Raw genomic sequence first — 144,179 nt, 5'->3', positions numbered from 1 at the left:
CATGGCTTATGCCGTGTTATCAGTCTTGTCTTTTTCGGCACACCCATCCCCCTGTATGCTGCAATTTACAAATAACAATTTTTGATGACAGTGGTGGATATCTTTTGAAGGTAGCCATGTGCTTGGCTTCAACATCTTCATCACTTAACCTTTTGAGATCGATGTAGAGAAGACCAGGGGTGACGACACCTTTGGTATCATCATTAGCTGTCCTAGTGCAGAATTTCCTAATACATACAGAAATACACCAAAGAACAAGTTTTAGTATCACATATACAACAAGTATACAGGCAGCAATGTGTAACAAGCTTTGTCAGATCCCAGCTATCCAGCCCCCAATTCCCTTAAACCTATTGACTGGATTGAGAAAGGAGAAGGTGTCTGACTACCAACTGTCCTTATTACGATCATTGACTTTATCATATTGATATCTAAGTCTTTGAATATCTTCTAACTTTAACTTTAACTTCATAGTACTGTTAGGATCTATATAATGACAGCAAGCGGGTCCAATGACCTGACACATACCACCTTGTGCTGCTGTTAAGTAGTCCAGCACTATAGTATGTTGATTAGTGACTATGATAAGTTGATTTTGGACAGCAACAGTAGTATTAAGTATGTCCAGTATATCCCAGATCTGATCGTCTGTGGCCCTAACCAATTTATCCCACATTTATGTAATCATAGGGTAAATGAAAACAGAACTGACAACTTTATTGGCCACACTCATCTGTACTATATGTGGTATGCCCCTTTATTTGCTATTGACTTGTTTAACCAGCTTGCAGGGCAATGCGTGGATCCAAGTTGGTCTTCCTTCTAGTTTCACTGATGGAGGGGTGATGAGGAGGACTTGATTGGGACCGTCATACAAGGGTTCTAGTCCGTGCTTTCTGACATGCCTTTTCACGACTACCAAATCACCAGGCTTCAGGTTATGACAGGTGTCAGTTTCTGCTGAATCTGGAAAAGAAGAAGAAACTACAGCATGGGTGTTAGCAAGATTTTTACTAAGCTGAATAACATATTGAACAGCATGGTCAGTTTCTTCTGATAATTTCTGAGGCTGGAAATTTGCAACTGGGGGCCTGGCACCAAACAATATCGCATATGGGGACAGGCCATGTTTTTCAAAAGGGATAGTATGAATGTGGTATAGTACAATGGGTAGGAGCTCTGGCCATGGAGCCGTAGTCTCCTGCATCATTTTGGTCAATTGTCCCCTCAGTGTGCTGTTCAGCCTCTCAACTTTCCCACTGGATTGTGGATAGTACGGAGTATGGAGGGCTACAGTGGATCCAAGCATTGTCAGAACTTCTTGGTACACATGAGAAGAAAAGCCCGGACCTTGATCACTTTCAACAACTTCTGGAACCCCATATCTGCATATGACTTCCATCACCAGTTTCTTCGCTGTTGTTTTTGCAGTCATGTTGGCAACAGGGAATGCTTCAGGCCAACTGGAGAACATGTCAACAACAACCAAACAGTATTCCTACCTTCCAGACTTAGGTAACGTAATATGGTCCACCTGGAGCCTTTGGAAAGGATTGTCGGGCTTAGCAAGGTGCTTCGGGGGTACACATTGAAGTTGGCCTGGATTGCAGGTCTGACAGATATTACAGGCACGGTTGAGCACTGTCAAAACTGTGGAAATTCCCGGGGCCCAGTAGAATTTTTGCACCAGTGCGAGGGCCTGATTCTTTCCTCGATGTGTAGGCCCATGTGCCCATGTGGCAATAGCAGGGTACATCCGTTTAGGGTGACACACGAGTTGGTCCTTTTTCCTGAGACCATTATCTATTCGTGCCCCATCTGTCTTCCATTGCTTCACCTCTTCCTTTGGAAACATTCTCTGCATCATCATTAAGCGGTATTGCGGGGTCCGACAGAAAACTTCAGTCTGTCGTAGATCATCAGGTTATTGTAGAGTCAATATTTCTTGTAACTATTTACGCTGAGAGCGTGTGGTCACCATAGTTGGTTGGCTCAACGGGTAAAAGAGCAGCAGCTTTTGCTTGCATATTCACAATGCATTACCAACAGTCTGTGGACTGTTCCTAGGACCGTGCGCCTTAACTTTGATAATAGCCACCTGAGTGGATAATTTGATCGAATCCATGAAGGTTTTAACAGCTTCAGCATTTTTCACTGGGGTTCCGGCAGTAGTAATAAACCCTCGATTCACCCATAGAGCCCCAAAATCGTGAGCGATGCCAAATGCATACTGTGAGTCCGTGTATATATTAGCCCACCTGTTCTTGGCCAAAATGCATGCAGTAGACAGAGCCTGAAGTTCTGCTTCTTGTGCTGACTATGAGGGCGGGAGCACAGCTGCATGCACTACAGTGTCCTCTGTGGTAACAGCATATCCCGTGTGGAATCTACCAAACTCATCAGCATATCTTGAACCATCCGTGTATAACACCAGATCGGGATTTGGAAGTGGATTCTCACTGACGTTTGGCAGAGCAGCTGTTTCTTCAGTCAGAAGTTGGGAACAATCATGTTGGAGATAATCGTCATTACTGCCATCTTTCTTGGGGACCGGCTGTAAAGTAGCGGGGTTGATTGTAGTACAGCGATGCAACTTGACATAGTCAGGCGGCAAAAGGAGTGAACACTGCAGCCATAAGTGTCATTGCACAGTCAAATGTCTTGGTTGTTGGAGTGTTAGTATTGCTGCAATGTCATGCGGGGCAACAATGTGCGTTTCATGTCCAAGAATTATGTCTGCAGTCTTGTCAAGCAACGAGTGAGTGGCGTAAACTGCCCTCACGCAACTTGGTGATGCTCAGGCCACGGGGTCGAGGTGTGCCAAATAACAGCCCACTGGTCGTTGCTTATTACCATGTGATTTTGTAAGTACTCCTGCTGCATGTCCTTCATTCTCAGACACATACAAATGGAACAATCGAGTATAGTCCAGAATGCCCAAGGCAGGGTCGGAAGCAATGAGCCGCTTTAATTCAGAGAAGGCACGATAAAGGCCTTCCATACAAACCGGTGATCTTTCCTTATAGTTCATTATACCATCTTTTAAGGCATTGTAAAGGGGTTGCATTATGCGGGATGCATCCGGTATCCACTGACGACAATAAGTACATAGTCTAAGAAAATGATGAAGTTCAGTTTCATCTTTTGGGAAAGGAAGGGAGCTGACAGCTATTTTTCTTTCTTTCTTCTGTGAAGTGTCAGACACCCTGAAGGAGACAGTGACCCAAGAATATCACTTGACCAAGGCAGAACTGAAGTTTTGAGGCCGAAACCCGACAGTTCAGATCTGCCATATACTTGAGGAGACTAACAGTGGCAGCAATGGCTTCCTGCTCCATTCGTGCACACAACAAAAGATCATCCACATACTGAAGCAGCATGACCTGGGGGTGATCTAACTGCCAGGGCAAAAGACACTCGCACATGTTTTTTGCAAACTGGTTGGGACTGTTTTGGCCCCTTGTGGCATAACTGTCCATGTTAACTGTCGTTCCTGATAAGTGAATGCAAACAGAAACTGGCAATCTGAGTGTAACGGAATGTGTTGAGAACTCTGTTAATCTGACTTTTGAGGCAAGGCTCTCTCTAGTGGATAATGCTGGTAGTGGAGCTCGACAACATGATGTTAACCCAACAGTTGCAGAAGATAATTGGAGAAGTGGGAGTAGTGACTGGGACTACATAAGCGAGCAGACTTCTCTCAGTGGCTGCCAGTGATACTCCTTTCTTTGCTTATTGAGGATTTCTGTCTCCTGCCTGATCCTGCATTTTCACTAAGTGTCATTTGCTAAACCCTTTGCATCTGATTTTGCCTTGCTGTCAGAGGTCAGCTTGCTCCCCTAGAGGCTGCTGGCTCATGCCCTGTATTTTTGTATCTTGTGTTTGTTTGCTCAGTCCCCTGCTGTATTAGCCTGTTGCTAGCCGCCAGTTCACACCTGAGTGCTGATATAGTGGGGGAGAGGTTTGTGCAAACCTCAGTATTTTTGTACATCAGTTGTGTTGGAATTGTTAGGGTTTTTGCGTGATTGCAGACAGTGCCTTTTCTGTCCTGTCCTATCTAGTCAGTGTGGGCCCCATCATTTGCTCAGTCTATTTTCTGTCTGTGTTTGTGCTTCATCTTGTCTCACCGACAATATATGTTTGGGGACTGTTTATTCCTTTGGGGATCTGCTCCGGGGCAGTTTAGATTTCACCTTTCTGTCTTTAGGCTTAGTTAGTCCTCCGGGTGTGACGAAGCATCTAGGGCAACCTAGGAATGCTCCACGGCTACTGCTAGTTGTGTTGTTTAGATCAGGGGTCTGCAATCCGCTGAGCGACCAACCTCTCTGGTGTTCTGGTTGCATAGCCTATGGCACTCTCCTCCTCGGTGACCCATTCATAACAGGAATGCTAAAGAAGGCATTGGCAAGGTCGATGACTGTGGGGGCTGTGGTGGGGGCTGGAACTGCTGCAGCTGCTGGTTTGTTTGTTTTTTCTGCTGATGCAGAGCGGGCTAAATTCTTCTGAAAACTTTTTATTACTTTTAATGCATCGTCCGGAGTGGAATTCTCAATGTCAGGTCTAACTGACATTATCACCTCTTTCAATTCGGGTTTAAGGCCGGACATCAAAACTGCCACAAAAAGGTGTGTATGGGCTTTATTATACAATGAGAATCCCAGATCTTTAAATACCACCATAAGATGCCCAAATAACTTTTCGGCAGTCTCCCCCTTGTCCTGTGTGACATCTGTGAGAGAGGTAGCTTGATCCGCTAGTCTGTCTTGTGCCCAAACTATTAAAGCATTGCCGAAATCGACACCACTCTCATGGATTCCCACATACAGGTTCACATAATACATTATGCTACCCTTAATAATTGGAAAATACCCCTCCCCAGCTTTTACTCGAAGTAAAACCACCGCGACCAATCAGCAGCGGGCGCAGTCATAGAATCATAGAATCGTAGAGTTGGAAGGGACCTCCTGGGCCATCTGGTCCAACCCCCTGCTCAAAGCAGGACTCGCTAAATCACCCCAGTCAGATGTCTGTCCAGCCTCTGTTTGAAGACTTCCATTGAAGGAGAACTCACCACTTCTCGTGGCAGCTTGTTCCACTCATTGGTCACTCTAACTGTCAGTCGGGCGCAGCGCTCAATGGGGCAGCAGGCCTTGATCTGTAAAAAAGAGAATTAAAATAAAAAAAAATGTTATTCTCATCTTCCGACAGCCTCTGATCTTCTTTCCACGCGCCAGGCCTCGCAGTCCCAGTAATGCCTTGCGCCTTAGACTGGAGATAACGTCACTCTTGTGAGAGCGCGACATCATCAGCGGTGTTTCGCGCAACGCATTACTGGGACCATGAGGCCGGGCGCGTGGAAAGAAGATCGGAGGCTGTCGGAAGGTGAGTATATAACTATTTTTTTTTAACAGAGACCACGCATACCAGGAAAGGGAGTGAGGAGGACCATGCATACCAGCAATGGGGGGAGGGAGTCCATGCATACCAGGAAAGGGGGGTGATGGTGACCACACATACCAGCAAAGGGGGGTGAGGGGGACTATGCATACCATTAATGGGGGGGAGGGAGGGGGACCATGCATACCAGCAATGGGGGGATGGGGCCCATGCATACCAGCAATGGGAGGAGGGGGACCATGCATACCTGCAATGGGGGGAGGGGGACCATGCATATCAGCAATGGGGGGAGGGGGACCATGCATACCAGCAATGTGGGGGAGGGGGACCATGCATACCAGCAATGTGGGGAGGGGGACCATGCATACCAGCAATGGGGGGGAGGGGGACCATGCATACCAGTAAAGGGGGTGAGGGTGACCATACATACCAGCAAAGGGGGGTGAGGGGGACCGTGCATACCAGCAATGGGGGGAGGGGACCATGCATACCAACAATGGGGGAGGGGGACCATGCATACCAGGAAAGGGGGTGAGGGTGACCATACATACCAACAAAGGGGGGTGAGGGGGACCATGCATACCAGCAATGGGGGGAGGGGGACCATGCATACCAGCAATGGGGGGAAGGGGGACCATGCATACCAGGAAAGGGGGGTGAGGGTGGCCATGCATACCAGGAAAGGAGGGGTGAGGGTGACCATGCATACCAGGATAGGGGGTGAGTGTGACCATGCATACCAGGATAAGGGGGTGAGGGTGACCATGCTTACCAGGAAAGGGAGGTGAGGGGACCATGCATACCAGGAAAGGGGGGTGACGGGACCATGCATACCAGGATTGAGGGGTGAGGGGACCATGATTACCAGGATTGGGGGGTGAGGGGTACCATGCATATCAGGATTGGGGGGTGAGAGGACCATGCATATCAGGATTGGGGGTGAGGGTACCATGCATATCATGATTGGGGCATGAGGTGACCATGCATACCACGAACGGGGGTGATGAGACCATGCATACCAGGAAAGGGGAGTAAGGGGGACCATGCATACCAGGAAAGGGGGGTGAGGGGACCATAATTACCAGGATTGGGGGGTGAGGGGTACCATGCATATCAGGATTGGGGGGTGAGAGGACCATGCATATCAGGATTGGGGGTGAGGGGACCATGCATATCAGGATTGGGGCATGAGGGGACCATGCATACCACGAACGGGGGTGATGGGACCATGCATACCAGGAAAGGGGAGTGAGGGGGACCATGCATACCAGGAAAGGGGGGTGAGGGGACCATGCTTACCAGGAAAGAGGGGTGAGAGGACGATGCATACCAGGATTGGAGGGTGAGAGGACCATGCACTCCAGGATAGGGGGGTGAGGGGACCATGCATACCAGGATTGGGGGGTGCATTATTGCATTATTATTAAAACTTCATAAATAAACTACATACATATTCTAGAATACCCGATGCATTAGAATCGGGCCACCATCTAGTTCGCTATAATGAGGCAGCAGAGTTGCTCTGGACTCCATCTGGCCTCTGTTCAGCGTTATCCCTCTTTTCAGAAGTGCCCAAAACTGTGGCCGACGGCACTTTTATGCAGTCCTAAAAAGACACCGCCGGATCACAGGTCTTATGGCGTCCACTGTGCCTCCTCTGCCTCATTATAAGGAGTCTTCTGCTTGGGTTCTGTCTGAATGATGTATTTCAGAGATTTACACGGAAATCCATGTGTAAAAGCTCAGCACAGAGCACCAGATAAATGTGCGCCAAACCTTACTGCGATCTTTGTGAGGCAGAAATAAAAAAAATCAACATTTATCCAATTCCTCGTGCGGTATAAGTGATTACTTGACTTTATTCTTCGGGTCGGTGGTATTACACCGATACCAGATTTATATCAGGTTTTATCAGGTTTTTATGTTTGTCTGCTGTCACACACTTTCCCCTTCTGGTAAAATTGATAAAGCAGCTTTATTCTTCGGGTCAGTAGTATTACAGTGATACTTCATTTATATTTTTATTATACGTTTTGGAGCTTTTACACAATAAAAACTATTTTATAGAAAAAATAATTATTTTTGCCACGCTTTATACTGAGAGCTAGAAATTTTATTTTTCTGGTTATAGAAATGTTTGACAGCTTGTATTTTTGGGACAAGATGTCATTTTCACTGGTACCATTTTTATTTACAATCATCTTTTTGATCGCGCTTTATTGCACTTTTTGTTCCGTTGTATTATGTTTTTTGCCTTGTTTTTTTTTTTTAGAGTGTTCACTGAACTAATTAGTTTAACTAGTGGGACAGTTTTATAGAGTGGGTCGCTACAGACGCCGCGATATCAAATATGTGTACTTTTATTGTTTTTTTACATAAATAAATGTATTTATTGGAAAAATATTTGTTTCTTTTTTGATATTTATTTGGAGATTTTTCTTTAAATATTTTTAACACTTTTTAATAATTTGCAATGCATCTGCACTGCAGGGCATCAGAGCAGTGTGTGACAGGCAGGGAAGAAGGCATCTCAGGTCCAGCTCTCTGCAGGCACTGAGAAACCACCTTCTATGAAGGACCCCGTGGCCATCTTGAGGCCGGGGTCTCCATGGAGACCATCAGGACAATGCGATCACATCGCGTTGTCCTGATAGAAGCACGCCGGTAACCCATTCCCTGCGCGTTGTTCCTCTATGTTGCTGTCACTACTGACAGCGGCATCAAAAGTGTTAAATACATGTGATCGGTGCTAGCACCAATCGTGGGCATTGCTGCGGGGTGTCAGTCCTCACACAGAGAGCTGACACCCGCACCCGATTGGCGCAGCGCTCAGCGTGAGGCCACACAATCGGTGTGCCATACCTATACTGCAACTTGTTGGAACGCAGCTCCTGCATAGCAGTGTATGTATGGTGCATGTCAGGCTAAACCACAAAAAAATATTTTATTTAAGTACATAAGCACACTATTTAAATAAATATGTCGAAGCATATTGTGGCGGCAGGTTCAGGATCCATTTTCTATTTTCTAGTAAGCATCAGCCCACCACTTGCACCTTATTATGTTTTGAGATATGCACTCCATGCACTTTACCAGACTCAGCAATATGCACTTGGTCATACTCTCACACCAATTCCCTTACTTGTGGATACCACCCTATACTGAATTTCTTGGGTGGTTGATCAGGTCTGTGTGTGACTCATTATGGGCCATTCACCCTATACACACAATCAAAAACCCAGGATAGATTGCAACTTTATCTAGCCATATTAGTTTAACTTATTTATATTGTACAGGGTTTCATACTCAACACATACGGACAAGTCATGCTTGGATACACATCTTTTGGCTGTATACTTGATTGTGGATTCTCCAATTTCATTGATGTCATAAACCCTGATGAAACTCTGATGACACTCTGCTAAAAAAAATTTTGAACATGAAAAAATGCTGATACTGTATTTGGAATGAGGCCTAAAGAAGAACAATGAGTCCTGATATTGATGATATGGCACCCACAGCACCACAATATCAACATCATCATGTCTCTCTTGGATTACAGAGAAAGAAAGAAGTATTTGCACAAGTCTATATCCACAGAAGATGAGTGGTTAGTTCTCCAAGATGTTTGAAAAAACTTCCCTGCCGAGTTCCTTTAGAAACTGTGTGCAAATGTACCTAGAAGAATTGATGCTATGACGCTGTTTCAGAGGCAAGGGGTGGTCACACCAACAATTGATATGATTTAGTTTTGTTTCATATTCATTGACTTTTGTTTTTATCAATTACAAAATGCTATTGATACGTCTGTTTTTTAAAGCATTCTTACTTTGCAGAATTTTTTTCACACCTGTCCTAAATCTTTAACACAGTGCTGTATGTGTACAAAATACTGCACCTGAAATACTGAAATTGTAAGAACCTAAAGGTACTGTCACACTAAGCAATATCGCTAGCAATATCGCTATAACTTGTGACGCTATAGCGATATTGCTAGCGATATCGCTGTGTGTGATACCTACAACCCGCTCCCCCACTGGTTATCGCTGATCGCGCGAGAACGTCCTGGACCGTTTTCTCATCGTCAGCTTCCTGCTGGGCTTCCTGTGGAGAGACGAGCGACGAGCGTGGACGCGGGCTGGAGGACGTCAGGATCGCCTCGTCTGACAGGTAAGTAACAACCCCCGACCGCTGCTATATCGCTGGTGAGATCTGCCTGTGTGGCAGCTCACTAGCGACAACTTAGCGATGCACCAGCGATCCATATCGTTGTCGGGATCGCTGGTGCATCGCTAAGTGTGACAGTACCTTAAGGCTCTAGGAATGCCATCAAAGTGCATCTGTCCCCAGATTTCAAATACAAACTGCATACCATATTAAATGGATCTCTTACATCGGATAATAATGCTGATGTGATTACTTTAAAATCTATGTCAGAATTGTTGTATAATCCGACTTTAAAGTTTGTCTGTCTAACATGCAAATGAGCATACTTTTAGTGCTATACAGCTAGAGTTGGACTCATGAAATGCTCAAATTAATATCTGACTAATATGGCAAATTCTTACAAAAGACATTCTTATAAAAATAGCCATTTCTTTCAAAGTAAGTACACCAGACTCATTTGGTTTGCAAATCTATTTAATAATATATCAGATTTTTATTGTTAAAACTGGTAACAAATCAGTTATAAAGAGAAAAAAATTTAAACTCACTGTACCCTGATGGCCAAATTAGCTGTGTTATTAAAGGGTGACTGGGTAATATATGTTGTAGGGAATCACTCACATTTAATGCTCCTTCAGACTTCCATGATCATGTGCTTGATCTCATATCTCAATGAATAGACTGCCTGCGCATCTCCTGACCTCGAGTGTGGTAGCTTGATATATTGTATTTCTATGAGGCTGTCATGCTCGGTTTGGGAGGCGCGTGGTCAGCATGTGCATTGCAATCTGAGATCAGACCAATGATCATGCTGATATAAGAGGCCAAGGCTGAAATCAAAATAGGGAATAAAAATATTTTGGCAAATGGGGGACCTTGATCTAGTAATTATTGCATTTTATGTGAATAGTTAAAGTGTTATAACCAATTTACTCCTTTAATGTAGACATTTTGTCTTATAAGCATAGACTTGGACAGGAACGTAGCTGAAGTTCAGTTAAAAAAATGACTTACTTTGTATTCAGAAGTAATGTGAAAATTTGATTTTTGGCTAGATATACAGTATAATAGTAAATTCCCTCTCTTTTGTAAGACATTGACTTTTTTCCATTTTCTTTTTTGACATTTTGATCGTTTTGTTATTTGTCAGTATGAAATAAAATTGAAGCTATAAAAGATCAATATTTTCAACAATACTCAATACAAACGGTCACAATACTCCATTAGCTTTTATTGTTAAATATTAGTGACAAAGTCAAAACAAACACATTTTAAAGCTTTCAATTTTGAAAACAAGGGAAACTTTCCACTAGGGCAAAAAGTATTTCATCTACAGGTATAGTACTGTCAAAATATGCAGCGCGAAAATAAACATTGTCAATTTAATTGTCAGGTGAGACTAACAGATCTAAGGAAATATTCAGTGACTTACCATTTCCCATCCCTAAAGAAGAAGTGTGTGTTTTACTTGCAGATGAGCACTGGAGCACTTTGTAAACCATGCAAAGTTTCATCAATATATTCATTCATATCAGAGAAAAAAGTTTCAATATTTGTAAATTACACTACTTTATAACCTTTTATTCCTGAAGGAAAACTCACTGTGCACATTTTCACGTAAATCATACTTCTTTCATTAATATTGCAGCTTAGATAAATTAAAATTACGTCAATCCTAAATTTCCTAAAAAAAATTGAATAGAAGGCTACCAAAGGTAAAATGGAAATTCACAGACTTTATAAATTAATAAAAGCATAAAAGACCTTCGTTGTTTCAACAAATTGTTACACACCTGTCCTGGGACTTCCAGTCTTCGCTCCCTTCTCCTTAATTAACTGCCCTCTGTTGTGCTACTCGTCAGGTATTGAAGCTTGCCCAGCATCGATCAATGACATCATCTTTTTAGACCTATTTAAGGCCCATTAATACCCATTGGGATTGAGTTTCTGGAACTCTGTTTGATGTGCTCCACCATATATGCACGCCATGCTTTTAATTACTTCCACCCTAGCTGGGTATGATTTCCTCCGTCCTGCTGCTCCTGAGATTCCTGAGTACGCCAACCCTCACTCATGTGCCTTCTAGTTTGCAGCATCAATGACTGGGGTCCATATACCCATCCATACCTGGGACTTAGAGGATTCACTTCACCCGATGAGCACCTGAATAATTCCAAGACCATGGATTCCAAAGGTGCAACAGCCACAACATCGTTGCAGTGGGATCCCGATAATCTGCCTAGATTGGCAATGCAACTTGCTGTAAGTCAACAGGAGCTTGTCCAAGTTATGGGGGATTTTCACAGCTCATGTGAATGCAGTGTCCCAGGTTCCTGCAGCTTCTCCACCAGCTCCTGAACATCTATTACAACAAAATATTCACCTGCAATAAATCAATAGAAAGAGGGTAGGTTGACCCGCCTTATAAAGTGGTGCTCATGGAGGATAGTACAGTATAATGAATAAGAAAGGTCCTGGCACTCACGTGTAGAATGAACTGTTTTAATCCAGCACACACATGGAAATCCAATTAATTTGACATTTCAGCCTATCAATTGATGAAAGCCTGGGACAGGCTGAAACATCTATTTGTATTTCAATGTGTGTCCTGAATTAAAACAGAGTTTATTCTACATGTGAGTTCTGGGACCTTTCTTATTTATTATATTGACCTGCAACACTTGCTGGGATACAATTTCACATTTGCCTACTCTAACACGTTTCAATGGGGATCCTATGACATGCCGTGGTTTTGTGAACCAATGCATCAAAGACTTTGAGTTGTGTCCTCAGCAGTTTTTTTCTGACCCATCTAAAGTGGCATATATTTTTCTTCATTGTCTTGAGGTACTTTAGCATGGGCTGCTTCATTGTGAGAGTGGGATGACCCTAGGATGCATTCCCTACCATACTGTATGCCTTTGGTAAAATGTTTGATGAACTGGGCCTTGTACACTGCACCGCTGATTCCATACTGCGCCTCAGACAAGTGAATAACTCTGTGGGACATTATGTAATGAAGTTTGTTGATTAGACATGGAATAATAATGCTCCCCTGGCTGTTTTATAGTCTGCCTTATCTAGTTGAAAGATTAAATAGATGGTAGAGATTTGACATCTTACCTTGATGTCTTGATTTCCCTCACAATCATAGTAACATAGTAACATAGTTATTAAGGTTGAAGGGAGACTTTAAGTCCATCTAGCTCAACCCATATCCTGTCCTAGCCTGCCCTAACATGTTGATCCAGAGGAAGGCAAAAAAAACCAATGTGGCAAACAGTAAGCTTCACATTGGGGAAATAAATTCCTTCCCGACTCCACATACGGCAATCAGACTAGCTCCCTGGATCAATGCAATATTAAGGAAACTAGTGTATATACCCTGTAATATTATACTTTTCAAGAAAGGCATCCAGTCCCTTCTTAAATATTAGTAGGTAATCACTCATTACAACATCATATGGCAGAGAGTTCCAAAGTCTCACTGCTCTTACAGTAAAGAATCCGCATCTGTGAGTATGCTTAAACCTTCTTTCCTCCAGACGTAGAGGATGCCCCCTTGTCCCTGTCACAGGTCTAAGAGTAAAAAGATCATTAGAAAGGTCTTTGTATTGTCCCCGCATATATTTATACATTGTAATAAGATCACCCCTAAGCCTTCGATTTTCCAAACTAAATAACCCCAAGTGTAATAACCTGTCTTGGTATTGCAGAATAATTCCCTAATAACCTTAGTCGCTCTTCTCTGCACCCGCTCCAGTTCAGCTATGTCTTTCTTATACACCGGAGACAAGAACTGTACACAGTATTCTAAGTGTGGGCGCGCTAGTGAATTATATAGAGGTAAAATTATGTTCTCCTCATGGGCATCTATGCCTCTTTTAATGCATCCCATTATTTTATTTGCCTTTGCAGCAGCTGCCTGACACTGGCCACTAAATGTGAGTTTCTCGTCCACCCATACACCCAGGTCTTTTTCAGTGACAGTTTTGCCCAGTGTTTTACAATTAAGCACATAATTATACATCTTATTCATTCTACCCAAGTGCATGACCTTACATTTATCCCATTAAAGCTCATTTGCCATTTATCAGCCCAAGCTTCTAGTTTACATAAATCCTCCTGTAATATAAAACTGTCCCCCTCTGTATTGATTACCCTGCAGAGTTTTGTGTCATCTGCAAATATTGAAATTCTACTCTCTATGCCCCCTACCAGGTCATTAATAAATATGTTAAAAAGAAGCAGGCCATTTAATGGAGAATTTTTTATCCCTGATCATGTTATCCGTCATGGGATTTTCTTGTGCAAATACTGTTGAAAAAAAGTCATTTAGCATATTGGCTTTTTCCACATCCTCATCCACCATTTCACCCAGAATATTTTTAAGTTTCTTACTATTTATGTAGTTAAAGAATATTTTGGGATTATTTTTACTTTCTCTGGCAATGAGTCTCTCTGTCTCAATCTTTGCTGTCTTGATTTGTTTTTTACAGAATTTATTTAATCTTCTGTATTTAGTTAATGCCTCATCACCACCTACTTGCTTTAATTCTCTAAATGCTTTATTTTTATCTCTTATTGCACCCCTTACAGCTCTATTTAGCTATAGTGGTTTCCTCCTATTTCTCGCATGTTTATTCCCATACGGTATACACTCACTGGCCACTTTATTAGGTACACCATGCTAGTAACGGGTTGGACCCCCTTTTGCCTTCAGAACTGCCTCAATTCTTCGTGGCAGAGATTCAACAAGGTGCTGGAAGCATTCCTCAGAGATTTTGGACCATATTGACATGATGGCATCACACAGTTGGCGCAGATTTGTCGGCTGCACATCCCTGATGCGAATCTCCCGTTCCACCACATCCCAAAGATGCTCTATTGGATTGAGATCTGGTGACTGAGGAGGCCATTTGAGTACAGTGAACTCATTGTCATGTTCAAGAAACCAATCTGAGATGAATCGAGCTTTATGACATGGCGCATTATCCTGCTGAAAGTAGCCATCAGATGCCTGTTCTTAGCTGAGAGGAGTGGTACCCAGTGTGGTCTTCTGCTGCTGTAGCCCATCTGCCTCAAAGTTCGACGCACTGTGCGTTCAGAGATGCTCTTCTGCCTACCTTGGTTGTAACGGGTGGCAATTTGAGTCACTGTTGCCTTTCTATCAGCTCGAACCAGTATGCCCATTCTCCTCTGACCTCTGGCATCAACAAGGCATTTCCGGCCACAGAACTGCCGCTCACTGGATTTTTTTTCTTTTTCGGACCATTCTCTGTAAACCCTAGAGATGGTTGTGCGTGAAAATCCCAGTAGATCAGCAGTTTCTGAAATACTCAGACCAGCCCTTCTGGCACCAACAATCATGCCACGTTCAAAGGCACTCAAATCACCTTTCTTCACCATACTGATGCTCGGTTTGAACTGCAGGAGATTGTCTTGACCATGTCTACATGCCTAAATGCACTGAGTTGCCGCCATGTGATTGGCTGATTAGAAATTAAGTCTTAACACACAGTTGGACAGGTGTACCTAATAAAGTGGCCAGTGAGTGTATATTGTGCACAGGTCATATTCAGGATGCTAATAAATGTCTCCCATTTTCTTTGTGTATTTTTATGTCTCAGGATATCGTCCCAGTTAATTGCACCAAGATCATCTCTCATCCGTTGGAAATTTGCTTTCCTGAAGTTTAGTGTCCTTGTAACCCCTCTACTACACATCTTATTAAAGGATACATGAAAACTTATTAATTTGTGATCACTATTACCCAATTGACCCCCAACCCTTACATTTGATATGCGGTCTGGCCTGTTGGTTAATATTAGGTCTAGCAGTGCCCCCCCTCTTGTTGGGTCCTGAACCAGTTGTGAAAGGTAATTGTCTCTCAAAGTTGTCAAAAACCTATTACCTTTGTTGGAACTGCAGGTTTCGGTTCCCCAATGTATTTCAGGGTAGTTGAAGTCCCCCATAATAATGACTTCTCCTTGAGTCGCTGCTTCATCTATTTGCTTTATGAGGATATTCTCTATTGCTTCCATTATTTTTGGAGACTTATAACAAACTCCTATCAGTAATTTATTATTTTTCCCCCCTCCCCTTATCTCTACCCACAGGGACTCTACATGTTCATTAGATTCATATATATTATCACGAAGGATGGGTTTTAAGAATGATTTTACATATAAACACACGCCTCCCCCTCGTTTATTTGTACTGTCATTTCTCAACAGACTATAGCCCTGTAAATTAACCGCCCAGTCATGGCTCTCGTCCAGCCATGTCTCAGATATCCCCACCATGTCATAATTATGTTCCAACAACATTAACTCCAATTCCTCCATTTTGTTGACGAGGCTTCTGGCATTAGTATACATGCACTTTATGTATCTCTCTGTACCTCTATTCTTTCTTAAATTATTAACTGTTCTAACCTTACCCCCCATGCCATCCCCACCCCCAATGTCATTATTTGCACCCAGGTCTCTATCTGCACTGTCTTCCCCTCCTATAAAAGGAATACCCTCCCCCTGTCCCTAGTTTAAACACTCCTCCAACCTTCTAGCCATTTTCTCCCCCAGCACAGCGGCACCCTCCCCATTGAGGTGCAGCCCATCCCTAGCGTAAAACCTGTAGCCAACTGAGAAGTCGGCCCAGTTCTGCAGGAACCCAAACCCCTCCTTTCTACACCAATTCCTGAGCCACTTATTAGCCTCCGTAATCTCCCGTTGCCTCTCTTGTGTGGCACGTGGTACAGGATGTATTTCCGAAAATACCACCTTGGAGGTCCTTGCTTTAAGCTTACAGCCTAATTCCCTGAAATCATCTTTAAGGACCTTCCACCTACTTCTAACTTTGTCATTTGTGCCAATGTGCACCATGACCACTAGATCCTCACCAGCCCCTCCCAGTATTCTGTCAACCCGATCAGCGATGTGTCAGACTCGAGCACAAGGTAGGCAGCACACTGTTCGACGATCCCTGTCTTTGTGAAAGATTGCCCTATCTGTTCCCCTAATAATTGAGTCCCCCACTACCAGAACCTGTCTGGCCTGCCCAGCTCTCCTATTTCCCCCCTTACTGGAGCAGACACTCCTCTGGCTTTCAGAGGACATGCCTTGCTGCAGCTGTGCTACTCCTGCACTAACACTCCCCTCATCTGCCAACTTAGCAAACTTATTGGGGTGTGCCAGATTAGGACTAGCCTCCCTGGTGCTCTTCCCTCTACCCCACCTTCTAACTGTCACCCAGCTAGCTGCTTCATTGTCCTGCAGTTCCAACCTAGCATCCCCCCTCATCTATCCCATTGAGCGACTGCTCAGTGAGCAGAAGACTCCTTTCCATATTGTTTATGGATCTCAGTGTTGCCAGCTGCACACTTAAATCCAGTAACTGAGCTTCCAAATGCACAACGTGCTCACATCTTGCACAGCAGTATGCACCCTCGACCGGCTGTTCAAGGATTTCATACATGCGGCAAGACGTGCACTGGATGGCATTGGCAATAGTGGAGCACATCCTAATGGGGATTGCACCAGACAATAAGATAAGCAAAAATAAATAAAAAGTATTAATAAAATATAACAGCAATTCAGTAATACCTCCCTTGGAAACTCCCTGAATTCAAAGTCACTGAATCTCAAGTCACACACTTACCACAGTTCGCACTAACGCTCAGGTCACACTCAGCTCGTTCACACTCGCTCAGGCAGAAGATTTAAAAGATTTTTTTTTCCTTTTACCAGTACACCACCCTGCTGCTCAATACACTTCCAAAAGGAGTTGAGCCCCAACCAGCTGCCCCTTATAAACCCTTAATTATGAACCCCCACCCTTAATTAAGCCCTTGTGAATATAGTTACACCTCAAGATTTAAATGTAATATAGTTAACCCTTAAAAACACAGATAGTAAAATAAGAGATTAACCCTGTAGAGAGAAAAAATAGGTTAAACAAGCCCCCCAAAAATTGAACAGGTAGAAAGCACTCAGCAACCTACAATTCGGCAACTCACACAGGTATTTGTTATAGGTTTTCCAAACACCTCTTCACTGAATCTCAACCACAGTCTTACCACAGTTCGCACTTACGCTCAGGTCAAACAGCTCGTTCACACTCGCTCAGGCAGAAGATTTAAAAGATTTTTTTTTCCCTTTTACCAGTACACCACCCTGCTGCTCAATGCACTTCCAATCAGAATGGACTTTGCATTTTAAAGAACGGTGTAAGTAAAAGATGCTTGATTCACATGTCACATTCCAAAATGTCTTCAAAATCTCCTCCCAGAATGACTGAACTGTAACTTACGGACATCAACAGGACCAGATTGGCTCAAGCTCAAAAATCCTGTCGCTTTACTGGTGGACTTTGTATTTTGGTGAATTGGATCATTATCGCACAAACTGATCCAAACTAAAGACCAAATGCTGAGAACTTCAGATGCTAGATGAAGAAAGAGTTATTGCCCTGGAATGAATGCTTTACTCCACTAAAACTTTCTTATTAATTAATGGGCTTGTTTTAATAGCCTTGTAAAGGGTCATGAATATTGGCCCCTTCCCAGACTAAAAATATCAGCTCTCAGCTGCCCCAGAGATGACACATCCATGACCAATTACGGTGCTTAGCCTTGCTCTTATCACTTGTCCTGGGACAGTAGCAAATGGTTGTGGGGTTGATGTCAGCTTTGTAATGTCAGCTGATATCAAGATGCTCAGTGTGTTCTATCTGGTGTAGAAAGCAGTGGCATCACTGATGTGACTGCTCTCAAAACTATCCAGATCGTTGTGGCACAGACGGGTTGAACTGCGGTGACCTTGGTGACATCCCCGCTTGCACAGTGAGAAAACTTTCACGATGCTAATGGGGATGTCACTGAGGTCACTGCACTTCAGCTTGGCTGAGAACAGAGCCTCAGTGACTGGACGTAACCTCGATGACATCACCACCGGTCTCTGAAGCTGCGCTTCTAGCTGTTCAGTCACCAGTGGTTTTCAGCCTGGACGGATGCATCTTGGCACCATCCAATTTGAAAACTGTTTATCCCCTCGACATGGATTAAGGGGTAAGTCAGAACAATGGACAGATATGATATATTATTTTTTTATTCTACTTTTATTACAGGAGAATGAGGGCTTCACTAGAATTAGGCATTTAAATAAAAATGGAAAATCGTGTTTAGTCTTATTTCAAATAAAGGACTTTATGCTGACTGTGTCTTTATTTACAATACAACTATAAGATTAGTAATGGATGGGTGTCTTATAGATGCCTCTCCATTATGAAGCCATGGGCTTAATGTCACCTGAAAATACAAAGGTGACATCAACCTTACAAATATGAACCCCGCTTGCCCCCACTACAGGGCAAGTGGGAAGAGCCAGGCAAAGTGCCAGAATTGGTGCATCTAATACAGCTCTGGTGAAAATTAAGAGACCACTTCAAATGATCGGTTTGTCTGATTTTTCTCCTTAGGGCTCATACTCGCTAGCGAGAGCCTCGCACAATTCTCTCATGAGTCTCTCGCATGAAAACCTGGCACGGCCGCCGGCACTTGGACCGTAGCGTGCAGCTGCATAGAAACACATGTAGTCGCACACTCTGGTCTGAGTGCTGGCGGCAGTGCCGGGTTTTCATGCGAGAGACTCATGCGAGAATCGTGCAAATCTCTCGCAAGTGAGTATGAGCCCTTATAGGTATATTTTTGAGTAACATGTAAATTGTTCTATTAGTCTACTATGCAAATTGCCTCTTCAGAAAAGAAAGAGGACTTGAACTCTATAGCACCACCTGTTGGAATTAGTCTACAAACTGCTGACAACATGTCTCTGAATTTCCAAGCAATACATTTAGTTTTTTCTTCTGAAAAGAAGAAGTGGTCAAAATTAAAAAAAACAGTGCTTGCAGATCTCAAATAGAGGTAAAGAAAACAAGTTCATAATCATTTAGAAATAACAACACTAATGTTTTAACTCAGGAAGAGTTCAGAAATAAATATTGTGTTGAATAACCATGATTTTTAAAAAGAGCTTTCATGCGTTTTGGCATGCTTGCCATCAGTCTTTCACATTGCTTCTGACGCTAAAATTTAAGCAGTTCTTCTTTGTTTGATGGCTTGTGACTATCCATCATTCTCATGATTACATTCCAGAGGTTTTCAATGGGGTTCATGTCTGGACAATGGGCTGCCCATGACAGGGTTTTGATTTGATGGCTCTTAATTTTTGCCAGAGCTGTAGATGTGCCTTTTCTGGGCAGCTGAGGGCTGCTATTTTTAGGCTGAGGGGGCCATATCATGGCCCCTTGCCAGCCTGAGAATATCAGCCCCCAGATGTCTGCTTTAGCAAGGCTGGTTATCAAAAGTGGGGGGACCCCACGCCGTTTTTTAAATTATTTATTTAAATAATTAATCAACAGCATGGGGACTCCTCTATTCTTGACAACTAGCCTTGCTGAAGCTGACAGCTGAGGGTTGCAGCCCCCAGCTGTGAGTTTTGTCTGGCTGGTTAGCAAAAATAAGGGGAACCCATGCTGTTTTACTCTATTATTTATTTACAGCTCAGGAGCGGCTAATGAATACTCTCATCCGCCCCTCCTGCTCTCACTGTAATTAGCGGCAGCAGGTGTCAGATGATGGGATCAGTAGTCCAATCAGCTGACACCAGTGACCGGAGGTAAACTTTATACCTCCGTTCGCAGCTGAGTACTCCCGCTGACAAAGTGGGAACCATGGCTCTCTCACCGGCCTGGATGATTTCAGAGCCAATCAGAAGCGATGTTTGCCACGCTGTCATGCACATTAAAGCTTGCAAAACATGAAATATGACAGTTTAGGCACTGAGCATTCTCAATTTTTCATATTTCTAATGCAGTTATAAAGTTCAACTTTCATATTTCATGTTTGAAAGCTTTGGCGCTACAGAGTACTACCTTATTTATTTGTTTATATATGAGTTGGTGACTCTAGGTAAGCACCTGTTCACATCTAGTCTATGTTTGGATGTGACGGTCAGTTTTTTAAAATTTGCATTCATTAGCCTTCTGACTGAGCACCTCGCCTTTTAGCCTCAGGCATTTTTAATCACATCAGGATTCTCCCCTCCACAAAGATAAAGGTTTCAGTCCAAGAGAGGATTCACAGGTTCCCATACACATGAAGACTTTAGTCTAAGAGAGGTTTGGCAGTGTTAGGTCCTGGAAAATGAGCATCACCTTAATGTGGCTTCCAGGTACACATGAATTGGCCAATTTATGCCCTAAAGCATTCTCAATTTTTCATATTTCTAATGCAGCTATGCAGTTCAACTTTCATATTTCATGCTTGCAAGCTATGGCGCTACAGAGTGCTGCCTTATTTATTTGATTATATATGAGTTGGTGACTCTAGGTAAGCACCTGTTCACACCTAGTCTATGTTTGGATGCGACGGTCAGTTTTTTAAAATTTATTTACAAACTTAGTGTCGTTCTTTTCATTCATTATGTTGCATACTCCATGTACAAAGCATTGCAGTAGCTTAAATATTCATGGTTATGACCACTAACAACTAACTAACAAACTGTAACTATATAAATAGTCATAACCATGGCTACCAAAGCTACTGCAATGCCCTGCAAATGGCTTATGCAAGAGAGTTTATTAGAAGAACTATACTACATTTCTATTTGAAGGTACAGTATTTGCTAATATTATTACCACACCAACTTCATATTGGGATAAGATCTTGGAGATGGGAATATCCTTTTAACCTTCCAAGGTCCAGCGCTGAGTCTAAGTGGCTGCTCCCAGTGTCTGTTGTCTGCAGCGTTGACATCATATCGACAAGCAGAGCAACTTAAGGCAGCACCAAGTAAATTGGATCATTCAAGCACTTAAATAGAAAAAATCATGGCATTTTATTATATAATTAAATTACATTTTATAGCATGAAATAAGTATTTGATCACCTACCAACCAGCAAGAATTCTGGCTCTCACAGACCTGTTAGTTTTTCTTTAATAAGCCATCCTACTCTGCAATCACTTGTATGAATTGCACCTGTTTGAACTCATTACCTGTATAAAAGACACCTGTCCACACACTCAATCAATCACACTCCAACCTCTCCACCATGGCCAAGACCAAAGAGCTGTCTAAGGACACCAAGGACAAAATTGTAGACTTGCACAAGGTCAGGGAGTGCTACAGGACAACAGGCAAGCAGCTTGGTGAGAAGGCAACAACTGTTAGCACAATAATTAGAAAATGGAAGAAACACAAGATGCCTGTCAATCTTCCTCTGTCCATCGTTCCATGCAAGTTCTTGCCTTGTGGGGTAAAGATGAATCTGAGAAAGGCTAGGAATTAGCCCAGAGCTGCATGGGAGAACCTGGTCAATTTTCTGAAAAGAGATGGGACCACAGTCTCAAACACTACCATTAGCAACACACTAGACCATGGCAGCGCATTGAATCTTCATTTCTCTATAGCAGTGGGCACAGTGTCAGCCGCAGCCTCCGGTTTCCAGCAGCTGCCAGGCTTATATGTAGAGAGAAGTGAATATTCATTTCTCTTAAATAGTGGGCAGACGTCATCGCCCAGCTGCTGTGGGAAGCCGGCGGCTGCGGCTGACACTCTGCATGCTATTACTGACAAATGAATATTCACTGCGAGTGCAGTGAATATTAATTTTTCTTTAGCAGCGGGCACATTCTTTAGCCGCAGGAGCCAGCTCCTGCCTTCTGTGACTCATTGCTTCACCACTGCCTCACCCCCTCCATCTTCTTGTTGTTATTAATACCATTATGTGAGTGTTGCAAGTACATTGCAACAAAGGTGTGGCAAATTAGTGTATGCTGCCACATAAGTATTGCTGTAGTGACTTCAGAACCAATATAAGAATAATATAGAAGATATACCCAAAATCAAGAAACACCTAGCTCAGGGCCATTACATAGCGATGGTGAAGTCTGAGGTGATTATCATTAGAACTAAAGATTTTGCACATTAAAGTTAGGGGCAGCACGGTGGCTCAGTGGTTAGCACTGCATCCTTGCAGTGCTGGGTCCGGGGTTCAAATTCCACCAAGGGCAACGTCTGCAAGGAGTATGTTCTTCCTGTGTGTGGATTTCCTCCAGGATCTCCAGTTTCCTCCCGTACTTCAAAGACATTCTAATAGGGAATCTAGATTGTGAGCCTTAATGGGGATAATTCTGATAATGTCAATGTAAAGCACTGTGGAATCAGTGGCGCTATAAAAGTGAGTAAAATAAATATAAATAAATGTGCACTAGGTGACATGGCTGGTTCAGAGGACAGTGTTGGTTCAGTATGAACCGCCAAGCTGAGTGTAAACAATTTGGCACTAATTCATCAAAACTGGAATATCAAATGTTCACGCTACACCAGTCTTGCTGGAGTAGAAGGTGTCAAATTCATAAAAAGGCACACACACCACTTAATGAATTCGGTACCTCTTCTAAGTGGCGTGTGTCTCCCTGTTCTGGGCCAGAAATTCTACTCAAGTCAGGAACTGGAATGCCATCATTTTTTATAAAATTGATGAGCAGGTATGGCCATGCTCCTGTCCCCATTTCCCCCAAAAATTCAACTTTTCTAAACTCTGGCATAAAAGCTTTAATGAAGCAGCCCACTTTGCTTTTTCATGTAGCTTGTCAGCAGAGAAAGACACACAAAGATGGTGCAGACAGACAAGGAAGAGAACTTGAGCAATAGCAAACAAATGCTTGCATCATAGCTAGCAAGCAAGTGTGTGATGAGAAACACTCACAATTAGAATGTACTGACTAGGAATTACTGAGGGCTACCACAGAGGAATGAGGGAAAAGTCGCAAATTAACTCACATGACATGTTTTGGGACGTTTTGGTAGCATAAAATACCTTTTCTTATGATTTTGTCTCACGTTCTCCAATGAGAAAGATTAACAAATAACTCTGCCAATTATCATAAATCAGGCATATTAATAAATTGGAAAGTTTCAGACTTTTGTTTGTGCTTGAAATAACAAAATCTTGAATAAAGACCCAATATATTTGAATTTCTGAACAAAGGTGAATACACTTTTCTGATTCACTAAAATTGCTGAGAGCACTTTATTCATATCTCATCTCTCTACATTTTCTTTATAATGTGTTATACATAAATGTAGGAAAGGTTTAGTGATTAACTTATGTGACTTTTTATTCCAAATGAATCAGCATGTCTCCTTAAAGTCAGATATTATCCTATTATAAAGAGCAAAAAAGTACAGATGTAGCAAGTACTACCTTTAACCCATTACTATATTGCTATGAAGTGAATAAGCTATGGTAACTGCTCTTGTGCTTGTGCCCTATTATGAAATCACAGACTATATGTGAAATGTAAATTATGTAAAATGTAAAATATATGTAAAAGAATGTTAAAATCTGCATTATCATCGAAAACTATATATAATTTATTTAATTTACAGGAACTGGAGACTTTTGGCAAGAAGAGTGGGCAGCTTTACCTTCTGAGAAAATAAAGAACCTCATCCACAACTACCACAAACGACTTCAAGCTGTCATTGATGTTAGAGGGGACAATACTTGGTATTAAGATATGGGGTATGTAAACTTTTGATCAGGGTCATTTGGATGTTTTGGGTCATCATTATGATTTAAAAAGAGAAAACATGGTATTTTGACAATAAATGGCTTCACCCAACCACTAACCATGAGTGCAGAAAAAGTTTTGGTGCTATCATTCATATTCTCTAAAAAAAGATCAAAAAAGCTAAAATTCTGCTGAGGTATGTAAACTTTTGAACACAACTGTATATCATGAAATGCCCTCACCTGATACCTTCCAGCATGTGTACCAGACATGATGCACCACTTGCTCATACAAGGCTGCTGGCAGGGTCAGACAGCGGTGTCTGGGGCCCACAGGGGGAATTGACCCTAGGGGCCCACCCTACAGCTATATGCAAATATCTGTTAGCTGTTATCTCTGTTATAGTGAAGCATCGACTATAAAACACAGGAGGCTCCTGTACATCTAATGTATGCCCCCATAACTGGGATGTACAATTACAGTAGTTTACATTAAAGAGGTTATTTTGATAAAATGAGTAATCACCGATCCATGGGCTCTACAGGATAAGTGATCACTTAGGTCCGACCATTGGAAACTGCACTGATCGGAAGAATGAGGTTTTATCCCTGAAAGGATATTTTAAAATGCAGCGGCAGGTGGGATGTCTGACCGCAGCTCCATTCATTCTCTTTGGGGTTTCTAAAAAAAACCAAAATGAATGGATCAGTGGTCAAGTTACAGTGGGTACCAGAATGTATTCAGACCCCTTTAAATTTTTGACTCTTTGTTTCATTGCAGTCATTTGGTAAATTCAAAAAAGTTCATTTTTTTCTCATTAACCGCTTCATGACCGCTGACGGTAAATAAACGTCAGCGCTTGCTGGGCTTTGTGCAGCGCCGAAGTTTGTCTACGGTCGGCGGTTTTGTGCCCACCGAGACCCACATGTACCTTATAATGAGGGGATCCCAGGGCACAATGCTTCCTGTGGCCCCCAACCTCATCGAGACTTGATTGGTTCAGGTCCTGATGATGTCAGCATCACACTAGCCAATCAGTGAGATCACTGGGAAAGTTTGTTGTAGCATCAAACTTTCCCAGTTATCTGCCTCATAGTAACGTTTTTTCTCCTCTGATCTCCTGTCAGTGAAAGATCAGAGGAGAAAGAGTGTGACAAGTGCTGCTGGCAACAGCTGTGCCAGTCAGCGATCTTGTCATAAAATAAAAAAAACAGAAGCGGCAGGTTAGGGTTAGTTCTATAACTAGGGTTAGTGCTATAGTTAGGGTTACTGTTAGGGTTAGTGTTATAGTTAGGGTTACTGCTAGGGTTAGGGTTAGTTCTATAGTTAGGGTTACTATTAGGGTTAGGGTTACTGTTAGGGTTAGGCTAAAGTTAGGGTTACTGTTAAGGTTAGGGTTAAGGTTAGGGTTAGGGTTACTGTTAGGGTTATTGCTAGGGTTAGGGATACTGTTAGGGTTAGGGTTACTGTTAGGCTAAATTTAGGGTTAGGGTTAGGCTAAAGTTAGAGATAGGGTTAGGCTAAAGTTAGGGTTAGGGTTAGGCTAAAGTTAGGATTAGGGTTAGGCTAAAGTTAGGATTAGGGTTAGGCTAAAGTTTCATCAGGGGCTCTGCAAATGCAACATTTTACAATTTACAATTGTGAAAATAAAAAATTGGGGGCTAAAAAATCATTTTTGTGGAAAAAAAATTATTTTTTATATTCACGGCTCTACATTATAAAGTTTAGTGAAACACTTGGGGGTTTAAAATGCTCACCACACATCTAGATAAGTTCCTTGGGTGGTCAAGTTTTCAAAATGGGGTCACTTGTGGGAGGTTTCTACTGTTTAGGCACATCAGGGGCTCTGGAAATGCAACATGACGCCGGTAGACCATTTCATCAAAGTCTGCATTCCAAAACACCACTATTTCCCTTCTGAGCCCCACCATGTGCCAAAACAGTAGTTTTCTCCCACATATGGGATACCAACGTACTCAGAACAAATTAACAACAACTTTTGTGGTCCAATTTTTCCTGTTAACCTTGTGAAAATAAAAAATTGGGGGCTAAAAGATCATTTTTGGAAAAAAAGATTTTTTATTTTCACGGCTCTACATTCTAAATGTTAGGGAAACACTTGGGTGTTCAAAGTGCTCACCACACATCTAGATAAATTCCTTGGTTGGTCTAGTTTCAAAAAAGGGGGCACTTGTGGGAGGTTTCTACTATTTAGGCACATCAGGGGCTCTGCAAACGCAACATGGCGTCCGATCTCAATTCCAGCCAATTCTGCATTGAAAAAGTCAAATGGCGCTCCTTCCTTTCCAAGCTCTGCCGTGCACCCAAACAGTGATTTACCCCCACAAATGGGGTATTAGCATACTCAGGACAAATTGCACAACAACTTTGGGTGTCTAATTTCTCCTTTTATCCTTGGAAAAATAAAAATTTTGGGGCGAAAATATCTTTTTTGTGGAAAAAATATGATTTTTTATTTTCACGGGTCTACCTTATAAACTTCTGTGAAGCACCTGGTTTAGTTTCCAAAATGGTGTTACTTTTGTGGGTGTTTTCACTGTTTAAGCACATCAGGGGCTCTCCAAACGTGACATGGCGTCCGATCTCAATTTCAGCCAATACTGCATTGAAAAAGTGAAACGGCGCTTCTTCCCTTCCGAGCTCTGCTGTTCACCCAAACAGTGGTTTACCCCTACATATGAGGTATCAGCATATTCAGGAGAAATTGCACAAGAAATTTTGTGGTTGATTTTGTCTTTCTTACACTTGTGAATCTAAAAAAAATGCTTCTGAAGTAAAATGTTAATGTTTATTTTTCCCTTCCACATTCCATTCATTCATGTGAAGCACCTGAAGGATTAATAAACTTCTTGAATGTGGTTTTGAGTACCTTGAGGGGTTCATTTTTTATAATGATGTCACTTTTGGGTATTTTCTTTCATATTGACCCACCAAACTCACTTAAAATGTGAGGTGGTCCCTAAAAAAATGGTTTTGAAAATTTTGTTCTAAAAATGAGAAATCGCTGGTCAAATTTTAACCCTTATAATTTCCTAACAAAAAAAAATTGTTTCCAAAATTTTGCAGATGTAAATTAGACATGTGGGAAATGTTATGTATTAACTATTCTGTGTGATATGACTCTGATTTAAGGGCATAAAAATTAAAAATGTCAAAATTACTAAATTTTCAATATTTTCGCCAAGTTTCCATTTTTTTAACAAATACACGCAAGTCATAGCAAAGAAATTTTATCACTATCATGAAGTACAATATGTCACAAGAAAACATTCTCAGAATCACCAGGATCCGTTGAAGTGTTCTAGAGTTATGCCCTCATAAGTGCATCTCTGCGGCTGTGTGCCAAGTATCTAATCTCTAATGGAACTAAAGAATCTTCTCCTAATTAATATCAGAGAGAACAACTGACTGCCATACACAACACAATCCACTCTACCAAGACCAATAGTACCACATACAGGGAAGAAATACCACCACACCATGACCAGACCTCAGTGACTGAATAATACCACATACAAGGAGAAATACCGCCACACCATAACTAGACTACATATTCCACCTCATAGTGACAGAATAATACCACATACAAGGGAGAAATACTGCCACACCATGACCAGATCTCAAATTACCACCACATAGTGACCGAATAATAGTACATACAGGGATAAATACCACCAATCTGTTATCAAACCACAAATTAACACCATATAGTGATCGAATACTACAATACTAATCATGAATACAAACCACAATACTACCAACACTGTTATTACCACAGTACCATTATACACAGAAGCTCTGTATATAGTGTGTAGTGTACAGGTAATACAGTGATCAACAGTGACATTATACACAGGAGTTCTGTAAGGGTATAGTGTACAGGTAATAGAGTGATCACCGGTGACATTATACACATAAGCTCTGTACATAGTGTAAATGTACAGGTAATACAGTTATCACCAGTGACTATATACACAGGAGCTCTGTATATAGTATATAGGTAATGCAGTGATCACCAGTGACATTATAAACAGGATCTCTGTATATAGTGTCAATGTACAGGTAATACAGGGATCAACAGCAACATTATACACAGGAGCTCTGTATATAGTGTTAGTGTACAGGTAACACAGTGATCACCAGTGACAATATACACAGAAGCTCTGTATATAGTGTCAGTGTACAGGTAATACAGTGATCACCGGTGACATTGTACACAGGAGCTCTGTATATAGTGTATAGTGTACATGTAATACACTGACTCACCAGTGACGTCTGTAGTTGAAGTACCCTTTATTTTATAATATGCTCCAGCCTGGCCCCTCATGTTCCTTGTCTAGCCTGGCCCCAATATCTGCAACCTGGGCCCCAGGTATCCATCCTGTCCCCCGAGCTATCCATACAGGCCCCAATATGGTCCCTTGTCCTGCTCCCCCATATATTTATCCTGGCCCCCATATATCCATCCTGGATCCCCCATATATCCAACATGGTCCTTTGTCCTGGAGTACATATATCAATCATGGCCCCATGTGTTGTTCCCCCATATATCCATCCTGGTCCCTTTTGCTGCTCCCTCCATATATCCATGCTGGCCCCTTGTGCTGCCCCCATATATCAATCATGGGCCCATATTTTGCACCCCTCATATATCCATCCTGGTACTTTGTGCTGCCACCCCCCCCATATATCGATCCTGGTCCCTTGTGCTGCTCCCCCATATATCAATCATGGGTCAATGTGCTGCTCCACCCATACATCCTTTCTGGCCTTTTGCATTGCTCCTCCCCATATCCATCCTGATCCCTTGTCCTGGCGGCATATATGTTGTATATAACATTATTCTTAATGAGGAATTTAATTATATTTTATTAATGACATGATTTTAATTTTTTTTTTTTTTTATTTTGTATTAATGAATTTTCCAGTGTCATTCCGAAGAAGGTCTTGATGACGGAAACGTTAATTACTTTACTTGATTACAATTAAAAACTTATTTTTTTATATCTATCTCAAGGAGTGCTATGATATTTGATTATTTTTAACTATTTGATTCATATCCTATCCATGCACCCAAATCTTTGCCTTTTTTGGTAGATGTGTAACCCTCTCTTCAATGACTATAGTCCAATATTGTTTCCATACAAGTGACCCAAGTGCAGTGGCTTATTGGAGTTGCTTGCTTTTGGGACACAAAACTAACAAGCTACGGGAAAGTATTGGGTATATATGTCTTTTTGAAAGTATTGAGTATATATTTTTTTCATCTTTTATAATACGCACATTTTAATGGGTTGTTAGTAACTATGGGTTTACCATCTGTTTATATGGGGCTGTCACATTGACATTACTAAGGATGTGTTTGTATTAAAGAGTTTGACAGGAGTTGAATGCATACATACAAGCCATAGGAGACTTCAGAGTGTTAAATTTACCTTTCAGGGCAAATGGAGGATTTTCAACACTTTCAATTTCCTGAAAATCAATTTGCCACAACATTCATTCCTTGGTAAAATTTGGCAGAACTGGAGAACGTAAAATTTTAAATATTTACGTTTTAATGCATTGCAAGATTTTCACCATTTTCTTGTAAATCTGGACAATCTCTTTAAAAAGAATTATGGTTTCAGCAAATAAGGGATATATGTTATTAAAGGAAAAGTATTTCCTCTGGAAACATGCAATAACCTGTTAAATGAATGCAAGCAGAGATAGTTAAGAAAAACTAGGAATTTATATAGCGAATTTAAGATAGAATTGCATAACTCTTTTTAGAAAAAAATACTTGCTAAGGTTATAAATACCTATTTTTAAAACAGTTATCTTCTTTTCAATGGGATGGCAATTAGCGTGAGTTGAAAGTAAGGGGGAAAAACATTAAACATTTCCAAATACGTAAAGCGGTATTCCCATCTTCAAGATCCTATCCCAATATGTACTAGGTGTAATAATAATAATAGCAAGCAGTGAGAAATGTTGTATAGTTTTTTTGATTCACTATGTCTCTTTTATCATGTGCAGGCATTGCAGAACCTTAGGTATCCATGGTTATGACCACTGATGTAGTGACAGATAGCTAGTTGCTAGTGATCGTAACCATGGATAACTAAGGTCCTGCAATGCCTGTTCATGAGAAAAGAGACATAGTGAATCAGAAAAACTATACTACATTTCTAATTGGAAGTATGTGCTACTATTATCATTAGTGTTTTTCATAGATAGAACAAGTGCTCATGACAGTCTATGGGGCTGTCCACTTTACCGTATTGTTTCACAGACTGTGTGTCCATGCAAATCTCATGGAGATTTGCCAGTTTTCCTTGGGTATTACTGATAAAAAGTGTCAAATCAAGTCTATGGGTCTGTGAAAAACTTTGAGGCATAATAAATGTAATATATAAAAAATAATAGAAAAACTATTCATACTCACTGCTCATCTTTCTCTTTCCTTCTCTCTTCATCATTACCTGTCTGGTCTTCCTCACATCTTTTTCTTACAGCACTTTCCTTGCTAAAAAAAAAAATGACCTGAGAGTGAAGGGGCACATACCATTAAAAAAAAGCAAATTAAGGTTGTCTTGATGCAAGTAAAGGCCCTGTCACACACAGCGAGATCACTAGCAAGATCACTGATTTTGTGATGCATCATCGATCTCGCCAGCGATCTCACTGTGTGTGACACGCATCAGCGACCGCCGCTCCCCGCCAGGCGCCAGGTATCGCTGATCGTGCACGAATGTTCTGGGCCGTTTTTTGATCGTTAGTCTCCCGCTGGCCAGCACGCATCGCGCGGCAGCGGGAGAGCAACGATCAGTGAGCTCCCAGCGCTGTAAGCAGACGCTGGGAGCTGGTATCCAAGGTAACTATCGGGTAACTAAGCGCGCACCGTCACTTAGTTATCCACTGTGTACCTTAGATACCAGCTCCCAGCACCAGCACGCAGGTATTTAAGGTACACAGCGGGTAACTAATCGACGCGCTCACTTAGTTACCCGATATTTACCTTGGATACCAGCGTCCTCGCTGGTCCTGATCACTGGTGTGTCTGCCTGTTTGACAGCTCACCAGCGATCATGTAGCGAGGCACCAGCGATCCTGACAAGGTCGTATCGTTGTCGGGATCGCTGGTGCATCGTTTAGTGTGACAGGGCCTTAAGACAATATTGCTAGTGATAATTTTAGCTATTATTATGACCTAGTCTTAATGCTAATAGACCAACTTAGCTTAATTCAAAAACTACCAATAAAAGACTTGAAATCTTGAATGCATTAAATTTTCTACGTGTCAATTTTTTTCAGCAACTTCAACTTGGGACAGATGACAATGCTTTTATTAATAAAGTCAAAAGAGCTTAGGAAGTGTCTGAATTGCTTTCGGGAAATATGCCTCGCTGTCTGAAGTGTTGTACTCGTGTGATAAGTTGGTGCTGCGTCTCATAAATGTATAAAAGACAAATTGTATTTCACAAAAGACAAAGTGACAAAACAAGATGATAGTTGGTATTGTATGTGAAATGAACAATGCATGGAATATTTATCCAGTTTCAGTATCATTATTTGTACGCTGTAAAATGTTACCTATAACTGGAGTGTAGACACAGTAAAAGTCATCAAATTCAATTGTTATAATGGTTTCTGATTACAGTTAGCATAGATTTTGACATACAAGACTGATAAATTGTGATAAAGTTGGTGGCAGTCACTTTGATTGATACATTGAAAAGATGTAACTGTAATCATTTGAAAATTATATACAAGTTTATTGATATATACTGTATCAGTTCATGAACTACTGTATAAAAATATTATTAAAGTGAACGTGTCAGCAGGATTGTGCACAGTAACCTACAGGCACTGTCAGGTTGGCTCCGTTATACTGATTAAAATGATACCTGGGTGATGAAATCCATCTTGTGGTTGTTGTTTAGTCTATATCTCCAGTTCTGAGTTAATGATATACTCGTGCTCTGGAGCAGGGCTGTGGAGGGTCTTCATGTGGTGCTCTGCTTAGGTTTCATAATGGAGCCTGCTGACTGGTCACTGATCCCTCAGTGACTTTCCCCCTAGTTCACATAATGAATATTATATATATATATATACACTCACTGGCCACTTTATTAGGTACACCTGTCCAACTGTGTGTTAAGACTTAATTTCTAATCAGCCAATCACATGGCGGCAACTCAGTGCATTTAGGCATGTAGACATGGTCAAGACAATCTCCTGCAGTTCAAACCGAGCATCAGTATGGGGAAGAAAGGTGATTTGAGTGCCTTTGAACGTGGCATGATTGTTGGTGCCAGAAGGGCTGGTCTGAGAATTTCAGAAACTGCTGATCTACTGGGATTTTCACGCACAACCATCTCTAGGGTTTACAGAGAATGGTCCGAAAAAGAAAAAAAATCCAGTGAGCGGCAGTTCTGTGGCCGGAAATGCCATGTTGATGCCAGAGGTCAGAGGAGAATGGGCAGACTGGTTCGAGCTGATAGAAAGGCAACAGTGACTCAAATTGCCACCCGTTACAACCAAGGTAGGCAGAAGAGCATCTCTGAACGCACAGTGCGTCGAACTTTGAGGCAGATGGGCTACAGCAGCAGAAGACCACACTGGGTACCACTCCTCTCAGCTAAGAACAGGAAACTGAGGCTAAAATTTGCACAAGCTCATCGAAATTGGACAGTAGAAGATTGGAAAAACGTTGCCTGGTCTGATGAGTCTCGATTTCTGCTGCGACATTCGGATGGTAGGGTCAGAATTTGGCGTAAACAACATGAAAGCATGGATCCATCCTGCCTTGTATCAACGGTTCAGGCTGGTGGTGGTGGTGTCATGGTGTGGGGAATTTTTTCTGGGCACTCTTTGGGCCCCTTGGTACCAATTGAGCATCGTTGCAACGCCACAGCCTACCTGAGTATTGTTGCTGACCATGTCCATCCCTTTATGACCACAATGTACCCAACATCTGATGGCTACTTTCAGCAGGATAATGCGCCATGTCATAAAGCTCGAATCATCTCAGATTGGTTTCTTGAACATGACAATGAGTTTACTGTACTCAAATGGCCTCCTCAGTCACCAGATCTCAATCCAATAGAGCATCTTTGGGATGTGGTGGAACGGGAGATTCGCATCAGGGATGTGCAGCCGACAAATCTGCGCCAACTGTGTGATGCCATCATGTCAATATGGTCCAAAATCTCTGAGGAATGCTTCCAGCACCTTGTTGAATCTCTGCCACGAAGAATTGAGGCAGTTCTGAAGGCAAAAGGGGGTCCAACCCCTTACTAGCATGGTGTACCTAATAAAGTGGCCAGTGAGTGTATATATATCTTTAAAAAAATCCCCTTCTGCAGGCAGATGCCAGAAGTGGCGCTTGTGCTGCAACATGATGGCATATACAGGTATACTGTGTATGTAATCCTTTTATTTCATGTCATCCATAAATTCTTGAAAAAAAATCAGTTTGAAAATGGTGCCGGCCGTGCCTGCGCAGTAGCAGCTATCGGAGATCCGATAGCTGCTACTGCGCAGCTGCCGGTGGCACCATCTTGCTAGAGAGAGAAAGATTGTCTTCACTAAGATGGTGCCACCAGCACCTGTGCAATAGCAGCTATCGGTGATCCAATAGGTGCCACTGTGCAGGCACTGATAGCGCCATCTTGAAGGAGGCAATTTTTTTTCTCTAGTAAAATGGCACCAGATTGTCAATAGCTGCTACTAAGCACATGCGACCGGCAGCATTTTCAAACTCATTTTTATTTTTTTTTCTAGGATTTTATGGATAACATCAAAGAAAAGGATAACATCACAGCATATATATGATAATGCTGGAGTGCAAGCACCACCGCTGACATCTGCCTGCAGGAGGGGATTTTTTTTCAAGATATATATATAATATTCATTATGTAAACTAAGGGGCAGGTCACTGAGGGATCAGTGACCCGTCAAAAGCTATACTAAGCAGAGCACTACACTGATGGTGTAGTGGTAGCTGTATACCCAATACTGAAGAGACAGGAGAATGAGTTTTATAAAACCAAAGTCGTTTATTAAAGAAAGTTTAACAAAAGGGAAAAAGTGCCTGAGAGGAGAACCCTCTGGATCATCACACTGTACCACGTACTGGAGCACTGGGGATTCCCCCATCACAACACCAGGAGGCCTAAATGCTACAAATCCTGGACAAGAGGAATGACCCATACAGACCGGAAAGACTGTCCAATACTGGCTCTGTCGGTGTAGGGAATCTCGAAATCTCTGTGTAATCCCTGAAAGCCTGATCCAGCTGGCAGTGGTATCTAGATGGTTCCGTGAGGTGAGGCTTGGTCAGCCTGGAGTGGGATCCAGAGTGTCCAGAGGGATCCAGGACAGGGAACTGCCAGTAAAGAATTCTGTAGAGACAGAGGTAATAGTAAAATGCAAGGCAGCAGTCTTCTAATCGCAGAGCACAGCAGAGTGTGGCCTGAGCTGAAGGCAACGGTCCAACAGTATGAACACATTGTCCAGTCACCTCCCTTAAGGGGAGCATGCCTTTTATGCACAGAGCATCACTGCACAGACAGCTCTAATAGAGAACAGGTGCCCTGCTACTTTAAGTATATATGTAGGAAGCGGGGCGCACCTCCTAACATTTTTTCCAGGAGACCTGCCAAGGGGATGCAGGTTCCTAGCAGAGAAAGGAGCCACCAATCATTTCGAACCACAGACAGGGTGAGCAGTACCAGTGGAGCTGCGTGATGCGCACCAGTCTCCCTGTCCATGAAAGACCAGACCCGCAACTGAGGACATGACAGTATCGTTAACTCAAAGCTAAAATCAACCACAAGATGGATTTCATCAACCCAGGTATCATTATAATCAGTATAACAGCGCCATCTATAGGTTACTTAGCACAATCCTCCTGACAGGTTCCTTTTAATATGTTTCAAAGAGAGTCATATGCATATACCATAAGCGTCATCTCAGCTTCATAGGAATTGAAAGTAAAAAATAAATATAAAAATGTAAAAAAATGCCATTTATTACAATTATACAAATTGAGTTCAAATGAATTCATAGTACAATAATGTAGCAGTGTCATAGAGAATGAATGGAATGGTGATAGTGCATGCACACAGATTTTCTATTCTAAAGGGGAAAGAAATGTACCCTTTCTGACAATGGGTGATGGTTCCAGCAGATGGGATCAAAGTGATCTATAAGTTATAACCTTTTATCGGACAACCACTTTAACCACTTTATGACATCAGACATAATATTCCATCCATGTGACCTGGGCCTATTTGACCAGGGATGGAATATTACGTTATCGTGATCGCCCGCACACACAGGAGGTGTGCAGGCAATCACCGCTGAGTGTCAGCTGATTCTGACAGCTGACACCCGGCACTAGGTGCCAGGAGTGGTCACAGACCGCTACCAGCACTTTAACCCCTGAAATGCTGTGATCAAACACAAACACAGCATTCCAGAAGCCGGCAGAGGACTGACAGCTCCTCTGTCTGTGGATCAGAGACCCCACGGCGTGACGCGGGGTCCTGGTTGTTGCCATGGTGACCCGATGTTGTCATGACGACATCCGGGCCACCAGAGATAGGAAACTTACTGATCATGTGCATTACATGATCAGCAAGTCTCTCTGTCAGTGCAGAGCTGACAGCTTCTATGGCATGGTGATGCTGCTAGATCTCCATGCCATAGAAGCAATCAGCCTGGAAAAAATGATTGTCCCATAGTGAGTCAAAGTTAAAAAGTTAGAAGAAAGTTAAAAAAATAATAATTTTAAAGATATTTTTAAAAAAATTCAAAAAGAATAAAAAATCAATATATATTCTATCTTTAAATAAATATTTGAATTAAAAAAATCTAAACAAATAAAGTACACATATTTTGTATCACCGCATCTACAACGACCTGACCTATAAAACTGTCCCATTATTTAACCCCTTTAGTGAACACCATAAAAAATAATAAAAAACAAGGCAAGAAACAATGCTTTATCATCATACCATCAAACAAAAAGTGGAATAACATGCGATCAAAAAGACAGGTATAAATAAACATGGTACCGCTGAAAGCATCATCTTGTCCTGCAAAAAACAAGACATGATACACGTCCATCAACGGAAAAATAAAAAAGTTATAGTGCTCAGAGCAAAGTGATGCAAAAATAATTGTTTTTTCTATAAAATAGTTTTTATTGTATAAAAGTGCCAAAACATAAATAAACTATATAAATGAAGTATCGCTGTAATCATAATGACCCGAAGAATAAAACTGCCTTATCAATTTTACCACACACGGAATGGCATACACTCCCCCCCCAAAAAAAATTAATGAATTGATGGTTTTTGTTCATTCTGTCTCCCAAAAAGCGAAATAGAAAGCGATAAAAAAATAATGTTCCCGAAAATGGTACCAATAAAAACATCAACTTGTCCCTCAAAAAACAAGCCCTCACATGAATCTGTGGCCCAAAATATGGAAAAATTATACCTCTCAAAATGTGGTGATGCAAAAACTATTTTTTGCAATAAAAAGCGTCTTTTATTGTGTGACAGCTGCCAAACATAAAAACCCACTATAGAAGACCTCTTTCATATGTCCTGATATTTCCGATACCGGGGATGTCAGTGTCCATGTGTGTAATAATTGTGGCACACGTGTGGTATGCGCGTGCCACATCAGTATCACACGGCTCATGGTGCTAGCGGGGATCTCACCGAAGTCACCACAGTTCAGCCCGGCTGGGAACGGAACTTCACTGACCAGAGGTAACCTCTATGATGTCACCGCCAGTCCTTGATGCAGCATTCCCTGCAGCTCTTTCACCAGTAGTTCTCAGCCTGGACGATCACATCTTGGCACCATCCAGATGGAAAACTATTTATCCCCCAGACATGGATTATGGTGTGGGACAGAATAACCCACAGGTAAGGGATATTGTTGTTTTTTTCATTTTAGTTTTATTACAGGAGAACAAGGGCTTTGGTGGAATAGGCATTAGGTGAGTATAACTGTTTGTTATTTTCAAATAAAAAAGTAAAACTCTGTTTTGTTTTATTTCTATTAAAATACTTTATTTTGGCTGTGTCTTTATTTACTATGTAACTATATGATTAGTAATTGATAGATGTCTTATAGACGCTTCTCCATTACTAAGCCATGGCCTTGATGTCACCAGACAATACAAAGGTGACATCAAACCCACAAATATGAACCCCACTTGCCACTGCTACAAGGCAAGTGGGAAAAGCTGGACAAAGCACCAGAAGTGGCACATCTATTAGATGTGCCTTTTCTGGGCAGCTGTAGGCTGCTATTTTTAGGCTGGGGGGGTCAATATCAATGGCCCCTTACCATCCCGAGAATACCAGCCCCCAGCTGTCTGCTTTAGCAAGGCTGGTTGTCAAAAATGCAGTTGTTTTTAAATTATTTATTTAAATATTTTTAAAAAAGTGTGGGGACCCCTCTATTCTTGATAACCAACCTTGCTGAAACTGATGGCTAAGAGTTGCAGCCCCCAGCTTTGAGTTTTGCCTGTCTGGTTATAGAAAATACAGGGAAACCCATGCCATTTTTTTTTCATTTATTTATTTATTTATAGTGCAGGTGGCTGATGAATATCCCCATCAACCACTCCTGCTGTCACTGGTATTAGCAGTTGCAGGGGTAGGCTGATGGAGCAATAGTCCCATCCGCTGCCACCTGCTGTCTATTTCATCACTTAAATGTAACTCTCATCATTCTCCCCTGCTAGCGCCGATTGCTGTCAGAGAAGGGGAGAATGATGAGAGCTGTGTTCAGCACCCGGCACCGAGTAGCAGCGCTTACTGTAACGCTTCTTCCAAGGCGCTGATGCATGTCACATGAATGACATCCATGTGTGTTATATGTGTGCACGTGTGCGGGACATTTTGTGTCCCGTGCTAGCATTAAAAAAAATGGCATGTCAGCGTGTTTTGCCCGCGGACACACGGTCCGTGGAAACACACTGATGTGCACAGACCCATTTACTTGAATAGGCAAATTGCGCTCTGTTCCTCCTGGTTCTCTATGTATGCCTAAGTAGTACTCTACAGTCACATATGGGGTATTGCCACATTCAGTAGAAATTGAGGGACAAATGTTGGTGCCATTTTTACCCACGTCTTGTGTGAAAATGTAAAATATTTGGCTAAAACAACATTTTGGTGGTAAAAATGTATTTATTTTGTCTTCACTGCACAATGATATAAAATTCTGTGACACACCCATGATGTCTATATGATCACTGCACCCCTAGATTAATTCATTGAGAGATGTAGTTCATAAAATTGGGTCACTTATAGGGGGTTCTACTGTTTTGGCACCTCATGGGCTCTCCCAGTGGGTCATGGCACCTGCAAATTATTACAGTAAAATCTGGCACTCCTTGACTTCTGAGCTCTGCTCTGTGCCTGAAAAATATTTCACGATTACATGTGGGCATAGACCTCAGGTTGTTGTAAAAAAAATTTCCTTTTATCCCTTAAAAAAATTAAAAACTTGGGGCTAAAGCAACATTTTATTGTTAAAAATGTAATTTATTCTTTCTTCACCGCTCAGTGGTATAAAATTCTGTGAGGCACTTCTGGTGTGAATATGATCACTGCACCCCTAGATGAATTAATGAGTTTAGTTTGTTAAATAAGTTCACATTTAGGGGGTTTCTGTTGTTCTTGGTCCTCAGGGGCTCTGCCAATGTGACATGGCACCCTCAAACCATTCCAGCAAAATCTGAACTCCAATTTCGTGCCTCAAAAGTAGTATTCCCCTACATAAGGGGTATCGGCATACTCAAGAGAAATAACACAACAACTTTTGGGGTCCAATTTCTCCTGTTACCCTTGGTAAAATAAAAAAATTGGGGGCAAAATGATCATTTTTGTGGAAAAAATATGATTTTTTATTTTCACTGCTCTACATTATAAACTTCTGTGAATAACTTGGGGGTTCAGAGTACTCAACACACATCTAGATAAGCTCCTTGGGGAGTCTAGTTTCCAAAACAGTGTCACTTGTGGGGGGTTTACACTGTTTAGGCACATCAGGAGCTCTCCAAATGCAACATGGCATCCGATCTCAATTCCAGACAATTTTGTGTTGAAAAGTCAAACAGGGCTCCTTCCCTTCCGAGCTCTGCCATGCGCTCAAACAGTGATTTACCCCCATATATTAGCTATCAGCGTACTAAGGCCAAATTGCACAACATTTTTTGGGGTCCAATTTCTCCTGTTACTCTATAAAAAATTGGGGGTGAAGAAATTATTTCTGTGGAAAAAATATGATTTTTTATTTTTACGACTCTACACTATGAAATTCTCTGAAACACTTGGGGGTTCAAAGTGCTCACCACACCTTTAGATAAGTTCCTTGTGGGGTCAAGTTTCCAAAATAGTGTCGTGTCTGGGGGGTTTCCACCGTTTAGGCACATCAGGGGCTCTCCAAACGTGACATGTGTCCGATCTTAATTCCAGACAATTTTGCGTTGAAAATGTAAAACGGAAGTCCTTCCTTTCTGAGCTCTGCCATGCACCCACACAGTGGTTTACCCCCACAAGTGGGGTATCAGTGTACTCAGGACAAATTGCACAACTTTTTGTGTCCAATTTCTCCTGTTACCCTGGTTAAAAATAAAAAAATTAGATCTGAAGTAATTTTTTTGTGAAAAAAGTTAAATGTTCATTTTTTTAAACATTCCAAATATTCCTGTGAAGCACCTGAAGGGTTAATAAATTTCTTGAATGTGGATTTGAGCACATTGAGGGGGTGAAGTTTTTGGAATGTGTCACTTTTGGGTATCTTCTATCATATGGACCCCTAAAAGTGACTTCAAATGTAATGTGGTCCCTAAAACAAAATGGTGTTGTGAAAATGAGAAATTGCGGTTCAAAGTTTAACCCTTATAACTTTCTTACAAAAAAAGATGGTTCCAAAATTGTGCTGATGTAAAGTAGACATGTTGGAAATGTTACTTATTATTTTGTCTGACATATCTCTGTGATTTAAGGGCATGAAAATTCAAATTTGGAAAACTACAAAATATGCCATATTTCCGTTTTCTTTACAAATAAATGCGTCACATCAAAGACATTTTACCACTATCATGAAGTACAATATGTCACAAGAAAACAATCTCAGAATCAGCAGGATCCACTGAAGCGTTACAGAGTTATTACCTCATAAAGGGACAGTGGTCAGAATTGTAAAAATTGGGCAGGTCATTAACATGCAAATCAAATCACCCTTGGGGTAAAGGGGTTAATATTAATTCTGTGACCAGGAAATGTTTTTTGGAGTGTGGTAATAACCTATTTTACTTGCATACTGAGGCAGTTACACCACTGCCAAGTGTCCCTCTAAAAGCTGTTAATGCTTCTAGTAGCATTTTATCAACAACTCATCATCACCTATTTATATGCTGCAATGTGCTGCAAATATTTTTTTTTATGCATGCATTTTTAGGGAAGAAAACACATCCCAGCATTTGTTTTGTTTATTGGGTGATTGGTGACCTTTTTATACATGCGATAGATAGTAAAAAGCAATCCTCTGAGTGCTCATTCAATGATCTTAGGCATTTAAGAGGTTGTCTAAAACTGTTCAAACCAGATAAAGAGGGGAATAAAGTCATCTTGCCCAGTAATATGTATGAGAAGGAAGTCTATCACTAACTAAAGGCACAAAATTGTTACAAGAAACTAACTTCTAACCCAATCCCTTTCTCTGTCTTATATAAATCTTACAGTCAGAATCAGAAAACTCTGTCATCTCTAAAGCTTTTTTTGATGACCTAACTATCCAAGAACCAGCAATTCCAACACTTTACCCAAGGTTCACAAGAAATCAACTTTACATCCAGGAGGTTATGCTATCAGAAAAAAACAACAAAAATGTTGATCATCATTCCAAGACTATCATATATCAAGGCATCTCTGAATTTCTAAAAAAAATTGATAGAATTTATCTTGAGAATGATACTTTGTCACAATTGATGTGGAATCACTTTACACCAATACTCATCACATTGATTGTCTGGCAGCAGCCAATTTTTTTTCTTGAGATCTAGTAGCAAAGACCCATGTATATGTAATTGACTCTCTCATTCAATGTTTACACTTTGTCCTTGCTCACAACTTTTTTTTATATTTAAAGGGAATCTGTCACCGCCCCTGGGTGAGTATAATATAACTCATTTTTCTTCTCTTTCAGGTTATATTGGGGGCTTATCTACAGCATTACAGAATGCTGTAGATAAGCCCCTGATGTCGGTGCCGGCAGCTGATAGTCGAAAAATGGGGTGACAGCTTCCCTTTAATAGGTTCTTATACCTACAGCTCCCCATGAGAGTGGCATGGTTGCCCTTCTATGCTAACTTTTTCCTGGGGATGTGAGAGAGAAAATTATATACAGTATTTCTGAATGGTGCATTGCAATAACTGCACCTTTTTTTGAGTGTGATATAGTGATAATGTCTTTTTGACCAGGTAAGGCATGGAGTGTCAAATGTCAACATTTATGAGATCACTCAATCAAAATCCACTTATATGAAGGAAATGTATAATTGTAAGGTAGACTATAAAGTCAATACAGTAGAACAACTGACTAAAGCTACATCCATGTACAGCTCTGGCAAAAATTAAGAGACCACCACATCAAATCCCTGTCATGGGCAGCCCATTCTCCAGACCTGAACCCCATTGAAAACCTCTGGAATGTAATCAAGAGGAAGATGGATAGTAAAAAACCATCAAACAAAGAAGAACTGCTTACATTTTTGCGCCAGAAGCAGTGTGAAAGACTGGTGGAAAGCATGCCAAGACGCATGAAAGCTGTGATTAAAAATCATGGATATTCCACAAAATATAGATTTCTGAACTCTTCCTGAGTTAAAACATTAGTATTGTTGCTTCTAAATCATAATGAACTTGTTTTCTTTGCATTATTTGAGGTCTGAAAGCACTGGGTGTTTTTTTTTTTTTAATGATGACCATTTTTCTTTTTCAGAAAATAAAATACAAAATGTATTGCTTGGAAATTAGGAGACATGTTGTCAGAAGTTTGTAGACTAAATGAACAATTTACATTTTACTCAAAAATATACCTATAAAGAGAAAAATCAGACAAACTGAACATTTGAAAGTGGTCTCTTAATTTTTGCCAGAGCTGTATTGTCTCTACACAAAGGACATAACATCTGCCTGTTCTTATTGCAGTAACTTAGAACCACAGGGGAAGGGATCTCCAGGGAGCATGCTAGAGGTGTCAAATATGGCAGCTTCAAAAAGCTGCTAAATGGTTTGTAGCAAAGATAGAGTGTTTTCTATTGTCTGTATGGAGACAAACGGAGGGAGACAATGATATTTGAAAAGCCACAGCTTTGCCCATTGTCCTCTGTAACAGCATCTTTTAAAGGGACCAATCCAGGTCATCCTGGAGATATGAGCCTATGGTCAGGACTATAAAAAGCTGGGTGACACATGTGTTCACATGTGAGGGCCACCTGGAGGCTGATGTGCCCAATAATCCATTTCTTCTTCCCTCAAGGAAACAGACGGTAATTATAGATGGAAATGTTTAGGTATTTCTGTTATTTGTCCCTTTTGATTTTATAACTGATTTGCATCTTTGTGTCCTTTTTATTTTTACCTTTTTATATATTTATTGTAAGCACTGAATAGTTTTATATTAAAGCCTAAAATCTTTAATAAGTTTGATCCTTGTATACTCTAAAAGAACCGCAGCAGAGTGTGTGTGACCTTTTGATTGATGGGAACATATTTTGGGGACTCATCACCTCATGTGTTTGATGAGTGGTGGTAGCGTGCTAAGAAATCATGAAGTGTTAAATGTGTCAGGGTGTGTTTCATTCTCACTTTATAGCCTAAAACAGAAATATAGAGCTGGATTGAGTGTGAGGAGATAAATTAACCCCTGCGGGCTTATGCTACGTCACATGCTGAGATGTGTACGCATGATAATTTAAAATTTACTTTACTAAGGGTAACGTTACACTTAGCGATGCACCAGCGATCCCGACAACGATATGGATCGCTGGTGTATCGCTAAGTGGTCGCTAGTGAGCTGCCACACAGGCAGATTTCACCAGCAACATAGCAGCAGTCGGGGGTCGCTACTTACCTGTCAGACGCGGTGATCCTGACGTCCTCCCGCCCGTGTCCACGCGTCGCTCGTCGGCGCCACAGGAAGCCCAGCAGGAAGTGCCCGACGAGAAACGGTCCAGGACGTTCTCGCGCGATCAGCGATAACCAGTGGGGGAGCCGGTCGAAGGTAAGTATCACATGTAGCGATATCGCTAGCAATATCGCTGCTACGTCACAAAATCGGTGACTTTACAGCGATATTGCTAGCGATATCGCAGTGTGTAACGGGGGCTTTAGAAACATCTAGGAAAGTGATCCTTGTGTTATCAAATTTATATATTCTACAACTGTATTAATTTTCATCAGCCCAATGTACATCGCATGAGCACTTCTGTGAATACATTCCTTCATAATTTATCATCTCACCCACAATAAACGATCAGGCAGTTGCAACAATTTCTTTGTATGAAACACATGTACTTTACAATCAATTTCAACATTAGGCTGTAAACCTGTAGCAATTACAGCCATAAGTGAATCAAGAAAGATAATTCTAGAGTGAAACATACCACTAATCATCTCTTGTACATCACACAGTCTCGCAATCCTAAAAATCAGGTATGATTCATCACTAACTACCATACCAGATGGAATCTCAAACCATGCCAAAAAAAAGGAGTGCATGGTCAAGTATTGGCCAATTCTTCAAGCTGACCCTATTTTACGATAATACTAGAAAAATTCAAATTTGCTAAATTGCTCTAATTTTTGTGGGAAATTTTATTTGCACCAAAATTTGTCTAGCCCATGACACAATCAAGATTGATATGTTTAAACCTTTCTCTAAACACTTTGAAATCTACCACAACTGTGATCAGATGAAATTACATGTCAGAGGTATAGAATATAGATAAACAAATCTTTCACAGTTCAGTTTGGTTTGGCAAACATCCCGATGTTCGACGAACATGTTCAACGAATGTACTCTAACTCCATTAAATTCAATAGGAGACAAAACCCAACATGTATACAGCGACTTAAAAGATTACAAAAAGCTTCCCAAACAGCTCAAATTAGAGGCAGATAAAATTAAAAATGGCATGGTCAATGCATGAGGAATCAGGGTCTGTTCCAGCATTTAGAGCTTTGAATTGAAGTTTCAATTCAAATGTGGTGGGTAATGGAGCATTGCAAGCCTTCTTTGCTGGGAGCCCTGATACCTCATGGAACAGCTTAATTTTTTTTCCCTAGCACTCAGATGGCACAAATATCAGTTTGATAGAGTACTATTGGTAGAAAAATGTAAGGATAGTAACACAGGTAGTTGACTGATCAATTCACCCACAGTAGATATTATTATGCTAATGATAATATTATGGTAATGATGAGGTCCAAGTCTATGGTGTGTTAGTGGCGGGTAACACATAAGGTTACTTCCTCCATCCCCTCCTGCCAACCACGGACAACAGGGAGGGGATCATTATCCTCTTCATCTACTGACTGTTGTGCATCCATCACCTCTATTTCCTTGTCCTCCTCCATTTGTTACTCAGCTCCTGCACCTTCCCTAACAGTTTGTGTGGTACCATGAGCACCCATGATCACTGTAATCAACCCTTCCATGATGACAGTCTGGAACTTTGAGATATTGTTATCCCTTTCACATCCTCCTCTGATTCCACCTCTTCCTCTGGGACCACCACCTCCTCACACAAACTATTCAAAATGTGGTCCAGCATGTCGATGACCGAAATAGTGATGCTGATGATAGCATCAACAGCGCTAACCATCTTAGTAGTCATTTTGAAACTGGACAGAAGGGTGCAGAGGTCCTTCTTCTTTGCCCATTCCCCAAGCGTGATTTGCACCACATCTGTACAGTTTTGGCAAAAGCTATGCAAAAGGACATGCTGCAGTAGGGCTCATGGTTGCTGCCACAGTCACTGCAAAATGTGCAGAGTGGAATTCCACTCTGTTGGAACATCGCAAATTAAACTGTTGACTGGTAGGCCGAAAGAACTCTGTAGCGATGCAAGTCGATGACCTGCTGGGTGCAATCATTGGAAGTGAGCACAAAGCAACCAGGTTTTCTGCAGCAGCGCATACAGGCCAGGATAGAGGCGGAGGAATTGCTTCACTACCAGATTGAGGATGTGAGCCATACCAGGCATGTGCATGGGGTTGCCCCGGCGTAGGGCCCCCACCAGGATTTTCCCGTTATCATACATGGCCTTCTCTGGCCTGGATAGCTGTCCCCAACTGCTGAGCTTTGTGTCTGCAATCTCCAAGGCATATTAATTTAAAAACATTGATTGACTGTGATGAACCCTGGATGTGTAGTACTGAGGTGGGGGGATTCCCTCTGCACTGTTGGAACATGTGTCTCATTAAAGGGAATCTGTCACCCATATTTAGTGATATCATGTAAAGATATCACTAAATTGTGCATCCCATAAGGATTCTAGTAGGGCTTTTGACTCCCCTGACCCTGCACCTTTGAGGCATAAATACCTTTTCAGCTTGTTGTGGATGCATGCAAATCGCCATGGTCCGGTCCAATGGGTGTGGCTTAGTGGTCTCCCCCACCCACCTCCTCGGCTTGCTTCATAACCTTCATCTGTGAATACCACAGACGCCATTGGTTTCCGAGCTTGCGCAATGTAAAGGCCCCCGGCGCCTGCGCAGTATGCTTTGCCCAACTGTGGGCGAAGCATAAAATCACTACTGTGCAAGCGCCGGTATTTTCCAGCACAATCTATGCCCCGGAAGTGTGTCCTGCATGTGAAGACTTCCGGGGCATAGGCCACGCTGAAAAATACCGGCGCTTGCGCAGTAGCGATTTTATGCTTCGCCCACAGTTGGGCAAAGCATACTGCGCAGGCGCCAGGGGCCTTTACATTGTGCAAGTGCGGAAACCAACGGCATCTGTGGTATTCACAGACGAAGATTACATGAAGCAAGCCGAGGAGGTGGGGGGGAGAAGACTACTAATCCACGCCCATCAGACCAGACCGCGGCGATTTGCATGCATCCCCAACAAGCTAAAAAGGTATTTATGCCTCAAAGGTGTGGGGTTGGGGGGAGTCAAAAGCCCTACTAGAATCCTTATGGGACGCACAATTTAGTGATATCTTTACATAATATCACTAAATATGGGTGACAGATTCCCTTTAAGGGAGAGGTTAAGAGCACAGGTCTTAGAGGCCTTAGAGGAGGTGGAAGAGCCACAAGCAGTGGCTGAAGTGTTAGATACGGATGTTTGTCCTGCAAGCCTTTGGGATTCCAAGACTTGTGGAGCAGCACCTTTACCGCCTGCCACACAACCACCAGAGTCACCCAGTGCACAGTCAGCGAGACGTTATGCCCCTGCCAATGTTTGTTAGTCCAGGTGTCAGTGGTGAAATGCACCCTGGCAGACATAGATTTCTGAGGGAATGGTCGATGTTTGCGACATGCTGGTGTAGCACAGGCACAGCTTGTTAAGAGAAGTAGTGGCAACTGGGCAACTGGTACTTGGGGACTGTGTCAGCCATCAACTTTCGGAAACTGTCTGTATCCATCAGGTAGAAAGACTGCATTCCCTTGGCCAACAGATTGGAGATGATGGAGTTCAAGCTCTTGGCTTTTGCATGTGCAGGAGGAAACATTCTTTTATGTGATCACAAATGTGGGACTGGGGGCTGGCTGCTGTGCTTATAGATGGTGGAGTAAGGTGAGCACAAAAGCACACCAAGAAAAAACAAAAACCGTTAAAATATACCTTTTAATTCCAATGATTAAAATATCCAATGCAAAAGGGTACTAGCATCTCTAGATATTTGAGGGTTCATCAAGGGATCAAAATGGGGGCACACTACATTGTTCTTTCGGCCTCCAGGGGAGATGAAACCCCTATTTTGATCCCCTGATGAACCCTCAAATATCTAGAGGGGGAAACATGTTGGGTTTACTTCATATGGCTGGTAAGTATCTGGGTCTTTTTTCTATTTATGGCTAACAAATATCTTTTGTTGCAACCTTTATGATACTGGTCATTAATTATTTAATATATCCTGGGTTCTCTTTATATGGTTGATAAATATATGGATCGCTTTTTCATTCATGGCTGACAAGTATTTTTTCATATTGTTGCAACTTTAATGTTTTTTGAACATGGATCATTATCTCCTGATGTACTTTTGAATATGGCATTGACATTCTTTTGTGACCAATTAACACTTCTAATGGGTATATTGGTATAACTTTATATGTTTTATGGGGAATTTGACATCTAAGTGAAGTATGTTTATCTTTGTGTATATATCAAGATAATTTTTTTATTTATGCATTTTTTTTCTTGGAGTGTCTTTAACCAGACATATCGGTCTGGATTTATCGATTTCTCACATTTTTTGCACTGTTTGAAGTTGGATATATGAGGACATATATGTGTCCTGGAGGAATCAACCTAAATTATCTCAGATTTGTTTTGGGATATATCAACCATCTGATAAAACCAATATTTTTTTTGTAAAATCATAGTTTTGTATCAATCATGCTGCATATTGTTGAGGTTTGTCCTAATTTTAGCTATTAAATTAACTTTTTGCTCAGGTTCTTCATAATACGTTTTTGTTGAGGTACATCATCTTTTGACACAATTTTTTCTTTGGGTCAGCCATTATTTTTTGATGCTGGCCCTACCTCCTGTGTACTCTCTGCAGTACTGCAGCATTTTTTACTCCGAGATAAGTCTATTTTCTGCAGTTTGTCAGCATTTTTTACTCCAAGATAAGTTTACAGCACGACAGCACTTTAATACTTCAAGATAAGACTATTCTTCTATGAGACAACTATTTTTTTCAGTCATATACTGTATATGTGTGTGTTTTTCTGTGTATCCCACTTTTTTGTTTTGTAAGTAGGGTGCTCTAGGGCTCTCAGGGCTACTAAAGTTGAGCGGGGGCGCCACATTGTCAACAACTAGGGTGCCAACCTTCACAGTCAGGTAGGGCTTGTGTTAGGGCCTAATAGGGAGAAACTAGTTTCCCCCTTTTTTTCTGATTATTGTATCTATTTAGATTGAATTTTGTGCTGATATTAGCTGTCAGACCCTAGTGCCCTTTTGTATTGGATATTTTAATCATTGGAATTAAAAGGTATATTTTAAGGGTTTTCGTTTTTCTTGGTTTGCTTGAGCAGGCTGAGATGTTATGGTGGATTGAGAAAGATGTGATGTGCCCGGTGTCTGAGATCGGTGAAAATCAGTAGGCATGTCAACTTCTGTACCAGTTGATGGACTCTCCCTCACCCTGACTGTAGTGGGTAAACAAGTGGAGGTTCTGCAGCAGGAGACATATGTGAGAACACTTGCCACACATGTGATAGAGGAGGAAGAAGCAACAGATGCTGTTGATGGGGTGGCTGGTGGTTGGCAAAGCCCGCTAGTCTGCAATTTAACACAATGATATTCCCAGACTAAGGCATCTTTGATCGCTCATGTGATGGTTCATGCATGTAGCAGTCAAATTATTGCAATTTTTGTCTCTACTGAGTAGTTTTTTGCAAATTTGGCAGAAAAAATGAGTTGGGTCATCCTTTGCAGTCACAAAAAAGACCCAGGTTAGGCAACCCTTGCTGCCCCTGCAAACTGCAGATTCAGAACCGATGCTGGCCACAGCCACAGCAACACTTGTGGCTGTGAATTCAGTGCTTGTCATGGTTGGATCACTCCATGTCTGTGAGGCATTTTGCATTGTAAACTCCTTGTCTTCCTCCTCCTCCACCCCCTCTGCTGAGCTGTTCATCTGCAAGCCTCCGTGTTCACAACAAGCAGCATCTATAACCTCATCATCATCCTCTCTGTTCTCCCACTCCTTGCCCTGATACTCACCCTCGTCTTCCTTCCCTGACATCACAGTCTCATCAGGATCACCTCCAACTCTGGGGGTTAACATCTGGTGACTAGAGTTTGGATTCTGCTCACACCCCACTTCTTCCAACTCCGGATCCAACATGAAAAAATATTGGGCATTGGTGCAAATGCTATCCTCCTCTAGATTCTGTGAATCTTTGGAGCAGATCACCGATGCCCATGAAATAGAATGTGTGAATATCTCTGCAGACTGGTTCATCTGTGGTTCCCCACAGTCAGTTGGGCAGTTGAAATTTTTTGGGATAGGAAACTAGGGCGATTGGGGTATCACTTCTGAGGATTGTACTGTGTATGACATTAAGGAGGAGGAAGAGGAGGAGAGACCACTTGTTGCAGTCCTGGCCATCCACTGGAGTACATGCTCATTCTCCTTCTGACTCTCATCTACAAGACGTAACACTGTGAAATTGCAAAGAAAGGAGGTCGAGTAGCCCATACAGTAACAAATGTTGCCAGTTGTCTTTGGATAGGATGAGATGGGGTTTGTTCAGATGAGCTTTCATTAACATTAACACCTAACCCACGTACACGTCAAACACCAAGCCTATTCCATCTTCCTCCACAACCTCACATTTTTCCACTCATGTTGTATGTATCATTCTCCTCTTTCAATATGCAGTTTCACAATCTTAGGCCCACACACCTGTCAGTCACCTGTCACCAAATGAACAATCACTATTTATTTTCTTAGATATTGTTCCTGAACAACACTCTTAAACAATTCAGATTAGTGAATGAGGCCTTCTGATTCCTGACTTGGCATAAACGATTTGTCTGCAACACAGTTTTAGTCCAAACAATTTGGAATAACAAATAAGGCCTACTGGCTGAACCCCAACATTAGACTTCATGATTTGAATGAGCAACTGGGGTCACCTGATTCCACACAGTAACACAATTTTAGCCCAAATTATTTGGATTAGCAAATAGGGCCTCCTGGCTGAACCTCAATATTAGGCCTAACAACTTTGATTAACAAATGGGGCCTCCTGATTCCTCAGTGCAACACAGATTTAGCCAAAACAATTTGGAGCCTTCTGACTGCAACACAGTTTTAGCACAATCTAGTTAGATGCTAGAAGATCGATTTCACACAGGACAGGATCCTATCTAAATGATAAGTTCACTTGCAGCAGCAGCAGAAGCGGCCTCTCTGCAATGCTACACTGAGAAAATGGCACCAGCAAAACAAGATGTCTGCTTTTTATATGGAGAGGGACATGTGACTTTGGCAGCAAATCATAGAATACCCTGTGTCATGATGTGGATGCTTTCTGCAAGCTGATTGGCTTAATAACACAATAAGTTATTATAGGCAAAAAAAAAATTAAATTATACTCCGCCGCTCCTCTGACCGAAACACACAATTTCCTCTCATAAAACATGTACCCCACGCTCATACAGCACCATTATGCTAAACAAAGTCAAAACAAAAAGCATTGGCCAAATTTTGCTGACCTTGAGGAAAATTGTTCCAGAAACCGAACATGAATACGAATGTGCTATGTGTGTCGAATTTGAGACTGGCGAACGTTTTCTGAACAAGCTCGCTCATCTCTAGAATAGACCACATCAGCACTGATAAATCTGGTGTTAACTGTTTCCCTTATCCCACTTCTTTGACCATTCACACTGAAATGATTGTTTGCATTTTCATTTCATATTTTTTATTCTATTTAAAAATATTTTGTGTATGTTTATCGTTTCAGATTTTATCTTCACTTCATCTCATTCCTTTTTATTGTTATTTCTGCATCTGAACACTGAACCTTGATGATTACTTCCTTACCATTATTGCATACTCATCAGTTTAGAGTGATCCTGAAACGAGAAATCATCAATCAAAGGTGATCAACATTTAAAAAAATAATAATTAATTTATAAAAACAAGCAATGAAAGGTTGTTTTGGACTAGCTGGCTAGTTGCATTTAACATTTGGAGTCTCCAAAATAATACCGATGGCTGTTTTAATTTTAAATGCCTATTTCAATGTTTTATTTTGGCAGCAGTACACTAAATAACCATATCGTATTCTATTGATCCAATTTTAGGCAGTGTTCCTACATCATGGTATTCACTTTTATATAGTCTTTTTTGGGGAGGCGAAATTCATGTAAACTATCCTAAAAATTAGTAAATTAATATTAATTATTGCAGTCAGTCTAGACATTTATCTGTGCAGGTCTTTTTTGTTTTTTCTGTTAGCACTGCCTATGTATAAGTAACATCAATGCCGGTATCTGCCCCCAAACAGTGATACTTTTTTGAGCATTTTATACAATATAAGTAGCCTAAAAATCCTGATATTGCTATGCATAGTTAAATAGACTGCTGGTTACCATCACATATCATTTGTTTTCCCCTAGCCAAATAGATTATGGTCATTTGGACATTAAAAAGGTTGTGTTTACATTAAAGATCTCAAAAAGTGTTCAATAGATTCCAATGGGAACTTTGAATGTTATACACAATATTTCCATGCAATTATAGCCTTTTCAGTTATTAAATTCATTGCAAATTTATTTGGTGGAAATTAAATTTCTATGTAAAAAGTCAGTGAATTCAAATTCCAAACTATGCACACACCGCTAATTATAATTATTTATAAATTTAACTATTATTATAATTATCATCACTGATTGGTACTTTGTATTACATTCCAATACATACTGTCCAGCATATGTACTTTATTTATCCATTTATATTTTTTACTTATTTTGGAATTATTCACATCTTTAATTTTCTATATTATCAAGCAGTTTGTATTGTACAGGCACTTTATGCATCTATTATTGAATCAAAACACTTGCTATTTATGCATATACTTACTCTTTGTGATTTGATATGTATTTCTGGCACAATAAATTATTTTCATATGAATTACTATATGTTTTACTTTTTTATATGCAGTTTGTTTTGTCATCACAGCAGTTTATAATTTATTGATGCAAGTCAAAAACATATCCTATTTTTATATCTATTACATTGTCATCTATCTTTGTATCACTTATCTTTCAGTGTTCCTCCTCTGATGTTGTCCTTATCTCCTTCTATGTCCCTTGTTTTTATAACAATTTTATTTACTATTTTATTCAATTACATTCAATAAAAATTGATGAATTTGTGTTTATAACTGTTGCAACACTTCATTCTCTGTCTGTTCAACAATGTTAGAAGGCTTATAGCAAACTCTACTTAGTAAATTAGTAGCTTACCATTGTTGCCAGCATCATATTGTCTCTTCGATGTACTGTAGAAGTTACCCCAAAGTTATTGTTGACATTGAGCAATGGTCTCAAGTTGTAATTTACAAAAATATGCAACCATCACCCCTTTTTTATTTTTCTGTTCTTTCTGAATGTGGTATAAACTTCCACGTTGGTCATACAGTCATGGCTCTCGTCCAGCCAAGGTGTAATGCCCAATACATTGTAACCTGTGGCTGTCATTAAAATCTCAAATTAGTGCAATTTGTTGGCAAGCTGTCTTGCATTCACCAATACACGTTTTTAAACTATAGGATATTTTTCATTCCCAATAATCACCCTATATTTTCAGCTGGCGTTAGTCCCCACTATATCTTCATTAATCACTACTGTATTCCACTCTCTATCTGATCAATATACACAGTTTTGTACAACCACCCTCCCTCATCCAGGTCCTAATTTAATAGCTCTTCCATCCATCTCAATATTTTTTACCCCAGCACAGTTGTACTCCGTAAATGTAGTTGCAACCCACACCTATTGTAGAACTTGTAGCCAACTTAGAAGGTGGCTCAGTTCTCCATGAACCCAAACTTATTGCACCAATTTCTAAGCAACTTTTTTGACATTTGTGGTAGTATTTATAAAAACACCCCTTTGAAAGTACTGGACATCTTCGCTTCAAGTGTGTTACCCACATTGTTGTGGAACCACTGTGCTACAGTCCAAGGAGAGCCTGGAGGTGCATTACTAAGTGACCACCTGACTTAAACTCAGGTGGACACCTGGTGCCTCTCCAGGACAGACCCCGGAGCCAAGGCAGCTGTCCCCCAAAAGGGCAGGGAAGCAGGAACTGGAACACATGGGGATGTGTGACTGATGGATACAACAGGTACTGGAGCAGGAATGGACAGAATAGGTTTAGGAACACAAAACGGAGTCAGGTGCAGGTACAGACTGGACAGGTGAACGTAGCGGTATTGGTGCAGACAAGATGGATCAGGCTATGGACATGGTAAAGGCAGGGCTCAGGAACAGGCTATTGCAGGACAGGCAGGATGGACAGGATCAGGTTCAGGGAGCACACGTATAGAGACCTTACAACTTGGTAGCTGGAAACCCACCGAATACTGAAGTTGCTAAGGCACCCCCCAATTGGACAGGGTGCCTTAAACATCAGACATTTCCCAGCTATTGGCTGGGGACTTTTTAACAGGCACACTCACTGTCCCTTTAAGAAGCAAGGGGCATGCGAGTTCGCCCTAAGTACATTACCAGGAGATCTGCGTGCCATGCGCAGGCCCTGGGAGGAAACAGATGCCAAGGGAGACCGGACGTGTAAGTGAACAACATGGCTTCCCTGCTGTGAGGAGGAAGGCTACACATACAAGGACGCAGGAGCTGTTCTTACAAAGTGACATCACGGACAACTAAACAATTATCACGGGATCCAGTTGGGTGCAGTTAGATTATTATTAGTTATATTTTAACGATAACATTCACTTGCCAACATTTACTTTTGCTCAAAATAAACAGACAGCATGCATGTATTTGTGTCCTAAGTTTTTATTCAAATCATTTATATTTGCAAAACTAATATTAAAAAATATAAACTTACCAAACGCACTCAAAGAACAGCATACTGTTATCATCCATGTTGCATTAATATACGATGATTTCAAAAGCACAATTGGCTAAAGTTGAACATAAAAAGTATGAAATAGTAAAAATATATTTTAATAACTAAATAGTGTTTGTCCAGGCTGATAATTTTGATGTTCTATCTTCAGAATAGTTTATCAATTTCAGATTAGTAGAGGTTGTGTCAAACGCGACCGCCACCAATCAGCTGTATTCTGCACTGCAATGAACAGAGCTGTGTTGTTTCCATTTTATTTACTGTAATCATCTTGCTGTCATTAAACATGAATCTGATCTATGGGGGTGGTGGGTTGGCGGATTTCACCAAGCTTAAATTGTTGATTAATCAAAAGGCTAGATAGATTACAAATATGATAGTCTAGAAAAAATAATTTACATAAGTTTGCCAGCCTTACAATACTGATTACCTTTACATTAGATTGATAACTCCCATTGATGAGCGATCAGGAAGGCATCTGGCTGGTTCCAAATTTATTCTGCAGCAGAACCACAACCCCACACATATAGCCTATGTTAATAAGAATGATCTTCAGCATTAAGACAAACAAGGAGTCCTAGAATAGATTTGGCTCCACCAACCCCTGATCTCAAGGGAAAGAGGCATTGGTCAGTTGAAGTTCAACTTGCCCAATCCTTTTGTTTCATATGGGTGTCAAGCTGCCACCAAAGGTATCTAGCATCAGCTTACTTCCTTCTCTCTATCTAGAACACAGCTGGACATCCTAAGATAAGCTTGCATATATATTTGGGTCCAGGATAAAATCCACCTGCCAGGAGAGCATGTAGTTGAAAACTACCTGAAGTGTATAGCCTTCTGTATATTTGCTTTAACTGTATAGCCGACTAGTCTCTGTGACACCACAGGGATTTTCATCCCTCTTCTCTATACCCTTCTCTTGTATGGCACTGGATTAAGCGATTGTGTGATAAAGGCTCCGGTGGAGCCGAAACGTTCTATATATCGCTTCCATTGCATTATTCTGTTACGCTCCCAGATTGTGTGTAAATAAAATTTAAACTATTTGGCATGATAATCCACAAGAGTGTGCGGTGAATTATATAATTACTCTATATTGGGACCACTAGGTCCGTTACACCAGCACCTCGTTCATAATAAGACCGAGTGCACGCTAAACATATTCCTTAACTGTATAGCCAACATAAAATATGAACCATCAGTGGTTAATGGAATGACAAAATGCACTACCTCAATAAGTAACGGTTACAATTACTTGCTCATTCTCAGAATACAGAATGTTATAAATATCAATTGTGAATGGTTGATAGTGCCAATGAAGCAGCAGTGAGAATTTGTGGGAAATCACCCAGACTTGTACATGTAGTTATCATAATAGAAGTATATTAATTGTCATCAAACTTTAAAGGTTTCTATTAACATAAAGACCTAATTTGCTTAATACAGTACTCTTCTTCTACTTCTCAACATAATATAATTAAAAGATTCAGAGATTTGAGAGACATCCATGTGCAAAAGGGACAAGATCAATAGATGATATAGGGTGCTAATGATCTCCGGATCCTCAGGTGATGCTAAATGAAAAACAGACATGATTTGGTAGTGCATGGGTTTACGTTTATCGTGCAATCCATACATGCAAATTAAAGCACCACTCCAGCGGGTTTTTTTCGTTTCAGCTCTGGAGTGGTGCAACTAATCTAAGTTTGCTGCCCACAGCCTTATGCTTACAAACTGCTGTCTTAACCTCTTCTATGCACTGATTCTGCACTGCGATCTTGTGACTGCAACTTCTGATTGACCGGATGTCAGAGGTAATTGTCACAAGATTTCAATGTAAGTCTAGGAGAGCCTCGTTTTGTCCTTGTTCTGCCTCTTATAGATTTCAATTGAATTGTAACTTCCGGATTGTTTCAGAAAACACTAGAGCAATCCAGCATGTCACAAACCGCTGGAGACCAACAGGAGGGGCGCCAGGAAAAGCTGAAGATGGTGAGAGGTAAGTATAAGACTAAGTGCAGAGAACTTATATTAGAAGCAGCACTTCAGCGCTTCAATAAAAAAAGACCTTGGAGTGGTGCTTATCATGCAAAGAAGAAACCATATATCAACACAATCCAGAAATGCTGCCTTCTTCTCTAGGCCAATGTTTTTTTTTAAATGGACTGGGTCAAAACGGAAAACTGTTTTGTGGTCAAATGAATTTTCATTTAAATTCTTTTATGGAAACCATGGGCTTTGTGTCCTGTGGACTCAAGTGGAGCGGGACCATTTCAGGTTGTTATCAGCTCCCAGTTCAAAGACCTGTACCACTGATGATATAGGATTGTGTTCGTACCTACTGCATAGGCATCTCACACATCATGAAAAGCACTATCAATACTGAGCATCATATAGATGGTATAGAACAGCATATGCGCCCATCCAAATGCCAATTTCAGGAAAAGCCTTGCAAATTTCAGCTAGATAATGCTATACCACATACTTCATCCATAACATCAGCATAGGGTCACAAAACAAGAGTTCAGGCGATGAACTGGCCCACTGCAGCCCAGACCTTTCACCAATAGAAAACATTTGGCGTATTATGAATTAAAGAAATTGGCAAAGAAAACCCAGAACTGTAGAGCAGTTAAAGTCTTACATCAGACAAGAATTGGACAACATTTCAAAACCTACAGCAATTGGTTTTCTCAGCACCCAGGCATTTGCAGACTTTTGTAAAATGAAGAGGGGGTGCTACACAACTGTAGACATGACCCTATTCCAACTTTTTTGAGATGTGTTGCTGTCATCAATTTCTAAATTAGTTATGGGACACCCTCACACCCAGGGCTGTGGGATACTCGGTACCGGGCCCGATGAGCTTCAATGGGAGATGTCACGCCAGCTGGGACCCGGCCCGTGGCCCTGGGCGCCCATTGGTGTGGTGCAGCAGTGATGTTATAGCCCTCCACAGGCAGGGCAGTAGTCCCAGGGCAGGGTAAGTGAAGTGACACTTAGATGGTGTAGTGTCAGGCGTGAGGGATGTAGCGGTGCTGGGCAGGTTGGCGCAGGAATAAGTGGAAGACACCAGGGCATGTAGTTCCAAAGCTTTACTCACAGTCTGTTGTGCAAACAGGTGCCCGCTTCTGTGCCGTGTCTTCCGGGTTAGGGATTCAGTCAACCTCCAGGCCAGATGGAATACTCCTTTCCAACACTCCACCAACATACGTGCCTTTTCTAAACGTCTCCTCTTATAGCACCTTTGATTGAAGTACTCCTAGTACTGAGTTACACTGGAGTTCCTCCTGTCAGATGTTCCTATGAACTCTACTTGTATGGCAGACAGCTGTAGCCTGCTTCGGGGACTCCTTGCTATTAAGTCCTGGCTCACTAATATGTTGCTGTTGTGCCCCCAAGTCTTGTGTTGGAATAAAGCGGTCACTACTTCTATTCCTCCGGTGTCTGCTGCAGGACCATTAGTATCCGTACAACCTCGGGGACCGGACCCCGGCCTTGCACTTAGAACTTGAAAAGGGTTCTACTCTAACCCTGGTCCTTGTTCTCTTATTCTCCTTACGTTCCGTACTAATCCTTCTTCCCAATGGAGAATCAAGATTCCTTTCTCTGTCTCTTTCCTGTGCCAGCAGACCCAGATCACTGTGGCCTGCTGCAGCACTTCCTTCCTCCTTCCCTCTCCCGGGGATCTTCTCTGTCTCACACTCTGTCCTTTTACATCTTCACTCACTCACTGAATGAAAGACTGACTGACTCAACTCTTCCTGCTCTTTTGGTGCGAACCAAACTCCACCCACCTCCCAACATGTTTCGTGTTCCAAGCAGGGAGCCACCAAGGGGTGCTTTGCTATACTCCAAGCAGGGAGCCACCGAAGGTGCTTTGCTACACTACTTTGTGGTGTGGGGTGTAGGTGTTGGAGCGTGGTCAGGTGTTTCCACCTTACCTGGATGGTGGGGCACCACACCTCAGGAGGAGGTGCAGTAACTCTGTGGTGACTGAGCCTCAGGGGCGCCACATACCCCCCGTTAAACACAGCAGGTCCGCAGGCTGCAAGGAAACAAAGTTGACAATACAGGAACATACAAATTTTTATATTGCTAATAAACAGTTCTTATCTAATCTTCTCAATATGAGAGGCACTCATTCTTGAACGTTACAAACAATTTAACTGTCTATCTATATTTAAAGTTATGCTACCTAATTTAAAGTGCTATAGAAGCAAATTCACTATCAGCTTGAGTAACACATTTTCTAGCAACACATTTCTTTTCTGTTATCTTTCACATTTTCTACTCTCTTCTTTCCCTTTTGTCTTAGGAGTGACAACCATTATTGCCTGATTCGTCATCTGCATATTTTTTTTCAATTCTCACATCTTTATTCAAACATTGTAAAACATTCACTGTATTTCTGTCTCAATTAAAACCTATGAAATCCATCATTAATACTTTCACTTTCTAGTTTCTTATTCAAAAATACTAAGCATTATCAATAAGTGCAAAGAGTAGACATTGGACCGGCCATCATGTCTGGAAATGTCCTTATAATGATGTAGTCCGTGTTCCAAGGGCAGGTTCCTATGTAAAACCAAGAGAAAGCACCTAAAGAGGTGCAAACTTTATACTGTACATTAACAGATCGGGATCACTCAGCGTCTATGATCTCCATAGTTCAAGTGTAAAGGCTGCCAACCAAACTTGGCAACAACTGGGAAGAAACAAAAACATGATAACCAAAAAGAAAAATAGAAAACAAGAGCAAATACCCTCCAAGGTAACAAAGTTAGTTATTAGGGCTAGTTATCCCCTCCTGGGGTTCCGGAAGCTGGTTGCTTGGGCTGCTTCCAGGGGAGATGCTCTGGGTGTCTTGATGGGTTAAGGAATCGAGGATCTTCAGTAGTGTTTTGTACCAAGGGACGCTGGATTGGTTTACGGGTGTGGGTACCAACACATTTTGGTGATCACAGTGGGAGGTACCAGGGAAGCGCAGGCCTTTTCCTTCTTAAAGGTGGCGAGGAAGTCCTCGGGTATCCGGCGTACGTTTAAAGCATACCAGCCACGAAGTCCTTTATGCCGTGTGAAAGTCACATATTCCCCAGGTTGTAAGTCTCGAGCAGGGTGTCCCTTCCGGAGATGAGACTCCACGTCTCTCCGGCTAACAAACAGGTCGGAGATCCGTGTAGGGTCGGCGATGAAACCGAACCCTAGCTCGTGGTTCACATTAAGGACCTGGCCCCATCCTGCCGAGTCCCAGGACCCATAGTGACCAGCATGGGCTTTCTCCTTGCAGTTCAGATTAGGGCCCAGCACAGCCAACCTCCGCTGTTCTCTCCCCCGTTGCTCGGCCGCCAACTGGCGGAGGGTCTCCTGGCAGCAGGCTTCTGTTTCCTCCTCCTCTTCCCGGGACCGGCCCTTACTCACTGTGGACTGCGGCACTACGGTCAGGGGTTCAGGTGTTTCCTCCCGGGGACTGATATCCCGGTCCCAAACCAAGTCCAGCACCACCTGTCCGGCCACTGTAGCCGGCGGGCACCCAGTGGCATCCCTAACTTCAGGGCCGACGGGCATACCTGGTGCTTCCTGGCGGTGTTGCGGTTCCGGTGCAGGCCTAAGACAGTGGGCAGCTGCAGGGGTATCCACCGGGGTAGCAGGTCCAGATGCCGGCGGTGGTGGAGCAGATAGCGGCTCCGGGTCTGCGGGGCTTCTTGGTGGGACCTGCGCGGCCGCGTCAGGTCCAGGCGGGAGCTCCTCTTCCTCCGCTTCAGCTCCCAATGCCTCACACAGCGGCGGTGGTAACGGAAAGATTGCAGGGGATGCTGCCGGTGGTGTTGCAGCGGTCGCAGGCTCTACAGGGTTCATCTGGGGGAGATCTGGTGCAGCGATGGCGGTTACCGGTAAGGCTAGTGTCACACTAGCGTATTTTCCACGCAGCGCTCGGTACCACTAAGCCCCGCCCCCTGCTGTTGACAGTCCATCCTGGACGCCGGGTCAGAGCCTTCAGCCATTGCGCTGGGGAGACTCAGCTCAACCTCCTCGCACTACGCAGGCCTCCTCCCTTCTCCTTCCAATATGGCGTTCTGGCATTCTTCTTCCTGCCTCGGCTCTTTTCCCGCCACTGGCTTCCGCTCCTCCTTCTGGGGGCGGCGTCTTCTTCCAACTCCTCCATACCAAGCCAGTATACGAACCCCTCGGGGGGTGGGCCATGTTGCTGTTGCATAGAAGTTCAGACAGGGGAGGCCCAGGACAGTTCGCGGTCTTTTCTTAGGACCACCCAGGTTGTCACGCCCTTCTTCACCCTGCCGGCAGCCATTTTTAACATTCATTTCACAGTCTATCAAATTAGGTCTTCTGCACATTTCCAGAAGTTCTAAGTCCAACAGATCTCAGGCACACAGAACCCGATGGCATCGGGTCTCGTCATCCTATTCATGACGCCAAAAATGGGATGCTCTCACACCCAAGACTGTGGGGTACTCGGTATCGGGCCCGATCAGCTTCAATAGGAGATGTCACGGCAGCTGGGACCCGGCTCGTGGCCCTGGGCGCCCATTGTAAAAGGGGTTGTTTCAGTGTGCTTATGGTAATGAAAGTTTATAATTGATTCGTGACGCCACCTGTGGTATTCGGCAATAGAGATGTAAGCCGACACTGCAGACAGATCCTCTGGGACAGATGGTGTGGTGCAGCAATGATGTTATAGCCCTCCACAGGTAGGGCTGTAGTCCCAGGGCAGGGTAGGTGAAGTGACACTTAGATGGTGTAGTGTCAGGCACGAGGGATGTAGCGGTGCTGGGCAGGTTGGCGCAGGAATAAGTGGAAGACACCAGGGTTTGTAGTTCCAAAGTTTTACTCACAGTCTGTTGTGCAAACAGGTGCCCGCTTCCGTGCCGTGTCCTCCGGGTTAGGGACTCAGTCAACCTCCAGGCCAGATGGAATACTCCTTTCCAACACTCTGCCAACATATGTGCCTTTTCTGAACGTCTCCTCTTATAGCGCCTTTGAGTGAAGTACTCCTAGTACTGAGTTACACTGGAGTTCCTCCTGTCAGATGTTTCTATGAACTCTACTTGTACGGCAGACAGCTGTAGCCTGCTTCGGGGACTCCCTGCTATTAAGTCCCGGCTCACTAATATGTTGCTATTGTGCCCCCAAGTCTTGTGTGGGAATAAAGCGGTCACCACTTCTATTCCTCCGGTGTCTGCTGCAGGACCATTAGTATACGTACAATCTCAGGGACCGGACCCCGGCCTTGCGCTTAGAACTTGAAAAGGGTTCTCCTCTAACCCTGGCCCTTGTTCTCTTATTCTCCTTACGTTCCATACTAATCCTTCTTCCCAATAGGGAATCAAGCTTTCTTTCTCTGTCTCTTTCCTGTGCCAGCAGACCCAGATCACTGTGGCCTGCTGCAGCACTTCCTTCCTCCATCCCTCTCCCGGGGATCTTCTCTGTCTCACACTCTGTCCTTCTACATCTTCACTCACTCACTGAATGAAAGACTGACTGACCCAACTCTTCCTGCTCTTTTGGTGCGAACCAAACTCCACCCACCTCCCAGCATGTTTCGTGTTCCAAGCAGGGAGCCACCAAGGGGTGCTTTGCTATACTCCAAGCAGGGAGCCACCGAAGGTGCTTTGCTACACTACTTTGTGGTGTTGGGTGCAGGTGTTGGAGCATGGTCAGGTATTTCCACCTTACCTGGATGGTGGGACACCACACCTCAGGAGGAGGTGCAGTACCACTGTGGCGACTGAGCCTCAGGGGCGCCACAGTTACTTTTTTTTTTAAAATGAAATAGAAAAATGACTAACTTTCATCTTCTGATAGGTGTTCATTGCTCTGTTGTCAATCAAATATGGCTATAAGAGATATTAGATTTCAGTAAGTAGAGTATCTGTTAGCTCGCCTACATGCCTGTTTTGGGCAATACATGCTTTCCCCAGCATGATACAAGTCTGAAGTATAATTTCGTAGAACTCTGCATTGTGACGTTCCTCTGTTTTTCCCCATGGGAATTTATTCATACGTTTACAGGATTCATAACTAATGAATGAAACAAAGCAGTGTTTTAAAAAATAATACTCCATTATTTACTTGGGGATATGGGTGTTTACTATAATAGGTGATATGACAGCTCCATTTATAACAAAAAAACTTCTTATATACAATACAATAGAACTATTGTTAAAATATTATGCTTTCATGTTCATTTTCCTATAATTATTCATATATAAACTTTTATCTATAACTGTCTTTCCATTGAATTAGTAAATATAAATACACTTTTCCTATACTAATATACTGTATATTTCATGCAGCTGCTAAGTAAAACAGTTACTTTAAAGTCTCATTCCTGGAGGGGATTCTGCTATTTAGAGTTTTTTCATGCTTTATTTTGTGCATTCAGTTAAGTCATGGCTGAAGAGAGTCACAAAAGAATGTTTTATACTTTAGGGGTTTTGGATACAATGATACATTGCGTAAAATCATTTCCAGAGACTCAATAGCTGTAAACAATGTGTCAAATTGATGTCAGAATTCTACAGTCATCATTCACTCACAGCCAAATTCGGAGACTTTTATGGTAGCTTATGATTAGCGGTCCATTTCACACAATTTTGTAGTCATTGTACTTCCCAAAATTGATTTTGCAAGCTGAGTTCTACACACATTTCGAAGTCAAGCAACAAAACATCTGTATGGCATGATCTGTTCCAAAGTTATTTATATAACGTGTCGAGTGAAGTCTAAAGTGGCCTTCACTATCTTAGTCTAACTTTCATAAAGTCTGCGAGGATAATCAATACAACTGGTTAGGAACATAATTTACCATCATTAGCACTAGACAATGTATTTGTTTTGATTTCTTTCTCCATTTCATTATGTATCAAAGCTGCATTTATTATAAAACTTGCCTAATGCAGCTGATTCCCTGGTAGCATATTAACATGCCAACATATAGGACACATTAGCTGTACCATCATCTTTTTATAAAGCGCTCATAACTATCTTCTCCTCTAAAATTACTGTGATTTTCAAATACAACAAAAAGTACCCAACTTCTGTCCCATTGGATTTTATATTAATTACTTTTTTTAGTACACTTTTTCATTATTGTTTTATCTCTTTTAGAGATGACCAAATTTATTTGGGTGGCATTGAATTTAACTGAAATATACAAAAAAAAAAAAATATTATTCCAAATCCAGATTTTTGTAAATTTGCTACGCATGGATTCTTCAAAATGGCAGAATGACAAAATATTTGCCTCACCGATAACTTGTCCAGCCTCTACCTGCTGTCCTGTCCCTAGAGCCGTTTTTTCTTCCCACCATCGTGCACTACATCTCTGGCCTGTTCACTCTTGACCGAGATTTGTGGCTGTATCCAGTTCTTAGAAGTGACTGCATGTTGCACAAAGAGACATTTAGGGCCAAACGGCAGACAGTGCTGCTTACAGTTCGGTCCTCTTCTTTTCGCTATCACATGTTTGACCTCTTTATTCTAGACCAGGACCTGGCCACAATCATGTCTCAGAGTTCACTGCACATTGAACATTTAGGATGTCACAACATGACCTCCAAGGCCTGGACGCAGGTGGAAGTCTTGAACGGCCGAGAGATGTGGCACATGATGAGGGTAAGAAAAGGCAATTCTGAGGAGCAGATGATGAACAGTGGATAGCTGGACATGTGTGCAGCGAGGTGAATATTATTTTTTTTATTTTAATATCTTACATTTCTTATGCTCTGAGGTCTATAGAGACCCCATAGTTGAATAAGAACAACAGAGCAAATAATAGCATAACAGATAAGTAATATGGCTGAGCGGCATGTGTTATAATAATAATAATGATAAATTTTATTTCTATAGCGCCGACATATTCGCAGCACTTTACATTTCAGAGGGGATTTGTGCAGACAATAGACATTACAGCATAACAATAATCACATAGATTATAACAGATACCAAGAGGAATGAGGGCCCTGCTCGCAAGCTTACAGTCTATGAGGAAAGAGGTAGACACGAAAGGTGGGTGGTAACAGTTGCCCTGATTGTATGGACCAGCCATAATGTTAAGTGTGTAAAGGGCCTGTCACACTAAGTGATATCGCTAGCAATATCACTATAACTTGTGACGTTATAGCGATATTGCTAGCGATATCACTGTGTCTGATACTTACCTACGACCGGCTCCCCTGCTGGTTATTGCTGATCACGCGAGAACGTCCTGGACTGTTTCTCGTCGTCAGCTTCCTGCGGCGCTTCCTGTGGAGAGACGAGCGATGAGCGTGGAGCCGGGCGGGAGGACGTCAGGATCGCCTAGTGTGACAGGTAAGTAGCGACCCCCGTCCCCAGCGATGATGCTGGTGAGATCTGCCTGTGTGGCAGCTCACTAGCGACCACTTAGCGATGTACCAGCGGTCCTGACCGCGTGATATCGCTGGTCTGGATCACTGGTACATCGCTAAGTGTGACAGTACCTTTACAGTACAGACACAGAGGGCTAATGGATGCATAAAGAATGTGGGAACATGATGCGGGGAACCTGGTTATGGTAAAACTTTTGGCTGTGCCACACAGGGATAGATTAGGCTAATGTGTTGAGGCGGTAGGCCAGTCTGAATAAATGCATTTTCAGGGCACGCTTAAAATTGTGGGGATTGGGGACTAATCGAATTGACCTGGGAAGTGCATTCCAAAGAATTGACACAGCATGTGTAAAGTCTTGGAGACGGGAGTGGGAGGTTCTGATTATTGAGGATGCTAACCTCAGGTCATCAGCATAATGGAGGGCGCGGGTAGGGTGGTATGCTGTTACAGATATTTCATGCATCATCCTGTTATAGGACATATGGTAGCAGCTGGAACAATTCAGTATTACGTTAAAGGTACTTTTTATAGTATTATGTAGGTATGTGTTATAGTTTTATCTACAGCTGCAGAGATATGGTTTTCATGATAAATATATTGATATAAGGTATTATAGTAATATACTGATTTCTATAGCAGTGTGACATACGGTATGACAGCACTATGGAAGATGTTGAATGGCTTCTTTTTGTTCATAGCATTAAAAAGACATAAATACCAAAGTCTTTTGTGCAGGGAAAAATATTTGCATAGACAAACAGTCAGATAGAGAGATACATAGATAGATAGATAGATAATAGATATGGGATAGATAAATAAATTGATAATAGATAGATAGATAAAATATAGATAGATAGATAAAGATAGATGATAGATATGTTAGGGACGGCGGAACGCACTAAATATAAATAATAGGAAGTGTGTTCGCCGCCCGGGGTCCACTGCGCAGTAGGTGTAACAACTGCTGCTGAGTAATGGCGGACTCGCTTACATGGCGGTATACTGCGCTCGGGTTAAATGTCACCCGGGGTGCGCAGAGCGGACTCTGCTAAACTCACAGAGGCCCTAAAGCATAAACGCCGAGCCTGTTAGCTTCATAGGTCTCAGCTGGCGTGTACACACGGTATATGATCACAGGACACGGCCCAAGACATAGGTCGGTGTCTGTCTTGACCTACCGTGCGTGCGGCGTTGCAACTGCGGACGCCGGTAAGTGCTGCTGTTATGGAAAAATATATGTATATGTATTTCATCTAGATCTCACTTGCCTGCTATGGGCTATATACTGCTATATACTCATGTACTCTTATATACTCATATACACACAGATACATATTCAAAGTTGGAACCTTGTAACTAGTTGGTGGAAATGACCTACTACCCCCCATGAGAGAGTCTGGGGAGCAGATGGTATCTTATGATAGCATTGTCTTGTGACATTTGTCCCAGACATACAGAAGAGGAAGCTAGGCCAGATACTGGAGTCTTGCTGACATCGCAAGTAAATCATCTGATGCTTAAGTCACCTCAGGTCGGACACCCATATATGTCCATGTATTTAAACTGATCAATTAGATAAGAAGTTCAGCCTTTATGTTAATGAGTAACCACTCCTTTGTACGAACTGATAAAACCAAGTATATTCGATAAAACTTCCAGAGTTTTGCTGGAAGGTATTGCTGCTAACCAGGTGTGGCGTCTTTCCTTCCTTGAGCGCTCAATAAGACTCTGTCTAATTAGGACATGACACAGCTCGCACAAAGGTATATCTACCCATATAAATTTCTACAACAAGTGGTGCCCAACTCGGGGCTGTGGACGAAAACGCACGGGGTTCCTGCTGACCGGAGAGGACAGAGGTGCCGGCCAAGGCCTTGGCTCATGGGAATGGAGATTTGCGCAACTCCATAAGTAAGGTAAGAAAATCTAGTTATCTTACCTGAATGTTCCCTGTGCCCAGTCCGGGTCAGTAACTCTAGCCGGTCAGTGTGGCCACCAAACCCAGGTAGTGTAAAAAAGTCCACCCTTATCCAAACCCTGGGATAAGCAGGGTGTCTGCTGTGGTCCTGTGTGTCTAAGATCCGGGTGAGAGAGTTGGTGGAAACAGTGACTGATTGTGCTTGTGGCCGCTGGGAAACCGATAACTGGGGAGTTTGACCCACTCAGATAGGTCCTCACAAATACACCTGGACACAGGGGGAGGACAGGAGAAGCCTTGCCCAGGGACAGGAGGTGGGGCCTTACGGAGTTATCACAAGGCGAATCTCACATCAAGCTATCACAACAAACACCCGTGCATAGGAAGGGACAACAGCGCCCACGCCAGGCACGTGGTGGTGTTAGCTTAGGGGAGATATTGCAAGCCAAACCACTTGACAGGTTGCCACCAACACTCCTGGTCACAGGGAAGGACAGGAGAAACCGGCCCAGGTATCAGGTGGTGGCAATATTGTGGGAGTTATCACATTACTGATACTGACGAGCCAGGCAGGATGTCCCATACAGCGTGTTAACATTCCCGGGTCACCAGCGTAGTGCACCCAGTGTGGTTGGCAGTTATCGGTTACCAGCGGCTGCTTGACATACGTGTCACAGAAGGGCTTTCGATCTCTCTCCCCGGACGTCTATATGTGAATTCATTGCAGGTTTCCACGAAGATTTGAAGCAGAAAGAGTTTTCTTTCCTTTTGTCTTGTAAACTTCCTGTTTTGCCTACAGGGTGTGCCCCTGATATATATTTTTCATATTGTCATATTTGTACTCTGCTTTTCCCTATTTTATGTTTTATCTTGCATATTTGGTGGAAGTTTTTGTTACTGCAGTGTGAGAAGTTTTGGGAAAGCTGAGTCTTTGGGTTTTTTCTCCCCTTCCATTGTTCTCAGAAGATTTCACTGAGAGACGCAGGCAGTGAAAAAAAAAAGGGAAGTGTGTGTGTATCCTGCATCATTTCTGCATTAACCCTTTTATTGTTGGAAGTGTACTTGTACTGATTCTTGAATTTTATCTTCTTCATCTCCACCTATCTCTCCCCCTTCTCTCTCCCATCTTCCCTCCCTCTCCACCTTCCTCACCAACACCCATCTCTCATCCTCTCTCCTCCCCGACATCTCCACTTTCTCCCCCTCTTTTGTCTCCTCCCCACTCTCCTCCTATTCCAAATCTCTCCTCCTCCCTCCTCTCCTGCTCATCTCTCCCCCACCCACCTCTCAGTTCATCATCACCAGCTGGCCCAGTGCCAGATCCAGACAATGAGGTGTCACTATTTCCACAAGGCACCCTCTCTAAAGAGATAGCTATGACACTGGGAGAAGAAAGTGAATCACTCCCCACACATAACAACACAGCCGCCCTCCCAATACACCAGCTGGCAGAAGGGAGGTGTGGGTCATCAGAGATTGCACCTATTAAGTCTGAGACTGAAGATCCTGTGTGCAACATGGAGCTGCAGTCTCAGAAGTACTACCCACACACAATGGCACAGTTCCTCCTCTGATGAACATGAAGAGGAGATTATGCTGCATAGTACTAGGAGAAACTCACAGACATCAAGTAGGCAGGGGCAGATAGAGCCAGAACTCTTACACTATGTGCCCTTCACCCCTAATCAGGTGTTCAGCATTCTAAAAAAATCTGCCAGACGCAGATATGGACCCCATGCCATTTTACTGAAGAATGCAGCAGAGCCAGCAGACATATGCTGCAACCTGGAGTGATCTCTGGTCCATGTTGGAGATAAAGGCGGGTGAAACACTCTGGCCAATCATGAAGGAACACTTCAAGCTTCCATCAGAATTAGATGTGCATCCCTGGGAATCAGGATCAAAGCTAATTGAACAGCTCAGAGAGTGTGCCAAGGCCAGACAAGCACTCAGCTTACATAAGATGAGCCAGGCCGAGACAGAGTCTGTAGATGAGTTTCATGGCAGAGTGAGGCAAGTATTCCAAATTTTAGGATTCACTATTCATGATCAGATACACGGACAAATGTTGGCACAGGCCTTTGTGCATGGACTAAGAGACGCAATCAAAAAATCTATGACACTGCTAACTGCAGCGCGGTGGTAACTACTGCCGCTATACGATAGTGCCGTGAGGTGTGACACCATCGGACGCTAGTGCATAGGTGCGGTATGCACTGTGGCCTATAGCTTGCCACTGACTGGCGCTGACTATCTCTCTAGTTCCCTATCCACATGCATAATATCAAAGGGAAGAGGTTTCAAATGAGTCAGTCACCAGAATCATACATCCATCACCAGTCACACATAGCAAGTATAGCCTATACTAACGCATGGGCGAGCGGGCATGTAGGCCTTTTATAGCCATGCGCTTCCGGGACCTTCCAGACCTCTGAGATGGGCCAATCAGATCAGGACAAGGCCCTGAGCATGTGACCCCTGATCTCCACTGGGAGATCGTCTCTTGGGCATGCCCAGTAGCGCGGTGAGAGGACTTAGCCTCTAGAGTGGTTACCAGCAAAGCAGGTTGTGCTACCATTGCTGGTCCTGAGGTGGCAGCAACATCCAGACCCAGAGAGCTGATCTGAGCAGGGCACATGGAGCGCCAAGATTGCTGTGAGAGTCCCTGAGCGGTCGGAAAGGAATGGGAGACCGCTGGATGTATGGCTCTAGATTCCTGCTGTGCAGCTGCAGGAATCCGACGCCTAACATTACCCCCTAGGGCCCCCCTCTGAGCCTCGCTACGCTCAAAGGACGTGATCAGGAGTGGAGCATGGATGTTCTCCACTGGCTCCCAGGTCTGGGCCTCTGGACCATGACCCTTCCAGTCCACCAAATAAAAATTTTTGCCATGCACAATCCTCCGTCCCACAATGGTGTTAACTTCAAACTCGTCCAAAGACAAGTCTGATGACCTGGCAGATGACACAGAGAACCAGGCCACGTGAACAGGTTTGAGAAGGGACACATGGAAAACGTCAGAAATGGCTAAATGTGGAGGAAGAGCCAGGCGGTAGACCACCAAGCTGATTCGCTCGAGAACCTTAAAAGGTCCGATGTATCACGGCACGAACTTGGAGGACTCGGCCCGCAGCTTGATGTTTTGAGCAGAAAGCCACACCAAGTCGCCAGGGAAAAAGGTTGGAGCGGGTCGCCGATGTGTGTCGGCGGAAGCCCTCATTCTTTCTTTAGAGGCATGAATAGCATCCTGAGTGCGATCCCAAATGTTGCGAGCCTCCACTGCCCAGTCTGCCACCCTGGAGTCAGCAGAGGACAGGCATCGGGACAGGGACGTGCGGATGCTGGCCGCAATTTAAAGGGAACGGCATCTGACCAGTGGAATCAGCCATTGCATTATTCAGGGCTAATTCAGCCCATGGTAGCAAGGATGCCCAGTCATCCTGCCTAGCAGAGATGAAATGCCGCAGGTACGTGACCAAGGTTTGGTTGGCTCTCTCAATCAAGCCGTTCGTCTCAGGATGGTAAGCGGAGGACAGGTTTAGCTCAATGCTGAGTAGGCTGCAGAGCTCCCTCCAAAACCGGGACGCGAACTGGGGACCTCGATCACTGACAATTTTGTCTGGCATGCCATGCAGACGGAATACATGTTTTATGAACAGTGTGGCAAGACCACGAGCAGAAGGCAACCGTGCAAGTGGCACCAGATGCACCATTTTAGAAAAATGGTCGGTGACCACCCAGATGACCATACTGCCTTCAGACTTGGGCAGGCCAACCACAAAATCCATGCCAACCATCTCCCAAGGTCTATCCGCCACTGTCAAAGGGTACAATAACCTAGCCGGCCTCTTTCTAGAGGACCTGTTCCGTGCACACGAGACGCATGCTTGTATGTATTCCTTAGTGTCTCGAGCCATGTGCGGCCACCAATACGACCTTGCCAGGAGTTCTGTGGTCCGCTTATTGCCAAAGTGACCACCCACCCTGGACGCGTGCGCCCAGACGAGAACCTCTGGCCGTAGCTCAGGAGGCACAAAGGTCTTGCCCGGTGGCACTGACTCGAGAGCAACTGGAGCAACGGTCGTAAAGCTCTCCGGAGGGAGAATTAACCATGGCTCAGCCTCCCCTTCCTCCGCTGAGACCACCAAGCGCGAGAGAGCATCCGCACAGAAGTTCTTCTCTCCAGAGAGATAGTGCAAGGGGAAGCGGAAGCGGGAGAAGAAGAGCGACCACCTAGCTTGACGAGAGTTCAAGCGCTGGGCCGTTTGTAAATAGACCAGATTTTTATGATCCGTATACACCTGGAAGGGAAACCGGGCTCCCTCCAGGAGATGTCTCCACTCGGAAAAGGCCAACTTCATTGCTAGCAGCTCCCTGTCCCCGATGGAGTAATTTTTATCCGCCGGTGGGAAGGTCTTAGAGAAGAAGAAGCAGGGATGCTTCCGACCTTGAGCATCCTTCTGGAAAAGGACTGCTCCTGCACCGACGGAAGAGGCATCCACCTCCAGGATAAACGGTTTATCCACATCGGGACGGTGTAAGATGGGAGAGCCAGCAAAATGGGATTTTAGAGATGAGAAGGCCTTGGAGACCTTTTCAGACCAAGCGTTAGGATTAGCTCCTTTCTTTGTGAGAGCAACCAAAGGAGCTACCAGTGTGGAGAAGTGAGGTATGAACTGGTGGTAATAGTTGACGAACCCTAGGAAGCACTGCACCGCTTTGAGTAAGTGTGGTTCCTGCTGTCATGGTTTGAACAGGGTTCTTGCCCTGCACTCACAGGGTTAAGTGTTCCTGGCCTCTTTCTGAATCTCGGAGGGGTATTTATACTCACTGTTTACCAGGGTTCTCTGTCAGCTATACTGTTATTTTGGTGTGTCTGACTCCTGCTGTGCGTGTATTCTGCATTGCTTGCTTGCTTCCCGTGTATGATCCGGTCCGTTCCCTCACTCTGTACTCCGTCTCTCGTTTTGGTACTATTGTCTTTTCTGGTTCTGACCTCCTTGCTTGGCTATCGTTACTCCATTACAGTTTGCCCCTATTGTACCGTCTATTGCCCGTTCTGGCTTTCTGATCTATTGCTACGTCCTGATTATCCATTCTGTTTAACCCTTTGGTACTGTATTGCTATCTCATGCTTTGACCCGGCTTGATCTGGTTTCTGTCTCTGTCTATGCCCCTTGGTAACATTGTCCTGTAGTTACCTTTCTAGGAGTTTCCCTGCACCTCCTGGCTCTGTGGAGCTGAGGCCACGCCCCCAGCAGTCACATGCTTCAGGTCCTTTGAGCTTGGAGCATGCATCGTCACCACTGAGACCCCGCTCCTCAGGTATCTTTGTGCACAGTCTTTGTACACAGGACACGCACACTGGCTCAGTGAGCAAGTGCAGTGCGGTGTTCCTGACATTATAGCTGACCATTTCAGGGTTTTTTTCCTCTGAAGAGAAAAAAAAAAGTGTGTTATCCTCATGGATCTCATGCAAGCATTGGCTGATCAGGTCAAGCACCTCACTCAAATGTTCCACAAACTTAATGTGGAACAGCGCACGATGGCCCATACCCAGCAACAGTTGGTGGATACTGTGCAGGGGGCTGTCGCTGCAGGGGACTAGTGCTGGGGATAGAGATGTGTCATTGGCATCCCCTGAATCTCCGGTCAAATTGCCAAACCCTTTATCAGGGGATAAAAGGGAGTTCAGGTCATTCAGAGAAGGATGCAAGCTTTTTTTTTCTCTGAGGCCCCGCTTCTCCGGGGATGAGTTCCAGAGGGTGGGGGTCGTCATTTCCCTACTTAGGGGGGCTCCACAGGTGTGGGCTTTCTCTCTCTCTTCCTCTGCTCCTGAGTGTATGTCTGTGAATTTGTTCTTTGAGGCTCTGGGGCACATTTATGATGAGCCTGATAGAGTGCATCTGGCAGAGGATATGTTGATGAGTGTGACACAGGGGAGGCACTCTGCTGAATGGTTCTGCTCTTAGTTCAGATGCTGGGCAGTGGAGGTCTCCTGGGATGATGCTGCCCTTCGGGGTTTGTTCTGTAGAGGCCTGTCCGAACATTTGAAAGATGCCCAAGCCCTTCATCCTCCACCGGATTCTTTGGAGGACGCTATGATCCAGGCTGTCCGCATGGACCATGCGGGCAAGAGGGCGTCATGCTGCAGGAGACCCATTTATTCTCCAATCTGAGAGACTCTGCATCTAGTCCTGAGCCCATGGAGGTTGGTGCCACATCATTGGAGGAAAAAGAGAGGAGACGCCGTAGAAACAACCAATTGTGCTTTTACTGTGGATCCGCTGGACATTGGAGAAGGAACTGTCCTTGCCCTTCTTCAGTGAAGCCGTCAGGAAAACGACTGAGTCTGGGTAACAATCGAGGAGGTTGCCCAGACTCCCTGGTACCCTTTTCCTCACTTACTAAAATTCTGCTTCCGGTGGAACTAGAACTTACAGGCGGTCCGGTTGGGACTACCGCCTTTGTTGACTGTGGTTCTTCTATTAATCTGATCGATGCCAAAGTTGTGACTTTTCATAAGTTAGGGACAGTCAGGTTAAAAGATCCTGTTAAAATTGTGGCAATTTATTCTTCTCCTATCACCCAGGAGGGAATTTGTTTCATGACTGATACCTTTTCGCTGAAAGTGAGTTCCACTCACGTGGAAAAATTAAGGTGCTTTGTTCTAAATAATCTGCCGGCTGGACTGGTACTGGGTATGCCTTGGCTTCAACGTCACAATCCTACTTTTGACTGGGTCACGGGGGAGATCATTCAGTGGGGTTGTATGGCTAACGGTCTATGTTGTAACTTGACAGCTCTTGTCACCCCAGTAAAATCTGTGTCAGTGTCGTCTGTCGATCTGGAAGGTATTTTGGAGTACCTGAAAGATTTTGAAGACGTATTTTCTGAAAGTGAGGCTGAGGCGCTATCACCACATAGACCCTTTGGTTGTGCCATTAATCTAGTCCCTGGAGCCAAGTTACCCAAGGCTCGCCTGTTCAATTTGTCCAGGCCCGAACATCTAGCCATGAAGGAGTACATTACCGAGAGTCTCCGCAAAGGGCATATTAGGCCTTCTGTTTCTCCAGTGGCGGCGGGCTTCTTTTTTGTTAAGAAAAAAGATGGTGGTTTGCGGCCGTGCCTCGACTTTCGGGAATTAAACAAAATTACTGTGAAAAATGCATACCTTCTCCCCCTAATTCCTGATCTATGTAACCAACTCACCGGGGCCAAGTGGTTCTCTAAACTGGATTTATGTGGGGCATACAACCTTATAAGAGTCCGGGAAGGGGACGAATGGAAAACAACATTCCTGACGACTGAAGGGTTGTTCGAAAACTTGGTTATGCCCTTTGGTCTCACCAACGCTCCTGCTGTTTTTCAGAGTTTTATTAATGTAATTTTCTATGATTTAATTGGTCGTTTTGTGGTCATCTATTTGGATGACATTCTTGTGTACTCGGTGGACAGTCAATCTCACTTGCACCATTTGCGGATGGTTCTCCTGAGACTGAGGGAGAATCATTTGTATGCCAAGATGGAAAAATGCTCATTTTTCATGCAAGAAGTATCCTTTCTGGGGTTGATTGTGTCAGGGGAGGGGTTCCGCATGGATCCTAAGAAGGTCCAGGCTGTTACAGATTGGTTGCAGCCTCATGACTTGAAAGGGTTGCAGCGATTTTTAGGCTTTGCTAACTTTTATAGGAAATTTATAAATTTATTAAGGGCTTCTCGCAGGTGGTAAAGCCTCTAATGGACCTCACTCTCAAGGGAGCTGATGTAAAAAATTGGTCTGTAGCTGCAAAAAATTATTTCATGACATTAAAAAAGTGCTTTTCTTCAGCCCCTGTATTGGTACAACCCAACCCGTCAAGACCTTTCATCGTGAAGGTTGACGCCTCGGAAGTAGGGGTGGAGGCAGTTTTGTCTCAGGGACCTCCTACCCTTACTAATCTGAGGCCTTGCGCCTTCTCTAAAAAATTTTCCTCTGCCGAGAGAAATTACGATGTCGGCAATAGAGAGTTGTTGGCAGTAAAGTTGGCTTTTCAAGAATGGAGCCATTTCCTGGAGGGGGCTATTCATCCCATTACAGTCATCACTGATCACAAAAATTTGGCCTATATTGAGTCCGCCAAGAGATTGACCCCCAGACAGGCTCGGTGGGCGCTTTTTTTTCTCGATTTCAGTTTACCATCACATTCCGCCTGGGATCTAAAAACATCAAGGCTGATGCCTTATCCCAAAGCTTTGATTCGGTGTCCCCTCCAGAACCCCCCTCCTCCATTCTTCAGCCAGGAGTAGTGGTGGCCGAAATCTCATCTGAGTTACAGAGGGAGATTTTGGAGGCCCAGGCTTGGGCTCCGGGTGGTAAACCCACGGGTCAATTGTTTGTACCGGAACGTTTCTGTCTCGGACTAATGCAGGAATTTCACGATTCTATGTTGAGTGCTCACCCTGGAATTGCAGCTACCCGGGGGGCAATTGCGAGGGGTTTCTGGTGGCTGTCTATGGTAACAGATTTTAAAAAGTTTGTGACTGAATGTGGGGTATGCGCTCGTTCTAAAAGTTCTCAGGTCCGGCCGGCCGGGGAGTTGGTGCCTTTGCCAATTCCGGATAGACCATGGACACATTTGTCCATGGATTTTATCACAAATCTTCCTCCTTCCAGGGGCAACTCGGTGATATGGGTGGTGGTGGATAGGTTTTCAAAACAAGCCCACTTTGTACCTCTCCCCGCGTTACCATCTGCTGAAACCCTGGCCCGCTTATTTATGCAGCATATAATTCGGTTGCATGGAGTGCCTATGAATGTGGTGTCAGACAGAGGGGTACAGTTTGTAGCCAGGTTCTGGAGGGCTTTTTGCAAAAAGCTGGGGATTTCGTTGTCCTTCTCCTCTGCCTACCACCCAGAGTCTAATGGACAGACAGAGTGCACGAACCTATCGTTGGAGCAGATCGTGAGATGTTTGGCCTCTTCCAGGCAGGAGGACTGGTGTGAGGTATTGTCCATGGCAGAGTTTGCATTCAACGGTCGTGTGAGTCAATCTACTGGGAAGTCTCCCTTTTAGATCAACTATGGGTTTAACCAACATTTTGGAGAGTTTTTCCACATGGATTCAGGTTGTCCTGGAGCTGAGAGTGTGACACAACGTCTTAGAATTCTTTGGAGGGAGGTTCAGAGGAATATTTCCAAGGCCCAGGAAAACTATAAGTGGTTTGCTGACAGGAGGAGAGGGTCAGGTCCAGCATTTGCAGTAGGGGAGAAGGTGTGGCTATCCACCCTCAATATCAAGCTTAAGATACCATCTATAAAGCTGGGCCCCAAGTTTATTGGCCCATACAAAGTTGTTGAGGTTGTTAACTCAGTAGCCTACTGACTGCAGCTGCCCTCCTCCTTTAAAATTTCTGATGTCTTCCACAGGTCCCTGTTAAAACCTGTGGGGATGGTGAGAAAGGATCCCTCATCAAATGCTCCACCAGTGCTGGTAGAGAGGCAGCTGGAGTATGAAGTAGGGCACATTGTCGACTCCCAGTGGGTGCACCAGAGACTCCAGTATCTGATACACTGGAAGGGGTACTCTCTGGAGGATCGGTCATGGGTTCCGGCCAGTTCGGTGCATGCTGATCGTCTGGTGCGGGCTTTCCATGCCAGATACCCAGACAAGCCTGGGGGTCCAGTGGCCCCCCGTTATAAGGGGGGTACTGTCATGGTTTGAACAGGGTTCTCGCCCTGCACTCACAGGGTTAAGTGTTCCTGGCCTCTTTCTGGATCTGGGAAGGGTATTTATACTCACTCTTTACCAGGGTTCTCTGTCAGCTATACTGTTGTTCTGGTGTGTCTGACCCCTGGTGTGCGTGTATTCTGCGTTGCTTGTTTGCTTCCCGTGTATGATCCGGTCCGTTCCCTCACTCTGTACTCCGTCTCTCGTTTTGGTACTATTGTCTTTTCTGGTTCTGACCTCCTGGCTTGGCTATCGTTACTCTGTTAAAGTTTGTCCCTATTGTACCGTCTTTTGCCCGTTCTGGTTATCTGACCTATTGCTACATCCTGACTATCCATTCTGTCTAACCCTTTGGTACTGTATTGCTATCTCGTGCTTTGACCCGGCTTGATCTGGTTTCTGTCTATGCCCCTTGGTAACATTGTCCTGTACTTACCTTTCTAGGAGTTTCCCTGCACCTCCTGGCTCTGTGGAGCTGATGCCACACCCCCAGCAGTCACATCCTTCAGGTCCTGTGAGCTTGGAGCATGCATCGTCACCACTGAGACCCCGCTCCTCAGTTATCTTTGTGCACAGTCTTTGTACTCAGGACACGCACACTGGCTCAGTGAGCAAGTGCAGTGCGGTGTTCCTGACACCTGCCAGTCCATTACCGCTTGCAGTTTGGCCGGATCCATAGCCAACACCTGGGCCGAGATGATGTAGCCCAGGAACGGCAAGGACTCCTGCTCAAACTGGCACTTCTCCAGCTTGGTGAAAAGAGAGTTCGTCCGCAGACGGTCGAAGACCCTGCAGACGTCTCTCCAGTGGGAGGTCACATCTGGCGAGAAGATGAGGATGTCATCCAGATAGACCACCACCGGGGTGGAGAGCATATCGCGGAAGACGTCGTTGATGAAATCCTGGAAGACAGCAGGCGCATTACAAAGGCCGAAGGGCATGACCAGATATTCATAGTGGCCATCCCTGGTAATAAAGGCTGTCTTCCACTCGTCTCCTTCGCGAATGTGGATCTGGTTGTATGCCCCCCGTAGATCTAATTTCGTAAAGATCCGGGCTCCTCGCAACCTGTCATATAGCTCAGAGATCAACAGGGGAGGGTATTTGTTTTAACTGCAATGGCGTTGAGACCTCTGTAGTCAATGCAGGGACGTAACTCTCGGCTCTTCTTCTGCACGAAGAAGAACCCTGCACCAGTCAGCGACACCGACTTTCTGATAAAAACCTCTGGCCAGGTTCTCCCGGATATATTGAGACATAGCCTCTGTCTCAGGGAGTGACAGCGGATACACACAGTCTCTAGGAGGTTCCGTGCCTGGCTTTCGTAAGGACGGTGCAGCGGGAGCGTCTCCGCAGATTTTTTAGAGAAGACGTCCGCGTACTGGTGGTAAGGTTTAGGAAGCGTGGAGAGATCCGCGGGCACTTCAGTGGAAGCTACCTGAACACTGCCCTTCAGGCACCTTCCCTCACAGTCCTTGCTCCAACCCAGTATATTCCCCGAAGCCCAATCAATATGAGGGGAGTGACAACGGAGCCAGGGAACTCCGAGAAGCACCTGGTCGATGCCATCTGGCAAAATGATCAAGGACAGAATCTCATGATGAGAGGGTGAGATTGAGAGCCCAAGTGGGGCTGTCTGGTGGGTCACCTGAGATGGTAAAGGTGCACCATTAACCACCCTGATGGTCATAGGTTGGGGCAGTAACATGAGTGGAATAGCGTGTTTCTGGGCAAAGGTCGAGGACATAAAGTTCCCCTCAGCCCCGGAATCCATGGTAACCTCTACCTCCCAGGTGGAGGCCCTACTATCTAATGTCCCTCGGAATACCAGTTTGGGAGGAAAGGGTTTCATATTTGTCTGGCCACCACCTACGACCACTGGACGTAATCATTTTTCCGACCGCAGAGGACACGAGCTAGCCGAGTGACCAAACTGCTGGCACTGGTAACAACGTATGGAGCTTCGCACCGAGCGTGGCTTGGAGCCGGTGCGAGACACCTCCATAGGTTCGGAGGATGTAAGCTCCTGAGCGGAAGATCTTAGCGGCTCGGTGAAGGTGGGAGCTAAGTTAACCCTTCGTCTGGATTGCGCACGTTCCAGCCCGCGCTCCGTAAACCAGAGATCAATGCGGGTGGAAATGGCAATCACTTCCTCCAGACTTTTGGGGACCTCTCTGGTTGCTAGAGCATCTTTGGCATGCTCTGCTAACCCTCTCCAAAACACAGGGATGAGTGCTTTATCGGGCCACTCTAGTTCGGAAGCCAATGTCCGGAATCGGATGGCATAATGGCTGACCGAGAGAGACCCCTGTGTTAGGGCCAATAATTGGAGAGAGGTGTCGTGCGTGATCCGTGGTCCCAAAAATACCTGCTTCAGAGCCGCGAGGAACTGAGCAGCCCCTGAACCATGGGATCATCACGCTCCCACAATGGCGTAGCCCACTCTAATGCCCTGCCAGATAAAAGAGAAACAATAAACCCCACCTTAGCCCGCTCTGTAGGGAACCGTGCAGCCAGTAACTCAAGCTGGATAGAGCACCGACTCACGAATCCCCTACAGGTGGCGCTGTCACCCGAAAACTTGTTGGGGAGCAGGAGGAAAGATATTGTCGGTATAGGCGTGAGTGTGGGCACGCGTGAGACAGCCTCTGCGACTGCCTGAGCAGCAGCTACCCTAGCATTCGCAGCTGAGGTGGAGCTCTCGATAGCCGCCAACCTGCTCTCCAGCTGAGCTGAGAATGTACCGCTGCAGCTGCTGCAGGTCCGCCATTACTAGCCAGACCCTGGCGCTAGTATAATGTTAGGGACGGCGGAACACACTAAATATAAATAATAGGAAGTGCGTTCGCCGCCCAGGGTCCACCGTGCAGTAGGTGTAACAACTGCTGCTGAGTAATGGCGGACTCGCTTATATATACTGCGCTCGGGTTAAACGTCACCCGGGTGCGCAGAGCAGACTCTGTTAAACTCACAGAGGCCCTAAAGCGTAAACGGCGAGCCTGTTAGCCTCACAGGTCTCAGCTGGCATGCACACACGGTATATGGTCACAGGACACGGCCCAAGACAGAGGCCAGTGACAGACACCGTGTGTGCGGCGTCGCAACCGCGGACACTGGTAAGTGCTGCTAACTGCAGCTTGGCGGTAACTACTGCCGCTATACGATAGTGCCGTGAGGCGTGACACCATCGGACGCTAGTGCAGAGTTGCGGTATGCACTGTGGCCTATAGCTTGCCACTGACTGGCGCTGACTATCTCTCTTGTTCCCTATCCACATGCATAATATCAGAGGGAAGGGGTTTCAAATGAGTCAGTCACCAGAATCATACATCCGTCACCATTCACACATAGCAAGTATAGCCTATACTAGCGCATGGGCGAGCGGCCATGCGGGCCTTTTAAAGCCATGCGCTTCCGGGACCTTCCAGACCTCTGAGATGGGCCAATTAGATCAGGACAAGGACCTGAGCATGTGACCCCTGATCTCCACTGGGAGATCGTCTCATGGGCATGCCCAATAGCCCGGCGAGAGGACTTAGCCTCTGGAGTGATTTCCTGCAAAGCAGGTTGCGCTACCATTGCTGGTCCTGAGGTGACAGCAACATCCAGATCCAGAGAGCTGGTCTGAGCAGGGCGCCTGGATCGCCGAGATTGCTGTGCAGGTCCCTGAGCGGTCGGAAAGGAGTGGGAGACAGCTGGATGTATGGCTCTGGTTTCCTGCTGTGCAGCTGCAGGAATCCGACGCCTAACAAGATAGATAGATAGATAGATAGATAGATAGATAGATAGATAGATAGATAGATAGATAGATACAAATATGATATGGATGGATAGATTACTGAGTAGATGTAAGGAAGGATGGATGGATTAGTGAGTAGGCAGATTAATGGATGGATTAGTGAGTAGATGGATGGATGGGTTAGGAAGTGGGTGGATGGATACATTAGTCAGTGGGTGGATGGATGGATGGATGGATGGATTAGTGAGTGAATGGATAGATTAGTCAGTGGATGGATGGATGGATGGATGGATTAGTGAGTGAGTGGGTGGATGGATTAGTGAGTAGATGGATGGATGGATTAGTGAGTGAATGGATAGATTAGTGAGTGGGTGGATGGATGGATGGATTGATTAGTGAGTGGGTGGATGGATAGATGGATTAGTGAGTAGATGAATGGATGGATTAGTGAGTGGATGGATGGATTAGTGAGTGTGTGGATGGGTTGATTAGTGAGTGGGTGGATGATGGATTTGCTAACGATTGCTTGCTCTTACTGAGTAAAAGATAATATTAAATAAAAAAAATCAGCTTTTCTAAATGTACTATTACTGATCGTGTTAAGAAAATGTGGCTTTTATAAATCTAAAAGTGTATATGTTAATTATACCCTGCCTTCCACTGCTGTGTATGCAGATATTCTGTGGATAGTATGTGCAAGTCATTTTTAATAACAGTAATGGTGCAGTATCACATTCCATATAATGAGCTACATAACAAGGTCATTTGAACATACAGTCCATGTGTTGTATTACAAGCAATTATTGCTATAATCAATACCTTTCTTTAATTAGAATACTGAAAGGGAACAAGGAAAATACATAATTGAATAGATTTGAGCTTGTTCAATACAGCAGACATTTATGAGTGAGTATATCATTACACAAATATGCTTATTTGTAAAGTTCATTAATCTCCACCTTAGTGTATATTATTTCTAAGCATGTGGTGATTCTCTAAAGGTTATTGGATTTGTGGTATTGCATACTTTTGCTCTATGTTTCTGAGAACCTATAGCTTATGTCTACTTAATTTACTGTGTATCCATTGTTCGAAAAAACTCAATTTTGGGTGTAAATTAAAAATACTCTATTAGTAACTGGAGTTTCAGTTTTATGAAAAAAGAGCAAGTATTCATCCTCCGAAGTGAAAGATCGTTGCTCCAGTGTCAGTATTTTGGCGGCAATGGTGGTTTCACGTGGACTGCTCATATCACCACTGCAGCCAATCACTGAATTCAGTGCCCAGTCCCAATGTCCTAATTTTCCTTCTTATAGTCTCCTAGACCCAGAATAACATTAGAATAAGCACAGAATGAGTCAACTATTTTAATAAACCAGAGATTGCTGCAGCAGTAGAGAAGATTGTATTGCATATGAGCCGTTCTATGAAACCTGCCTACTCGCTAAGCCTCCCCAGGGGCCTCAGTGGTTGAGTGGTGAGGCCAGCCTAAAAGTTTGAGAAGCACTGCTCTATATCAGTCCCAGTAGTCATTTCAGTTTTCATATCTGAAAATTCTATAATTGCTTTTACATTCTTTGTTTATCTTCTTCTTAGGCCTCTTTCACACTTCAGTTTTTTGCATCAGTCAAAATCCGCCAAAAGGACGGATGCTGTATCCGTTTTAGAACTGACGACAACGGATGCCACCCATCCGTTTTTTTGACGGATCCGCAAAATGAAGAATTTTAAAGGAATCGCAGCCTGGAAAAGGAGAGAGAGAGAGAGGGAGGGAGAGAGAGAGGGAGGGAGAGGGAGAGGGAGAGGGAGAGAGAGAGAGAAAGAGAGAGATTTTTTTTTTTTTGTCCGGCAGCCAGAAAGAATTTCGGGTTAAAACAGTGTCTGGAGGATCCGCCAGAAAAAAAAACGTTGCAAGCTCCGTTTTGAAATCTTTGAGGATGGTAACGGACAGCAACTTTTGGCGGATCCGCAAAAAAAACGGATGCAACGGACGGCAATCCGTCACAATCCGCCCATAATGCAAGTCAATGGGGAAAAAAACGGATCCTCAAAAAAAATTGCGGATCCGTTTTTTTCAAAACCTGGCGGATTGTGACTGATTGTAAAAAACTGAAGTGTGAAAGAGGCCTTATGTTGTTCATGGCCTCCTTGCTCCTCTACAAATTCATGTTGGCTTTCACGGAAATAATGTGTATGAAGGAGTAACACAATGGAAAGAAACAAAGAATGCACAAAATTACCTCATATGAGCGTATCAAAAATTGGTCAGAGTTTTATCCCGAAAAGGACAATTTTTTTCTCACTTGTCATCTGTAAGCAATTTGTTTTTTTTACAGCAGCTACAGTTACAGAATGGCAATGTATCCATAGGTCCCAACTGTCCTGGATTTAGCAGGACTGTCCTGCCATACCAACACGTTATTGCTTTGTCCTGACTTCTAAACTCACCTTTCCAATGTCTTCATTGCTCTAGGCATTTCTGCTCAGTGCATAAGTTAAAAACTCAATTTTAAAGGTACCTCCCCAGGACTTAAACTCGCTTTCCTATGTTTGCAGGTAGCATCTGTATCTGTGAGCCACAGACCATAATGATAAACAGGAGAATTTGATAATCTTGACCTGTATTGCAGGCAGTGAACCCAGAAGCAGATTGTACATGTACATTGTATACAGCAGTGTATTTCCTTAAACTTGTATACTGAGGTGGAAAAAAGTCAGATTTTTTTAGTTCATATAAAATTAATAAAAATAATAGGCAATTACAAAAATGTAATTTTTAGTGAGTCTCCCCAGTAATTAAACCCACAACCTTACACGAATGTGCTAAACCTACTGAGCCACAGGCTATAGCGATGTAAGAAGGAGAATTTTGTATGCTTTATCTGTATTGCAGGCTCCGACTCCACAGGCAAATTATACTAACACATTGTACACAACAGTGTATGTCTATGTATTTGTATTCTAGAGGGAGAGTAAAAGAGATTTTTTTCTTCCTATAAAATTACTCAAACATAATTAAAAACAACAAATAATGTCATTTTAAAAAAAAATAATGATCATCACAAATTTGCAAAAAACACGGACATATTTGGTGTCCCTGTAATAGTAACGACACACAAAACACAGTGATCAGATTATTTACGGGGACCAGTAAATGACGCAAAAAATGGTGTGATTGATATTTTTTCTCTCATAAACCCATAACAATGTAATGATGAGGCCGGATTTACATGTAAAGATTTTTTAAACTTCATTTTTTCTACACATTTTCTGCAGTTTTTTGCACCACACAGCAAAATAACAATCTTCTCTGATTATTGACAAAACCATTCAGCAGCTCCTTTAGATGCACAGTGGACGGAGATTTCATAAAAGCACATTGACTTTGCTTAGCCATTTAGGCCATATTCATACGTAGCGTAAATGCTGCATATTTTCTTCTGCCTTTTTTCACAGAAATACTGCACCTGCTGTACATCTAAACATACTGCTGACCTATGTGGTCTTGGAGCCTAAAGAATGCATGTAAAAAAATGCAGTTACTTTTTTAAGCGCAGAATCAAAGCTTTTGTGTACTATAAAAAACACATTAGAACACAGCTTCACATCTACACCAGAAACACATAAAAATAGTGTAAAAAGTTTTAAAAAATGCAGAAATAATCAGAGATTTTTATTATGTAGTTTGGTGTGGACAACTGCAGAAAACAAAAAACACAGTATTTATGCAACGTGTTTTTTTATGCAACAGCCTTACAGACTGAAGAAAACCAGATGTCATATAGTGAAGCTATAGAAAATGAGAATCACGTACCATAGAGAACAAACAGGAATCTGGCACAGCTGTATAACCTCGGATAATGAAGCTGCACACACACCAGGGATTACGGGTGCCACTTCCAATGAAATAAGTTCTGTATATCCGTAGTGAAGAAAGCGGATAGGCACTGACCGTACCGTGCAAAATAATCCTTTATTGTGGCATCATCATAACAACAGCAGGCAGATAAAACAATCGAGCAGAAAACAGACGGCGATCGTTTCGCTCTACATATATGTAGCGCAAATATATGCGCTACATATATGCGCTACATATATGTAGCACAAAACGATCGCCGTCTGATTTCTGCTCCATTGTTTTATCTGCCTGCTGTTGGTATGATAATGCCACAATAAAGGATTATTTTGCACGGTACGGTCAGTGCCTATCCACTTTCTTCACTACGGATATATAAAATTAGAACGTTCCAGTGGCTATGACAGTGAATGAAGGAAAAGAAATGAATTCACAGGTCCAACTAGAGATGAGCAGGATACACAGATGATGTCACTCCAGCCATCGCTAATCATAAGCTGCACCAGGAACACCGGAAGGTTAGAGATTTGCAGTCTACTGTCCAGCCACCAGGTACCACTGAACTGGACGCTGGACTAGAGTCCCGTGAACCCATCCACTCATCTCCAGTCCTAACTATACCAGATAAAATGAACAGTCAAGGATTTGAGTCTACTACCTGCAGTCTCAAGCATTTGAATGTCCCTCACTGCCAGCGCCACTCTGACATCTCCTCTTGCCTTAGTAGAAAATAATGGTAAATGGGGATGGATTGGGGAGTAGCCTGGGGCATGGACAAAAATTGGCAAGTACATTATGCAAGCATCATTTGTCCCTCTTTCTGTTCCTCAAAAGTTGGAAGGTAAAATATATCCTTTAAAAAAAGATGCAATACTGTGGCTCCATAACGCGTCCGATTTTTTTGTGTATCTATAGATTTGAAAATGTGAGCCTCATTGGATTTATGGAAGGAACCAGTGCATGCTGCGATTTTTTTCACATGCAGATTCAGTCATGGAACAACATTGGTCCAAGTGAGATCTGTTTTTTCACGATCAGCACTTGGACAACAAATGCAGTCGTGTGAATGAGCCCTAAGGCAGCAAGAAATCCATTTATTACTAACTATGATAAAATCATTTATAATTAATTTAGCTACTTTAAATCTTAACTAGTGGTGAGCGAACCTTTGAATTCAATGGGAGGCAAACCAAACACATAAACAACACCTTTAGGGGGCTCAAAAGCTACCAAAACAGCTCAAATTAGGGGCAGACACCAGAAGAGTGGCATCAATTGACCAGAGTACAAATAATATAAATGCACAACATGGATGCATGGGACAGGGCTTGGACCAACATTTCTAGCTTAAACATTGATCAGTAACAGGCGGATGAGTGACAGGTGTAGGCTTGATGCTCCGAGATCCCTGCCAAATTCAGGTAACATTCATGGAGGAGACTCAACTTGGAGTCCAAACATTTACAAATATTAGGGGTAAACACAAGGAAAAGTGGCAACATTTGACCCAGAGTAGAAATTTTATAATGGTGCAGCAGTCAGGCATTGGCTATGCATGAGACAGGGTCTGGGCCAGCATTAACAGCTTTGAAATTAACTTGAAATGAAGAGGTGGGTGAGGGATCGGTGTAGGCCTGGTGTCCTAGGAGCCCTGCCAAATTCAGGCAACACACATAAAGGAGACCCAACTTGGACTCAAACATTTCAAAACATTGGGGGCAGATGCCAGGAAAAATGGCATCAATTGACCCACAGTAGAAATTTTATAATGACGCAGCATGGATGGATATGAGTGATAGGAGTAGTCCTGGTGCTCTGAGATCCATTTCACTACAGGCAACCCACCAAATGGAGAGCCAACCACTTTGAAAAAAGAGGCTAAAGTGGCATCAATTTCCCCAGAGTAGAAATAGTATAATGGTGCTCTGACACCCCTTCCACTACCAGCAACTCACCAGATGAAGACTAGTGATGAGTAGTGTTGAGAGATACCATCCGATATTGTGAAATATCAGATCGGATTGGATCGGACCGATACCCAAAAAGTATCAGATATCGCCGATTCCGATACCAGAAACCAATGCAAGTCAATGGGACAGAAATATCGGAATTAAAATAAACCCTTTCTTTCCTTGTAGGTTAATTCTACATGAAGGAAAACAACTAAGAATAATGTAGAATGTATTGGGGGAGGTGGAGGAGACATTAAAGGCGTAGAGGTTTAGCCCAATCAAATGTAATAGAAGAAATCTTTTTTTTTTTTTTTAAGACGCTCGGAGTTACAAAGATATTGACTATGCTAACCTTTTTTATATTTTGTCAGATATGTATGTTTCACTACTTCCATGCTCTTCACCTTTTTTTACTTCTCCCACACTTTCTCCTTCATGATCCTCAGCAGCATCTTTTACATCAACTTCTTCTTCACCTTATTCATCTTCTTCTTCACCTTCTTCCTATTATTCTTTTTTTTTACATTCTTCATATTCTTCTTATTCAACTATTATTCTTCTTCATATTCTACGTCTTCATCTTCTTCCTATTCTTCTTCTTCATCATATTCTTATTTGTGACAGGCATTCCTGTAGTTGTTATCTATAAAAGTTTGAAGATTACACCTTCCGTTCTGCCTCTCACAAAAGATTTACAACAGGATTTGTCCGCTTTCAGTTTGGCCTGCAGCAGCAGGCATTTTCCAGGGGCACCATGAGGAGGAACGGACTCACCCCCATACACTGCTTAGTCTTCTTCTGCTTATAATTTAGATAATATATTTTGCTCTGATTTTTAGTCTTATGCTTAATGTTTTTCTTCATTTTGTTCTTCTGCTTTTTGTTCTGTTTCTTGGTCTTCTGCTTCTGTCTCTTGTTGTTCTGTATCTTGGTGGTTGTCTTCATGTTCTTTGTCCTCTTGATCATCTTCTTCAGGGTCATCTTTTTGGTCTTCTTCGGGGTGGTCTTCAGGGTCGTCGTCTTCAGGGTCATCGTCTTCTGGGTCGTCGTCTTCTTCGGGGTGGTCTTCAGGGTCGTCGTCAGGGAGATCCAGAGTGATTACCAAAAACCATTTCAAAAAGCTTGAATTTGGAAATGTAGCAGAAGGTACAAGAAGGCTGAGGAACTGCTGAGAACCAGCTGATGGTACTGGAACCCGAATGGGTAGCAGAAGGAACAAGAGCCAATGGCACTACCGAGGACCAGCTGATGGTACTGGAACCCGGTTACTAAACAGGAGGTACCTGTGCTAGAAAGCACTACCAAGGACCAGCAGACGTTGCTAGAACTCGGATACCGAAAAGGAGGCACCTAAGCCAAAGGCACTGCCGAGAACCAGCTGAAGGTGCTGGAACCCAGAAGGGCAGCAGAAGGAACAAGAGCCAATGGCACTACCGAGGACCAGCTGATGGCACTGGAACCTGGTTACTAAGCAGGAGGTACCTGTGCTAGAAAGCACTACCAAGGACCAGCAGACGTTGCTAGAACTCGGATACCGAAAAGGAGGCACCTAAGCCAAAGGCACTGCCGAGAACCAGCTGAAGGTGCTGGAACCCAGAAGGGCAGCAGAAGGAACAATAGCCAACGGCACTACCGAGGACCAGCTGACGGTGCTGGAACCTGGTTACTAAGCAGGAGGTACCTGTGCTAGAAAGCACTACCAAGGACCAGCAGACGTTGCTGGAACTTGGATACCGAGAAGGAGGCACCTAAGCCAAAGGCACTTTCGAGAGCCAGATGACGGTACTGGAAACCGGATGGGTAGCAGAAGCTACAAGAGCTAATGGAACTACCGAGGACCAGCTGACGGTGCTGGAACCCGGAGGGGCAGCAGATGGAACAAGAGCCAATGGCACTACCGAGGACCAGCTGACGACACTGGAACCCTGTTACTAAGCAGGAGGTACCTGTGCTAGAAAGCACTACCGAGGACCAGCAGATGTTGCTGGAACTCGGATACCGAGAAGGAAGCACCTAAGCCAAAGGCACTTTCGAGAGCCAGATGACGGTACTGGAACCCGGATGGGTAGCAGAAGCTACAAGAGCCAATGGAACTACCGAGGACCAGCTGACGGTGCTGGAACCCGGAGGGGCAGCAGATGGAACAAGAGCCAATGGCACTACCGAGGACCAGCTGACGACACTGGAACCCGGTTACTAAGCAGGAGGTACCTGTGCTAGAAAGCACTACCAAGGACCAGCAGACGTTGCTGGAACTCTGATACCGAGATGGAGGCACCTAAGCCAAAGGCACTGCCGAGAGCCAACTGATGGTACTGAAACCCGGATGGATAGCAGAAGCTACAAGAGCCAATGGAACTACCGAGGACCAGCTGACGGTGCTGGAACCCGGAGGTGCAGCAGAAGGAACAAGAGCCAATGGCACTACCGAGGACCAGCTGATGGCACTGGAACCCGGTTACTAAGCAGGAGGTACCTGTGCTAGAAAGCACTACCAAGGACCAGCAGACGTTGCTGGAACTCGGATACTGAGAAGGAGGCACCTAAGCCAAAGGCACTGTCGAGAACCAGCTGACGGTGCTGGAACCCGGAGGGGCAGCAGAAGGTACCCATGAAAAACAAAGTTGCAAGGCCGCGAGCCGGTCGCAGTTACCGAAACCCAAAGTCCAACAGCGGGTGCTTTGTTATGATTGAGTCACCGTAGGAGGCAAAAACAGAAATGCTAGCTAAGTCCAGAAAACCAGAGAAGTTGGCAACTATCAGATTGCAGACCCCTGAACCTATCAACACAACTAGCAGTAGCCGTGGGGGGTTCCTACGATGACCTAGACCCCTCGATCACAGCCGGAGAGATACATAGGCCTAAAGAAGGAAAGGGGAAATCTAACTGCCCCAGAGCAGACCCCAAAGCAATAGGCAGCCCGCCACATATAATGACGGTGAAGCAAGATGAAAACACTTACACAGACAGAAAGACAGGCTGAGCAAAGACGGGGCCAAAAACTACCTAGATAGGAACGGATAGGAAGGCTGCTGTCTGCAATCTGCCAAAACCCTATCAGAGACAAAAGCCAACAAGCTGATATAAAAATGGCCCTGAAGCAACTAAGCTTCAAAAACTAAATCAGCACTCAGGCACTTTCAGAAGACAGAGCTAACGGAACACTGCACACTCCAGCAGGGAGTGGCAGAATCCAAAAAGCAAGAAAAACAAAAACAAATCTAAAAGGCAAAAAGGCAAAACAGCAAACTTAGCTTTAGGAGAGCAGGAATCAGACTGGTATCCAAGAGTCCACAGAGAAATCACCCGCAGGGCAGAAAGGGCGTAGGCTGCCTTAAATCCAGTCAGTGACTCCACTCAGCCAATCGTCTTCATTAGTCCCAGGTGCCTGATAATCAGGCTCACTACCTTCCTTCACTAGAATAGGGAGTTCACCAGGCCTCAGTGATGGAGGGGAGAATGAACTTACAACAGTGCTTGTCCTATTGGCACTACGGAACCAGCCTTTATTGCCAGATCCGCAGCCCACATAGGAATCACCTAAACTGCAGGCACTATAGAGTCGGCTGACCTGACTGCAACACGACAGGACAACGTATTGGTGGCAAAGTGACGTTGACACTGGAACCAGGCTGGGCAGGAGGGAGTACCCGTGCCAAAGACACTGCCGGGAACCAGCCGTTGGTGCTGGAACCCAGGGTAAATACTACAAACAGAGTGGGGACAGAGACCTAATTGGAGCAAGTTTAAAATCTGTAGTTGTGTGAGTGTGGACAGAGCAGGAGAAATTGCCGGACACACAGCTGGGGATCAGCTGACATTACGGAACCTCAATAACACTGGAGCATATGTTGACTGTGCAGATTGCACTTCTGAGCAGCAACTGGCGGTGTTGGAGCCCAGGGTCAATCAGTGTGTAGGCTTAGGTCTACACGGAGCAAGTTTAATTTGTGATGTTGTGTGAATGTGGACGGAGCAGGAGATATTGCCGGACACACAGCAGGGGAGCAGCTGGCGTTACTGAACCCCACAAGCACCTGCTTCTCCTGGGTAGTCTCCCCAGCACAGTACGCACCAGAAAGTGGCACCTGAGTCTCATCATCAGATGCGTACTGAGGTGTGCTGACCATAGGCACTGGCCCACCCGCCTTTTCAGATTCAGAGAGACAAAGCTGTTGCGCATCACTGCATACTACCTCTTCTTCACATTCTAGAATGCTGCTTGGCTGGCCCCCTGTTTCCAAGCCAAGAGATTCAGAGAACAGAAGTAGAGATGGCTCCTGTCCAGGGCTCTCTGACTGCCTGGGCAATTTGGCAGGTGGTGAAGAGACAGATGGTTGCTCTTCAGTGCTCTGGACCTGAGAGGATGTGGAAGTAATTGAAGTCGATGCGTTAGCTGCCATCCATCCGATAATGGTTTCAATTTGTTCCTCCCGCAGCAGTGGGGTACGGTGAGCTCCTTCAAAGCTGCACATAAAGGACTGTTCCCTGGGAAAACTGGGGGATGCTGAGTCACTGGTGCCCACAGCAGGCACAGAATTCCCACGTCCTCTCCTTGCTGAAACTCCACGCCCACGACCACGTGCCTTACTCCCTGCCTTCTACATCTTGGTAAACTGATAAAGATAGGCAGAAAAGTACTTAGTGTGCTTATTCCTGAACAGCTGCTAACAGGTATAAGAAACACTAATTTTATAAAGTGTGGACTACACTTTAATATGAGCTAATGTGGCCTACAAAACTGTAAAGTGGAGTGTTTGGTAAACTTTTTTTACGTGGTTTTTTTCACAAAAAAAAGGATGTGACCAAAGATGTAAAAGCGATAGTATCACAAACTTTTGGTAGCTATTACAATGCAGGAAGGTAACCTACAATGCAATAGATGAGGCTACAAAAAATAGGCTAATACTAATCTGGCTGGGGCTGCAGGGCACAACCCAGCAGAAAGGCTCCTCTATCTACTCCTATATAGTGTTTGCAACCAATCTAGCTGGATACGGATAGAAGCACACTAATAGGAGAAATTCAGGAAAAATAAGCAGCACTACAGCAAAAAAGGACAATGTATGAGGCAGTGATGCACGCTGAGCGGACTACAACCAGAGATGGCTGCAGAACACACTACAGCGTGAGCTGCACTCACACACAGAGACCTCACAGATAGCCGTGAACAGTGCAGAGAACTGGGCACTAGCACTGAAAGGCTGCAGAAAGGCTCCGCTATCTACTCCTATAGTGTTTGCCACCAATGTAGATGGATACGGATGGAAGTACACTAATAGGAAAAATCTGGAAAAATGAGCAGCAATAAAGCAAAAAAAGGACTATGTATGAGGCAGTGACGCACGCTGAGCGGACTACAACCAGAGGTGGCTGCAGAACACTACAGCGTGAGCTGCACTCTCACACACAGACCTTGCAGACAGCTGTGAACAGCACTGCAAGGCAAAATAAAGCTTCACACAATGGTTGCTAAATTAGCCTGGGTAAAGCACAATATAGCTAATCGATATCTCTAACTGTCCCTCAGAGTCTTGAACAGCAGGGTCCTGTCACTAACTGAATTCACAGCAGAGTGAACCCAAAATGGCTTCGGCGGCGGCTTTTATAGTGCATCATGACATCATTTCAGCAGCCAATCACAGCCATGCCAATAGTTAACATGCCTACATGGGGTACCACAGGGGTCAGTTTTGGGCCCGCTTCTTTTTAACATATTTATTAATGACCTTGCAGGGGGCATAGGGAGTAGAATTTCAATATTTGCAGATGACACTAAACTCTGCAGGGTAATCAATACAGAGGAGGACAATTTTATATTACAGGAGGATTTATGTAAACTAGAAGCTTGGGCTGATAAATGGCAAATGAGCTTTAATGGGGATAAATGTAAGGTCATGCACTTGGGTAGAACGAACAAGATGTATAATTATGTGCTTAATTGTAAAACACTGGACAAAACAGTCACTGAAAAAGACCTGGGTGTATGGGTGGACGACAAACTCACATTTAGCGGCCAGTGTCAGGCAGCTGCTGCAAAGGCAAATAAAATAATGGGATGCATTAAAAGAGGCATAGATGCTCATGAGGAGAACATAATTTTACCTCTATATAAGTCACTTAGAATACTGTGTACAGTTCTGGTCTCCGGTGTATAAGAAAGACATAGCTGAACTGGAGCGGGTGCAGAGAAAAGCGACCAAGGTTATTAGGCAACTGGGGGGTCTGCAATACCAAGACAGGTTATTACGTTTGGGGTTATTTAGTTTGGAAAATCAAAGGCTTAGGGGTGATCTTATTACAATGTATAAATATATGAGGGGACAATACCAAGACCTTTCTAATGATCTTTTTACTCTTAGACCTGTGACCGGGACAAGGGGGCATCCTCTACGTCTGGAGGAAAGAAGGTTTAAGCATACTCACAGACACGGATTCTTTACTGTAAGAGCAGTGAGACTATGGAACTCTCTGCCATATGATGTTGTAATGAGTGATTCCCTACTAAAATTTAAGAAGGGACTGGATGCCTTTCTTGAAAAGTATAATATTACAGGGTATATACACTAGTTTCCTTAATATTGCGTTGATCCAGGGAGCTAGTCTGATTGCCATATGTGGAGTCGGGAAGGAATTTTTTTCCCCAATGTGAAGCTTACTGTTTGCCACATGGGGTTTTTTTGCCTTCCTCTGGATCAACATGTTAGGGCAAGTTAGGATAGGATATGGGTTGAACTAGATGGACTTAAAGTCTCCCTTCAACCTTAATAACTATGTTACTATGTTACTATGTTACATGCCTAACAGGATGTGCCCACACTTCTTAGGATTCCTCATTGGCTGAAACAAATCAAACTGGCTCATAGCATTATGGGAACTTCCGATTCCGGTATTCGATATGCAAAAAGTATCGGAACTCAGTATCGGAATTCCGATACCGCGAATATCGGCCGATACCCGATATTTGCAGTATCGGAATGCTCAACACTTGTGATGAGTGAATTTGTTTGGAAAACACTCGATAAACATAAATTTGGCACGAATATGGCACATTCAGATTCGTGATCGAAAACATGAGCAAAATTTTATAAAATCGGGAAAAATCGGTAACATTTGGTAAAAGTGCAGGAAAATATTTGCGTTGCACAAAAGTATTTTCAGCACTTTAGCAACAATATTGGTGGTGTATCATGAGCTTTTAGCATGTGTTTGATGAGGGGAGGGGGTTTGCAGAGTACAGAGGAGCGGCATTCTTGTAAACAGTCTTTTTTTTCCCTAACTTTATGTGTCCACATTGTGGCTATCCAATCAGGGCACAGGAAACACCCATAATGTCCTGACACAAGGGCTTGTGTCATTGGCTGCTGAATTCACATGTCCCTCTCCATATAAATAGCAGATATCTTGTTTTATCACCATTTTGACACTGTAACAGCGCAGACAGGCTGCTCCTGATGCTGGCACTGTTAACTGCAAGATTTTAGCTAGTAGGTTAGGCGGTTGTATATCAGTCAGATAGTGTAGCTAGCTCGTGTCCAGTGTGGCTGTTAAATTTACCTTCCATCATTATTTTTGGGGGGCCATTACTGAGGTCCACAGACAAAGCCAGCAGGGCACATGTCCTACAAATGTGTTGTGCACTGCTTCTATTGTGCTCCATGCATGTGTTTAGCTTTCTAATTAATATTTTTTCACTAGCTAAAAGTAAAAGAGCCTGCTGTATCCCATTTTGTCATTTAGTGCTGTGGTGATATGAACCTGTCTGCAGACCTAACGCGCATTTACAAAAATTATAATATTTTCTGTTGCTGAATGTGATACAGCCCACCATATCCCACGTTGTCATTTTGTGACGGTGATATGAAGTTGTCTGCAGGCCTCAAGCACATTAAAATATATATTTTTTTTGTTGATAAACATGATACAGCCTGCTATATCCAGTCAGCGCCTCAAATCTTCTTGCGATGCCGCCCTTCTGCTTACTTCACAGGCTCCCCGGCATCGAACTCCTGCGCAGGCATACTTTTCTGCCCTTTTGAGGGCAGAGCAAAGTACTGCAGTGCGCAGGCGACAGGAAAGGTCAGAGAGGCCCAGCACCTGCGCACTGCAGGAATTTGCTCTGCCCTCAACAGGGAAGGTAAGTTCGCCTGCGCAGGAGCGCGATGCTGGGGAGCCTGTGAAGCAAGCAGAAGGGCGGCATCGCAAGAAGATTTGAGGCGCCGGACCCGGACTTGTGACATCCACCGGACCGGACCACCACCAAGGTGAATATAATAAAAGTTATTTTTGTTATCTTTCAGCATTAGGGAACCACTAACTTGACATCCTATCCAAAGACAACTCTCCTGTACTGGATGTTCTAGTTTTTAGTGTGCTGCATTGTTCTTGCATAATTGCAGTCTCTGATATCTTTAGTGGGGCTTATGTGCCTGCTGTTGCTGCTGCTGCTGGAGATGTTAACACTAATTTGTGGAAATGGGAACAGTCCTGCTTGGGTGTCCATCTGCTGGGTTGGGTATAGTGAAAGACCTGTTGGTCCCTATTATACTATTTCTACTGTGGTAAAATTGATGCCACTTTGTTAGTGTCTGACACTAATTTTTGTAAATGTGTAGATTCCGCGTTTGGTCTCCTTCATGTATGTTGCCTGTAGCAGTAGGCCTCCAAGACCGTCAGGCCACCACTTCCTTGACTCCGTGTTATTATCCTTAGATTTTTCTGACAATAGTAGTCTTCGAAATTTGTATGATATTTGTGCCACCTGATTGTGGCTGAGTATGAAATCAGGTTGAGCTGTTGCATGTGGTATCAAAGCTCCCAGCACAGGAGGCCTACACAGATCCTTCACCCACCTCTTCTTACTGTGAAATTTAATTGTAAGCTGTAAATGCTGTCCCAGACCCCGATACCTCATGCCTGGCTGATTGCTGCAGTGCCATGTAACAATTAGTACTGTGGGTGAATTGAGGCCACTTTTTTGGTGTTTGCCCCTAATTTGATATGTTTTGGCAGCATTTAGGTCTGTTATAAGGTGTTGTGCATGCATTTGTTTTTGCCTCCCATTGACTGTAATGGCGTTCGGTTATGTTCGGTGAATATTCAATGAATTAATTGGCGAATATTGCAAATTTGGCGATCGTAATCTGAACCAAACATTTAAATATTCACTCATCTCTAATGAAGACTCAATTTGAAGTCTCCACATTTAAAAAAAATTATTGGCACACACCACTATAGTGGCATCACTTTCCCCAGAGTAGAAATAGTATAATGTTGTTCTGAGACCATTTACGCTACATGCAATTCACCATATGGAGATGAAACTTGGAGTATCCACATTTGAAAAAATTATCTACAAGGTCTACCACTGTGCAACTGCCAAAGAAAGTGAGTCGAGTAACCCATCCAGTACCAGAAGTTGTCAGTTGTCTTTAGATAGAATGAGCCGTTGTTTGTTCAGTAGAGCTTTTAGTAACCTTACTGTTGTGAACTCTCTTGATCTGACTTCTAAGTCGGGGCTCCCTCTGGTGGTCGCTGCGGGTTGTGGAGCTGGCCGTGATGATGGAAGTCTATCACCTGAAGATGATGATTGGAAGTCAGGGGTTACAGACTGGGAGGATTTAAGTGAGCAAGCTTCCTTCAGTTGCTGCTGGTGATTTGGTTTCTCTTCCTGTGCATTGTGAAGTCTGCTCTTTTCCCTCCTTGGTCTTGCATCATTCAGATTATTATTATTTGTTTGCTGGAGTCTTTTGCATTTGATATAGTTTTTACCTTTCTCTGCTTTTTGTTTTGCTGTGTGGGTTCAGCATTATTCCATGTTGAGATTTGTGCTGGACCCCGCTCATATGTCACAGCTTATGTCATTCTGTTCAGTATTGCTAATTCCCTGTTATATTAGTATGTTTTGCTTTGCTTCCAGTTCACACCAGAATGCTGATCTAGTGGGGGAGAGGTCATGTGGCCTCAGCGTTTTTGTATATCAGACGAGTTGGATTTTTTAGGGTTTTTGCATGATTGCAGACAGTATCTTTTCTGTCCTGTCCTATCTAGATAGTTTGGGCCCCATCATTTGCTCACTCTATTTTCTACCTGCGTTTGTGCCTCATCTTGTCTCACCGACAATATATGTTTGGGGGATATCTATTCCTTTAGGGTTCTACTCCGGGGCAGTTTAGCTTTCCCCTTTCTTGCTTTAGGCTTAGTTAACTCTTTGGATTTGTCGAGGCGTCTAGGGCATCATAGGCACATCCCATGGCTAATGCTAGTTGTGTTGTTAGGTTTAGGGGTCTGCAATCCGCTCAGTTACCAACCTTTTTGGTTTCCTGGTTGCTTAGCTAATTCCCCGGTAATCCTCCTCGGTGACCAAATCACCAGCCATAATTGTAGACTCTAGGGTACTCTAGAGAAGGGAAAAATTGTAAAAAAAAAAAAAAAGTGTCAGAATTTTTTTATATATTTTTTCCTCTTTTTCTCTGGGGACCGTAGGAGGATTTTTTCTTTAATGGAGACTAAGCAATTGTCCAATCATGTTGAGCAGTTCACTGCTGAAGTTCGGGGAATTTCTGCCTATCTCGCTCAAGCGTCTGCTGTAGAACCAAAGATTCCTATTCCTGATGTATTTTCTGGGGATCGATCTAAATTTTTGAACTTTAAGAATAATTGTAAACTGTTTTTTGCCTTGAAACTTAACTCCTCGGGAAACTCGGTGCAGCAGGTTAAAATTGTCACCTCCCTGTTGCTCGGCGATCCCCAGGACTGGGCTTTTTCATGAACACCTGGGAATCCTATTTTGGCTGATGTTGATGTGTTTTTCCAAGCCTTGGGGTTGTTGTATGATGAACCTAATGTTATTGATCAAGCTGAGAAAACCTTATTGGCATTGAACCAAGGTCAGGATCCGGCAAAGTTATATTGTCAAAAATTCCAAAAGTAGGCTGTCCTTACTAAATGGAATGATGACGCCCTAGCAGCTCTCTTTCGGAAAGGTTTGGCAGAAACCGTAAAAGATGTTATGGTGGGATCTCCGGTCCCCTCTGGTCTTAACGACTCTATGTCACTTGCCATTTAAATTGATCAACGTTTACATGAGCATAAAACTAAAGGCGGTGCTGCCTTTTGAACAAACTTCTAAGCCCATGCAATGTGATAGGGTTTTGTCTAGGGTGCAACGTCAAGAGTTTAGAAGGCGTAATAAGTTATGCTTCTTTTGTGCGGACGCCTCTCATGCTATTTCTGTTTGCCCTAAGTAGGAAAAAACGTTTTGCCCACTCATTTGCTATGGGCAGTGTACAGCCTAAATTCCTTTGGGTGGTTTCCTTGATCTGCTCCTTGTCTTCATTTTCTGCTAAAGCGTTTGTTGATTCAGGAGCAGCTCTGAATCTGATGGATTTTGACTTTGCCAAACGTTGTCGGTTTCCCATGATACCACTGCAGGCCCCAATTCCTTTGAGGGGTATTGATGCTACCCCCTTGGCGGAGAATAAACCCCAGTTTTGGACCCAGGTGATAATGCGGGTTGCCCCGGACCACCAAGAGAATTGTACATTTTTGGTGTTGCATAATTTACATGACATTATTGTACTGGGTTTTCCTTGGTTGCAGACCCATAATCCTGCTTTGTATTGGAAATCTGTGTCTGTGGTGAGTTGGGGTTGTCAATGTGTTCTTAGTGAAACTCCTGTTTTCTCCACCTCTCCCCAGTCTCATGATGTTCCTGATTATTTGGCTGATTTTTCTGATACATTTTGTGAGAGTAAGCCCGCGTCTTTGCCTCCTCATAAGAGTTATGATTGCGCGATTGACTTAGTGCCTGGTTGTAAATTTCCCAAAGGTCGGCTTTTCAACTTATCTGTACCTGAACATGATGCTATGCGATCTTATATCAAGGAGTCATTGGAGAAGGGTCATATGAGACCATCCTCTTCACCTTTAGGTGCTGGGTATTTTTTGTGGCCAAGAAAGATGGTTCATTAAGGCCATGTATTGATTTTTATTCTCTTAATAAAATCACTGTTAAATATCAGTATCCGCTACCCCGATTTCTGATTTATTTTCCAGAGTTAAAGGTGCTAGTTGGTTTACCAAGCATGACCATAGGGGGCGTATAAAATTATTCGCATCAAGCACGGAGATGAATGGAAGACGGCGTTTAATACTTCGGAGGGACATTTTGAGTACCTAGTGATGCCTTTTGGGCTCACTAATGCCCCTTACATCTTCCAATCTTTCGTCAACTATATTTTCCCGGACTTTGTGGATAAGTTTTTGATCACTTATTTGGACGATATTTTGATTTTTTCCAGTGATTGGGATTCTCATGTGGAACATGTACGGACTGTGTTCCGGATTTTGAGAGAAAATGCTCTGTATGTTAAGGGATCGAAATGTCTCTTTGGCGTACAAAAGATTTCATTTTTGGGATTCATTTTGTCCCTGTCTGCTATTGAAATGGACCCGGTCAAGTTCCAGGCCATTTATGATTGGGTTCAACCCACTTCCTTGAAGGCCCTCCAGAAGTTTTTGGGTTTTGCTAATTTCTACCGTAAATTCATAAGTAATTTTTCTGGTATCATAAAACCACTGACGGATTTGACTAAAAAGGGTGCTGATGTGGTGAATTGGTCTCCAGAGGCAGTTTTGGCATTCCAGGAGCTTAAGCAGAGATTCACTGTTGCTCCGGTCTTACGGCAACCTGATGTTTCACTCCCATTTCAGGTGGAAATAGATGCTTCTGAGATTGGTGTAGCAGCCGGTTTCTCTCAAAGAGATCCGGTAACCTCTCAAATGAATCCTTGTGCCTTCTTTTCTCAAATTTTCCCCATCTGAACGTAAATATGATGTGGGGAATCGGGAATTGTTGGCCATGAAGTGGGCTTTTGAAGAGTGGAGACATTGGTTGGAGGGAGCCAGACATCAAGTTGTGGTCCTTACCGACCACAAGAACCTGATCTATCTCGAATCAGCCAAGCGATTGAACCCTAGACAGGCTAGGTGGGCCTTGTTTTTCACGCATTTTAATTTTGTGGTCTCCTTTCTTCCAGGCACTAAGAATGTTAAAGCAGACGCCCTCTCTAGGAGTTTCTTTGCTGATTCTCTTGATGTGACCGAACCTACTACCATTCTAAATGAGGGTGTGGTTCTTTCCGCCATTTCACCTGATTTGAGACTTACCCTGGAGGAATTTCAGAAGACAAACCTGAACAATGCCCTATGGGGAAATTGTATGTCCCTGACCAGTGGTGGAGAATAATCTCTGAAATTCACTGTTCCACGTTAGCTGGTCATCCTGGTATTTTTGGTACCAGAGACTTGGTGAGTCGGTCTTTTTGGTGGCCTGCTTTATCTCATGATGTCAGGAATTTTGTGCAGTCCTGTGGAACTTGTTCTCGGTCCAAACCCTGTTCTCGTTCTAGTGGTTTGTTAATGCCCCTGCCGGTGCCCAGGAGGCCATGGACCCATATTTCAATGGATTTTATTTCTGATCTCCCTGTTTCTCAGAGAATGACTCTTATCTGGGTGATCTGTGATAGATTTTCTAAGATGGTCCATCTCGTACGACTCCCAAAGTTGCCATCTTGTTCTGAGTTGGTGCCCTTGTTTTTACAACAGGTGGTTCGTTTGCACGGTATTCCTGAGAACATTATGTCGGACAGAGGAGTTCAGTTTGTTTTCAGATATTGGAGAGCTTTTTGTTCTAAACTGGAAATTCAGCTGTCTTTCTCCTCTGCATTTCATCCTCAGACAAATGGGCAAACTGAGAGAACAAACCAGACTTTGGAAACCTATTTGAGATGTTTTATATCTGCTGATCAAGATGACTGGGTCTCATTTTTGCCCTTGGCTGAATTTGCTCTAAATAATAGGGCTAGTTCTGCCACCTTGATGTCTCCTTTCTTCTGCAACTTTGAGTGTCTTCCTCGTTTTTCTTCAGGGCAGGTGGAGGCTTCGGCCTGCCCAGGTGTGGATTCTGTGGTAGAGAGAACGCAGCAGATTTGGGATCAAGTAGTGAATAAGTCGCCTCATTCTCAGGAGAAGGCCCAACAGTTTGCCAACCAGCATAGGACCATTGGTCCCCTGGTTAAAGTGGGTGACATGGTTTGGTTGTCCTCAAAAAATATTCCTATGAAAGTTGCGTCTCCAAAATTCAAGCCAAGGTTCATCGGACCTTATGAGATTTTGGAAGTTCTTAATCCGGTTTCTTACCGTTTGGCTCTTCCAGGAACGTTTAAGATTCACAACCTTTTTCATAAATCTTTGTTAAAAAGGTTTGTGGAGCCAGTGGTTCCCATGGCTGAGCCCCCTGATACTGTGTTGGTTGAGGGTAATCTGGAGTATGAGGTAGAGAAGATATTGGATTCTCGTATGGCTAGACGGAGACTCAAGTACTTGGTCAAGTGGAAAGGTTATGACCAGGAGGATAATTCTTGGGTCTCTGCTTCTGACATTCATGCCGAGAGATTGGTTTGTGCTTTTCACCAGGCCCATCCTGATCAGCCTGGTGGCATGGATGAGCGTTCAGTGACCCCTCCTCAAGGGGGGGTACTGTTGTGAACTCTCCTGATCTGACTTCTGAGTCGGGGCTCCCTCTGGTGCTCGCTGCGGGTAGTGGAGCTGGCCATGTTGATGGAAGTCTATCACTTGAAGATGATGATTGGAAGTCAGGGGTTACAGACTGGGAGGATTTAAGTGAGCAAGCTTCCTTCAGTTGCTGCTGGTGATTTGGTTTCTCTTCCTGTGCATTGTGAAGTCTGCTTTTTCCCCTCCTTGGTCTTGCATCATTCAGATAAGTTATTTGCTTGCTGGAATCTTTTGCATTTGATATAGTTTTTGCCTTTCTCTGCTTTTTGTTTTGCTGTGTGGGTTTAGCATTATTCTCTGTTGGGATTTGTGCTGGACCTCGCTCATATGTCACAGCTTATGTCCTTCTATTCAGTATTGCTAATTCCCTGTTATATTAGTATGTTTTGCTTTGCTTCCAGTTCACACCAGAATGCTGATCTAGTGGGGGAGAGGTCGTGTGGCTTCAGTGTTTTTATATATCAGACGTGTTGGATTTTTTAGGGTTTTTGTGTGATTGCAGACAGTATCTTTTCTGTCCTGTCCTATCTAGATAGTTTGGGCCCCATCATTTGCTCACTCTATTTTCTGCCTGCATTTGTGCCTCTTCTTGTCTCACCGACAATATATGTTTGGGGGCTATCTATTCCTTTGGGGTTCTACTCCGGGGCAGTTTAGCTTTCCCCTTTCTTGCTTTAAGCTTCGTTAACTCTTTGGCTGTGTCGAGGCGTCTAGGGCATCGTAGGCACATCCCATGGCTAATGCTAGTTGTGTTGTTAGGTTTAGGGGTCTGCAATCTGCTCAGTTACCAACCTTTTTGGTTTCCTGGTTGCTTAGCTAATTCCCCAGTAATCCTCCTCGGTGACAAATCAAAACACCTTACCACCTAACCCACGTGCACCTCGAACAGTCATGTTAGATTTACTCTTCCCCACTTTTATCTAGCTGTTTCACAACCATAGGCCCAGGCCTGCTAGTCATCTATCACTAAATTAACAATCGGTATTTATTTCCTGAGATAATGTGGCTGAACCACGGAATTAGCACAAAAGATTTATACTGAAATGTTGACTGGTGGCTGGAAAACACATCTAGCACAAAGGACTTTGATGCTGAAATGTGGACTGGTGGCTGGACCACACAATTAGCATAAAGGATTTACATACTGAAATGTGGTCTGGTGTCCAGACCACAATATTAGCACAAAGGATTTACTGTATATGCTGAAATGTGGACTAGTGGCGGGACCACACAATTAGCCCAAAGGATTTTGATGCTGGAATGTGGACTGGTGGCGGGACCACCCAATTAGCACAAAGGATATATATGCTAAAATGTGGACTGATGGCTGAACCACCTAATTAGCACAAACTGTTTATATGCTGAAATGTGGACTGGTGGCTGGACCACACAATTAGCACAAATAATTTATATGCTAAAATGTGAACTGGTGGCTGAACCACATAATTAGCACGAATGATTTATATGCTGAAATGTGGACTGGTGGCTGAACCACATAAATAGCACAAATGATTTATATGCTGAAATGTGGACTGGTGGCTGGATCAATGGCAAGGGCAGCCATTGAAACAAGCCCTTGTGTCTGGACATTGTGGATGGTTTCTGCACCCTGATTGGCTGCCGGAATCTCCACATAGTAACTTATAAAAACTTAATAAAAAAAATTAATGGCTCTCTGCTGCTCCTCTGACTTCTCCCCTCCTCCTCCCCTCAACAAACACGTCCCCCCCACTCATCATGCAACACCACTATCTTAGCCAAAGTGCTAACAAAAGCATTAGTGGAAACTTGATCATTTACCGAATTTTGGCCGAATTTTGCTGATTTTGAGAAAAAATACTCTGGAATCCGAACATGAATCCAAATGTGCAGGGTTTGTGCCAAATTTGAGATTGTTGAACGTATTCTGAACAAGTTCACTCATCTCATCAAGGAACAAATTTGCGTATGATGGGGCAAAAGTGGCCCCCATCGCTGTTCCTTGGGTTTGGAGGTAAATTTGATTGTTAAAAATAAAGCAATTATGCTTTAAAATAAATTCCAGTAGTTCAACAATGAGGTCTGTCAGGGATCTATCCAGATTACTTGATTGAAGGAACCAGGCAACTGCTCTAATGCTATCTATATGTCTAATTGACGTATAGAGACTCTTGATATCAGCTGTCACCATGACCATATTATCACGAAGCATTAAGCCATCAAAATGCCCCAATGTCGCTGTGGTGTCCTTAATGTATGAGGGCAGAGTAGATACCAGCGGTTTCAGATAGAAATCAATCATTTGACAAACAACTTCACATGGTCCCCCAATCCCCGGTACAATTGGACACCTAGGGGGTCCACAGGATTTTAGTGGACCTTGGGGACCAAATAGAACATTGGTAAATGAGGTTTAATAGAGACGATTGTACCGCTAGTTTTAGGCGCTCCCTCAAAACACATTTGTTCAGAGCGACCTATCACATTCACTAATCAAAATCATTCTATGTGTAAGTGTGCATGAGTAGCCCATTCACTATCTCCATCCATCCCTCTGTCCCCCACCTTCTCAAGATGGCTGGACCATCATTGTAAATACACCACTGTAAATACACACCTGTACTTTGTATCTCCCCCACCTCATTGTAGACTGTAAGCTCTCACGAGCCGGCTTATTTTGCTTTAATTATTGTATTGTTAACGTTGTTACTTATGACTTGTGTTTTGAAACTGTTAAACTGTAAAGCGCTGCGGAATATGTTGGGGCTATATAGATAAAGATTATTATTATTATTATTATTACCCATCATTTTTTCAAAAGCTCTCATAACAATGGCAGTCAGTTCCTCATAAAATTTTTACGGTGGATTATATGTAAGTTTCTGATAACTCCTGTCAGAAAGCAATTTCATGGCCTGTTTTTCATATAGTGTTTTAGGCCATACGACCAAACTGCCGCCTTTGTCAGCTGGTTTAAAGCAGACATCAGACCATGATTGCATTTCTTTTACTGCTGACAATCTCTTTATTAAATTTATGTTTGCACCTATTTCCCACTTTTTCAATATCATTGGTGACTAATTTGACAAATATGCCAAAAACGAAAAGTTAAACCGCACCCTATAAGCGTCAAAGTCTTTAAAACAGATTTGTGAAGGCTCACGTCAAAACCAGGGAGTCCATCCTGGAGCAAGTTCCATAGCAATAGATAAAAAAGACAGCGCCTCAGACAGTGGTGAAAAAAAAGCCTTACATTTTATTCTGCCTCCTGTGGCGACGTTTCGGTCCGAAGACCTTTGTCAAGCACAGTACTATCTAATTTGACAAATATGTCAATTGCCGGACAGGAGTTCAGATTACGTAAGGTTTTAGATTTGGCAAACAAATGAGAAGGGAAATTGCTTACCATTGTTGAGCTTTCTCCCTCTGCCAGGGATTCAAGGATGGACAGTGCTTCTTGTTTCTCCTTTGTATTAAAAACCACGGAATCAATGTTGGATTTTTCATGAAACCGTTTAAGCAGTAATTTTCTTGCGAACAGATGTGTATCTTTTACGACATTAGGCGAAAAAGTTAAACCCTTTTCTAGAACTTATAATTGAATCTCTGTCAAGACATGTGTTGACAAATTCAATACCTTAGGTTGTTCACATTTCCTGGATGGTCAAAACCAGATTTGGGGGCAATGGGAACCCTAAGGATTTTTTCAATCAAGGTCGCAGGAAAGGTGAACAACCTAAGGTATTGAATTTGTCAACACATGTCTTGACAGAGATTCAATTAAAAGTTCTAGAAAAGTATTTAACTTTTTCGCCTAATGCCCCTTTAGATACATTCATGGCCGTGAAAGATACACATCTGTTCGCAATCTGGTACATAGCCACTATTCTTCGGACAATCAAAGAAATAATGGCACAGATTCTGCCATACTTCGGGGATTTTTCCCTTGTGGCCTGCACAAATTTGAAATCTGGCATAGACTCACATGCTCGTCCACGGGTGTCATCTACTACGCACAGATCTATGTGGGGATTACTACTTGTGAATTCAAAATAAGAGTAAGAGAGCATGTGGGCGATATAGAAAAATCAAAAAAATAACACTGGGGAAGAAGCTTTAAAAATATGCCAAGACATTTCAGGGATTTCCATAACTCGGATTCGAGCCTCCTGAAATTGAGAGCGATTGACCAGGTATTAATGGGCCAAAGAGGGGGGTGATCTGTTCAAAAAGCTGGCACAAATTGAAAGTCGTTGGATATATTGCTTACGAACAGTGACACTTAGGATTAAACGAAAATTTCGGGTTTAGTTCTTTCTTGTAGGTGATTGGTATCTTTTATTAATGGGTGAGTTAGCCGGGAGGGGGGTTATTTTTATTTAATTCAGTATTTTATATTTCATGTTTAGGGGTTTTTCCTATGTCTGTGTTTTGCTTTATATTAATATGTTTTTCACTCATCATAGGTAATTTATCTCGGTTATACCTGGGCAGTTTTTTGACCATCTGGCTGATGATATGTGGCGGGATTTGATCTTCATCCATACGAGATTCGATTGGCAAGAAAAGTGGATGTTATTCTGAAGGACTATAATCTCGTCTGAATTAGTCCCCCCATTTTTGGAATTCTATAAAGGTGTACATGAATGTATTTGTCCTATTAAGGGGTTATATAGTGTGTAATTTATACTTGTGTATTCTCGTCTCGACTATTGTAACTCCCTTCTAATCGGTCTCCCACTTACCAAACTCTCCCCCCTCCAATCTGTCTTGAATGCAGCTGCCAGGATCATATTCCTCGCCAATCGTTACACCGATGCCTCTACCTTGTGCCAGTCATTACACTGGCTACCCATCCACTCCAGAATCCAGTACAAACTTATTACCCTCACCCACAAAGCTCTTCATTGCTCAGCATCACCCTACATCTCCTCCCTTGTTTCAGTATACCATCCTACTCGCACCCTCCGTTCTGCTGATGACCTGAGGTTAGCATCCTCAGAACCTCCCACTCCCGTCTTCAAGACTATACACGTGCTGCGCCAATTCTTTGGAATGCACTTCCCAGGTCAATACGATTAGTCCCCAATCCCCACAATTTTAAGCGTGCCCTGAAAACGCATTTATTCAGACTGGCCTACCGCCTCAACACATTAACCTAATCTATCCCTATGTGGCACAGCCAAAAGTTTTTTAGCATAACCAGGTTCCCCACATCATGTTCCCACATGCTTTATGCATCCATTAGCCCTCTGCATCTGTACAGTTACACACTTAACATTATGGCTGGTCCACACAATCAGGGCAACTGTTACCACCCACCTTTCGTGTCTCCCCTTTTTTCCCTCATAGATTGTAAGCTTGCGAGCAGGGCCCTCATTCCTCTTGGTATCTGTTATGATCTATGTGATTATTGTTATGCTGTAAAGTATATTGTCTGTACAAGTCCCCTCTGAAATGTAAAGTGCTGCGGAATATGTCAGCGCTATAGAAATAAAATGTATTATTATTATTATTATTACTTGTGGGGTTATGGTAACTGATAGGGAGTATATGCTCTATGCTATACACTTTTAATATATATATGTGTAAAATTATAATTATTATTCACGTATATTCTTATGAATATCATAATGTAATTAGTGTATACCACCATTATATATATCTGTTTGCACCTTATGTTGTTTAATTGCTGTTCACATCTTTATGCGCACTTTAAAGCACAGTATGTGCTCATTTAACTGATTAATAATTATGTGGCAGCACAATTACATTGCACTTAATGCACTTTACCTTTAGATTTACTCTTATTCCATACTGTATATGTTTGTGGAATATTATGTATATTCTCACTTACTAGCTACTTATTTACATTTTTATATTAATAGGCTATCACAGGGCAGCTTAATACTTAAATTAATACCCTCACTTATTAGCTGCTTAATTACATCTCTATATTGATAGGTATTAGCTGCCCTGTGATAGCCTAAATTAATATCTCTGCACATTGCACGTTTTTTGATATTTGGGGTCATATTCTGAGCCTCTCACATGAGAACGATAGGGGTAATTGGTTTTGAATTAACAACGTTATGTATCTGCTCACATTCAGTCACTTTATTTAATTAGTATTCAGCATTATGTCTCCCATTCTCATGTGAACTAGTATCTTGTGACTTCCGGTATGACGCGTGCGGTGCTGCCCCTCCCATCGATGATATGACGAGTGGGCACTGGAGGCAGGGGGTATGCGCCGTCACCATGACAGCCCATAGCGTGCTTGCGTTCCACGGCCACGAATCATGTCATCAGATAGATGGGGGACGTCATGGGCACACGCGCGATAATTACTGGAAGTGAACCATCTACGACCCTGAACCTTTCAAGGCATACAGCGGCACCATGTTTTCAATCATTGCTGAAAGTATTTAAGAGACACACCCCCTACCCAAAGCGTTCGCCTCCTGACGAAGGAATGAAACACGCGTTGGGGCATTTGTGGAGGACCGCATAAGCAGATCACATAAACATGTAAGTGCTTTGAATAATATATTTTTTCTTATCATGGCAGCCATGTTGTAGGTAATATAATAGTAGTCTTAGACTGATAGCCAATACTGAGGGAATGTGGATTTTCCCATGGCTATGTCTATGAATTATTATGTGCACTGATTTACATATCAAGTAGGTCAGGCTTATGGCGTTGTTGACTCCTATGATGTTTCTGTAGTGACCTTGAATTGTGAATTGTGCATTGATATTTTGTATATTATTTATTCTAACTATACATTTATTGAATAAAGTGGAATTAATTTTACTGGCATGTTATAATGTTTTTTTTCTTTTGCATGATTATTAGGCCCGCACATGTGCCTTCTTGAGCAGGGGGACCTTGCAAGCCCTGCAGGATTTTAAACCTTTATGGCATAATGTGTTATCAATGGTTTTCTTGGTGACTGTGGTCCCAGCTACCTTGAGATCATTAACAAGTTCCCCTGTGTAGTTTTAGGCTGATGTCTCACCTTCCTCATGATCAAGGATAGCCCACGAGATGAGATTTTGCATGGTGCCCCAGATCGATATCGATTGACAGTCATTTTGTATTTCTTCCATTTTCTTACTATTGCAAGAACAGGTGTCTCCTTCTCACCCAGCGTCTTACTTATGGTTTTGTAGCCCATTCCAGCTTTGTGCAGGTCTATGATCTTGTCCCTGATATCCTTATATAGCTCTTTGGTCTTCCCCATGTTGTAGAGGTTACATTCTGACTGATTAATTGAATACAAACAAAAAAAGGAAGCACACTGTAGCGCCATAACATGCAAACATGAAATATGAAAAATGAATTGCATTACTGCATTAGAAGTATGAAAAATTGAGAAAGTTTAGTGCATAAAATGGCCAATTTTATGTGTACCTGGAAGCCACAGTAAGGCATTTCTCATTTTCCAGGACCCTATCTATGCCAATCAAGGAGGATCAAATACTTATTTCCCCCACTGCATATGTGAGCTTAGTAAAAAAAAGTCACTGCCTCTATCATCACTGTCTCCAATCCAATGTTGTTATACCACGCTAGCCTAGCCCTATTACTAATTTATTCTCAGACTAAGAAAATCATTATAGATAGCAGATTATCGATGAAGGTTATTATTAAAGGGAATCTGTCACGGTTTTTTTGGCTTGCAGCTGCCGGCATAAACATCAGGGGCTTATCTACAGCATTCTGTAATGCTGTAGATAAGCCTCCGATGTAACCTGAAAGATAAGAAAAACGAGTTAGATTATACTCACCGGGGTGGGCGGTCCGGTCCGGTGGGTGTTGCGGTCCGGTCCGACGCCTCCCTTCTTCATGTGGTGACGTCCTCTTCTCCCATCCTGTAATGGCTGCGGCGCAAGCGCACTGCTCTGCCCTGTTGAGGGCAGAGCAGAATTCTACAGTGCGCAGGCGCCGGACCTCTCCTGACGCCTGCGCACTGCAGGACTCTGCTCTGCCCTCAACAGGGCAGAGCAGTGCGCTTGCGCCGCAGCCATTACAGGATGGGAGAAGAGGACATCTTTGCATGAAGAAGGGAGGCGTCGGACCAGACCGCAACACCCACTGGACCGCCCACCCCGGTGAGTATAATCTAACTCGTTTTTCTTATCTTTCAGGTTACATCGGAGGCTTATCTACAGCATTACAGAATGCTGTAGATAAGCCCCCAATGTCTATGCCGGAAGCTGCAAGCCAAAAAAAGGGTGACAGATTCCCTTTAAATCAAATTAAAATAAGCACGTAACTTTTAGTAACACACACAAGATTACGAGACACTGAAAGGAGGAGGTGAGTAAAAGTCAGAGTCTTTGTTTATCTTTTTAGCTGCATGGCAATGAAGAAAGTCTCCAAGGCCCCCAAAATGAATGGTTCACAATGACTAGATTTGCCACCAAGTACATACATCAAAAGAAAAGCGCAACCAAGGGGAAGGGCATGGTTTATTATAAATCTGTGTAAGTTTAATTATTTGCGCTGAGAGAAGTCTATAACATATCTATATTCACTATATAAGAGGTCCCCTTAAGAGATTTGTTTCCAGCATCTGCGCTTCCTCCATGGTAAAAATAACAAGAGCTTCAACAACATTGATTATCCGACACAATATTAAAGTGTGGGTAGAATGAAATATGTTTATTGATGATATGTCTCTATAAGGAAGTCAGTGTTATTAATTCTGTGAAGGATTCATCAAGCAGGCGGAGAATCTGACAATCTACCAAAGCAAATAAATAATACATTGATTACTGAAATAGAAGTGTTAAAAATAAAATGCACAACCTTCTTTTAGAAAAAAAAAAGATAATCTTGGCCACTCTAAAGATCAAAGTCATTCACACTTTTTGAAAATGTACTCTATACTTATTTGTACTAAAAAGTTTACAGATAGAGTAAGTTAGGAACAAAAAAAAGAAAATACTGTATTCAACTTCTGCATTGTGTGTGTGCTTGTGTACGTGCTTATGTATGCGTGCGTGCGTGTGTGTATGTGTGCGGTGCATGTATGTGTGTGTGCATGTATAAGCGTGTGTGTGCATGCGTAAGCAAGTGTGTGTGAATACATGCTTATAAGTAAAGGTGAGCGAATTTGTTCAGATTCGGTTCCGAATACAATCAGACTCAAATACTGTTTTTGCAATATAAGTCCGATCGGATTCGGAACCGAATAAGTAGAGATGAGCGAATTTGTTTGATTTTTGTCTGCGAATCTGATTTTGACATATTTGTGCCATATTCGAACAGTATTCATGGCGAAAATATGCTTAATGATCGGTTCTGAACATATTCGGTAATTTCTACTCCCATTGACTCTAATGACATTCGGTTGTGTTCGAAGAATATTGCAAAAACAATATTCGATTCCGATCATATTCGGAACTGAAAACGAACAAATTCGCTCATCTCTGCTTATAAGTAAATGTTGGGAAGCAGATATGTTGCTGCTGTGTGGATAGTCGCAGACCAGATCGTCTTCTTTCTATCTATATGGTGCTTGGGTGTCTTTGTAAGAATGATAGTGGACTGATTTATGTCACATCACAAAGTATTTCTCCTTTAGACTGATAAATTTACCCAAAAAGCAACCACAGTTACAGTATTTGGTAAAAGTACTTCACAATTGATTTGTGACCTATCTCATTTCAATTTTGCCTTTATTTTTTGTTTCCTGAAGGTAATAAAAGAAACATTCACCTTTAAATAAGGCCATGTTCACACATTCAGTATTTGGTCAGTATTTTACATCTGCACTTGTAAGCCAAAGTCAGGACGTGTTTCTATTAGACTCTTCCTCTGATTGTTCCAATCCTGATTTTGGCTTACAAATACTGCTGTAAAATACTGACCAAATACAGAATGTATGAACATGGCCTAAGGTCAAGTAAATCTCCGGGAGTAATAGTCAGGCAGATTTGTTCAGCTTTGGGGGTTGATAGATTTTGCTTACAAATGTGAATTCAATTGCCCTTGAAGGGAAAAAAATATGCTTACCTCTCCTTGGTGCGTTTCTGTACCTGTACGCCACTACCCATCTTCAAATCAGTTGTTTTGCCTTTTATATTCTTTCTTCTATTTTCTACCTTCCTTCTGGCCATGGCTTAAGGCCCCGTTACACATAGCGAGATCATTAGCAAGATCGCTGAAACGTCACAGGTTTTGTGATGAAACAGCGACCTCGCCAGCGAACTTGCTACATGTGAAACATAGCGGCGACTGGCCCCCGCTGCGATACTGCTGATCATGCTCGAATGTCCTAGGCCATTTTTTGATCGTTGGTGTCCCACTGGCCAGCATGCTTCGCTGTATTTGGCGCTGTAACAACGACGAGTGACCTCGTTGGCGACTCAGAACTCACGCCTATCGAGGTCTGAGTCGTCAGAATAGCTGCTGTGTGACAAGGTCCCAACGACCGCCAAGGTCGTTATACGGATCGCCGTATCGTTGCTGCGTCATTGAGTAGATCTGCCTGTTTGACAGCTTACTAGTGACCATGTAGCGATGTACCAGCGATCCTTACCAGGTCGTATCATTTTCGGGATCGCTGGAGTGTCGCTTAGTGTAACGGGACCCTTACATTTAAATAATAATATAATAATAATCTTTATTTATATAGCGCCAACATATTCCGCAGCGCTTTACAGTTGAACAGTTTCAATCACAACAGTCATAAGTAACAACGTTAACAATACAATAATTAAAGCGAAATAAGACGACCCTGCTCGTGGGAGCTTACAATCTACAATGAGGTGGGGGAGATACAAAGCACAGGTTTGTATTTACAATGATGTATTTACAATGATGGTCCAGCCATCTTCAGGGGGTGGGGGTTAGATGGAGATAGTGAATGGGCTACACACACACAAACATAACATGACTTTGATTACATTTACTACATGTTATCACATAATATACATGTCATTAATGTTTGTGGCATTGCTTGCAATCGCATTAGGGCCTAGTGAATAGACAACCCAACAAGAAATAAGATAAGAAATAAGATAGAAGAAAGAAGATAGCAATGCTGGTCCTCTGACCACCAGTTCTAAGACAAGAACTGGTAAAGGTCAGTGTAGAATTTTTTTTATCACCTTACTGGTCTACTATAATCCAGTAAAATGGAGGCAACTGTGGCCCAATTTTACTGGATTTATCTGAAGTGAATCACAAAAAAATCAGATTCTGGTGAATGTGATTTTTTTGCCAAATTTAAGGTTTATTTGATTTGGCTCAAATTGATTAGCTCATAGCTACCTTTAAATTTGTTGCGTATTGCTATACATTAATGTGTTAAACCATAAGTTTAGAAATGTTATTTAGGTGGTGCCTAACCCCCAAAACTTTGGATTTTGTATCATATAGAAGAACAACAGACAGTCATTCGATACAGGACTTTGTTGCTTTTTGGGGCATGTTTTACTGTCAATATGTGGTAGTTGTAGGATTCTGAGTGTCTAGCTCCAAGTAATTAGTCTGGATCTCTAAGTTCTAGTCTTTTGGGTCTATTACTGAATTCCGCTCTCCTCTGGTCCGGTGACTCAGAAAGTTTACTATATTACTGAGTGTTTTTTTTTTTCTAAGAATTGACTATATTTTTCTCACACAGTACACTTGCTGAAGGTTTTTTGTTTTGCCTGGTCGGCCTTATGCTTTAGGTAACTGGTCTTACTTTGGATAATAAACATGGATGATGCAATTGGATAAAATAAATAAACTACAGCATTTACATGTCTTTTTCAACTTTATATTGTCTTAATGGACTACTATATGAGGTTTGTATATTTGGAATGTATTAGTCAAATAAGGGCATTTAATAGGCATGGTATACAGCAATTGTGGATCACAAGCACTGTGGAAAGAAAACATGTACAAGGTATTTGTTCAGAGCCGAAATTTAGAAGTAATTTTCTATATAGTTACATATACATAGGAACAAATAAGAAAAATTATCAACTTTCTGCAAACATTTATAGGACAAGAAAAACAAAAAACCATTGCTTTAATCATTATTGAGACCTAATCAGATTGATTAATAGTCATTAAACAGTAATATTCTTATTGCCCAACGGAAATTTGTCTCCATCTACTTTGGTTGAAAACTGGTTAAATGAAAACGATGACAGGGATTCCCTACTGCTCTGTTCTAACATACGTACAGGACTTTGATGAATTTCAAGTGTGCAGTCTTCTCAATAATAAAAGGAGGTACCTCAAGGGCAGATAGTCCTTGATTTCTTTTCTTAAGTGAACAGAATCCAGCACTAAAACATTTCCCTCTGTTTGGTGTTATCAACAGAGAGAAAATATAATCCAGTCAAAAGACATTTAAAATTGAGCCATAGAATAGATGTACGGTAAGGTTGAAATGATCCAAACCCATTCTAAGTCATTTGAAAACGGGCACCATGTTACATGGAGTGGAGTAACCTATAGAGCCAGCCATATGCTAAAAATGGGCAGTAAAGTCCCCTAATTTTTATGTTAGTTGCTAGAACAGCTGAATTGTAAAATTAGTAAAATGCATATTTTAGAACTAGGAAACTATTACAGTATAAAAAAAAGTTTCTGCATAATGACACATCAATGATAATGAGTATATTAAAATATATCCGCATTTTTGTCAGTAATAGTGCCACTCTTAACTGTTTCTGGTATTACTGCTCATCCTTATATGTTTATATGGTGCTGAGCTGCAGGAGCGAACAAAGCCATTGATCAGAAGTGGTGCCACTTGTAAAGAAATAAAGCAAATCTTTCTTTTCTTATGCTTCCTCTTTAAACTTCATTTTTTACATTGACTATGCAATAAACAGAAAATGTAATAGGTTCTTTGTGATGTTCCTCTACACAGTATTGTATTGTTGCATATTTTAGTTACATCATTGCACAGATTCATAGTACGGTTAAAAAAAGACAATTATCAATCAAGTTCAACTCTGGTATGAATAGTAGCTATCACTTATGCAGTTATTATATACCACATACTCCTGTATATGGTCCCTTGCAATTTTTCCCACAATGGATGTTATTTTATCTTTATTTACATTTTCTTATCAATAGAGTAGAAAGTTCTGGAAATTATATATAATATGAATTTTTGCTGCATTGTGGTGAGTTTTTTTTTTATATAGAAAATGTACACATCCACAAAAAAATAATAATAATATTGCACAAATTATCATCAGTGAGGTCTTGTAGGATATTTGTGTGATGCTAGTCACTACTCAATGTGATGCTAGTAACTACTCACGAACTTACTGTGAGGCAGAATCGTTAAGAGGTCTGGGGTCAGTACTAAGAGGGCTCTTAATAAACAAAGGGAAAATACAAAAACATAGTCAGGTAACAGTTCGAGGTCAGAGTGTCAGGAATGTAGCAGATAAAGACAAAGTGGTAAGTCAAACGGAAGGTCAAAAGTAAATCCAAGGTCGGCAACAGAGATCAGAATACATTTCAGAGCATAGAACAAACACACACATACCACTTGAGCAAAGCTACAATTGACAAAGGTCTAACAATTGTCAGAGTGCTAAATGGCCCTGTAATCACCCAGAATGGATGACCCCTGGAGGAGATTCCACAGATCCATCGAGATAGGACAGCTGAGCTATCATTCACAATATGCACACCTCTGGCTCAGATTGGGTGTTAGAGCTGTCACTCTTAATCCTGACAGCTAAGCAAGCCCTCAATCCCATAGGGTGGTAGAGCTGTCATTCACAACATCCATAGGACACTGAGTGGTGGAATCATGACAATTTATAAATCAACTCATGAGGAATAGAGCCTAGTTGAAAGTTATAAGCTCCAAGGTCAGCTCCATCGGGTCTTTAGGCTCCTTGGAGTCTTCTTCTGGTGGGCCTTTTGTATTTCTGGTCAGTTATTGCATAAGAACCAAGGCCACCAGAGAAACCTGGTGGGTCAGTCAAAGCTGTGTTTTTTTTACTCCCTTGTATAGCACAATTAACTCCACAAGGCTTAACAGACATCAACCTCACTGTCCCTATTGGGGTTCACAATATATATTCTCTATCGGTATTTCTTTGGAGAGTGGGAGGAAACTGGAGTACTGGGAAGAAAACCTACACAAGCACAAGGAGAACTTCTTGCAGATGTTGTCCTTGATGGAATTTGAACCTAGGACCCCAGTCCTGCAGAGTTACGTAACTAACCACTGGACCACCATACTACATATAGAGTTGGTGAAATAAGTATTGAACACGTCATCAATTTTCTAAGAAAATATATTTCTAAAGGTGAAATTCTCACCAGTTGTCGGTAATAATCCATCCAATCCACACAACGGCAAAGAAATCAAACCTTAGATGTCTGTAAATTAAGTTATGTGTAAAGTATAGAACACATGAAGAAAGAGAGGTGCAAAAAACCATGGAAAGTAATACCACAAGTGGAAATCTATCAGTAATTAGAAAGCAATCCTGCTACTTACTGAGAAATAATATCAGCTGGTTCAGCCAATGGTCTGTAAAAGGTGTCTCATTACCAAGGTGCCACACAAAAAGCCTCTCATGATGGTTAAAACCAATTATATGTCTCAAGACCTTTGCAACCTTATTGTTGCAAAACATACTGATGGCATTGGGTACAGACCAGGTACTTTCCAGAAGATTTCAGACAAAGGAGTGAAAAGAATTATTTAAAAGAGCTGTCCAAGAGCCAAGGACTGCCTATGGAGAGCTAGAGAATGACCTGGAATCAACTGGTACAATTGTTTTGAAGAAAAACATAAGTAATGCCCATACAAAAAACTCTCAATTGATTTCAAAGAAAAAAAATAAAGCCACTAGAATCACCCAGCCAATCAACTGACATGAATCATGTAGAAAATTTATTGAACTAACTAAAGCACAGGGTTCATAGAAGGAGCCGACGGAACCATCACTTCCAAACAGAAAACCAGGTGTGAAAAGGTACAAGCTAAGACAGCTACTCCTATAAGTACAGTATATACTCGTGTATAAGCCGACTCGAGTATAAGCCGACCCCCTAATTTTGCCACAAAAAAACTGGGAAAACTTATTGACTCGCGTATAAGCCTAGGGTGGAAAATGCAACAGCTACTGGTAAATTTCAAAAATAAAAATAGATACCAATAAAAGTAAAATTAATTGAGACATCAGTAGGTTAAATGTTTTTTAATATCCATATTGAATCAGGAGCCCCATATAATGCTCCATACAGTTCATGATGGCCCCATAAGATGCTCCATACAAAATACACCCCATATAATGCTGCACAAAGGTTAATAATGGCAACCATAAGATGCCCCATAGATATATATGCCCCATATGCTGCTCCATAAAGGTTATGGCTCCATAAGATGCTCCATAGGTTATGTCCCATAAGATGCTCCATAGATTATTCCCCAATAAGATGCCCCATAGATTATGCCCCATAAGATGCACCATAGATTATGCCCTCATAAGATGCTCCATAGATTATGCCCCCATAAGATGCTCCATATGATGCTCCATAGATTATGTCCCATAAGATGCTCCATAGATTATTCCCCAATAAGATGCTCCATAGATTATGCCCCATAAGATGCACCATAGATTATGCCCTCATAAGATGCTCCATAGATCATGCCCCCATAAGACGCTCCATAGATTATGCCCCATAAGATGCTCCATAAGATGCCCTATAGATTATGCGCCATAAAATGCTCCATAAGATGCTCCATAGGTTATGCCCCCATAAAATGCTCCATAGACTATACCCCCATAAGATGCTCCATAGATTATGCCCCATAAGATGCTCCATAAGATGTTCCATAGATTTTGCCCCCATAAGATGCTCCATAGAATATGCCCCCATAAAATGCTCCATAGAATATGCCCCCATAAGATTCCCCATAGAATATGCCCCATAAAATGCTCCATAGAATATGCCCCATAAGATACTCCATAGATTATGCCCCCAATAGATGCTCCATAGAATATGCCCCCATTAAATGCTCCATAAAATATGCCCCCATAAGATGCTCCATAGAATATGTCCCATATGAGGCTCCATAGATTATGCCCCCATAAGATGCACCATAAAATGCTCCATAGATTATGCCCCATATTCTGCTGCTGCCGCTGCTGCAAATAAAAAAAATGACATACTCACCTCTTGTCGCTGGGGGCCCGGTGCCGGTGTCACCGCTGGCTCAGGGCCCCGACACCTTAGATATTCACCTGTCCCCGGTCCAACGCTGCTCGCCGCTGTCTGCTGGGTCCTCTGTCAGTGACTGTTCAGGCAGCAGAGGGCGTGGCACACACTAACTACATCATCGCGCCCTCTGCTGCCTGAATATCACAGACAGAGGATGCCGCAGACAGCGGTGAGCAGCGTTGGAACGGGGACAGGTGAAAACTGCATATACTTACCATCTCCTGGCGCGGTCTCTGCAGCCCCACGCTTCTCCCACGGTCTCCTTTCCTTCCTTCAGCGGTCACATGGTACCGCTCATTAAAGTCATGAATATGCGCATATTCATGACTTTAATGAGCATTATCACGTGACTGCTGAAGGAAGGAATGGAGACCGTGGGAGAAGCTGGGGGGCTGCAGAGACCGTGCCAGGGGGAGTAAGTATGATCTGACACCCCTGCTCCCCCTCCCCTGCTGACCCCCTGGCATATATGACTCGCGTATAAGCCGAGAGGGGGACTTTCAGCCCAAAAAAATGGGCTGAAAATCTCGGCTTATACGCGAGTATATACGGTAACTAACAAATTAAACAGGTTTCATATTAAGTTACATTCCCAGCAAAGAAGGTCACCTTGTCAATGACTGTTGGGCACACATGAATTGACCAATTTGTACGCTAAGTATCTTCATTTTAACTTTTCTTCTAGAACAGCAATACAAATCCAATTTCATATATTACATGTTTGCATACTATAGTGTTACAGAGTGCAGCTTTAATTTGTTAGTTACATATGAAAATAGCTCTCTTAGCTTGCACCTGTTCACACCTGGTTTTCTGTTTGAACGTGACAGTCAGTCTTTGATATTTGTAAACCCTTAGAAATATATTTACTTAAAAAATTGGTGACATGTTCAGTACTTATTCCACCCACTGCTTACTTTGTATGTATATTTTCTACAGAAAACGCAGCAAGAGAGCTATTTACTGCAATTCATGTTTTAAATATTAACCTTTATCAATGATTATTCTTGGCCAAGGTCACTTTATCCATGAACTGATAACCATCCATAGATCTTGATTTCACCTAAATTAAAAATAATACTAGCTTAGAGGATTCCACGTTAACGGTATGTACAATTATTATTCTTATGTCCTTATATATTGTAAAGCTGTATGGAAACTACAATAGGAAAAAGAGTAACAGAATCCATATGGGATCTTCAATAGGAAAAGGAGTCACAGAAACTTTCTAGAGATAAATATGTGCAACATACACTATAAGTTAAGCAAGTCACTTATTGCTTCGAGAGACACTCTGCAAAATTGAAAAAGAAGGGGTAAATTACTTTGCGGTTGGAAATCAGTCTGTTTAACTGATCAAAATGCTGTCAAGAGATTGTACCATTAGTTTCAAGGATGACTGTAGAGGATGAGCTTAATGTCTTCAAGTAGCCAAGATAAATGACTCTCAGATCAATACACTGGATTCTAAACTTTCTGTATTGCAAGGCTTTATAGCTTTTGTTTGCATTGTAAGGACATTTCCTCAAAGTATTTCAGAGTAATATTCCAAAATACAATATCAATTATACTCAGGGAACTTTCCCTGAACTTTTATCCTTTGGATAGTTCTTGAGGGGTTTGAAATAAAACTATTTTTCAGTATTGTTAGAATTGTAGTAGTCAGTGTTGTACTTTTCTGCCCACTTTAGCTTACGTATTTGAAATATTATATTTGTGCAAGCGCTACTTCCTAAACTTTTCATAGTAAATAACCATCAGTTATCCCAGAGTAGACTTTTTTTTAATGCTGAAATGAAATATATCCTCACTATATTTTAGAACAGACCATTTGAGTTAAATATGAAATTTATATTTCAATAGGTTCTCATCATATAGGATAGTTAAAAATGTATGGCATTTCAGAAGTACATAGCTGGATCTGCAACAATTTCTAGTGGGGACGAATGAGAATAACAGATTTTGATGCAGATTTGCCCCAGCGAAAATCCTACTCAAATGTCACATTTAGAGCATGCTCTGTAATTCTAACATATGTGACATGCTCTAAAATCTAATTTAGTTTTTTATATATATTTATCAATTCAAATTATTGGGCAGTACAAACTCAGACTAGACAGTCTTAAATACACCAAATTTGTTACAGTACTTCATACTGCTTGATAAGTTTGGTATACTTTTACATTGCAGAGTCTAAATTTTCACCACCTATTAGTTGGCTTAATTTGTGCCACAAATGTGTACTGAAATTTGGAGAAATGTTTGGTGCACAATGTTGGGCCAAGCCCATTTTCCACTAAACCATGCCCCTTTTTGATGAGGTTACTAACAAGGTATGTAGAGTGTATAAAATACCAAACAAATATGGTGCAAGTCATGAAAGAATATTTAACACAAATCATGTACACTAACCTCGATAAATCTCTCCTAATATGTAAGTGAAGATTGGAAACAAGACTATTAAAAAGCATTTTGAAATTAATAAAAAAGGAAAACATATCCATTGAGAACAGAAGGCATGACATGGACACAGCCTTAGGTTGCCACAAATATTCCCTCATTAATGGCAAAAATGGAGAATTCTAGTTTTTGCCAGAAGTCCCCTTTAAAATAGGGTAACTTTTAAAGTTCCATATGCTGATGTCTATTTTTATTGGTAAATTGTTGAACACAGCAATTAAAATAACTATAATTAGAATAGTTTATAATTATAATATATTATTATAATAACTAGAAAAACAGAGACTGATAAAACAATACTAAATAGTATTAGCAACAATAACAGTAATACTTGATTCGGCCGCTCCCCTCATGCATAGCAAAACTTGTACAATCAACAGGCAGCCCTGGCTGACCAGCCTGACCAAAGAACTGAGACAGGCCTCCAGGGTTGTAGAGCAGAGATGGAAGAGATCCCGCTCTGCTGAGCACTTTATCGCATACAAGCTGTCCCTCACTAGCTTCAAGTCCACAATCATTGCCGCAAAACAAACTTACTTGTCATCTCTCACATCCTCCCTGTCTCACAACCCTAAGCAGCTTTTCAACACTTTCAATTCTCTGCTCCATCCCTCAGCACCTCCTCCTTCTCCTCTTTGTCACGCTCGCGCCTTGGCTGATGGGCGCGAGCCGGGGGTTGTGGCCCCACTGTGCCACAAACCAGACTACCCTGGAAGGGGCGTGACTACGACAGCTACCTCGGTCTTCACTGGAGCCTCTGATGGTGAGGTCAGGCTTGTGCGGCAGGTAGCTGCAGGGGGCCACTCCAGGGTGGTGTTTGGCTGTGGCTGCTGATCCCACTCAGGTACAGGACACCTGGTCAGGTGCAAGTGACAGGTAGGCTGAGACACAGGGCAAGCAGGCATGGCTTGGAGACACAGGGCAGGTGGGCATGGCTTGGAGACACAGGACAGGTGGGCACGGCTTGGAGACACAGGACAAGCGGGCATGGCTTGGAGACACAGGACAGGCTGGCATGGCTTGGAGACACAGGACAGGCTGGCACGGCTTGAGACACAGGGCAGGTGGGCGTGGTGTATGAAGGAACAGGTAGGGACCTATTCACACAGCAGGAACGGGTACTGATACAGGCAGGAAGGAGTGGAATATGAAGGAACAGGTTTGGACCTGTTCACACAGCGGGTACAGGTACGGATATAGGCAGGGTGGAGTGGAATATGAAGGAACAGGTTTTGGACCTGTTCACACAGGAGGTGCAGGTATGGATACAGGCAGGAGTGTGGATTAGGAGGAGCTGCAGGAGTGGGCAGAGCCGCAGGAGTGTGGAGTAGGCGGAGCCGCAGGAGTGAGGAGAGAAGCTGCAGAAAGAGGTTCTGCAGTGGCAGCAGGAGTGGAGCAAAGCTGAACCACAAGGTCTGTGGAGAGAAGCTGCAGCAAGAAGTTCTGCAGCAGCAGAGAAGACAGAGCTGCAAGGCTGCAGAGGCACAGACAGAGCTGCAAGGCTGCAGAGGCTCAGACAGAGCTGCAAGGCTGCAGAGGCTCAGACAGAGCTGCAAGGCTGCAGAGGCTCAGACAGAGCTGAAGGGTGCAGAGGCTCAGACTGGGAGGACACAAGGAAAGACACAGCAGGGAAGGAAGCCACAGACAAGGAGACAGTACAAGACAAGGTACAGGGACAAAGACTCAAGGACCAGGATATTCTGCCTCCTGGCAAGCGGAAGGACAAGTAAACACAAAGCTAGGACCAAGACACAGGGACCAGGATATGCAGCCTCCTGGAGGGCAGACAAAGAATACATAGCAAGGCTAGGAGTATTCCTCCAGAGAAGGAGATACACAGAACAGGGCCTGGCTTCCTCAGCAACAAAACACTAAGTTTTAGACATTGCACAGGCAATGTTCAGTGGGTGTGGCAGATCTAAATAGTCGAGGGCTCTAGTTAATTGGTTAGGGACAGATTGAACAGATGCACCCTGACTGCATAAGAACCAGAGAGTTCTGGCGCCACACCCCTATACACACATAGCCAGGAAGCATACAGGAGAACAGAGACACAGAGCATAGGACTGGCAGCAAACAGAATTCACAGCATGACCCGGAGCAGTAAGTTGGTGTGCGGGGGAAGGGAGGCCATGCAGTGATGCCAGCAGGGTTGTTACACTCTCATTTCTGCTTAAGACTTTGCCTCTTTCTTTAAGCAGAAAATCGATACGATCAGAGAAATCTTTTGCCCGCACCCCCCAATGCCCCTCTTAGCTGCTCAGCCCTGTTCCTCCAAAACAAACTCCACCCTCCTGTCAAGATCACATCTCACCAATTGCATGCTTGACCCACTCCCATCCCACCTCATCCCTAACTTCACCACAGTCTTCATTCCAACCCAAACACACCTCTTTAACCTCTCGCTTACAATGGAACCCTCTTCCTTCAAACATGCCTCGATCACACCCATACTCAAAAAGCCCTCTGTGTCAAGCTATCACCCGATATCTTTTCTCCCTTATGCCTCAAAACCAGTGGAACAGCATGTCCATCTTGAGCTGTCTTCCCACCTCTCCTCCTGCTCCATTTTTAACGGTTACAATCTGGCTTCTGACTGCATCAGTCAATTGAAACTGCCCTAAATAAAGTCACCAATGACCTACTAACCATCAAGAGCAAGTGACACTACTCTGTCATCCTTCTCCTGGACCTGTCCTCTGCCTTCGACACTGTGGACCATTCCATCCTGCTGCAGATTCTCTCATCTCTTGGCATCACAGACTTGGTCCTATCCTGGATCTCTTCATAGCTTACAGACAGAACATTTAGTGTCACCCTCTCCCAAACCATTTCCTCATCTCGCCCCCTGTCTGTCGTGTTCCCCAAGGCTCAGTTCTAGGATCCCTACTCTTCTCCATCTACACCTTTGGTCTGGGACAGCTCATAGAATCCCACAGTTTGCAGTACCATCCGATGACATGCAGATCTACCTATCTGGATCTGATCTCACCTGACAAAACAGAATTCATCATGTTTCCCCCTTCTCACTCTACCCCTACACCAGACCTATCCATCAATGTCAATGGCTGCTCCCTTTCCCCAGTCCCACATGCTCGGTACCTCAGGGTGATCCTTGACTCTGCCCTCTCTTTCAATCCACATAGCCAAGCCCTTGCCTCCTCCTGCCATCTCAAATGCAAAAATATTTCCCGGATCTGTGCATTCCTTGACAAGGAAACCACAAAAACACTTGTGCACACCCTTATCATCTTCTGTCTCGACTACTGCTACCTCCTACTTTCTGGCCTCCCCTGTAGCACTCTGGCACCACTCCAATCCATCCTACACTCTGCTGCCTGACTAATCCACCTGTCTACCCATTATTCCCCAGCCTCTCCCGTATGCCAAGCCCTTCACTGGCTTCCTATCATTCAGAGGCTCCAGTTCAAAACCATATCGATGACATACAAAGCCATCCACAACCTGTCTCCTCCATACATCTGTGACATGGTCTCCCAGTAGTTACTTACATGCAACCTTCGATCCTCTCAAGATCTCCTTCTATAATACCCTCTTATCTCCTCTTCCCGTAACCGTATACAAGACTTCTCCCGTGCATCACCCATACTCTGGAATTCTCTACGCCAACACATCAGACTCTCACCTACCACAAAAACCTTCAAAAAGAACCTGAAGACCCACCTCTTCCGACAAGCCTACAACCTGCAGTGATCCTCAGTCTAATGAACTGCTGGAAAACCAGCTCTAACCTCTCCTAGTGTATCCTCACCCATCCCCTGTAGACTGTGAGCTCTCATGGGCAGGGTCCTCTCTCCTTCTGTACTTGTGTGTGCCTTGTTTTGCTCATGTTTATTGTACTTGTCTATATGGAATAAATGGCGCTGTAAAAATGTATAATAATAATAATAATAATAATAAAATAGTTCTAACCACTGAATATTAGGAATGTGCAAATGTTCTGAAATTCGTGTTTGCCAACTTCACCAAAATTTTCACAAAAATGTGATTTGTGGCAAATTGATTTGTTGAGAATCCGAATTGCCTTTAAAAGACATGCGTAATCCTCTCAGGTCCCCTACGACTGTATTTAACCCCTTTCTGGCTTTTTAAAACAAACACAGTCTGAGTAATGTTTATATGACTTCCACATACATGGCTTTGGGCAAAAGAATGGTATCTGTTCTTCACTGCTGTACTATCATACTCAACATGTATAATATGTCCACTATTTTATGGCTTTCTGTTTCTATCTCTTGGGCAAATTGACATTCCTTCACTATCCAGATTCATCACAAAATGGCTGTGGCAATCCCTGTCTTTATTTTTTGTCAGCTATGTTTTTCCTAATTGACTGTGCTATACCATGATTGCTGCCATGTATTATGAAGAAACCCGCCCACCCGCACCCGAGGTGAAAGCCAACCATTTTTGGCAATTTGCATGAAGCAAAGAACAATTTGTTTGAATTTGCCAGGTTCAAAGAATTCCTAAATTCTTGACATAAATTCAATTATTTACTTATGAATCCTAAAATCAAAATTTTAACACCTTTCTGATATTTGACATAATAATCCATCCCTGTGCCCTGGGCCATTTAAGCAGGAACAGATTATTACGTCATTGCGATCACCCACGCGCATGGGCTGTGCACGGGCAATCGCCACTGGTTGTCAGCTGATTCTGACAGCTGATACTAAATGCCAGAAGTGGTCCCGTACTGCTCCCGGCACTTTAATCCAATAAATGCTGCTATCGAATGCAGTCACAGCATTCCAGGAGCCGGCAGAGGGATGACAGCCCCTCTGCCATTGGATCAGAAACCCCATGGTGTGACGCGGGGTCCCGATCTTTGCCATGGTGACTCGATGTTGTCATGACGACATCCGGATCACCAGAGCTTGGAAAATTGCAGAGCTGCCATACAGCTCCATCAACGGAAATATAAAAAAGTTATAACTCTCAGAATAAAGTGATGCAAAATTAATTATTTTTTCTATAAAATAGTTTTCATTGCGCAAAAGCGCCAAAACATAAAAAAATATAAATTAGGTACTGCTTTAATTGTACTGACCAAAAGAATAAAATTGCCTTATCAATTTTACCACACACGGAATGGCATAAACTCCCTCCACCAAAAAAAATTCCTGAATTGCTAGCTTTTGTTCATTCTACCTCCCAAAAATCAGAATAGAAAGTGACCAAATAATGTCATGTGCCTAAAAATAAGAACTGTCAACTCGTCCTACAAAAAACAAGCCCTCACTGGCAAAATATGGAAAAATTATAGCTCTCAAATTATAGTGATGCAAAAACTATTTTTTGCAATGAAAAGCGTATTTTAGTGTGTGACAGCAGCTAGACATAAAAACCCAATATAAATCTTGTAACGCTGTAATCACACCGACACGAAAAACAAAGTCACCTAGTCACTTATACCACACGAGCAACAGTGTAGAAAATAGATAAAACCAATTCTTCACCTGCTGTTGATTTTTTCATTCTGCCCCCAAAGGATTGTTTGCACTGGGGTTTCTGTGTAAATCTCTGAACTACATGATTCATTCGGAACCTCTGGTGAAAGACTCCCTATAATGAGGCAAATGGAAGCACTGTGGATGCTGCCTGACCTGTGATCTGGTGGTGTCTGTCTTTTTAGTATTGCATAAAAATGCCCTCGGCCACAGATTTGTGCACTTCTCAAAAGAAGGACACTGCTGAACAGAGGCTAAACGGAATCCAGAGTAACTCTGCAGCCTCATTATAGTGATTGGATCCCTCAGCTGTTTCATCTGAATGACGTCACTCAGAGATTTAGATGGAAACCCCAATGTAAGAGCTTAGCGTAGAGCACCGGATAAATGTGATCCTAAACGTTATGTAAATTGTTCCCATAAAAGCTTCAACTCAATCCACAAAAAAATCAAGCCCTCACTCAGGTCTGTTATCTGTTAACAGAAATATAGGGGGCTTCCACATTAGTCGTAGTACACAGGCTCTGGAAAAGCAAACTGGCTCTATTACATTCCAAAGGAAATTCAGCAAATTCTGAACTACTAAATCCAAATGCCACCTCCCTTCAGAGCCTCACAGTGTACCTAAAGCACATATAACATCCACATGTTTGGCATTTCTAAGAAGAAAAAACACCAGCACTAGATTACCATAAACCCATATAAATGACAACTCAAAAACAATTACAAAAAAGGAGAAAAAAAAGAGTTCAAAAATTGCCAGAATGTATGCACAAAAAATAATATTTATTGAAAAGTAGCCTAATAATAAATTACAAAAACTATTATATTACTCACTAGATTATGGCCCGATGCTATCGCATCGGGAGGATGCGATAGAATCACACCTCTTGCCATGTTAACCCTCAACACACACACTCCTCAACACACACTCCTCTCACCTTTCACCATCTCCACTCACTCCTTCACTCCACATACGACCCCTTCTCTCACTCCGTCTCTCATACTCATGCCGTCATCACCGCTGCTCCACGAATCCTGACATCTTCTTCCGCCGGCGCCATCCTGGATCCAGACGTCCTTCCACGCCGGCGACATGCTCTTGCGGCGACGCCATCTTGAGTATCGTGAAATCCCGCGATACTCAAGATGGCGTCGCCGGAATAACATGTCGCCGGCGTGGACGACGTCGGGATCCAAAATGGCGCCATTTTGGATCCTGACGTCGTCCTCGCCGGCGACATGTTCTTGCGGCGACGCCATCTTGAGTATCGTGGGATTTTGCTGATCCAAAATGGCGTTGCCGCAAGAACATGTCGCCAGCGTGGAGGACGTCTGGATCCAGTATGGCGCCGGCAGAAGAAGATGTCGGGGATCGTGGATCAGCGGCGATGACGGCATGAGTATGAGAGACGGAGTGAGAGAAGGGGTCGTATGTGGAGTGAAAGAGTGAGTGGACGTGAGTGGAGATGGTGAAAGGTGAGAGGAGTGTGTGTTAAGGAGTGTGTGTGTTGAGGAGGAGTGGTGTGTTGAGGGTTAACATGGAAAGAGGTGTGCGGTGATGTCACCGGTTACAACTGAATGGAAGTTGTTACAACCGGAAGCTGCTTAGGGCATTTATTATTATACTAGATTATGGCCTGATGCTATCGCATCGGGAGGATGCGATAGCATCACACCTCTTGCCATGTTAACCCTCACCACACACACTCCTCTCACCTTTCACCATCTCCACTCACTCTTTCACTCCACATACAACCCCTTCTCTCACTCCGTCTCTCATACTCACGCCGTCATCGCCGCTGATCCACGATCCCCGACATCTTCTTCCGCCGGCGCCATCCTGGATCCAGACGTTGTCCACGCCGGCGACATGTTCTTGCGGCGATGCCATCTTGAGTATCGTGAAATCCTGTGATACTCAAGATGGCGTCGCCGGAAGAACATGTCGCCGGCGTAGACGACGCCGGGATCCAAAATGGCGTCGGCGAAATCTCGCGAGATTTCGCCGACGCCATTTTGGATCTCGACGTCCTCCACGCCGGCGACATGTTCTTGCGGCGACGCCATCTTGACTATCGCGGGATTTCGCCGATCCAAAATGGTGTCGCCGCAAGAACATGTCGCCGCCGTGGAGGACGTCTGGATCCAGGATGGCACCGGCGGAAGAAGATGTCGGGGATTGTGGATCAGCGGCGATGACGGCATGAGTATGAGAGACGGAGTGAGAGAAAGGGTCGTATGTGGAGTGAAAGAGTGAGTGGACGTGAGTGGAGATGGTGAAAGGTGAGAGGAGTGTGTGTGTTGAGGAGGAGTGGTGTGTTGAGGGTTAACATGGAAAGAGGTGTGTGGTGACGTCACCGGTTACAACTGGACGGAAGTTGTTACAACCGGAAGCTGCTTAGGGCATTTATTATTATAGAAGATTGCTTATAAACCATAAATACATGGGTTCCATCATGTACAATGTGACTGTATCCATAAGTGTAATAAATAGCTGAAGATACAGGAAGGGATTAAATAGATTATAAAACAGAGAGGTCAAGGATAATGCAAATGAACATTCAAAAGTATCCCCAGTATTAGGTGCATATGCCTTTAAATATAGTGAACTAGTGCAAGGTGCATCAGTGTCTAGTATCCATATATCACTATATCACTCTGTACAAGTCATTTCTTAACAAGTGTCATGAAGATCAAAATCTGGAATAATTACCCATTGAAGTGAAAGATCCCACCTGGACCCGGGTCACATATCCCAACACGCGTTTCACATAACCCTCATAACTTCCTAGCAAAAAAGTTAGTTCCAAAACTGTGCTGATGTAAAGTAGACATATGGGAAAGATTACTAAATATTTTTTGTGACATATCTCTTTGACTGAAAATTCAAAGTTGGAAAAATGCAACATTTTCAAAATTTTCACCAAATTTCTGTTTTTTTTTCACAAATAACAAGTCATACCAAAGAAATTTTACCACTTTTACCACTTTCATGAAGTTCAATATGTCACGAAAAACAATCTCAGAATCACCGGGATCCATTTAAGCGTTCCAGAATTATTACCTGATAAAGTAACAGTGGTCAGAATTGTAAAAATTGGCCTGGTCATTAACGTGCAAACCACTAGAGTTGGGCAAGGACACCAAACACAGACTTCACCAGAAAGTCCATGTTACTGCTTGGGTTCGGCTGCCCGAACACCGGGTGTTTGTCATGCTGTCATGTGCATGGCAGCGCGGCAAACGCAGCTTCTGATCGGCGGTGAAATCATCCCTGTCGGTCAGAAAGCTACCATTCCCACGCTGTCAAAAGACAATGTAAGCACCCAGCTGTGATCGGAGATATAAAGTTTACCCCCAGTCACTGGTGTTAGCGGATGGGACTACAGCTCCCATCATCCATCACCTGCTGCCGCTAATAACAGCGAGAGCAGGAGCGGCTGATGGGTGTATTCATTAGCCATCTACTGCACTGTAAATAAATAATAATGAAAAAAAATTGTGTGAGTTCCCCAGGCAAAACTCACAGCTGGGGACTGCAACCCTCAGCTGACAGCTTCAGCAAGGTTGGTTATCAAGAATAGAGGGGTTCCCATTCTGTTTTTTCAATTATTTAAATAAAGAACAAAAAAACAGCGTGGAGTTCCCCATTTTTGTTCGGACACCCCATTCAAGTGAATGAGGTCTGGGTTCAGGTTCGGTTCCTGGTACTGTTCTGGTACCTGAACCCGAACTTTTTGTAACGGTTTGGCCGAACCAGCCTGACCTGAACATCCAGGTGTCCACCCATCTCTACAAACCACCTTTGGTTAAGAAGAAAATGTTAATTTTATAAAAAGAAACATTAATGTGTTATTTTCCGATTTCACATACTTCTTCGATTTTCCAGTAAAATACATTACACTTGTAAAGAAATCATGGCTCCAAGATGGTGATAAGTGAACCATCTATGTTTTATCCTTTTAGGTATTATAAAATAAAAACAAAGTCATCAGTTGGAGTGTTGAAATGATCTCTTACTGCGAGAGCCATTTGAGGTCACTAAGCAGACTGTATATTACATCCACTCAAATATCTTAGTCATCTGTTTATCGCATCAACAGGTGTAGCTTACATTAATAATGCACTTGAGTAATATTCCACATATTTTACAGTGCGAGTGGGTGCAATAATTATAGCATATGTTTTGTTCATGTGCTTCCGTATTTGTGTTATAAAGTCAACAAACTTTATATGTGTTGTTCTGTGTAATGGGAACAATATCCTTATCATTATATAACATTTATTCCTCATTGCTATTATCGTCATTGCGGCCCGCTTTTAGGTGCAGGAGAAAAATGTGCATGGCAAGCTGAAAATTTGACTCATAGTGTATTATAACATAGTACCCAAACCCATATGAAATATCCAAGGCACAAAAACTGATTAGAATCAATCAACACAAAAAGAGAATCCAGTATAACGTGCCGGTATAAAATATATAAGCTTTATTACACTCAGATTAATTTATACACGTATAATAAAATTATTGCTGCATAAAAATTCAAGGTCACTACTCAGATATAATGGGGGATTTCACCATAGAAAGCCTGACCTACTGCCATTATAAACATAAACATATAATTATAATCCCTTCAAATGGCCATAACAATCACTGGTACCCAGTACCAACCATGTCCCATCCTAGCAGTACATACACTACCGTTCAAAAGTTTAGGGTCACTTAGAAATGTCTTTATTTTTTAAAGAAAAGCACAGTTTTTTCCAATGAAGCAAACATTAAATGATTCAGAAATACACTCTATACATTGTTAATGTGGTAAATGACTATTCCAGCTGTAAATGTCTGGTTTGTAATGCAATATCTTCATAGGTGTATAGAGGCCCATTTCCAACAACCATCACTCCAGTGTTCTTACGGTACTTTGTGTTTGATAACTGTGTAAGAAGGCTAATGGATGGTTAGAATACCCTTGAAAACCCTTGTACAAGTATGTTAGCACAGCTGAAACCAGTTTGGCTGATTAGAGAAGCTATAAGCCTGACCTTCCTTTGAGCTAATTGAGAATCTGGAGCATTACATTTGTTGGTTCCATTAACCCTCCGTCAGGAACAATATTCGCACTAACTCGTAATGGAACAATGTGCCTGTCAAGCGCAGGCTAGAAAAATGCCTAGAATATCTAATTTTCTCAATTTCAGTGATCTAAAAGTGATCAGAGACCTTCATAGGGATGTAATAAAAGAGACTACACATTATCAAGTGCAAAACAAACCCATTTACTCAACATAAAAGTAATAACTTTGATATACACAAATTCCAAAACTCCTGAGAAGTACACTTTCATTTGTAAGAAAATCTGCCTTATTTATATGAAATATCTACAAACCTTTCTCTATCCATTCATAAAACAAGCTAAATAAACAATAGTAATGACTAAAAACATTACATACCAACCTTATAAAGTGTGATGTGTTCGGGACCAATGAGCCTGAGAAGCCAGCACAGCTATATCTTCCTTCCTGAAGCTCTGCAGACCAACTGTGGTATCAGGTTTCACACAGCAGCTAGAGCCAGGAGACTATCTAGAGGGAGGGGGTTTCCTTTAAATCTGGTGAGAAGGGAGAAATGAAAGTAGAAGAGCTGCGCCTGTCAGGTCCATTGTTCCTGACGGAGGGTTAAACTCTCAAAATGGCCAGAAAAAAAGAACTTTCATGTGAAACGACAGTCTCTTCTTGATCTTAGAAATGAAGGCTATTCCATGCGAGAAATTGCCAAGAAACTGAAGTTTTCCTACAATGATGTGTACTACTTCCTTCAGAGGAGAGCAAAATCAGGCTCTAACCAGAGTTGAAAGAGAGGTGGGAGGCCCCGGTGCACAACTGAGCAACAAGACAAGTACATTATAGTCTATAGTTTGAAAAATCGATGCCTCACAGGTCCTCAACAGGCAGCTTCATTAAATAGTACACGCAAAATGCCAGTGTCAATGTCTACAGTGAAGAGGCGACTCCGGGATGCTGGTAATCAGGGCAGAGTGGCAAAGAAAAAGCCATATCTGAGACTGGCTAATAAAAGGAAAAGATTAATATGGGCAAAAGAACGCAGACATTGGACAGAGGAAGATTGGTAAAAAGTGTTATGGACAGACAAATCCAAGTTTGAGGTGTTTGGATCACACAGAAGAGCATTTGTGAGACGCAGAACAACTGAAATGATGCTGGAAGAGTGCCTTATGCCATCTGTCAATCATGGTGGAGGTAATGTGATGATCTGGGGTTGCTTTAGTGCTGGTAAAGTGGGAGATTTGCACAAGGTAAAACGGATTTTGAATAAGGAAGGCTATCACTCCATTTTGCAGCGCCACGCCATACCCTGTGGACAGTGCTTAATTGGAGCAAATTTCATCCTACAACAGGTCAATGACCCAAAGCACACCTCCAAATTATGCAAGAGCTATTTAGGAAAGAAGCAGGCAGCTGATATTCTATCAGTAATGGAGTGGCCAGCACAGCCACCAGATCTCAACCCCATTGAGCTGTTGCAGGAGCAGCTTGACCGTATGGTACACAAAAAGTGCCCATCAAGCCAAACCAACTTGTGGGAGGGGCTTCTGGAAGCATGGGGTGAAATTTCTCCAGATTACCTTAGCAAATTAACTGCTAGAATGCCAAAGGTCTGCAATGCTGTAATTGCTGCAAAGGGAGCATTCTTAAACGATAGCAAAGTTTGAATTGTTATTTCAAATAAAAATCTTTTTTTCGGACCTTGTCAATGTCTGGACTAGATTTTAAATTCATTTGGCAACTGATTTGATTAATAAAAGTATAAGTTTTCATGGAAAACACAAAATTGTCTGGGTGACCCCAAACTTTTGAACGGTAGTGTACAGTACATAGGAATAAATAGATAAGCACCAACATGAATTATGGTCAGCTGTACAGTATATGGTCTCCCCATATGCCCCAACGCACGTTTTGTCCCTTCCAGGATACGTTATCACATTTATGATGTGTCCGGGATCGTTGAAGAGAAAAGTAAAATCGTTGAGTTGACTTCTCAACTAGTATCTGTGTCCATTATTTCAACCCTATACACTGGAACCAGGTGTGCAGGAGCTGGGTCACACCACAGTGGAATCCCTGTCTGTCAACCAGCAACGCAAACAGGTATGCTGGTAGAAGCTGATAGTTTTTCTGCGGGAGGAGGCCAGGACACCAGAGCCCCGGTGTTCTCGGCTACGACTACTGTCCTGGCTCCCTCTTACAGCTGCTCTGTCTCTCTCTCTCACTTTTCCTCAGGATCGTGCTTTACCTTCTCTTCAGCCTCTTCTCATTCAGGGTCACCCTCCAATACAGCACTGCTCTTGATTGACCTTTCAGTCTGCTCACTTTGCACACTAGATCCTATCTGACTTCCTAGCAGGAAGCAGTCACTTTCCCTTACACTAGCCTTTCCCATTGTGGGCTAGCCCCAACTATTAACTCTTTACTTACCCTATAGTCAACTATCTACATCACATCAAAACTCACATGGCACAATATTTACACTTATTACATTATACATGCCACATTACATAATCTACATATAAAAATGAGTGTATGTATGTGTATGTGTGTATTAGCCATGCCTACATCACATAGCAGCCAATCACTAAGCACCTTTCATTTCACCAGAGCTGTTCTAAAGAACATGAGCTGTAATTGGTTACTATGAGCAACAGTTTTCCTTGTAGACAGTTGTGGTAACTGAGGCCTATTATTCTTATCATTTCTATGGTGTTATTGTCCTTCTGTAAAGCTGGAAATACCACAATTTATTACCGTGTCAACACAGACCACCCTCTGACAAAGACTGCAGGGGGAGCCTAGTATCACACAGGATAGGATTAGATACACGGCTCAGCAGACAATAACGCACAGGAAAGGATTAGATACACAGCCCAGTATCACACAAGATAGGATTAGATACACAGCTCAGCAGACAATATCACACTGGATAGGATTAGATATATGGCTTACCAGTCAGTATCACACAGGATAGAATTAGATACATGGCTCAGCAGACAGTAACACACAGGATAGGATTAGATACACGGCTTAGCAGACGGTATCACACAGGATAGGATTAGATACACGGCTCAGCAGAATGTATCACACAGGATAGAATTAGATTACACGGCTCAGCAGTCAGTATCACCCAGGATAGGATTAGATACAAAGCTCAGCAGCCAGTATCAAACAGGATAGGATTAGATACACGGCTCAGCAGGCAGTGTCACACAGGAGAGGATTAGATACATGATTCAGCAGGCAATATCACACAGAATAGGATTAGATAAAAAGCTCAGCATCCAGTATCAAACAGGATTGGATTAGATACACGGCTCAGCAGATAGTGTCACACAGGATAGGATTAGATACATGGCTCAGAAGACTATATTGCAAAGGAGAAAACTAGATACATGGCTCATCAGACTGTATCACACAGGATAGGATTAGATACGTGGCTCAGCAGACTGTATCACACAGGATAGGGTTAGATACATGGCTTAACAGGCTCTATCACACAGGAAAGAATTAGATACCCAGCTCAGAAGACTGTATCACACAGGATATGATTAGATACACAGCTCAGCAGACAGTATCACACAGGATAGGATTAGATACACGGCTCAGCAGTCAGTATCACACAGGATAGGATTAAACACACGGCTCAGCAGACAGTATCAAACAGAATATGATTAGATACACAGCTCAGTAGGCAGTGTCACACAGGATAGCATTAGATACACGGCTCAGCAGACTGTATCACACAGGACAGGATTAGATACACTGCCAGCAGACTGTATCACACAGGATAGGATTAGATACACGGTTCAGCAGACAGTATCACACAAGATAGGATTAGATATACAGCTCAGCAGACAGTAACACACAGGATAATATTAGATACATGGCTCAACAGTTAGTATCACACAGGATAGAATTAGATACACAGCTCAGCAGTTAGTATCACACAGGATAGGATTAGATACACAGCTCAGGAGACAGTATCACACAGGATAGGATTAGGTACACAGCTCAGGAGACAGTATCACACAGGACAGAATTAGATACACGGCTCAGTAGAGAGTATCACCCAGGATAGGATTAGATTCACGGCTCAGCAGACAGTATCACACGGGATAGGATTAGAAACACAGTTTAGCAGTCAATATCACACAGGATAGGATTAGATACACGGCTCAGTAGACAGTATCATACAGGATAGGATTAGATACACAGCTCAGCAGACAGTGTCACACAGGATAGGATTAGATACATGGCTCAGCAGACTATATTGCAAAGGAGAGGACTAGATACATGACTCACCAGACTGTATGACACAGGATAGGATCAGATACATGGCTCAGCAGACTATATTGCAAAGGAGAGGACTAGATACATGGCTCATCAGACTGTATCACACAGGATAGGATTAGATACATGGCTTAACAGGCAGTATCATACAGGATAGGATTAGATACACAACTCAGCAGAAATTATCACACAGGATAGAATTAGATGCCCAGCTCAGAAGACTGTATCACACAGGATATGATTAGATACACAGCTCAGCAGACAGTATCACACAGGATAGGATTAGATACACGGCTCAGCAGACAGTATCACATGGGATAGGATTAGATGCACGGTTCAGCAGTCAGTATCACACAGGATAGGATTAAACACACTGCTCAGCAGACAGTATCACACAGGATAGGATTAGATACACAGCTCAGCAGACAGTATCAAACAGGATATGATTAGATACACAGCTCAGCAGACAGTATCAAACAGGATACGATTAGATACACAGCTCAGCAGACAGTGTCACACAGAATAGGATTAGATACACAGCTCAGCAGTTAGTATCACACAGGATAGAATTAGGTACACAGCTCAGAAGACAGTATCACACAGGATAGGATTAGATACACTGCACAGCAACAGGATGTGCCAAAGGAGAGGACATTTTGAATCCAAGAATTCCACTCATTCCATCTGAATTGCCTTTTGATTTTAAACACCTCCAGTTTCCACTTCGATGTGCATTTGCAATGTCCATTAACAAGGCTCAGGGGCAGTTCTTGATAGTAATAGGGATTGATTTGCAATCTCCATGCTTTTCTCATGGTCAACTTTACTGGTTGGTTCAAGAGTTTTTAACTGCCAAAAATCTGTTCATCTTTGCACCGAAAGGAAAAATCAAAAATGTTGTTTATCAAAAGGCCTTAGAGATAATCTGCAGGTAAACACCATTTTAAACATGGTTGAAGGAATGAGTTGAAAATAAAATGTTATCAATACTTAGGTAATCGTTTAATTAATTTGTGTTGCAAATCTGTAGTGTTGAATATATGATGTGAAATGTTTTTATGTGCAATTTATTCATTATAATTTGTTTTAACTAACCACAGTTAGTTACTATGCTCAGGCAACGCTGGGCTCTTCAGCAAGTACACAATAAAACTTCTTTCTTCAAGGGGGAAAGGTGGTCAGCTTGTCCTTTACCTTACACATCTACCAGGACATTATTAATCTAATTCACATATTTTCTTGGATCAAAGATTTCAGTTTCAATAAGGTAGGTTTATTTAGAACCAAAAGTGGCACACTGAGACCCCACAGGTCCATACTTTTTGAGCCACAATATGGTGATACTTTATAAAGCTTCATTATGTTATGTGATATCTGATGGAACTTTGAATGATTTTTCAATTCTGCATGTCCCAACATATAATTAAGTGTATACAGAGATGAATCACAGACTTTTTGAGTACAATAAAACTATAGTTTTTCCAGAGCCGTATGCATGAGTGCAAATCCCTTCTTGCCAAGTTATCACCTGATAAAATTCTGAAACCTGGTAACTGACCACTGGCACCCCACCGGTCTTACAACAGCATCCTTAAATTGCCTTAATGAGTAGAATATGGCCACTTCTGCATCTATTGTTTATCAGGATGCCAGCGATAGTCAAGTACATTGAAAGCATTTGTGTGCTCAACTCTAAAGAGGCACTTCAGAAGCCCTTTTTCAGGATTTTCATTCTCAGGGCCAGTTGGTGTCCTAGCTGGTAAACCTCCATTGATCAGTAAGTCAATAGGTGATTACTTGATAAGCAAGAAATGACCCATTAAGTAATGAAATGCATTATTACACTCCATTTGTTACATATATATAGATTATATAGCAAATACTCACTTCTTTAATAACCCCTATAGAGAGATGTGATCATATCCCCACTTCGTATTCTAAAGGCTCCCTTTTCTGTTGTCTATTATACAAATATTTTTTAATTGACTTTGACAACTGATTAGAAATACATGGATATATTCCTCCAAAAATAGCGCCATGCCTGTTCACAAAGTTGTATGTGTTACTGCCGCTCATATCCATTCTTTGCAATTGTGCTGAGCTACAATTCCCAAAACAATCCATAAACAGGTATGTTTATAGAAAATCAGTCATGTTTTGTTAATTCCGTCCAACCCTTTTTAACATGTAACACATAGTTCCACCCTTTGTAATGCTCAGAAAAAAAGGTAGAAGAAGTCGTAGAAAGAATATCGGCCTATCCCATCAACAGTGGCAGGTTTGTCCGACATTAATTTAATAGGAATGGGGGCCTTAAGGCTATGTGCCCACGTAGCGTTTCTTAAGCAGAGTATTCCTGAGCAGAATCGCACACCCTTCTCCTGGGAAAACGCATGCGGTTTTTGACGCGCTTTTTTGAGCTTTTATCAAGCATTTTTGCATGCATTTTCCTAAGCTCTTTTGCCCATACAACAATTGATGGTATGCGGAATCGCGGGCAATTCCACAAAATTAAGGAACATGCTGCGTTTTTTACCGCTAAGGCCTCTTTCACACATCAGGTTTTCGCCGTCAGGCGCGATCCGGCACTTTTGACAAAAACCGGATCTGGCGAAATGCAATGCCGGATCCGGTTCCCCCCCATTGACTTGCATTAGCGCCGGATCGGGCCGGATGGCCATGCGTTTCATCCGGTTTTCGCCGGATCCGGCAATGTGTCGCAATCCGGCGTCTGGAAAAAACGGCTACTGTAACGTTTTTTGTGTCCGGCGAAAAAGCCTGACACGCCGGATCCGGCGTGTCCGACTTTTTCACACAATGAAAGCCTATGAGCGCCGCAATGCGCCTGATCCGGCGATAGCCGGATCCGGTGGCCGGATCCGGTTTTTTGGGTCTGAGCATGCTCCGTAGCTCTGCCCACAAGACACATATATAAAAGCATGACAGTGGGACCCTCAGTCACACCCAACATGCCACCCAAGACAGCAACCAGGTGCAGGAGAAGGCAGGAGACCACTGCAGCACCATCAGCACCACCACCACCCCAAATGGAGCAGCATGCTGAACAACGGGAGGGGAGTCCAGCAGCAGATGAGAGACGGTAATTATCAAATCCCCCATTCCTCAAAACTAGGGCCATGGAACATCAAGATATTCATTGGCCCTTTGTTTCTCCTTATTCAACAGCCGCCCAAGAGATGCAGCAGCAGCAGTGGCAGCACTGGCAGCAGCAACAGCACCACCCACAGCCATGGAGTCTGGCCAGCAAGAGGACAGCACATCTTCTTCTGGGAGCCCTCCCTCGCATCGTCAGCGTTTGACGGTAAGTTTTTATTTCCAAAATCCATCATCTCTGTAATATATGTCTATTCATTGCCTTTTATTTCAAAACAGGAATCACAAGCTGAAGAGGAGCTCCCAGAAGAAGAAGGAAGGGGTGGACAGACACCTGGAGTGGGCTCACAATTGGTAAGTTTTTTGCATCAAACGCAGAAACACAACATCACACTACACACAACACATAGAAAACAATGTTCTGCAGACCACACACAGCAAACAAATGCCTACATCCAAACACATAATTTTTTTTCTTTTCTTCTCTAGTCTTCCCAATCTGCTGCTCGGCCAAGAGGTCCTCGCAGTGCCTCCCAGGGTCGTCGGCGACAGCAACGCGGCGGTCACCAGCGTGTAAGTATAATATTTAAGTGAAATTTTGGTACACTTTTTATTTCATGTCTTAAGTGTGGTGACTAATTTTGCTATTTTTCTCTTTTACTTTAACAGCCTTCACAGCGTGCTCCCGACTCAGACGGTGAGGATGGAGGAATTGATGTGGACCACCTCATCGATCTCGTCAGAGAAAGGGAGCTGCTATGGAATATGGCTGACCGCCGCCATGCTGACCTGATCGTTACCCGACGACTCTGGGAGGAAATCTGTTCGCTCCTTGTGGCCCGCTGGGGGGACCTCGATGCTCGGGCCCAGATTAAAGAGCGTAAGTATATACAGTACCGGTTGCTTTATGTAAACCAGTGTTTCCCGAACTCCAGTCCTCGTGGTCCCCACGGATCATGTGTTCAGGATTTCTATTTACTATGGAAATCCTGAAAACATGACCCCTGGGGACCATGAGGACTGGAGTTTGGGAAACACTGATGTTGTATACTAACCACTTTGTCCTTTCTCGTTTCAGGGGACAGAATTGTGAAGCGGTGGCAGTCTGTGAGGGATCATTTCAAGAAGGAGTTAAATAAAGAGATGCGGGCCCCGAGTGGATCTGGAGGACGCAGGAGCAAGTACAAGTACGCACGAGCCCTGTCGTTCCTCCGGGATACAATGGTCACCAGAAGGTAAATATTACACACCACATGTGAAAAAAAAATGTTTAGATGTAACAATTTTTTTTCAGCCAGGGCCATGCCATGTCACTATTTTAATTGTTTTTTTTTCTCTTTATTCCACAGCACGGTGAGCAGCACTCGGGAGCCTGCACGATTGGACCCTTCTGAGGCGATCCCTGAGGAGACCGGCACCGAGGGACACTTCGACCGCCCCGGTACATCTGCACCTTCCCAGCCTTCCCACACATTCGACCCATCTGTCCCATCCACCAGCACAGGAGCATCGTGGCCGCCTACATTACAGTACATGAAGCTGCTGGTGAGGAGATCGCTTTCCCTTTACCCCACCCTTCTGCCCCTGCCACCTCTAGTACACCTGCGGGTACTGGGCGGCAGCGGCAGAGGGGTCAGGAAAAGACTTATGCGCCAGAGTTCTTGCATCTGAATGCATCTTTACAGAACTGTCTAAAAGTCTTGTCAGAGCAAATCTCCGCAGGCTTTCAGCAGATCAACTCCAGCATTCTGGAGGTGAAGACACTTCTGCAAACCATGCATTCAGAAGCAAGATCTTCGCCAAACCACACCTTTTTCAGGTCTGTTGTGGAGCGCATGGAAACGCTCTCTCCTACCCAGCAGATGCATGTAATGCATTCATGCCACGGTGCTCTCCAGCACGTTACCTCCCAACCTTCTCCTCCCACCCCAGTAGTTCCTCCACCTGCACCCCCTCCAGCCACTTTCCATCCTCCCCATTCCTATTACATACCAGCCACCTCCCCAGTACCAGCAACCTCCCCAGTACCAGCAACCTCCCCAGTACCAGACATCTCCCCACTTCCAGCAACCTGCCCCGTACCAAACTCCTTCCCCGTACCAAACTCCTTCCCCATACAACTTGCCATCAACATCATCTGCTCCTACAGTCCCTGCCCAACCCTCCACTCCACCGCCCACCACCTCTTCTGCCTCCCACATGTCCACCCATTCTGTAGCTTTTTCCACACCTTCACCTCTAACTGTTCCTTCCCCACCACGATCCCAGTCCTCTCTCCACACTCCCAGTGTCGAAGTGTCCCGCAGCCCCTCCAGCAGTATTTCCACCCCACACTACACAGATTTATAATGTGTTTTTTAATAAAAATGGTCATTTGGTTTAAAACATTTATTAAAAAAGTTTTTTACACTTTAAAAATATTTTACAAAAAAAAAAATATTTTAAATAAAAGTTAAATTATCGTTTTACAATGGTTGTCTGTCATTTCTTTCTGCGGCGAACTATGTTTAAAAAAAAGGTTAAATACAGGGTATTTCAAAGGTAAAAAGGTATTCAAAACCAGGTATATAACTGTGGGTAAATTTTAGCTTTTTGCCACAATTGTGTTCCTGGTTGTGTTTGAAGCAAAGTGTTTCACCTAAAAAGTTGTGTTTATTGTTGGTGATTTCCTAACAATGTACACAACTATTGTTAAAAGGTGAAATACTTTGCATAAAACACAACCAGGTACACACCTGTGGCCTAAAGGTAAAAATAGTAAGACCATGACAAGATAGACAACTTTGGTTGGCAAAGGTATATACTGTTGGTACAGAAGGTGCACAAGTTTGGTTAAGGGCACAAATCTTTCACACTCTGTCATCCTGCCAGTGTACTCGGCCTTGAGGTGACATAAAGTATAGTGCAAAATTGTCCCTCATTACTGAAACCGTCACAGAACTTCTAGTGGTAATGTCATGGTAATCTTGCAAGGTGGTTTCTTCAGAGGTGTCCTCAATGGAAATGGGTTCCTTGCAGATAACAAAATTGTGGAGTACCACGCACGCTTTGATCACCTCGACCACAGTTTCTGTCTTGAGGTTGATCGCAGTCAATAGGACCCGCCATTTGGCTGTCAGAATACCAAAGGTACATTCATCCATTCTTCTTGCTCTTGTGAGGTGGTAATTAAAAATGCGTTTTGTTCTTGACAATCCTCTGCTACCGTACGGTTTCAAAAGGTGTTCTGACAGCTGGAAGGCTTCATCCCCTACACAGACAAATGGCATAGGTGGACCAGATGTTTGCGGCAGCGGTCTAGGGGGTGGGAACTGGAAGGTGTTTCCATACAGTTTACGCCCTATGGCAGACAGTTTGAAAACTTGAGAGTCATTGGAGCGGCCATAGGCCCCAATATCAACAGCAATAAATTTGTATTCCGCGTCAGCGATGGCCATGAGGACAATTGAAAAATATTTCTTGTAATTGAAATATTCCGATCCCGATCCGGCTGGCTTTACAATGCGGATATGTTTCCCATCCACAGCGCCCAAGCAGTTCGGAAACTGACATATCTGTTGAAACTTTTCTGAAATTTCAATCCACCTCTCAGTTGTGGGCTCTGGTAAAAACTCTTCAGCTAAGGAGTCCCACAGTGCACGGCATGTGTACTTCACTATTCCAGATATGGTGGAAATCCCGAGTCTGTACTGGAAATGCAGTGACGAAAGGGATTCTCCAGTTGCAAGAAATCTGTGGGGAATTAAAAAACAATCAATTAGTTTAAAATCACAGCATTACATACCAAAAGTCAGTTATAACACTTGGAGCTGCAAACTACCACCAACAAGATTGCAGTGAAAGTGTGCTCTGATGCGAGCATATCCAATAAATGTGGCACCTTAAAGTCACCATCAGACGCTCTGCGGGTGAAACAGAGAAGCGGCAATAGGTGTCCGATTTTCTTATGAGGTGTGCAATGCGCTCCACCAAGTAATCAAAATTCTCCATTTTCATCCGAACATATCCAAAAAATTTATCCAGGTTTCGTCTAAGGTCCATGCAGAGTGTAGAATAGACCCCACGCGTCATTCTCTTGGCTGTGATGGGGTGGATCCACAAACGTCGTCTACGATGCCTGATGCGCTGCTGTCTCGCTCTCTCCTTCTCCAGAACAATCACCCTCAAACGATTCGCCTCCGCTGTAAAATCCGCCAAATTCTTCAAAATATTTCCAATCACAACATCCATCTTCGCCAGTTGCTCTTCTCTCCAACCTGCACTTTCTCCTCTACAACCTGTCAAAGAAGGGCTGTAGGAACACGCTATATATAGTTTTTCAGTAGCCAATCCCTTTCGGAAGGCCACAAGGGGCGATTTTAAAAACCGGATCCGGCGTAATCCGTCGAAAAACGGATCGAAAACCGGATGAACCGGATGAGACGGATCCGGTTTTGGCTGTCAAGAGCAAGACGGATCCGGCAGAAAACTGGATCCGTCACATCTGGTTTTACGAAACATTTGCTGGATCCGGCGCTCCGGCACGACGCCGGAACGCGCCTGACGCCGAAAACCTGATGTGTGAAAGTAGCCTAAGTGATTCCGCAGCGGTAAAAATCGCCCCATTGGCACAACATGTGCGTTTTCAATTAGGAATGCATGGAATGCTTTTTTTAAGCATTTCCGAGGCAGAATCGCGCTTTTAAAAGCGCCGTGGAAATGCTTGAAAAACGCTACGTGGGCACACAGCCTCAATCACTTTATATCTTGAGGACAAGAGTTTCTCAGGGTCCTGTACAATACACAAACTGTATCAGAAAAAAAATAATTGGGCATCCTTATCTGATCCTGTGACAGGTTAAGAAGAGCAGTAGGAAACAGGTAGTACTGCACTGGACTTGAGAGAAGTGCAGTCAATCTGAGCATGCACTCCAGTAATACATATGTTTTTCCAATTAGATACTTGTTTTTAAATTTTAACTGTCAGTGTTTCAGGAAAAAACAATGTTGAAAATGTTGGAACTGTAACTTGTGGGACTATTTTATATGAAAAAAAATTCTATATATGTGTATAAATGGGCAAAATATTTAATTGACCCTATAGTTTTATTATAAAAATCATCTTTTTCAACAATGTTATTTATTTTGGATCCCACCTTGAAGAGATCAAATTCAGCTCTATGTTTGGAAAAGGATGATGGAACATTGTGCTTTTCTGCCACCTAGTGGAAAATGAAGAAAAAAAACCCTGAGGTTTTGAGAATGATTATAAGCAATTTACGAACATGTGTTGGTGCACATGAAGAACGCAATTAACTCCTATCTAACGCCAGTATTCAAAGAGACTTAATCTAGTTTTAAGCAAACATAAAAACAACTAAAAAAAACTAGTTGTAAAATCTTGGCGTGTAAAGCAAAATTATGTTAATTAAGAGTAATAAATGTAACTATCAATCCTCTAATGTACAGTACAATATTTTATTATAATGAGGTCAAAGTGTGCGTCTAAATCTTCTGATTTGTCTCTGAGAAATGCAGGCTAGGAGCTAGACGCTGTGTGTTAGTAAATGACACGTCAGTGTGAGAGGTAGGCAACTTTCTAAGGTTTCGTTTGAAATCCTATTCATGGACATCAAAAAAATAAAATATGCACATATATAAAAACCTAAAGAGATGAACTAGAATATAAGTTGTGTGCACGCACGGTGTAGGTCAATGTTCACACTGGCCAATAAACAGACAAAACCTAAAGTAAAAAGAAAGTGAAGAAATACCCTGCAGTAAATAACTAAATAGCAATAATGCATGAAAATAACATAGGGTACTTAGTTAACATCAGTTTGATTAAAAAAAAATGTAAAAGCCACCCACCATGTCAAGGTCACCCTATTCGGGATGATCTTATCCTCTAGTATTACAACTTTTTCCTGTGTCTAAGGCCCCTTTTACATGTCTGTTTTTTATGATCATGATGTCCATGTGAAAAAAACAGCAGACATGTCCTTTTTTTTCCTGCACAACAGAGGAAATGTGTGTCGCATACGTGCACACAGATGACACATGGATGTGAATTTAGTAACACTGTGAGACACGTATAATTTTCACTTTGATCGCTGGTCTCAAGCATTGCAATACTCATGTACTGCAGTGTCTGAGTCCTGTCAGTGACTCACTGACTGTGTCTGTGAGACCCTTTTTATGGCTGGATCTCACAGGTCACTGTATTCTTGGATCATCAAATTACCTCACCGTACATGGCAACAATCGTCATCCACTATTATGTTCATGGAGGGGACGATCCTGTTAAAGGGGGTCTTTAACCTCTGTGGTAGGTCAGCTCACTCGGCTACACACGGAGGTAGACACAGGTACACTGTCTCTTTAAATTTTATGTTGGTTTATTTGACATGTGGCATAATCCAATGTGAAGTGAAGCTAAACATAGCCCTTTGGGCAAAAACAGAAAATACAAAACAAACTGATATATAGTCTCAGCATCTGCGGTAATCCACCTGTTCAGGATAGCAACGACTCACTAGTTCAGCTTTTTCTTCTCAGGACACAGAACACTGGAATTCCTCTCTCCAGCCCTAATGAACACTGAATGCCTCTGGAGACCCACTATTTAACCCCCAGACCATTCCCTGGGGTGAAGATAAGGTGGACAACCTCCCACTTGCTCTATGGTTGTCCACAAAAACCCAACCCTAAAATGACTGTTAACCCCTCTCAACACATAGTGTGCTGGAGGAAACTTCTGGGTGTCAAATCACTGTAGCTAATAGCCTCATTGAAATGTATCTCTCCTCTAGAATTCTGCCAGTGACTTTGTCACACCCTCTTTTATATACTGCTGTCACCAGGGATATTTAACCTCTTCATGGCATTGCGATTTTCTGTTTTTGCATTTTTCTTTAAATTTTCCATGAATGTGGTTGCATGAGGGCTTGTATTTTGGCAGGATGAGTTGTCCTTTTGAACAACAGCATTGATTTTACCATATAGTTAACTGGAATATGGGGAAAAAATTCCAAGTGCGGTAAAATTACTAAAAAGTGCAATTCCACAATTGTATTTTGGGTTCTTTTTATGATTCTACAGGTCAGCACGAATATACAAATGCCAAACATGTATAGGTTCATTGTTACTAAGAGTGGTGAAAAAAAATCCAATGTTTGTAAGAAAAAAAATCGCCATTTTCCAAGATCCATAGCGTCTCCATTTTTTTTTTTAAATCTGGGGCTGGGTTAGGGCTTTTATTTTTGTGTGTTGAGCTGACGTTTTTATTGATACCATTGTTTGGTAGATACGATGTTGATCGCTTGTTATTGCATTTTATTGGAATGTTGCAACGATCAAAAAAAAGTAATTCATGCATTTTGATTTTTTTCTTGTTACACCGTTTACCGATAGATTATTTAA

Source organism: Dendrobates tinctorius, unplaced genomic scaffold (genome assembly GCF_039654945.1).
Source record: "Dendrobates tinctorius isolate UK_male_01 unplaced genomic scaffold, ASM3965494v1 ptg000031l, whole genome shotgun sequence".
NCBI classification, from domain to species: domain Eukaryota; kingdom Metazoa; phylum Chordata; class Amphibia; order Anura; family Dendrobatidae; genus Dendrobates; species Dendrobates tinctorius.
This window is presented reverse-complemented; position numbering follows the sequence as displayed.